The sequence below is a fragment of the Dama dama genome, chromosome 1 (assembly GCF_033118175.1).
Source record: "Dama dama isolate Ldn47 chromosome 1, ASM3311817v1, whole genome shotgun sequence".
NCBI classification, from domain to species: domain Eukaryota; kingdom Metazoa; phylum Chordata; class Mammalia; order Artiodactyla; family Cervidae; genus Dama; species Dama dama.
Genome location: NC_083681.1, coordinates 22,787,052 through 22,931,230, shown reverse-complemented (window position 1 = coordinate 22,931,230; position 144,179 = coordinate 22,787,052). Strand labels below are relative to the sequence as shown.

Below are 144,179 nucleotides of genomic sequence, written 5' to 3'. Positions count from 1 at the left end.
GGGGGCGGTAGAGGATGAATTGGTTGAATAGCATCGAAGACTCAGTGGACATGAATTTGAGCGAAGTGTGGGAGATGGTGAAGGACAGGGAAGCCTGACATGCTGCAGTCCATGGGGTCACAAAGAGTCGGGCGTGACTGAAAGACTAAACAACAACAATGAAAAGATACTTCTCTGCCAAGAGAGGCCAGAGAAATAAAAGGAGCATGGATCAAGAGGGAAAAATATTTTTTAAATCTAGGGAAAATGAGCTTAAAGGAGGAGAATTTCAAGAAAGAGGGAGTACTTTCAATCCCTGAAAAGATGTCATGCAAGATCAAGATGAAAAGAATTCTTTAGATTTAGCCATGACGAGATAATGGATGATCTTTGCAGAGGATTTCAGAGTACTGAGGGTGGAAGCCAAACTAGTGTGTGTGGGAAGAGGTGAAGAAAAGTGAGTATAGACTGTTCTTTCAAGAAATTTGTATGTGAAGGAACGAAGATAGAAGAGGATGCAGAGTCATGAAAAGGTTGGTGTTTTATTCTGTTTTCACTGGTGGAAGTTGAAGCATTTTGGGGGAAGAGTAAGAAGAGAGAAATATTGAAATAATGTGATTAGACATCATCTATAGAAGGCAATGAAATTTGAATGCAAGAGTCAGGAGATGAGATCCCTCCTTTACTCTGATGTGGGAGGCGGGGAGAAAGCAGGGGCCAGTTTGGCTGCAGGTAAGTGGGTAGTTGGCAGTTCAGGAAGTTTACTCTTGGCGTCAGTTTCCTCTGTGAGGTAGAAAGCAGATTGATTATCTGCAGAGTGAAGGTGGAGGAATAGAAAGGTATCGATGAGTTGTGAGAGTTTGAAAATCTGCTCTGAGAATGGGAGAGGAAATTGATTAGGACACACAGAAAATTTCCTGAGCAATAAGACTCTTCAGTTGAGGTGACAAAAACCATGACTTGGAAGAAACATCAATCCATATGGTCATGGAACTTTGTTTTCTTTAATTAATTAATTCATTTTGATTTTATTTTTTATTGTGCTGGGTCTTTGTTGCTGCATGTGGGCTTTCTCTAGTGGTGGTGAGTGGGGGCTGGTCTTCGCTGTGTTTCACTGGCTTCTTTTGTTGTGGAGCACAGGCTTGGGGCAAGTGGGCTCCAATAGTTGTGGCACACAAGCTTAGTTGCTCTGAGGCATGTGGAATCTTCCTGGACAGGGGATCAAACCCGTGTTGTCATGGGACTTTTTGCAAACACGTTTGGTAGTGTGGTTGTCAGACTGATACAGGGCTTGAATTTGCTGGGTGGATCTTACAGAATGTCAAGGGAGTTGAGGATTTGGCAAGAAAACTGCTAAAAACAATTATCATGTCATCAGGATATATAGGAAAAAGCAGGAGGACTGGTGGGGAAATGGAGGGCTCAAGAGTCTGGAGCATAAATGAGATGAGAGTCAGTACAGGAAAGATCTTGAGGACTTATGTCTATGCTGATATATTTAAGCTGGATGTTGTTTTATTTTATTTATTTATTTTTTTATTAGTTGGAGGCTAATTACTTCACAACATTTCAGTGGGTTTTGTCATACATTGATATAAATCAGCCATAGATTTACACGTATTCCCCATCCCGATCCCCCCTCCCACCTCCCTCTCCACCTGATTCCTCTGGGTCTTCCCAGTGCACCTGGCCCGAGCACTTGTCTCATGCATCCCACCTGGGCTGGTGATCTGTTTCACCATAGATAGTATACATGCTGTTCTTTTGAAATATCCCACCCTCACATTCTCCCACAGAGTTCAAAAGTCTGTTTTGTATTTCTGTGTCTCTTTTTCTGTTTTGCATATAGGGTTATCGTTACCATCTTTCTAAATTCCATGTATATGTGTTAGTATGCTGTAATGTTCTTTATCTTTCTGGCATACTTCACTCTGTATACTGGGCTCCAGTTTCATCCATCTCATTAGGACTGGTTCAAATGAATTCTTTTTAACGGCTGAGTAATATTCCATGGTGTATATGTACCACAGCTTCCTTATCCATTCATCTGCTGATGGGCATCTAGGTTGCTTCCATGTCCTGGCTATTATAAACAGTGCTGCGATGAACATTGGGGTGCATGTGTCTCTTTCAGATCTGGTTTCCTCAGTGTGAATGCCCAGAAGTGGGATTGCTGGGTCATATGGCAGTTCTGTTTCCAGTTTTTTAAGAAATCTCCACACTGTTTTCCATAGTGGCTGTACTAGTTTGCATTCCCACCAACAGTGTAAGAGGGTTCCCTTTTCTCCACACCCTCTCCAGCATTTATTGCTTGTAGACTTTTGGATAGCAGCCGTCCTGACTGGTGTGTAATGGTACCTCATTGTGGTTTTGATTTGCATTTCTCTGATAATGAGTGATGTTGAGCATCTTTTCATGTGTTTGTTAGCCATCTGTATGTCTTCTTTGGAGAAATGTCTGTTTAGTTCTTTGGCCCATTTTTTGATTGGGTCATTTATTTTTCTGGAATTGAGCTGCAGGAGTTGCTTGTATATTTTTGAGATTAATCCTTTGTCTGTTTCTTCATTTGCTATTATTTTCTCCCAATCTGAGGGCTGTCTTTTCACCTTACTTATAGTTTCCTTTGTTGTGCAAAAGCTTTTAAGTTTCATTAGGTCCCATTTGTTTAGTTTTGCTTTTATTTCCAATATTCTGGGAGGTGGGTCATAGAGGATCCTGCTGTGATTTATGTCGGAGAGTGTTTTGCCTATGTTCTCCTCTAGGAGTTTTATAGTTTCTGGTCTTACATTTAGATCATTAATCCATTTTGAGTTTATTTTTGTTTATGGTGTTAGAAAGTGTTCTAGTTTCATTCTTTTACAAGTGGTTGACCAGTTTTCCCAGCACCACTTGTTAAAGAGGTTGTCTTTTTTCCATTGTATATCCTTGCCTCCTTTGTCAAAGATAAGGTGTCCATAAGTTTGTGGATTTATCTCTGGGCTTTCTATTCTGTTCCATTGATCTATATTTCTGTCTTTGTGCCAGTACCATACTGTCTTGATGACTGGCTTTGTAGTAGAGTCTGAAGTTAGGCAGGTTGATTCCTCCAGTTCCATTCTTCTTTCTCAAGATTACTTTGGCTATTCGAGGTTTTTTGTATTTCCATACAAATTGTGAAATTCTTTGGTCTAGTTCTGTGAAAAATACCGTTGGTAGCTTGATAGGGATTGCATTGAATCTATAGATTGCTTTGGGTTGAATAGCCATTTTGACAATATTGATTCTTCCAATCCATGAACACGGTATGTTTCTCCATCTGTTTGTGTCCTCTTTGATTTCTTTCATCAGTGTTTTATAGTTTTCTATGTATAGGTCTTTTGTTTCTTTAGGTAGATATACTCCTAAGTATTTTATTCTTTTTGTTGCAATGGTGAATGGTATTGTTTCCTTAATTTCTCTTTCTGTTTTTTCATTGTTAGTATATAGGAATGCAAGGGATTTCTGTGTGTTAATTTTATATCCTACAACTTTACTATATTCATTGATTAGCTCTAGTAATTTTCTGGAAGAGTCTTTAGGGTTTTCTATGTAGAGGATCATGTCATCTGCAAACAGTGAGAGTTTCACTTCTTCTTTTCCTATCTGGATTCCTTTTACTTCTTTTTCTGCTCTGATTGCTGTGGCCAAAACTTCCAATGTTGTTTTAGATGAGCCTAGGATCCAGGGAATATCCTCAAGAATGGGTGATTAGAGTGAGGAAAAATGGTCTGCCTCTTCCCTCACTGTTTTCCCAGGTCCTTCACACAATGCCTGGAACACAGTAAGTTTTCAATGTATGTGTGTTAAAAAAAGCAAATACAAATTCTTTATTTTCTATTCCCAGTATATTATACCAATTCTCTTCCCCACATATTTCATTAGTTAACTATAATTATGATAAATTCTCTGCAAGAAAACTACTGCTTGCTATGAGATTGTATAACATGGGGTCCTGATTTAGTCTGGGAGTGGGGGTCAAGAAGTTTTCCTAAGAAAGTGATATTTAAGGTAGGATCTGAAGAAACAGTATGAGTAAGGCAGGGAATAACAGGTGGGGAGAATCCTACCACTGAAAGTGAAAAGATGTCTAAATATCTTGAGGTGGGAAAAAGCTGAAAATATTCCAACTGAATAGTAAGAATGGAGATAGAGGAATGGGCCTGAAGCGGTAGGTTAGGATCATATTACATGAGGTCCTATATATATAGATCTTGAAGTACATTTTGATCTGTTAGACTTGAATTGGGAAAAGTTGACATGCTACTGTTGTTAGCTTATAAATATTAAAAAGAATTATAATGTTATATGGATGTGTGATTATACACAGTGAAATTTGAAAGCTGAAAGATTATATTCATTTAAAAAGTCTTCCTCCAGCAGCCACCACTTCCTTCTACACCAACTTATTTCTTTGGATTAAACAAAGCACATGAGATAGGCTTCCAAAAACCACTATCAAAATGCACTTAGGTTACCTGGAGAGAAAGTCTCTAGGCCTTCTTTGCTAATTTTTTTCCCCACTAGCTTTCATGATTAGGTTAATTAGGTTTTTGCATAGGGAAAAGATAAACATATTGATGGAATGCAAAGAAGGCAAGGAGGAGCAGAGACCTTTGGCTGACCATTGGGAAGTGGACTCTAGGCTCAGTTAGGCAAGCATTGTTAACTGAGATTTTGAATTTGAGGCTGTCCTGTTGAAGCTAAAGTTTCAGGGAATACTTGTTTTCACAATTTTGTGTAATATAAATCTATGTAACCTCTAATTTTGCTAAAATGGAGAATTACCACAGGGTGGCTGCTGATCCAAGATCCATTTTGGAGGAATTATAGGAAATAACAGGGAAAAACGCCAGAGAAATTCCCAGGGACAATGAAGCCTGTTTAGAACAGATGTGCATGTGTGTGTGTGTGTGTGTGTGTGTGTGTACACACCTGAAGTCTGGGACAGAAGGCTAATGTGGAAATTAGCAATAGAGGCCCAGACCTCTGGTGTAAGTATTCTCGAGGATAACAACCAGGGCAGAACAGAAGCCAGAGTATAGAAAACGGGTGGAGACTGACTGACTCAACATTTGCTCACATCTCCCTCTGCTCCCCACTCTCTCTAGCACCTAGGAGTACTTCCTTTTAAGGCTGCTTCTCCTTTTTGGGTGCAGGACGGGGTTAGTCTAAAAGTAGGGACCCGGTCTTTTTTTTTGGGCGGGGGGGAACTGGTCTTAAGAGTTACTTGGCAGCATGGTACCCAGCCTAAGCAACTAATTATGTAGTCTGGTGCTTGGAACTCTCTGACCCTAAGGTTACCCCTTCCTCTCCCCTTGATCTTGCTGGATGTTGACACAGACTGGAATCTACCCTTTGGTCTTTTCTCATGCCAAATGTGAAGACAGAACAGCTGATACTATCAGAGAAATATATGCTCAAAGGCCAAAGCAATGAGATATTTCAAGAGCATAACTATGTCAAAAGAAAGTAATAACCTGGATTACAGATGCCACCAGAAGAAAATACATTAAATCCAATGGTTAACAAACATAAAATAAACATAATAAGTAATTTATAAAGAAATCATAAAAGTCAAGAGTAAATACTGGACATGAAATATACGTATGTAATAGTAGAAAGAACAGAATAGACATAGCTAAAAAAATTAGTGAGCTAGAAGGTCAGATTAAGGAGCTCTTCTGGAAGGAAGGAGGGAAGAATAAAGAAAAACATAAAATAAAAATTAAGAGATAAAGAAGACTGAATTGGAATGTTACCTTCAACTTAGAGAAAATAGGATTGTCAGAAGAGAAAAATAAAAATGGAGAAGAGGAAATATTTGAAGAAATGTAAAAAATTTATCAGAATTAAAGAAAGATGAAAGACCTTATATTTATGCTGTTCCAATAATGAAATGGAGGTTTTACAGGCAAAAATAAAATTCTAAAAGTTTCTAGAGAGATGGAGCAGATCGACTACAAAGGAACAAGAATCACCAGGATCTCAGGTTTTCCAAGAGCAACAAGAGATAATGGCAATATTTTAAAAGTATTGAAAAGATACTTTAAGCCTAAATTTATATCCAGCCAAATTGTCATTTAACTTTGAGGGTTTAATAATACTTTCAGGCATATTAGGCCTCAAAAGTTTGTCACAAAAAGACCCCATAGTGAAAAGAATGTTGGAAAAAGTCCTCAAATAAGGAAAGAAGCAAAGAGATGCTACTAGAAGTGTATGAAGTAAAGATAATTAAATACCTGGATGAAGTTTGGTGTTGTGTTTCAAAAATTACCAAAGACCAAAGAAAAGAAAACGAGAAGATATGTCTACCATAACCTAGACTTAAATTGTATACAATATTGAAGGTGGTGTCTTTAAGTTAGACATTGTTAAGGTAGAAAAAATAAAACAACAAATTTAAAGAAAGTAGAAGGAAGGAGATGAGAAAATAGCCAAAATTAATGAAATCGGAAACAAAAATAATACAGATCAATAGGACTAAAAGTTGATTCTTTGAAAAAAAATTAATAAAATAGGCAAGCCTATGGCAAGAATGATCTAGGGAAAAAGTAATTTAAAAACTAGTATTTTCTTATCACCTTTTAATCTCAACTTTAAAACCTCAGACATCTGGAGCATGAATGAGGTAAGAACAAAATGTGCCATGTTATTGTTTATAATATCATCTCCATACTATACAAACACATTTGAAGAAAATGGGCAAATTCCCAGAAAAAATATAATCTATCAATTGAATTAGAAGAAAGAGAAGGCCTTCATAGTGTTATAACTTTAAGAAATTAAAGCAATTAAAAAAAATCACCTCACCAATAAAATTTTGGGCTAAGTGGTTTTGCAGAGAATTCTACTAAACTTTCAAGGAACATATATTAAACTTGTAGAAACTGTAGCAAAAACTAGAAAAAGAGAGAATACTCCCAACTCACTTATGAGGCCATATAATCTTGATCTTTAAATAAGGAAAGGGCAACATGAGAAAAGAGAATTATAGATTATATCCTTAGGGTTATAAGTATAGAAAGCCTAAATAAAATATTTGCCAACTAAGTCCAGCAAAGTATACAAAGTAAAATATATCATGTAGTGTTTTCCCAAAAATGCAGATAGATTCACAGAAAATCCATAAACATAGTTCACATTAACAGCTTCAAGGACAAAAACAGTATAGTTGTTTTTAAAGATTTGGAGAAATATTTCATAGAAAATGAGCATAAATTCATGATAAAAATTTTTAGCAAATCAAGAATTTGCTTAACCTAATGAAGGACAGTTATGTTATAGCAAACATTATACTTTTGAGGAATCAATAGTAGTATTCCATTTAACATCAAGAATGATTAAGGGTGCCCAGTATCATCATTTCTATTCAACTTGGTATTGACAATTTTAGTTAATGCAATAAGGCAAGAAAAAGAACGTAGAGGCATAAGGATTGAAAAAGAAATAAAATTGCCAGTTATTTGCTGATGACATAATTGCCTCACAGAAAATCAAAGACACGAGGGGCAAAGTATTATATTATTCAAAATAATAAGAGAATTTAGCAAAGTCAGTTTATTTCTATACCCCAGCATCAAATAACCATAAAATGTATTAATAATTTAAAAGAAGACATCACTTATGATGTATTTCAAAAATCAGATATATAGAAATAAAATTTCTCTAAAAGATGTGAAGGACCTCCTTGGAGAAATTTAAAACTGTTCAGTATCAGTATCAGTTCAGTCGCTCAATCGTGTCCGACTCTTTGCGACCCCATGAACTGCAGCATACCACGCCTCCCTGTTCATCACCAACTCCCGGAGTCCACCCAAACCCATGTCCATTGAGTCCGTGATGCCATCCAACCATCTCATCCTCTGTCGTCCCCTTCTCCTCCTGCCCTCAATCTTTCCCATCATCAGGGTCTTTTCAAATGAGTCAGCTCTTCGCATCAGGTGTATTGGAGTTTCAGCTTCGACATCAGTCCTTCCAATGAACACCCAGGACTGATCTCTCTTAGGGTAGACTGGTTGGATCTCCTTGCAGTCCAAGGGACTCTCAAGAGTTCTCCAACACCACAGTTCAAAAGCATCAATTCTTTGGCGCTCAGCTTTCTTTATAGTCCGACTCTCACATCCATACATGACCACTGAAAAACAATAGCCTTGACTAGACGGACCTTTGTTGACAAAGTAATGTCTCTGCTTTTTAATATGCTATCTAGGTTGATCATAACTTTCCTTCCAAGGAGTAAATGTCTTTTAATTTCATGACTGCAATCACCATCTGCAGTGATTTTAGAGCCCCGACAAATAAAGTCAGGTACTGTTTCCACTGTTTCCCCATCTATTTGCCATGAAGTGATGGGACCCGATGCCATGATCTTAGTTTTCTAAATGTTAAGCTTTAAGCCAACTTTTTCACTCTCCTCTTTCACTTTCATCGAGAGGATCTTTAGTTCTTCACTTTCTGCCCTAAGGGTGGTGTCATCTGCATATCTGAGGTTACTGATATTTCTCCCGGCAATCTTGATTCCAGCTTGTGCTTCCTCCAACCCAGCGTTTCTCGTGATGTACTCTGCATATAAGTTAAATAAGCAGGGTGTTAATATATAGCCTTGATGTACTCCTTTTCCTATTTGGAACCAGTCTGTTGTTCCATGTTCAGTTCTAACTGTTGCTTCCTGACGTGCATACAGGTTTCTCAAGAGGTTTCTTAAGCTATTGAGATTCATTAAAGAAATCCTAAGGAAATGAAGAGCAATGCTATGATATATATTTCTTATTTCTTAAATGGAAAAAACTTTAATATTATATTTTAATTATCCTCGTATTGGCTCATAGACTTAATGCAATTCCAACAAAAATTTCAGTAGAATTTTAATGAAACTTCACAATTTATTCTAAAGCATACATATAGTGTGATGTGCTAAGTCGGTTCAGTTGTGTCCGATTCTGTGCCACCCTGTGGATGTAGCCTGCCAGGCCCCTCTGCCCTTGGTATTCTTCAGACAAGAATACTGGAGTGGGTTGCCATGCCCTCCTCCAAGGGATCTTCCCAACCCAGAGATTGAACCAGCATCTCTTGTGTCTCCTGCATTGGCAGGCAGGTTCTTTACCACTAGCGCCACCTGTGATACTTGTTCAGAAAATATTTGTTCAGAAAAATTAACTTTGGGGCAGGTAAAAACTCAGAAGCTGGCCCATGTACTATATATATGGTACTTCCATATATGATAGATGTGGCATGACAGAGTAATGGGGAGTGGAGAAACTGTTCAATAAATATATTTGTAATAACTGGTTACCTATAATGGAAAAAAATATTGATTCCTACCTCATGTCATTTGAAAAAAATGAAATCCAGATAAATTAAAGACTTAAATGTCAAATGTTAACTTTTATAAATTTTATTAGAAAATATAGGTAAATATATTTCTGACTTTGAGGTAGGGAAGCATTTATTAAAGACACGTAAAAAGCCTCTAAATATATAAAAAAAATTAATAAATCTGGCTGCATTAAAATCAAGATCTGAACACCAAAAGATATCTTACAAAAAGAAAAGAGAGAAGGTACCAATTGGAAGAGGATGTCTGCAACCCACGTAACCAACAAAGGACTAATAGCAAGAATATATAGAGGTTTCCTCATATTAATGAAGAAACCCAGACAATCCAATAGAAAATGGGCAAGAAATACAAATAAGAATTTCACAGAGGAGAAAACACAGATTATCAATAAATCATTATGAGAAGGTCAGCTTCATTATTTATTGGAGAAGGCATATTAAAACCACAGTGATACCAGCTTATACCCATTCGATGGGCAGGAATTAAGAAATGGGACAATGCCACATATTGGAGAGAATGTGAATTAACTGGGTGCATTATACAAACTTTTGGGAGTGTAAATGGGTATTACCACTTTGCAAAGTTTGTCATTATCTAATGTTGAACATTTCCATATCCTGTAACCCAGCAATTCTACTGTTAGGAATATACCCAAGAAAAACTGTGTACGATAGGAGAGATAAACAAGAATGTTCCCAGCAGCACTTACTGTATTCTTACTATTAGTAGGGTAAATACCTGCAACAACCCACATACGTCTCAATAGAAAATAGAAAAATAAATTGTGGTAATTTCACACAATGGCATGTTATATAGCAAATAAATAACTGCAAGCAAAAATATGAATAACCTGAGCAATAAACTTTTTAAAAGAAGGAAATTCCTTAAGATTTTATAGAACTGACACTTTTATAATGTTGAAAATAAAGAAAATTTAAAAATATAATTATTAATCTCAAAAACAAGTTATAATAATAACTGCAAGATTCAAGGAATGGGAAGTAGAGGAGTAGACTGGGGAGAAGTCCAAAGGTGGCCGTAAATGATTCTTGTATTTGGGTGGTTGGTTCATATGTTTTATCTTATTAATAATAAACAAATTCATAAATGGGTACATAGTTAATATAAATAAAAACAAAAGAGGACCATTTTTAGACCAGTGATGAGTTATGAATCAAAGATAATCCAATTCTGGTCAGCTGAGTGCATGAACAACATCAACTCCCTCACTATGTTTTGCTTTTGTTGTTATCAGTAATCCGCCTGACAATCCTATTTTGGGTTATTTCTATGATCTCCTTTTTATGGATGCATCAAGCTAGCACGTGGTAGATTCCAGAACTTGAAATCTCATCTGTTTGACTCTAGGGCCTAGCCCTTAACAATGGGGTTAGGCTCCTGGTCATGAAGTTTGTTTTAATCACTAGGATACCAACCTCGAGTAATTATTCTGTTGAGGATAACAGTCTCTAGATATGTGAAGGTAAGAGTTCACCAAAGAGTTCATTTAAGCATTTTGCCAAAGTATGCCATGGCAAGTTGAGGAATTTGCACATGTGTGTCATAATGGAAAAACTATGTTAAAACGAAATATCATTGAGTAAGAAGAATTTGAATGCAAGAGAGCTCAAGTGAGAAATGTCATGCACTGTTGGAAGGGAGTGATTCATTCCTCTAGTCTGCATAATGTTCCTTTCTCATATGCCCACACAGGAATGTAAAGATATAGAGAATATTCACAAAGCCTTTTTAGTAGTTGTCAGTGTCCTCTACACCTAATTTGCTTTGTGACCTCACCCAGGGGCCCTTCTTTCTGGTTTCTTGTATTTTTGAATATCGAATATGAAGCCCAGGCCCCCTCTACTGGTCAGCCACATTTTGACATACTGAATAAATGTCTTCCTAAATAGGGATCCATCCATCCCCGTTAGGGAAGATAATTTGATGCTTATTTCTAGTGCCCTGATTTTTTTGGAGGGCAGAACTGACAGTGAGAAAGAGAGGAGTATATATATATTTTTTGCGAAGAATACAGAATGTCACCAAGAAGCTGGTTTGTGGGCAGATGTCATAGAATGACTTGTACAGAAACTTTGGGGGAAGAAGATTGGAGGTGTGGAGATCAGCTTTAGAGGCAGCATCTGTAGTCTTTGCTTTTCCGCTTAACAGTGTATTAATTTTCTTTGACTCATCATCGAAGTTAAATTTATTAGGTAATCCCACAAACAGACATCGCTTTTGGGTATATCTCTACCCCATTGCCCTTGAGACTGGTGTTCTCCTCTCCTTCCTGTGTTTACATGCCAAATCTATTCATCAGAGTAAAATGAGGACTTCTGAGGGCAGAAATCACATTTAATTTTCTGTCAGGTTCAGCCCCTAACTCCCAAATAGTGCATACCACATGGTAAATAACAATTATGCTACTTAGCTACCCTTCTCAAATTGCCATGTAAGGACAGAAAACACTCCCATCCAGTAGCCCAGGGAAATCCAAATCAGAAGGATGAAAGAAGATGCTGACCACTCCCCAGAAGACTAAATACAGTAATTTTATTGTTGGGCCCATAATCACTATTGACCGGAAACATTTCAGGATATGTTAGTTACCAAGATGTTGAAGTTCAATAATCAAATTCAGAAAACATCTATTAAAATGACTTCCCTTTTCCTCCACCCCTGAACCTCCAAATCCTTAAACACAAAAGAGGGCAAAACAAGGTGGTTCTTCTATTCTTTTGGATTCACAAGACCCTGACAGAAACTCAGAAGCAACTCTGAGCATCAAGTAGCAAAGAGAAGGTTGCAGGTTCTGTGGGTCAGGAGCCAGGGGTCCCGGGCTCTGGTCTCAGCTCCACCAAATGGTGGCTGGGTTAGCACTGGAGAGGGGGCTTGGTTTCGTAGTGCCTCAGTCTCTCTATTGGTAGGCTAGTCATAATCACATCTGCTGTACATCCTAACCTCCCCGGGCAGGTAGGTAATGCGTGAGAAAGCATTCTGTGAACTCTGTTCCTAGGTTCTCCTCTTATTCTGTATTCTCTCCAGAACAGAGTGGAGGGGATCATGTCACACCCACTCTACCCCATCATGTCTACATACTGGAGACTCCTGACAGCCCTCAGACTGGGCCAAGTGAGGCCTACCCTGGCTTTAGAGGCCTACTCTGGCTTTCAGAATCTCACCCCCACCATAAATTATTAAAGAACACATGGCACTCAGCACTGACATAGCATGGCCATACACCTACATATCCACTTCAAAATATTTTTATTGGAGTAAAGTTGATTTATAATGTTCAGTGAATTAGTTATATGTATACATATATCCATTCTTTTTTATATTCTTTTCCCATATAAGCCATTACAGAGTATTGAGTAGAGTTCCCTGTTCTGTGTCCTTATAAGTTATCTATTTTATATCTAGTAGTATATATATCTTAATCCCAGTCTCCCAGTTTATCTCTCCCATATCCCCCTTCCCCCATAAGTTTGTTTTCTATATCTGTGACTCTACTTGTGTTTTGTAGATAAATTCATTTGTATCCATTTTTTACGATTCCACATATTAATGATATCATGTGACATCAGTTCAGATCAGTTGCTCAGTCGTGTCTCACTGTTTGCGACTGCATGAGCTGCAGCGCGCCAGGCCTGCCTGTCCATCACCAACTCCCGGAGTTCACCCAAACCCATGTCCATCGGGTCGGTGATGCCATCCAGCCATCTCATCCTCTGTTGTCCCCTTTTCCTCCTGCCCTCAATCTTTCCCAGCATCAGGGTCTTTTCAAATGAGTCAGCTCTTCGCATGAGGTGGCCAAAGTACTGGAGTTTCAGCTTCAGCATCAGTCCTTTCAATGAACACCCAGCACTGATCTCCTTTAGGATGGACTGGTTGGATCTCCTTGCAGTCCAAGGGACTCTCAAGAGTCTTTTCCAACACCACAGTTCAAAAGCATCAGTTCTTCGGCGCTCAGCTTTTTTCACAGTCCAACTCTCACATCCATACATAACCACTGGAAAAACCATAGCCTTGACCAGACGGACCTTTGTTGGCAAAGTAATGTCTCTGCTTTTTAATATGCTATCTAGGTGGGTCATAACTTTCCTTCCAAGGAGTAAGTGCCTTTTAATTTCATGACTGCAATCACCATCTGCAGTGATTTTAGAGCCCAGAAAAATTAAGTCAGCCATTGTTTCCACTGTTTCCCCATCTATTTGCCGTGAAGTGATGGGACCAAATGCCATGATCTTAGTTTTCTGAATGTTAAGCTTTAAGCCAACTTTTTCACTCTCCTCTTTCACATTCATCAAGAGGCTCTTTAGTTCTTCTTCACTTTCTGCCCTAAGGGTGGTGTCATCTGCATATTTGAGGTTATTGATATTTCTCCCGGCAATCCTGATTCCAGCTTGTGATTCCTCCAGCCCAGCATTTTTCATGATGTACTCTGCATATAAGTTAAACAAGCAGGGTGACAATATACAGCCTTGACGTACTTCTTTTCCTATTTGGAACCAGTCTGTTGTTCCATGTTCAGTTCTAACTGTTGCTTCCTGACCTGCATACAGATTTCTTAACAGGCAGGTCAGGTGGTCTGGCATTCCCATCTCTTTCAGAATTTTCCACAGTTTATTGTGATCCACACAGTCAAAGACATTGGCATAGTCAATAAAGCAGAAATAGATGTTTTTCTGGAACTCTCTTGCTTTTTCGATGATCCAGTGGATGTTGGCAATTTGATCTCTGGTTCCTCTGCCTTTTCTAAAACCAGTTTGAACATCTCGACATTCACGGTTCACATATTGCTGAAGCCTGGCTTGGAGAATTTTGAGCATTACTTTACTAGCGTGTGAGATGAGTGCAATTGTGTGGTAGTTTGAGCAGTCTTTGGCATTGCCTTTCTTTGGGATTGGAATGTAAACTGAACTTTTCCAGTCCTGTGGCCACTGCTGAGTTTTCCAAATTTGCTGGCATATTGAGTTCAGCACTTTCCCAGCATCATCTTTCAGGATTTGAAAGAGCTCAACTGGAATTCCATCACCTCCACTAGCTTTGTTCGTAGTGATGTTTCCTAAGGCCCACTTGACTTCACATTCCAGGATGTCTGGCTCTAGGTGAGTGATCACACCATCGTGATTATCTGGGTCGTGAAGATCTTTTTTGTACAGTTCTTCTGTTCAATTATTGGTCTCTAATACTGCTAAGTGTACACGTGTCTTACTTCTTTTGTGTTCACAGATTTAGGGTGATTTCACAACTATTGCACATGGTGGCTGAGAAATATTTTGCAACATTATGTGATTTATATCCCTCTTAATTTGTATATGTGAAGGTACAACTAAAACATTTATGAAGCATGATATCAATAATTTGCATTGGCAACTAGAAGGGCAATAAATTCTGAATGAAGAATCATTTTATAAACCACTTAGTAAAATTTAAGTACATTTTCAAATATTAAATTTAAAATATTTGATTTAAAATGTTGACATTGGATATTCCCTTGCAGCCCAGTAGTTAGGACTTTGTGCTCTTACTGCCAAGGGCATGGGTTCCACTTGGTTCAGCAGCTAAGACATTGCACACACCCCCCAGAAAAGTTGGCATTTATTCTTTTTAATTTATGTTTTCATTTTAATAGATGCCTTTGAATATTTTAGAAGAGATGTAACTTGTTTGATAATATATGAAAAATAATTCTACATTTTTATTCTTAGTTATTTTAGTTTACATTTATAGTGAAAATATAGTAACATTTTATACAGTTTGAACACACATTTTACTTTTATGTCATTATTGTCACGAAAGCACAAATCTTGTGAATATCTTCATTATAACAGCTTAGTGACTTTACTAAAATGAGAGCAAGAAAAATAATAGATGCTTCATAAATATTGACTGATGAAGTAGAAAAAATGCAAATTGAAAAATAATAAATCACCTTCAAGAGTACAAATTCTGCCTCAGAGAAAAAAATCTACTATACAATTTTCTCAAGTGGAGTTTTTCCAAATGGAAATGTGAGAGATGTTCCATGATTGAGGAGGAGGGGAGAGTTTACTTAAAGTCTTGCTTAAATAGACTATATCTTCAGGAATACAAAGTTTCCCTTTTAGGTTTTATTTATATATGAAAAACAGAGTAGGTGTGAGATTTAAACAAGTAAGATAGACACAGGACTTTAGAGAATGTTTATTTCCTAAAGATTGTGTTGGGCCATTTCCCCAGGACTGTGTGTTTGCACACGTGTGTGTGTGTGTGCACATGTGCGTGTGTGTGCGTGAGCATATGTGTGCACTCGTGTGTGTGCATGTGTGCATATGCGCATGCTGCTGTGTGTGCACACATATGTGCACACATGTGCATGTGTGCACACACGTGTGTGTGTGTGTGTGTGTGTGTGTGTTGCTATGTGCATTTTCAGTGGAAAGGTTTAAGAAGCACTGATGGTTGGACAAGGTGAGTATGCCTGGGGAGGGATTGACAAAATTCTCTTAAAATCCTTCATTTGAAGAGGACCGAGGAATTACAGCATGTCACCAGCTTGATGGCTTGTTTTTGTGTGTGGCACAGATGAGACCAGGTCATTAATTCTCTTCCTAAGGGGGTTGGCTAGTTGAACTCTTCTACTTTGCTGAGATGGCCCTACTTTGGCCATCCTAGTATGAGGCTGCCTGGCTATTGGCAAAAGGGAAGGAGGGAGGACACAGTGCTTTGGAAGAGCAACGGAATGAATGTTTTCTACTGAAGGTGGGTAAGTAGTGCTTCCATTTACTCTTCAGGGGGAAAGGAAAACCTTGCAGGAAAGTGCTCAAAAATAATCCAAAACATTAGAATTAGAAGGAAACTTAGGGATCATGCAGAGACCAAAACTCTCATTTATAAATGAGGAAAGGGGGGCCGAGCAAAGTTCAGTGAATTTGTGCAGAGTTTTTCACAATTACTTAGTACCAAGGCAGAGGTGGGGTGAAGCCACTTAACTCCTAACATGCTTGTTTTTTCCTGACTCTTCTCCCTAGGGTTACCGCTCTCATGTTGCAGAACTGAGAAAGACAGAGCAGAGAGGAACAGAAAGGAGAATGGATCTCTTAGGATGTCGTAGTGCCTCAGAGAAACTGAGAACTCAGCACAGACCTTGCAAAGGGGGCGCGGCTAACTCCTAATCTGTACCTTTCAGCTGTCCTTAAGACACCTCTCACTTCTGGCTTCAATTCCAAGTTTCCAGATTCCCAGGGCTTCCCTTGTGGCTCAGCTGGTAAAGAATTTGCCTGCAATGTGGGAGACCTGGATTCGATCCTTGGGTTGGGAAGATCCCCTGGAGAAGGGAAAGGCTACCCACTCCAGTATTCTGGCCTGCAAAATTCCATGGATTGTATAGTCCTTGAGGTCGCAAAGAGTCGAACATGACTGAGCAACTTTCACTTCAAAAGAACCCTTGTTGTTCAGTCCCTAGGTCATGTCCGACTGTTTGTGACCCCATGGACTACAGCAATGCCTGGCTTGCCTGTCCTTCACTATCCCCCAGAGTTTGATCAAATTCATGTCCATTGGGTTGGTGATGCCATCCAATCACCTCATCCTCTGATGCCCCCTTCTCCTGCCCTCCATCTCTCCCAGCATCAGGGTCTTTTCTAATGAGTTGGCTCTTCACATCAGGTGGCCAGAGTATTAGAGCTTCAGCTTTAGCACCTGTCCTTCCAATGAATATTCAGGGTTGATTTCCTTTAGGATTGACAGGTCTGATCTTGCAGTCCCAGGGACTCTCAAGAGTTTTCTCCAGCACCACAATTCAAAAGCATCGATTCTTTGGCGCTCAGCCTGCTTTATGGTCCAACTCTCACATCCATACATGACTACTGGAAAAACCATAGCCTTGACTAGACGGACCTTTGTTGGCAAAGTGATGTTTCTGATTTTTAATACACTGTCTAGGTCTGTCATATTTCCTTCCAAGGAGCAAGTGTCTTTTAATTTCATAGCTGCAGTCACGGTCTGCAGTGATTTTGGAGCCCAAGAAAATAAAACCTGTCACTGTTTCCACGTTTCCCCCATATATTTGCTATGAAGTGATGGGGCCTGATGCCATGATCTTAGTTTTTTTGATGTTGAGTTTCAATCCAGCTTTTTCACTCTCCTCTTTCCATCTCATTAAGAGGCTCTTTAGTTTCTCTTCTCTTTCTCCATTAGAGTAGTGTTATCTGCATATCTGAGGTTATTGATATTGATTCCAGCCTGTGCTTCCTCCAGCCCAGCATTTCACATAATGTACTCTGCATAGAAGTTAAATAAGCAGGGTGACAATATACAGCCTTGTCATACCCCTTTCCCAATTTTGAACAAGTCAGTTCAATGCTGGTTCTAACTGTTGCTTCTTGACCCACATACAAGTTTCTCAGGAGGCAGGTAAGGCAGTCTGGTATTAACATCTCTTTAAGAATTTTCTTCAGTTTGCTGTTATCCACACAGTCAAAGGCTTTAGTATAGTCAATGAAGCAGAAGTAGATATTTTTTGGAACTCCCTTGCTTTCTCTATGATCCAATTAATGTTGTCAATTTGTTCCCTGGTTCTTCTACCTCTTCAAAACCTAGCTTGTACATGGGAATTCTTGGTTTAAATACTGCTGAAGCCTAGCTTGAAGGATTTTGAGCATAATATTGCTAGCATGTGAAATGAGTGCAATTGTATGGTAGTTTGAACATTCTTTGGCATTGCTTTTCTTTGGGATTAGAATGAAAAATGACCTTTTCCAGTTCTGTGGGCATAGCTAAGTTTTTCAAACTTGCTGACATATTACGTGTAGCATTTTAACAGCATCATCTTTTAGGATTTTAAATAGCTTAGCTGAAATTCCGTCACCTCCATTAGTTTTCCTTGTAGTAATGCTTCCTCTGGTGGCTCAGATGGTAAAGAGTCTGCCTGCAATGCTGGAGACCAGGGTTCGATCCCTGGGTCAGGAAGATCCCCTGGAGAAAGAAATGGCAACCCACTCCAGTGTTCTTGCCTGGAGAATCCCATGGACAGAGGAGCCTGGCGGGCTACAGCCCTGGGGTCGCAGGGAGTTGGACATGACTGAGCGACTTCACTTTCATTTTCAATGCTTCCTCAGGCCCACTTGACTTCACACTACAACATGTCCAGCTCTAGGTGAGAGACTACATCATCGTGGTTATCCAGGTCGTTAAGACCTTTCTCGTATAGTTCCTCTGTGTATTCTTGCTGCCTCTTCTTAGTCTCTGCTCCTTCTGTTCAGTTCAGTCGCTCAGTCGTGTCCAACTCTTTGTGACCCCATGAATCACAGCACGCCAGGCCTCCCTATCCATCACCAGCTCCCGGAGTTTACTCAAACCCATGTCCATCGAGTCGGTGATGCCATCCAGCCATCTCATCCTCTGTCGTCCCCTTCTCCTCCTGCCCTCAATGCCTCCCAGCATCAGGGTCTTTTCCAATGAGTCAACTCTTCACATAAGGTGGCCAAAGTATTGGAGTTTCAGCTTCAGCATCAGTCCTTCCAATGAACACCCAGGACTGATCTCCTTCAGGATGGACTGGTTGGATCTCCTTGCAGTCCAGGGGACTCTCAAGAGTCTTCTCCAACACCGCAGTTCAAAGCATCAATTTTTCGGCGCTCAGCTTTCTTCACAGTCCAACTCTCACATCCATACATGACCACTGGAAAAACCATAGCCTTGACCAGACGGACCTTTGTTGGCAAAGTAATGTCTTTGCTGCTTCTGTTAGGTCCTTACTATTTCTCTCCTTTATCCTGCCTATCCTTGCATGAAATGTCCCTTTGATATTTCCAGTTTTCTTGAAAGGATCTCTAGTCTTTCCCCTTCTGTTGTTTCCCTCTATTTCTTTGCATTGTTCGTTTAAGAAGGCCTTCTTCTCTCTCTTTGCTGTTCTCTGGAACTCTGCATTCAGTTGGATATATTTCCATTTCTTTCTTGCCTTTCTCTTCTCTTCTTTCCTCAGCTATTTTTAAAGCCTCCTCAGACAACCACTTTGCCTTTCTTGCATTTCTTTTTCTTTGGGGTGGTTTTGGTCACTGCCTCTTATATAACGTTATGAACCTCCATCCATAATCCTTCAGGCACTATGTCTACCAGATCTAATCCCTTGAATCTATTTGTCACCTCCACTCTATAATCATAAGGGATTTGATTTAGGTCATACCTGAATGGCCTAGTGGTTTTCCCTACTTACTTCAATTTAAGCCTGAATTTTGCAAGAAGGAGCTCATGATCTGAGCCACAGTCAGCTCCAGGTCTTGTTTTTGCTTACTGTACATGTATGTTATAATGCTATGTTAGAGTAAAACAAACATGTTTCAGCAATCTTATGTCTTCAGGATTGATAGTGCATACTCATGCTCACGTGCAAAGACCAGCATGATAACTGTCAACAAAATTTATTCACAGCTTATTATCTATTTTAAAACACACTTCATGGGATAAATTAAAGAGCCCTGGAGATCTGTCAGTGCCCTACTTGTCCATACAATTACTACTCTCAGGGCGATTGTTGATTAAATCCCTATAAAATATTTATGAGTTATGTCTCACTTGCCTTCTTGCAGATACTGTTAGTTATTATAGTACTTTAATCCAGGCCATTCAGTCCTGTCATGAAGAGGTGTTTTCCTCTTTCCTTAACAGTTGTCTAAATACCCCTGTTATTATGCTATAGATGAGTGATGGAATCTTCTGGGAGAAATATTGAAAGAATCATAACCTCAGGAAAGGCCTGCAGCTGTACTCTTCACTATTGATACTAAATGGCATAGATTCACAGGTATAGGCTTTCCATTCTGATGTCACCAAGTGTGTGATTAAATGATGACTGAGGATTTCCAGGACTTTTTTTTTTTTTTGAAAGCAGATGATTTTGTGACAGTAGTTGGCCAATTATACACTAAGATTATAAAATAAAAAATTAATTATCTAGTCGCTGTTCACTGCTCAGTTGTGTTTGACTCTTTGTGACCCCACAGACTGCAGCATGCCAGGTTTCCCTGTCCTTCACCATCTTCCGGAGTTTCCTCAACCTCATTTCCATTGAGTCGGTGATGCCATCTAACCATCTCATCCTCTGTCACCAACCTCTCCTCCTGCCCTCAACCTTTCCCAGCATCAGGGTCTTTTCCAAGGAGTTGGCTCTTCGAATCAGGTGGCTAAAGTACTTGAGCTTCAGCTTCAGCATCAGTCCTTCTAATGAATATTCAGGACTGATTTTCTTTAGTGTTTACTGGTTTGATCGCCTTGCTGTCCAAAGGACTCTCTAGAGTCTTCTCCATCTAGGATGGAAGAAAATTAAGATGAAAAGCTTGCTTGTGGATAGTGTTCTATTTTCTGTTGGGCAAATAAGAACATCCCTTTCTTCCTGATTGATCACTAATTTTTGATTTAACAAGTTAACTCTGTTCAAAATAGAACAAAACATTTTTAAGGGGTGTCTTACTGCCATTGGTCTCCCATAGTTCAGAAAAAATCTATAAAATACCTTAGAAAATGGATAATATAATAATAAATCAAGAGGAAAATCTAAGAAAAATATTTTTTCAAGTTACAGCATTTTATTTTATTTATGTAAAAGACTGAAATATAATTGATGTATAACATTCTCTTAGTTTTGGAGTACAACATAATGATTTCATATTTGTATAAGTTGCAAAATAATAACTAAAAATAGTGATTCTGAGGAATAGTAACACATACTGATTGGCTTTGTCTGTAAAACTACATAGAACAATGATTATTACACAAAGTGTCATTTACTTTTACTTTACTTTTTCATGACAATGTCATTATTTACACAGGTTCAGAACAAATCTATCCTTTTCCTTTGGGGATTTGATAAAAATTTGTAACAGAAATGTCACATTCAAAACCAAATCTCATTTAATTAGTTATGGTAGGCTCACTATTAAGAAACAAGGACTGCTCTGGAATATTTGGAAAAGATGCCACAGAATCTTTCCAGAAAACTTTCCTTGTTCCTGCTCTATCATGAGTGGAATCTCAGCCTTATGGTTAATAAAGAATGTTACCTCCTGGACTTCCTTGGTGGTCCAGTGCTTAAGAATCTATCTGCCAATACATGGGACACGAGTTTGATCCCTGATCTGGGAGGATTCCACAAGCCTCGGGGCAGCTAAGCCTATGCGCCACAGCTGCTGAAGTCCTTGTTCTAGAGCCTGTGCTCTGCAACAAGAGAAAAGAGAAAGTGAAAGTCACTCAGTCGTGTCCGACTCTTTGCGACCCCATGGACTATACAGTCCATGGAAATTCTCTAGGCCAGAGTACTGGAGTGGGTAGCCTTTCCCTTCTCCAGGGGCTCTTCCCAACCCAGGGATCGAACCCAGGTCTCCCACATTGTAGGCAGAGGCTTTTACCGTCTGAGCCACCAGGGAAGTGTGAAGCCTCTATACAGACGTTAATTCACCACAAGGCTTTCGTTCCTTTGAACCATACAATAAGGAAACCTTTTCATACTAATCAATATCTCTTGTGTGCTGGGTGTGCTCAGCTATGTCTGACTCTTTGCAACCCTATGGACTGAAGCCCATTAGCCTCCTCTGACCATGGGATTCTCCAGGCAAGAATGCTGGAGTGGATTGCTATTTCCTCCTCCAGGCGATCTTCCTGACCCAGGGATAGAATCCCTATCTCCCACGCCTCCGTGCACAGGCAGGTAGATTCTTTACCACTGGGCCACTTGGGAAGCCTCACACCTCTTATGACTCCTATATAAATTACACTGGCCAAATAGGAAAAATCCACCAAGTTAATGACACGAATCAGAAAATCACTGAACAAACCTGTATGCTCAGATTTATGCTTCAGGGGCAGGAACTCGCCAAGCAAGCAGGAGTAATACTTGTCCTGCTGGTCTCTTGACTTAGCGCATCATGTACCACAGTCAAAAACTCACCCCCAAATAAATCAAAAAAGAAACCCCAAATACTTGGCATTCTTAAACTAAAAAAAAGCAGAATATCCTAATACTAGCCTCTAAATGCAGACCTAAGTAAGTCCTTCTTGTAAGCTGCTCAGAGCCTAATGCAAACAACTTTATTCCTGATTTTTGCAATATTGATATCCACAGATCAACGACAACACTTGCAATATGATACAAACTGATAGTAATCTTGGCAACTTCTCATTTTTAATCTAGATATCTGCTATGTTCTTTGTTTGTAGAACACATTTGTTATGAAGTATCATCTCCCTTGCTAAAAAGTGAAAGCAAAAAGTCTTTCTTTAAGGGTTCTATGTCTTGAGTTCTCCTTTCACAATTGGTAACTGTTGAAGCTGGGCAAATGAATTCTCCCTGATTTGGTATATGCTCTTGAAGTGTTAGTCACTAAATCGTGTCTGATTCTGTGCAACCCCTTGGACTGTAGTCCGCCAGGCTCCTCTGTCCATGGGATTTCCCAGGTAAGAAGACTGGAGTGGGCTGCCATTTCCTTCTCCAGGGGATCTTCCCAACCCAGGGATCAAACCTGGGTCTCCTGCATTGCAGGCAGATTCTTTATCACCTGAGCCACCAGGGAAGCCCTGTATATGCTCTTAGATTTTCATAATAAAAGTTAAAACTGGGCAGAAGAGCTATACACCATATTAAAGAGAGATTGTCGGTGCTTTCATGCAGAGACATAGGGCTGAGTCTAATTTTAGCTAGTTTCCAAACTTGAAGGCTACTTGGAAGCTGTGTTCAATTGTAAAGCACAAGCTGCTGGTAGAAATGACAGATCATCACGACGATGGCACCGGAGTTGGCATCCTGGATCCAAGGAAAGTTATCTTTGTGGTTGTGAAACTGGTGTTTTCTAGCCTCACTAGTGAGGTTAGGTTCTTTAATGTCAAACAAAAATGAAAGGAGCCAGAGTTTCCATATTATTTTCTGTGTTCAATGTGCTTGTCAAAAATATATCCCAAAGCTATGGCAACTGAAAAATATTTGTTTTAATCAGTGTTTGGGAAACAAATGCTGGTAGTTGGCCTTAGGATTGGCTTCTTCAGCACTGATATTGGCAGATTCAATTCACAATAAAGTCCTACAGCACTTGTGTTGTTTTTTTAAAATCCCATATGGACTTACTCTGTAAAACCTCTTGGCACACTTGCTCATTTTTGTTTCCTGGAGGTTTCTTTGGATTTGTTTGGTTTGGTATCATGATTATTTATTGTATTTTCCCTTGAAATACAAAAAGAAAGGACAAACTTATTACATTTTGTTATCTGTATGTTAACAAGTATTTATTGATCTCCTACTGTGTACAAGGCTTTATTCTCGGCACTCTGGAAAGAAATAAAAATCAATCAGATAAATATTGTGATCCCAAGGTACTTTCAGCCCAATCAGGAAGCCAAGTTATGAGCCAGGCATTCAACTAGGTGCTGGGAATGCCGAGGTGAACATATAAAGTTCCTGACTCTGTGCTATTCCACATAATTAAGACAGTACAGAAATCAGAGAAGGCCTTGTGGAAAATGTATTCTTGATGATAGAGTCTTAAAACACATAGAGTTAACTAGACAAAACTGAGTGGGGTGGAAGGTGTTTTTTAGGGAGAGGAAACAGCTAATATATATAGAGGTTGTGGGATGGAGAAGACTCAGTGTCAAATCTTTGCAGATCTAGAATCCGGACCCTCCCTGGCTTTCAGTTGTCTCAAGATAACTTTTCTGCTTGGTTGGCTCATTTCAGTAACCAAACAAGGTCCTCACAGTTCCTTTTAGTTAAAATTCCAATCCAACCCATTACCTCACAGGAAATATTCACTATGCTCTCTTTATCACACACACACACACACGAAAGGCAGCGCCAAGTTCTCCTAATGGCTGACAGCCTCCCAGCCCATCCAACGGGGCCACGTCCCTTCTCTGAGCCTGAGGAAGGGATGATTTGGGGTGAGTTCTGTGTCAAGTGTGGCAACCTGCTGTGCTGCCTATTCCAGCTTACTTTATTCAAGACTCTTTAAAAAAAAATCACTATTTTAAAAGTTAAATGAAATTAAATTATTTTGGGGCATGTTGGGTCTTTGCTGCTGTTCGGGCTTTTCTCTAGTTGCATTGAGGGTGGGCTACTCTCTGGTTCTAGTGCACAGGCTTCCCATTGCGACGACTCCTTTCGCTGCAAAGCGCAGACTCTGGGGCATGCAGGCTTCAGTGGTTCCGGCTCCTGGGCCCTTCAGGACAGCCTCAATAGCTGTGGTGCACAGGCTGAGTGCTCTGGGGCACGTGGGATCTTGCCGGATCAGGGATCAAGCCTGTGTCTCCTGCATTGGCAGGCAGATTCTTTACCACTGAGCCACCAGGGAAACCATATTCAAGACTCTCTCATTCATTGTCTCAGGGGTAGGGCTTGGGGTGAAATATTGAGGACACATGTGGACAGGTGGCTCAGGGGCAGTTCTTCAGCCTTCATACCATCTAACTGATCTCAATCTTTAATAAAATTGGTTTTTAGAGATTCTAGATCTCGACAAAAGCAAACAAAACAAAACTACCACCAAGCTTCTTTGCCCCTTTCCCTTTCCCAGCTTTTAGAGAATAAAGGGAAATGACCAAAATTCGTGGCCTGAGATGAAGAGGGATGCTACAATTATTAGATTCAACTCTCCAACCAGCAGAGGGAGGCCCTCTCTGGTATGAAGAACTAACACCTTTATAGCCCATGCCTGAGAGTCTCAAAACCATAGAGCTCCAAATCCTGACCCTCCCAAGGGGTCATGTGGCCTCTGTGTGAGCTTCCTCAGAGAATGAAGACCTTACATGTCTCATTGTTAGCAGCTGTCCTCCAGTGTTTCACTGAAACTCCCCTCCCTGCTCTCTCTTTCTCCATAGAATGTCTTGATTTGGGTGGGGTGTGTGTGTGTGTGTGTGTGTGTGTGTGTGTGTGTGTGTGTGTGTGTGTAGGATATGGTCAATAAATCCATGGCAGCTGGAAAATGCACTTTATAGCAGAAACAGTCTTGCTGCCTTATACAATTATATTAGAAGGTCTCAGTGCTCCTAACAGCTAATATGCATGAGTCCTTTTTCACATGCTGTTCATTTCCTGGGGCTGCTGTATCAAAGTGCCACTGACCTGAAGGCTTAAACAACAGGAAAGTATTGTCTCCCAGTTCTGGAGGCTGGAAGCCTGAGATCAAGGTGTTGGCAGGCTTGGTTTCTGAGGGCTGTGAGGCAGGATGTGTTCCCTGCCTCTGCCCTAGCTCCTGGTGGTTGCTGGCCGTCCCTGGTGGTCCTTGGCATGTAGAAGCATCACCCCAGGTCTGCCTTCCTCTTCACGTGACAGCCCCTCCTCTGTGAATGTCTGTGTCCAAGTGTCCCCTTCGTATGACACGGACCATATTAGATTAGAGTCCACCTGAGTAACTTCATTCGTGTGAACTAATTATGTCTGCAATGACTCCATCTCCAAATAGAGTCACAGTGTGAGGCAGCGGGGACTAGGGCTTCAACATGCGAATTTTGGTGGACACAATTCAACACACTAACATATGTCCATGCTTTGCATATATTTGTGATTTTATTCTCACAACACTTTTAGGGAGGTAATGTTACCCTCACCCTTTCCCTTATTGTTTCAGAAAGTTACTTGTCAGAAACCAATAAATATTAGCAGTAAGTAGAATTTCTATGATATCCTAACACTGCCATCTGGTGGTGGAAACAATTAAAGCAGCTTCTAACTTCCTAGCAAAAGTTGTTCAGTTGCTGAGTCGTGTCTGACTCTGTGACTTGCCTTACCGGAAATGTTCACTGACTTTTTTCTGTAATTGCAACAGTTCAGCCAAATAAGTATGAATTCTGCTTGATATTGCTTTGCATCAAACACAAGCCATATGAGAAAAATTAAGAATGGAATAGCACAAATTTTGAGTCCTTGATGGGCTCTAAATTTTGCTAATTAAAATACATAGCTCATTATAGAAAACTCTTGAGTGACTAGCCTGTGATAATACATATTCAAAAGCTTTGTATTTTTGGAAAAACCTATTTTGAAAAACTGGTTTCTCCTGATGCCCTTCCTCTGGTGAGTCAATCTAGACACTATTTCATTCTGCTGTTCAAACTCAGAATTCAAAAATAACTTTAGTTAGCAATTATTGAACTTCCCTGGTGATCCAGTGGTTAAGACTCTGCACTCCCAATGCAGAGGGCACAGGTTTGATCCCTGGTTGGGGAACTAAGATTTCTGCATGCCTCGTGGTGAGGCAAAAAAAAAAAAAAAAAAATTGGTAATTTCTAACCATTTACTGTCATTCAAAGGAAAAAAAGAGGCTGTAAAGAAGAATTGGCTTTGTTGCTTTTCCATCTCTGGGTGTGTTATTTCCTAGGCCTTCACTTGGTACCTCTCTCGGCAGTTTGCTCTCCACTATTATGTTATTCATTTATTATTTTATACCAGTGTGGTCTTCTGCTTATCCAATGGGTTATAATCTATCACTATAATTATTTATTATTCTGATGCTTAAATTATCCCACATTTGGCAATGCTGGCTGCTGTAAACTGGCTACTATGGCCTATGACATTGGTCCCTCATTCCTGGATACTTCTTTGCTTTCCTGAAAAAAAACTTTTTTCCCAAGCTAATCAAGTATTTTTCCTACTCTGGCCACGGAATCAGGCATTTTTTTTTCAAGGAGCCCTTTTGTAAATCAGCTATACTTCAATTTTAAAAAGGAACCCTGGTGTACTTTAGTGGAGAATGTTATTTACAATCCAGCTGGAGAATATACATATGTGTATATATACGGTACATTGGAAATCATGAAGTCACACCAGTATTTCGATCTAATACAAAAGCCCACTCCAGTTTTTCTCTTTTTGGTATCTGCAACTCTCTCCTCTTGTGGTGAGAAACGGGCCCTTCTTCCTTCGTCTGCTCATTCATTCCATCGCCTCCCTGTGTAGCCCACTGCTCACTGTCCCTGCTGCTCCACGGCACGTGGGGATGGCGTCCTACCACTCGGGCCACACCTGAGCCAGGTTTCTGCTCTGGACTGACCTCTTCCTTATCCTGCTCGGGCCTGACACTCCGATCTAAGCCACCAAGTCTCCCCATGTCCCCGGACATGGATGCTACCTTCCTTTGACTTACCTAATGGCTTTAGGACCGAAGTGCTCAAGAACAGGACGGGAGGGAAGAGGAGGGAGACCAGAGAGAGCTGCAGGCAACTAAAAAAAAAAAATCACATTATAGCAAATTCTGTTTCACTCACTTGTGTTCTGATGCAGCTTTGTCCCCTACTAGAATGTAAACTCCATGAGAGGAATGTGTGTCTGTCTTACTTACCATTTTATGCCTAGCACTTAGCATATATCCTGACACAAAGTAGGTATGTGAAAGCATTCTGAATAGAGGAATGAATGAATACCATGAAAAAATAAAGAACTTTATAGTTACCAGGCTGGAAAATGTACATAATTACCAACCAACTTGTCTAAGCCTTAGCCTGACATCTGGCTGTGTGTCATGTCTGGCACTGTGTGTGGCAGGCATGTAGTAGGTATTCAAGAAATTATTTAAAAAGTAAAAACAAGTTTTTTGGTTGCACTGTGTCTTCACTGCTGTGCTGAGGCTTTCTCTGGTTGCGGCAGCGAGGGTTACTCTTCATTGCCCTGCACGGGCTTCTCATTGTGGCGGCTTCTCTTGTTGTGGAGCACGGCCTCTAGAAGCACGGGCTTCAGTAGTTGTGTCGTGTGGGCTCAACAGATGTGGCTCACAGGCTTAATTGTTCGGTGGCATGTGGGATCTTGCCGGACCAGGGATCCAACCTGTGTCTCCTGCATTGGCAGGTGGATTCTTATCCATTGTACCACCAGGGAAGCCCAGGAAATTATTTTAAAATGGACAGACCCAAGGAATTATCTGAGACATTCATTCCATCCATTGTGTGTCACAGTGAAGAAATAGCTGGGAACTACAGCTTGAAATGATGAAACAGATTAACTAAAATTTTAAACAATACCAGGATGAGTAAGCTCAATGTTCAATTTTTTTCAAAAGACTTTTTAAGGGACTTCTCAGATGCCACAGTGGTAAAGAATCCTCTTGCCAATGCAGGAGATGTCAGAGACTTGGGTATGATCCCTGGGTTGGGAAGATCCCCTGGAGAAGGAAATGGCAACCTGCTCCAGTATTCTTATTTGGAAAATTCCATGGAGAGAGGACCCTGGTAGGCTATAGTCTATGGGGTCACAAAGAGTCAAACACTACTGAGCATGCAACCATGCAAGATTAAAAAAATATATTTATTTGACTGTATTGAGTATTTCAAATCCTAAAATGTGATGCTGTTAAAATGCTGCACTCAATATGCCAGCAAATTTGGAAAACTCAGCAGTGGCCACAGGACTGGAAAAGGTCAGTTTACATTCCAATCCCTAAGAAAGGCAATCCCAAAGAATGTTCAAACTGCCACACAATTGTACTCGTCTCACACGCTAGCAAAGTAATGCTCAAAATTCTCCAAACTAGGTTTTAACAGCATGTGAATCGAGAACATCCAGATGTTCAAACTGGGTTAGAAAAGGAAGAGGAACCAGAGATCAAATTGCCAACATCCACTGGATCATAGGAAAAGCAAGAGAATTCCAGAAAAACATCTACTTCTGCTCATTGACTATGCTAAAGCCTTTGACTGTGTGGATCACAACAAACTGTGGAAAATTCTTCTAGGGATGGGAATACCAGACCACCTTATCTGCTTCCTGAGAAACCTGTATGCAGGACAAGAAGCAACAGTTAGAACTGGACATGGAACAACAGACTGGTTCTAAATTGGGAAAAGAGTATGTCAAGGCTGTATATTGTCACCCTGCTTATTTAAGTTCTATGCAGAGTACATCATGCAAAATGTCAGGCTGAATGAAGCACAAACTGAAATCAAGATTCCTAGGAGAAATATCAATAACCTCAGGTATGCAGATGACACTACTCTTATGGCAGAAAGTGAAGAGGAACTAAAGAGCCTATTGATGAAAGTGAAAGAGGAGAGTGAGAAAGATGACCTAAAACTCAACATTCAAAAAACGAAGATCATGGCATCCAGTCCCATCACTTCGTGGCAAATAGAAGGGGAAACAATGGAAACAGTGACAGACTTTATTTTCTTGGGCTCCAAAATCCCTGCAGATAGTGACTGCAGCCATGAAATGAAAAGACACATACATGCTCCTTGGAAGAAAGGCTATGACAAACCAGGACAGCATATTAAAAAGCAGATACATAACTTTACCGACCAAGGTCCTTCTAGTCAAAGCTGTGGTTTTTCCAGTAGTCATGTATGGATGTGAGAGTTGGACTATAAAGAAAGCTGAGCACTGAAGAATTGATGCTTTTGAACTGTGGAGTTGAAGACTCTTGAGAGTCCCTTGGACTGCAAGGAGATCAAACCAGTCAATCGTAAAGGAAGTCAGTCCTGAATATTCCTTGGAAGGACTGATGCTGAAGCTGAAACTCCGGCACTTTGGCCACGTGATGTGAAAAACTGACTCATTGGAAAAGACCCTGATGCTGGGAAAGATTGAAGGCGGAAGAAGAGGACGACAGAGGATGAGATGGTTGGATGGGATCACCGACTCAACGGACATGAAATTGAGCAAGCTCTGGGAGTTGGTGATGGACAGGGAAGCCTGGTGTGCTGCAGTCCACTGGGTCTCAAAGAGTTGGACAATGACTGAACTGAACTGAAGCAGGTATTAGCTGTGGGACACATGGGACTTTTAGTTGTGGCATGTGGGATCATTTTCTTTAGTTGCAGCATGCAAACTCTTAGTTGCAGCATGTGGGATCTAGTTCCCTGACCAGGGCTCAAACCCAGGCCCCTGCATTGGGAGCATGGAGTCTTTACCACTGGATCACCAGGTAAGTTTCTCAATGTTTAATTTGAACATAAGACAACATTTAGCAAGACCTTGTTAAATTTTCGTGTGTGCTCAGTCATTCAATAGTGTTTGGCGCTTTGCAACCCCATGCTAGGCTCCTCTGTCTATGGAATTTTCCAGGCAAGAATACAGAGGTGGGTTGCCATTTCCTCCTCCAGGGGATCTTCCTGACCCAGGGATTGAACCTGTGTCTCTTGTGTCTCCTGCACTGGCAGGATTCTTTACCACTGCACCTCCTGGGAAGCCCGCTTTATCAAGGAGGCAAAAACATAAAAACAGGTACAAACTTTATTATCAGGGACATGGCATAATATGTAGTAGAGCACATGCTTGTGTGCTTAGATGCTAAGTCATATCTGATTCTTTGTGACCCCACGGACTGTAGCACACCAGGCTTCCCTGTCCTTCACTACCTCTAGGAGTTTGCTCAAACTCATGTCCATTGAGTTGGTGATGCTATCTAATCATCTCATTCTCGGCCACCCTATTCTCCTTTTGCCTTCAAACTTTCCCAGCATCAGGGTCCTTTCCAATGAGTCGGCTCTTTGCATCAGATGGCTGAAGTAGTGGAGCTTCATCTTCAGCAACAGTCTTTCCAATGAATATTCAGGGTTGATTTCCTTTAGGATTGACTAGTTTGATCTTCTTGCTGTCCAAAGGACTCTCAAGAGTCTTCTCCAGCACCACAGTTCAAAAGCATCAATTCTTCAGCACTCAGCTTTCCTTCTGGTCCAGCTCTCACATTTGTACATGACTCCTGAAAAACCATAGCTTTGACAATGTGGACCTTTGTTGGCAAAGTGATATCTTGTCTCTGCTTTTTCCTTCCAAGGAGCAAGTGTCTTTGAATTTCATGGCTGCAGTCACTGTCTGCAGTGATTTGGGAACCCAAGAAAATAAAATCTGTCACTGCTTCTGCTTTTTCACCTTCTATTTGCCATGAAGTCATAGGACCAGATGCCATGATCTTTGTTTTTTGAATGTTGAGTTTCAGTCTCACTTTTTCATTCTCCTCTTTCACCCTCATCAAGAGGCTCTTTAGTTCCTCTTCACTTTCTGCCATTAAAGCAGTATCATCTGCGTATCTGAGGTTGTTGATATTTCTTCTGGCAATCTTGATACCAACTTGTGATTCATTCAGCCTGGAATTTTGCATGATGTACTCTGCATATAAGTTAGACAAGCAGGGTGACAATATACAGCCTTATCATACTTGTTTCCCAATTTTGGACCAGTCTAACTGTTGCTTCTTGACCTGCATACAGGTTTCTCAGGAGGCAGGTACAGTGGTCTGGTACTCCCACACTGGCTGTGTATAAACACAGAATAAGAGATCTGGGGGTCCCAATAGAGATAAGACACTAATGAAGAAGGGAAGATGCAGAGGGTTATCTCTGATTATAACCTTAAGATTGAATCCTCATTTTAAATTTTAGTGACATGTGTGTGTATGTACGCACGTGTACATGCTCAGTTGTGTTGGGCTCTTTGCGACCCCATGGACTGTAGCCCATCAGGCTCCTCTGTCCATGGGATTCCCCAGGCAAGAATACTGAATTGGGTGGCCATTTCCTTCTCCAGGGGATCTTCCAGACACAGGGATCAAACCAGTGTCTCTGGCATCTCCTGCATTGGCAGGCAGATTCTTCACAACTAGTGCCACCAAATAAGTTGTTATTTCACCAGCTTCTGTTTACTCGTCCCTATGCTTCCATCTTCCCAGGTAGTGGGAGTGCTTTCCAAACTAAAATAACTCCGTTATCTTCCCCCAACACCAAGGTGGAGTGTGAAAACCACGTCCTCCAAACTTTCAAGCTGAAATATTTAGATGGATTGTACTTCACTCTGAAAGATGAACTGTTCATCCATCCAAGAAGTACTGAGGATTTACTCTGCTCACGGCACTGCCTTGGGTGCAGAAAGCACAAGTCTGGCTGGGTGGATTGGACCCCAACCTTCATGGAGCTTGCAGTCTAGTAGGGATCAGAAGACAGGGGGACAGGTTTGGATAAAGAGACACAGCACAGAGCCAGGAAGTTTGATGCAAAATAGGAACTTTGATGTTTTGGACAATGGATCAGTCCTTCAGACCATATGGTCACTCTTTCTTTTTTTTTTTTAACTTTTTACTTTACATTGGAGTAGAGCTGGTTAAAAATGTTATGATAGGGTCACTCTTTTTACTTGAAATAGTGTTAACTGCACCAAACACACATCCCTGAAGCAGGCATGAATGATATTTTGTTATCCACCCTGCTCTCTGCCTTGGTAAGTCAGGCAAATTGGCCATGATTAAAATCCACTACATTCAATACCACTCTGACCCAGACGAATTTACTCTGTCTAGTTTGGGGTTCCATGTGTTAAGCAAAGTTACAAACCATTCAGAAACAAGATATATGAGGAATGGTAAAAATAATAAAATCATTGAGCTGATGGTAGGATGTTGCTGGTGTTTTAAATAATGGCCTTCAGAATTTCACATGGTAAATGACTGGTGTTAGGCCGCATTTCTCTGCATTTGAGTCTTAAAGTGTTTGAGATAGCTCCCCCAAACAAAAAAAGGTAAAATCATTAGCATTATTTCTAATATTATGTTGAGGCTGCAGTGAGACAAACACACAAACAGAACAGTGTGCAATACCAGGATTGGGAACACAGTTAAGCGGAGAAGCCTAGATTCAAACTTCATGTTTAGTTTCTAAATTGTTTCCAAGTTACATTTTGCCAAGTTTGGATGTCAGGAGAAAGAAAAAAAGGTCCCCCGAGGCCACAGGCAGAGGAAGGACTGTAGACACAAACTGACTAACATTCTGCTTCCTGCTTTTGGTTTGATTTGATTCTTTGGGAAAAAACAAAGCAAAACAAAAACAGATATAAGAATTGCTATGTGTAGGCCAGCCCGATGCTAGCATATCTCAGCTTTGAAAAGCTTCTGGAATTTTTGTCTCTTTGTAATGATGTTTGCCGCTGTACTGAAGAAGAGGAACAGAACCCAGAGGTTGGTTTCCCTAGCTCCACAGCACCCCCGCCAAGGAAAGCACTCTCTCTTGAAAGTCAGTTATAACAATCAGGTATTTATTTTCTACCACGTGCCCGCCCCTGGGCACGGTGCTTCTTAGAGGTTCCAGCCCTGCGAGGGGCTGGGTTAAGTGACACAGCCCAAACCAGGGCTCCAGTGGGGGCTCAAACCGTCTCATGCTCACCCCCAGGATGTGATCCGAGCCCTTGCAGAGACCTTCCGAGTGTTTCCCTTATAGGAAAATTGCTTCTCTCTCCCTTCCCATTCTTGTCAGTTCAGGGTTCCTTCGAGCCTCCTAATAACCATATATTTCATTTTCCACCCATCCGGACTCCTTGCTCCTCCCCGCTCGGCCCGGGGAGAACTCGTAAACGTCGTTGGTGATGAAGCCACTCTCCAAGCTCCCCAGCGTCACGAACCCGCTTTCAGACGGGTTCACGGCCACGTTTTCATAGTCACAGGACACGGCGTCGGGCGTGGCCTCTCCCGAGCGCGCCCGGAACGAGATGTTCTTTAGGTCCGGGCGGGTCTCGGCCAGATCAGCTTCGCTCTGCTTTCGTATGACGTTATAAACCTCCAGGTCCGGGCTGATCCCGGGCTGAGAAGCCGGCCAGGTGGGGCGCTGCTCCTTAGTGCTGGGGTCCGGCTGCCCCCGTTTCCTAAGAAGACAGAGAACCAGGGCTGAGCAGGCAAGGGGCCTGAGAATGTCCCCGGGCCCCTGTCCAGGCAGGACAGGGTCATCCCTGCGCGGTCACTACGCTGCACTTCTCATCTGTGTCAGCCTTCAGGGCAGGGTTTCGGGTGTGGCAGGAATGAACGAGGCAAGTGTGCTATCTGCCATTCACCGCGGCCTGAGCACAGAGCAGAACTGGTGATCCTAGGGTCCCCAGAGCCCCCAGAGGGTCTATGGGGAGAACTGCATGGGGGGAAAAATGCCAAATGAAAACAAATCCATCTCCAAGGGAAACTGTCCTTCAATTCTGAATGTGGGCAATCAAGCTGAGTAGAATTAGTAGTATCTTTGACTTGCTCACCAATGGAAATCATAGATATTTTCATATCAGTTATTGTTTAAGATGCCTTAAAATATTTTATGCTCATTTCTGCTTCAATATTATGATAATTATACTTAAAGAAGCATTAATAAAGAAGCTCATGTATTACTGTTTCACGTACATTTTTGGAAATATTTTGCTAGTATATTTGTGTCTGTGGTACAAAACGATTAAAACCGTGAGTAGACTCCAGCTTCAAAGTTACAATTCCCAGACTGGGGTGAGCTGCTCAATGGGTAGATAAGGAAGGGAAATCAAGAACCAAGCACAGAGTAAGCAGTTAGAAAACATATTAGCAATTTTTTAAACTGAATTCTGTTTTTTTGGCCATATCAACATTTTTAAAATTTAGATTTATTTATTTTTAATTGGAAGATAATTGCATTACAATATTGTGTTGGTTTCTGCCATATATCAACATGAATCAGTTATAGGTATACCGATGTTCCCTCCTTCTTGAGCCTCCCTACCACCTCCTATGAACTGAATTCTGCCGATATTTTGGATTAAAAGGAATTAACTAAAAAAAATGATTATAGGAAGAGATATTTTAGTGCTTATAATATACTCACTCTGCATGTATTAACTGCTTTAATTCTAATAATTCTATAAGGATGTTATTATTTTTTTAATCTTTTGGCCACGCTGCATGGCATGTGGGATCTTAGTTTCTTGACCAGGGATTGAACCCCTATCCTCTGTATCAGCAGCACAGAATCTTAACTGCTAGACCACCAGGGAAGTCCCTAAGGAATTATTATTAAATGAAATAGGTTCTAATTGAAATCTTATTAGTTTATCTTAAATTGGTCATCAAAGGGAGTCAAGCCTTAAAATGTACCTTTGCTTTCCTGTTGTGAAGGGGCAATGCCACCTTCTTCTGTATAGACCATGATGATGGGGAATAAAAAGGTAGCTGAGAAGAGCTCTGGGCACCTCCAAAGTGGTGGCTCCACGGTCCACTAACAGAGGTGCTCTAAGCTACTTAAGGTACACTATTTTGTAGCCATCAATACCTGTGTACTCAAGTAAAAGTCAATTAAAAGGATTTGGCTATTTTATTTTGAATGAAGTGGTTTTAGTTTCAGAGGTTTGCCAGGAGCCTTTGGAACAGCCATTTTCATATGGCTCACTATTTACTCCTTTACTCACCCAAAAAACATTTCTGGAGTGAGAATGGACATGCATGAGAAAACTTTGCTGAGTGATGTGTGGATACACAGGTGAATAACGCAGTCTCGCCCCTCAAGTCATTTAAAATCTTCCACACTAAAAAATTAAAGAATGTAAGATCACTCTGTTAATTACAACTGAGTACAAATGCTTAGTACTTCTGAGTGCCCCGAACCCATCAGATTTATTCTCAAATCTGCAGAAGAGATTCTCTTGGAGCTGCCTTGCCTTTTAATGAAGTCCAAGTTCAGAAAACACAAAGGTTTACAGGATCAACGTTTTACTTGCCTCCTTCTACAGATCCAAACCCAACATACACCTGTGGTGACCACAAGGAGGAGAAGGAGAATGCTGGGGATTAGGATGTAGGCAAGATTCAAGGCAGCTTCTGAAAAGAAAAGCGCAGATAAAATGTAGTTATGGGTATGGTGTTTTTCTGAGTTCTATAAGTTGTTCTAGTGAATTACTGAATGTGACTCCCTGGAATTGCAGTCAGTGGATTAGAAGTGCAGGTGGCCTGGGGACCCCCGATCTTGTGGCTGATATCTGAAGCAAGGGCAGTCTGGGTGGGGGCTGAGCCCTTAACCTCTATGGTCTGTGTTAATTTGGGGTGGCTAGTGTCACGGCTGAATTGCAGTACTTCAATATCCTATTTCATTATATGGACACAGTGCATGCTCTCAGGTAGGTGAGAAAAATACTGTTACTTCTCTTATGTAAATAACTAAACTGAAAAATTAAGTGTTTGTTTTCTTAAAGTTACCCAGTAACAAAAACTCAGATCTTTTCTTTTTTGTTTTAATTGAAATATAGTTGATGTACAATATCATGTTAGTTTCAGATGTATCCTATATTGATTTGACATTTGAACACATTATTAAGTCTAGCTACCAGTCCAGATCTTCCTCTTGAAACTCAAGGTGAGAGTTGAGGTTCAGAGTCCATCAGCACTCCAGTTTATCACCCCATTTTCTTTTATCTTCTATGTCCATTTCCTCTGTTTGTCTTGTAAAGAAATACTAATCATGGCCTGGGTCTTTCTGCTCTTATTTCTCAACATTCATTCTCAATTCCCCCCATCCCAACCCAAACAACTTCTGGGAGATTCTCAAGTCTCCGATTGTCTTCCTGAAGACTTTTTACCTCCTGTCTCATCTAATCACCCCAATTGTCTTATTTCACTGACCAAATCTAACATTTAATACAGTTTTTACAAAGCCACATGTGCCCTGTCTGTTTTCATTTTTAAGTAGCCATGGGGAGAACAAGCAGGGTATGTAACCATGGGGATTTGTAATCAGGAGAGCCCCACTATCTGTTTTTCCCTGGGAGAGTTCTGTGTATACCTTTGCTTTCTTTCAGCGTTTCTGTGGCATCTTCTTTCTCTGTGTCTTCTGGAAGTACGGGTGTTGCTGGCTCTGTCTCTTCACCTGGAGAGAGACACATGCACTCAGAACCTGGAGAAAGGCATTAACATCCAGATATTCTCTGAGGTCCTACCAGCTTCGGGGAGGTGGGGGGGGGGATGTCAAAAAGCACTAGCAAAGTGACTAGTGCAGTTTATAATCATGGAAAGTGAAGAACTGAATTTGCTGACCGAGAGGTTTACTTTTCGTGATCTTTCTGGAATGACTCTTGCTGCCAAGAATCAAGTGGGAACACAACCAGCAGGCAGCTGGCATCAAGGCCCATAAAGTGCTGCAGAACACAGGGGAAGGGCCAGTGACTCACTTTTAGGACCACAATGATCAGTTTGACTCACTTGTCTCATTAGATTGAATTATTCCTTTCATATTGTCAATAAGGATAAGTAACATCCCAAACTGATTTGTAGTTGCTCCTTTTCACATAGTTGAAAGGCAACCCTAGAGGGTGAGATTAATGAACCACGTGCCATGTCCAGCGTGACTTATACCCATCCAAAGAGTCGGTGTCTTTCCATCAAATCATCTGGTCTAAAGAGCATGTGACTCTAAACCTATGGAGAGGTTCTAAACCTGTGAAACAGCCCAAATGAACTCAAATCTCCAATCACAGTCTTACCTCCAGTCCTTGTAGAAGGAACTGTTGGTTTCTCTGCAGCAGAAAGGAATAAGAATGAGAGTAATAGGTAAATCGCCACACCCTCTGAGTGGAGCTGGCCAGGGCACAGCTTCCATCTAGTTGCTCATTCAATCTTCCAACAAACTTCAATTCATGCTATCAGACTCCAGAACCTGGTTAGTAAGTCCAAAGAATCCCTTCTGCACAAACACTAGCCTTTCCCCAGCTTTGCTTGGACACTTTTTAAAAAAAGCATTAAAACTTTTAAATATGAGAACTTCCAAATATACACAAAACTGGAAAGATTGGTATAATGAACCCCTATGGAGTGTCAATGCTTATCAACATATGGCTAATCTGGTTTCAACAATAATCCCTATTCCTCCCTGGCTAAACCCAGGTCTGAATATTTTATTCTATTCTATTCTATTAGGTTGCACTGGGTCTTAGCTGTGGCATGTGGGATCTAGTTTCCCTGACCAGAGATCAAACCCAGGCCCTCTGCATTGGGAACATGAAGTCTTAGCCATCGGACAACCAGGGAGGTCCCCTGAACTGTTTTAAAGCAATCCAAGACATTTTATCAGCTCCTACTGGGGATGTTTTAGAGCAATGAACACCGATCTCCAAGCAGAGGAGGTGGCTGGGGACCAAGTAGAATATGGCCCACCCCAAAGCAGAGCTGTGATCTAGAACCTGAGCTATTTAAAATAATTCTAAGAGCCTCGGGATAGTCAGGCTCCACAGACAACCTACAGTAATGTTTTTACTTCTGGCATAAATTGTATCAGTCTTTTGTACTGGCAGTGACTCTTATGCTGATCAGATAAGACCCAGACTCTGGGTCATAGAGTCAGAGTCTTTAAGGTCAAAATTTTAGAATTCATAGTCCTAAGGCTGGGATGGGCTTCCCTGGTAGCTAAGATGGTAAAGAATCTGCCTGCAATGCAGGCGACCTGGTTTCGATCCCTGGGTTGGGAAGATCCCCTGGAGAAGGAAATGGCAACCCACTCCAGTATTCTTGCCTGGAGAATCTCATGGACAGAGGAGCCTGGTGGGCTACAGTCTGTGGGGTCACAAAGGGTCGGGCATGACTGAGCGAATAACACGCACACAAAAGGCCAAGATGTCAAAGCTATTCTGAGGTTTTATTCAGAAGGGAAATTTTAATCATATGTGTGTGTGTGGGTGTGGGTGTGGGTGTGTGTGTAGAAGTGATGCAAATCCATTTATTTATTTAAAATGTCTGCAATATGATAGAAACATTCTTATGTTCTAAATGTTTTTATAAAAACAAACCCAATTTATCCTGATAACAGCCTTGTGAGTAAGTGCTGTTCTGAATTTGTTCACAAGGAGACTCAGGTACAGGGAAATTAAGTAAGCTACTCAAATCTCACAGCTAATAAGTAGCTGAACTGGGATTTGAACTTAAAAAATTCAAATGAAAATTTCAGATCACAAGGAGACAAACCCCATGCTAGATATTAGAGATACACTAGCAAATCAAAATCTGTCCCAGCTCTCTAAGGAACTGACACTCTACGGGATGGCAATAAAATATAGAATTATAGGAGAATATTCATACATATTAATTTTGTGATATTATATTACAATATATCATATATTCAATGACATTACAGAAAATGATGCAGTCATTTTGTTGTCCCTCCATAGTTCAATCCATTGGGCAAAACTGCCGTGAACACGGCAAATTAATGCAGCATTTCCATCAACAATGCAATGCAATAGTCTGTGACATTGCCTCAGATGATTTGTCTCTGATTTCCACTGAATGTGTCTATGCTTTTAGCCCACCTTGGAAGGAATCAAGTGTTCAGATCTGGCTGGTATGCCACCTACTCTACGTGGTCATGTTGTCAAATTTCATTTTAGATGCTGTCTTTCAACTGGTCGCTTGCCCTCTGGTATAGTAGGATACTGTGCCATAATGCTGGAGCCATACTGGGTGACCTTCCCCTAGTCCATGAAGTGTAGGGTCAAACATGTATTTCCAGACTTCATGCCAACCATATAGTGAAGTGGACAAACTTGCCAACAGGCAGTATATGTACTGTGTGTGTGAGGTGTTATGATCCTCATAGGAGGAACACTTAACCTAGTTTTGAGGTTAAGCCCTGGAATGCTTCCCAGAGGAAGTGATTTTTTTTAACTTATTTGGAAATAATTTAAAATTTATGAAAATTTGCAAGACTACTGCAAAGAATTCCCATGTATCCTTCGCCCAAAAGTTATCATTTTATCACATTTCATTTATATAACTATTCTCTCTGTCTCTCTCTTTATATATATCTCTATATATCTATGTATCTATATCTAAGTCTCTCTATATACACAGACACACATATATTCACATATATTCACATACAGACACATGCATAACTTTTTTTCGGAGAATAAGCTGTAGCCATAGTTACCCTTTATTCCCTAAACACCTCAAAGTGTATTTAAAACAGGACCAGGACCAGGTTATGTACTCTATCATAACCATAGTACAATTATTGAAACCAAAATATCAACATTGATATGTATAGTATCATCCAATCTACAGATCTTATTCAAGTTATGCCTATTGTCCTAAAAATGCCCTTTACAGAAAATTACTATTGTCATCATCAAAGGTACAATCCAGGACCACCTATTGTTATGAGAGAAGGCGATGCTTAACCTGAACCTGAAGGCTGAGAATGAGTTGACTGGGAAAGAGGGAAGCATGTTCCAAGCAGTGGAAACAGCAGTTAAGAGATCATGGGGAACTTCCCAAAACACAGAAGGGAACTGGCTGGGGGATGGAATAAAAGTGGTGAGAACTGGGGCTGCAGAGAGGCAAGGGTCTGATCAAGCCAGTCCCTTCGCGGTGTGCTGAGGTCCGTGAACTTGTCCTGAGAAGGAGGGGGTGGTCTGCAGTGAGGCAATGTGTTAGCCTTCTTCCATGTGCCCACATCCCCGGCTCAGTCTATTCCTGGTCCTTCTCTGTGTCCTGGGAGGCTGACCTCTGGGGATGTGTCCCGGGCTCCCTTGTCCTCTGGTTCTTGACTGGACTTAACACACACAATAGGAGGCAGAAGCTGGAGATTAGAGGGTAGGAGAAGAGACAGGTCCTAGTATTATTCCCCAGACCTCTCTCCCACATCACGGTGGTTTGAGAGTACTGTATTGTCTGGTTACAGCTCCTGTTGGGTGGTTCCTCTTGCATGACTCCAAGATTTCTCTGGGTTCTGCTAAAACCATCCCCTCCCTTCGCTCCTTGAAGCCTAGGGGTAGTAATAGCTTCCTGCTGTAGCTGGTCCCTAGGCATTTCACCGTCTCATGTTCTGCATCCACACTTTGGTAAATATCATTTTATTATACTCCTCTCATTAAACCCTTTGAGTGTGCCATCTTTTCCCTGCCAGGACTCAGTCTAATACAGGCAACAGCATGATTAATAAACAAAATTACTTTAAAAAAAACTAACTGATTCTAACCCCAAAATAAAAGGCTATGAAAACAAGTGCCAAAATCTCACATTTCAAAAAATGTTTAAGGTACAGAATTTTAAATCATGACGATAATAGGATATAATGAACAAAAGTGATGGGCAGCCAGTTTGTCATAAGTGCACTTGCTTTAATTGCTCTAAAAAAGGGCCCTGCCAAGTCAGCCTCGATCCTTGCAACCTCCCTGCCTGAGACAACTCTGTGGTGGGGAAGACCGGGTCTCTGGAGAGAAGAATTCATCTGACGGGGTGAAGAGGGAGGAAAAACAACTTTAGCAGCAAAGGCACAGTCAAGCTCCAACAATTTTGAAATGACAGGATTGTTTAGTCCCCAACTAGATGTAACTAACAAGTCATTCTACTCCTGTCAGGAAAAGATGCAGAACTGAGATCAAGCAGTTGGCTTCAGGGTGGTGAAAAACTTCACTAACAGATCAAGAATCACTTCATGTTTAGATTCCAGTCCATCATAATGGAGAAATTTGGGAAACCCCAGCACAGTGAGATTACAGGCTTATAGCCAATTCAAAACCCTTAATAGATCTAGATGAAAAAGCTAGTTAAGTTTGCAAGGCATATATATAAAGGGTGGCCTAAGGAGTTTAAGCCTGCTTATCAAAGTGACTGCTATCTGCCCAGTGTCAGTAAAATTAGCATATTTTATCATCTACCTCCTGTGGTCATTATCCTGTTTCCTTAAAGCCCCAGAAAATGGCTGGCAGAAGACATGCAAGAAAAATGGCCAGCTTCCTTTCATATCTCTTCCTTATTCTAAGCTCCTACAGTGTACAACCTCACATATGGAGGGAATAAGAATTGTTAACTGTCCACCTGGGAAGCTTTTTATTTCTTGAAGTTCTCATAATTCTTGCCTTATCATCCATAAATTAGACCCTTTCATTCCTTCATCTCTTAGCATCTAATACCCTCTCCTTTACTAGAATTACTCCTCAGCGAGGAGGAATCAGGACATCTCCCTTTACAAGAATTACCAAAGTTTAACACTGCTGGCATTTGCAGCAAGCTTTCTCAGAGACTAGGTGACAAATTCTTGGAACCAGCAGCTGATTATGAAAGGAGAGAGGAGGCTGAGAGTGCAGTCACATAACCTGGGAGAGGACTCATTACCATCAGAATATTTGCAGATGAAATTGTTCTTCATGGTACATCGGTCGTCATTCCACTGGAACATGTAAGGGCCCCCGATGCCGGCGGGGGCCGACGGCTGATGGTACATGACCACGCAGACCTCGCTGCCGCAGGAAGGCTCATCCACATACCAGTTCCTGTAGGAAAGGGGTCAACAGTGGAGGCAGCTGGAGAAGGATCCTGCAAGACTTTAAAGCCTTTGCTCTCCTCTCAAGTTCCACGGAGCCAGGAACTTAAGAGAGAGTGAGGAATTGAAGTGCGGCCAATAAGGAGAACCATGCTTTCGAATATGGACATCACAATCAATCATCTGACATTTGCCACAGCCTCTTTGCAGGGAGGAATATATTACCATATGATGTCTGCAAAGTTATTATGAGAAAAAGCAGCCAGCAGGGCCTGTCTGGACAATCTTATTATTTTTTTTTTGCTTTTGGCTAACTGGGTTTTGTTTCTCGTTTTTAAGAAATCAGACGCACTGGGAGAGGCATGGTTTATTGCATCCAGAGCTTGCCCTGCTTCCATCTCCCCATGCTTTTCAGTAGCCACAGCTGCCTTCTGAACTCTTGAGGAGTGGAGAGAGTATTCAAGCATCTGAGGCTTCAAAGTAGGAGACAGAGTTCGGGAAAAAGCAGGAGGCCCAGCTAGTCTTTTTCAGTTTTTAAGTTGTTTCTAGTTCATCAGGCTGATGAGACCTTTTGTTAGCTTCCGCTGCCTGATTTCTTGTCTTTGTCTCCCAGTTTCCTGGATGGGGTGCATTCCAGCCCCAGTGGTACTTGGAATTAAATGGTGCTGCTGCCCAGTTAGATCTGTGGGTGCCCGGTTAAAGCCTTGGATTCCATAGGTAGTTTAGATGCTGTGAGCACCTAGGCCACGTACTGACTCAGGCCTGGGCTTTGTACTCTGCCTGGTTACTCACCCAAGCAGATTGCTTCCAGGGCCCATCTCTGCCCTGATGCTCAGACTGTTTAGATGAGCCCTGCAGCTCTGCCTAGCCCTTGTCACAGCCCCTCCTTATGGACACCTAAGAGACAGCTCTCCGTGTACTACCCCAGGAGAGCTCTGCTTGAGTCTGGTGCTGCAGTTCACCAGAAGGAAAGTCCTCTGCTGAACTCATTGGGTTGAATTTGCCTGGATGATAGCTGAGCTTGCAACGCTGCTTGGACACTGGTCAGCTGGGGTTCCTGACGGGGGCTGGGCTCTGCACCTCACTAGTCACCTCCAGGCAATTTTCCAACCTTGTTGCTGGGCCTCCCACTTGTCTGTTCTCCTCCCCACTGGCCTTATGGCTTTATGATATTTCACAGATAATGGAATGGATGGAATATGATGCCTGGCATCTAGTTTCTGGACTTGAGCCAGCTTTCAGGCTTGGAACTCACTGCTAGAAAGAGGAAGGACCCTGAGACACCCCAGTGGGTGCACATGGTGCGTGCATGTGAGCTAAGTTGCCTCAGTCATGTCCGACTCTTGACCCTCTGGACGGTAGCCCACCAGGCTCCTCTGTCCATGGGATTCTCCAGGCAAGAATGCTGGAGTGGGTTGCAGTGGGTTGCCGTGACCTCCTCCAGGGGATCTTCCCAACCCAGGGATTGAACCTGAGTCTCTTACATTTCCTACACTGGCAGGTGGGTTCTTTACCACTAGCACCACCTGGGAAGCCCCAGGTGCACATGATATTTTTCCTTTATTCTCCCCAAGGGACCTATGGCCATATATTCGAGGAATCACACTCTGGGGGAAGAGGAATACCCTGATATTACAAAGGCTATTGGACAGAGCGTGCAAGTTAACATTGCTACCCAAAGTTGTGAAGTGTCATTAAGGTTACCCATTTGAGTGGGAGCATATTGAGGCCAAGTATTAAATGGAGTTCTGGCTCAGGACTGAGGTAGGAGATAGACGGGCCCCCAGGCTGAACAGCCGGTGTTTGCCAAGCAAAGTTGTGTTTGCTTGAGGCTGTGTTCTCACCCAGACACTCCAAGCACAGAGCTAGTGGCAGAAGCTTTGCTCTGCTAGAATAAAGAGATAAGATGACCACTCTTGAGGTCAAGGAAAAGTTCCCTGTCTGCCCATAGAATGCTCATTGGGGCGAGGGGCGGTCAACAAGGGAGGGGGTCCATAATAAGTAGGTGCATGGGGGACCACATGCACCTACAGGCATCTGTGATAAGATCCATCTTAACAAAAAGTTGTGCATGCATCTTGGGGAGGGTCCTAGGACCTGTCAGGTGTGAAAAAAGAAACAAGATAACTGGCCAAAGGTAAACGAAGCCCCAGAAGGATTATCCTATATCAGTGATTTAAATCACCTCTTTACTTCACCCCTCCTCATTAGAGAGGACTCCCATACCCTTTCTCTCCGGGTGTGTATTTCTGCCTAGCTGCTGACTTAAATAAACAAATTGCTCCTCTGTGTGTTTACCCACGCTTCCGCAGTGGCTCAGTGGTAAAGAATCTGCCTGCAAGGCAGGTGATGCAGGAGATGTGGGTTGAATCTCTGGATCAGGAAGATCCCCTGGAGGAGGAAACGGCAAACCACTCCAATATTCTTGCCTGAAGAATGCCATGGACAGAGGAGCCTGGCGATCTACAGTCCACAGGGTCACGAAGAGTAGGACACGACTGAGCATGCGCCCATGTGCTCTCCCACATGTTACGCTGTGTTTCTAATAATAAACTTTGTACCTGTTTTTATGTTTTTGCCTCTGTGAGAAATGTATTTTTCAATGGGTCAGGGGAACTTTGCTTTTAGCCTCTAATCCCTGGTGGACTAGTGGCTAGGATTCCTGGTTTCTATCCAGGCTACGCAGGTCCTATTCCTGGGTAGAGAACTAAGATCTCTCTTCAGGACTGCTCAGTGCTGTCTCTCTGAGACAAGGACCAGCTCACAGTGGGACCCATCCAGTGGTCATTCTCCAGTCTCAAAATATATGAATTGAAAACTTATGGGGTAAGAGTTATAACAGTGGAGAAGCTCAAGGGGAAGCCTTGAAAACTGCATTCTTCCCTGTCCTCTTCAAGAGAGTAAACAGAAAACAATACCTTATCCAGGCAAACATGACAGAAGGTAGTGCCGCCTCCAAAGACCTAGGAAATGCCAGGATGGTATTCCCCATCACATCTCTGTATAATCACTAGTCTGGCCCCTGCCCCTGTCCCCAGGCAGGTTCTGAAGGATGAGACTGAAGTAGCACAGACTCAGCCAAGTAGAAGCCCCCTTGCAACTGCTGTGGCATATGTGGCATCTTTGCTAGAGCTGGTTAACACATCCTTGGGTACCTAGTATGAAGATTGGGTGAGTACATTCTTCTTCATCTGTATCCGAAGGAGAATTAGAAACAGTCTGCCTTCATTTGAAATGGACATCAGTATGTATTTATGGTCTTGCCCCAGGACTATACTACTTTTCCTACCCTCTGTCATAATATGACATGAAGAGAGACTTCCTGGATATCTTGCAGAAAATCACTTTGGTCCACCATACTGTTGAAAGTGAAAGTGAAAAGTTTCTCAGTCAAGTCCTACTCTTTGTGACCCCATGGACTATAGAAGTCCATGGAATTCTCCAGGCCAGAATACTGGAGGGGGTAGCCTTTTCCTTCTCCAGGGGATCTTCCCAACCCAGGGATTGAACCCAGGTCTCCCACACTGCAGGCAGATTCTTTACCAGCTGAGCCACAAGGGAAGCCCAAGAGTACTGGAGTATATAGCCTATCCCTTCTCCAGGGGATCTTCCTGACCCAGGAATTGAACCGGGGTCTCCCACATTGCAGATGGATTCTTTACCAACTTCCCAATGAGGGAAGCCCCAAGGTTGGAGATAAATGCTATGAAGATCCAGGGGCCTGCTACTTCATGAAAATGTGTAGGTGTTTTGTAGTCTAGGGGATGCCACAACACCTCTTTCAAGTTACAGGTTAAATTATTTCATCTCACAATAATTTGAAGCATCTTGCAACCATTTGAAGAAGGAAGCCTAGCATGTGGTAGGTCCCTTCCGGGCTCTAGAGGTGGCATATTTCATACCTGGGAATACTGTTCTGGTCTATATACCTGTTGACATGAAAGGCAGCTGTCTTTGAGTGGGGTCCAGAGTCAAAAAGGACTCTGAAGCAGTTCTAGGCTGTGATGGAAGCAGACTTCCCACTTGGGTCATATGATCCATCAGACCCTGTTGTTAGAGGCATCGGTGGTGAGAAAAACAATGTCATGGGGCATCCGCGCAAGCTCCAATGAGAGAATCACAATGCAAAACCTTAAGATTCTGTAGCAAGGCCACATCACCTGTAACTGAGAAAAAAACCGCCTTTTGCAAGCAACTCTGGCTTACTACTAGGCAAGGAGTACCAAGAGACCATACAATCCAACTTGCTCAGTGAGAGTGAGATACTGTCAGACGTACATAGTCAAAAGATTAGGCAGGAATCAACTCATTATAAGATGGAAGAGGTATATTTAGGACCAATGGGCTTGTACAAATGGAGCAGACCACCGTGACATCTTCCTCTATTGTATCAGCCTATCCCTCAGCTTATACCTATAGCTGCTTAAGGGAATCCCTTACGACCAGCTGGTAAAGGTAGCCTAAGCTTGGTTAGGTCAGCCAAGCATGGGGGGACAGATCCACATGGGCAGCAGCTGTCCTACAGCCCCACTCAGAGGTGGCTTTGAAAGATCTAGTGGTTAAAGAGACAACCTCCCAATGACCAGAGCTTTGTGGGTGTACCTTCTTAACAGCTTGGTATGGAAAGAGAAGTTATTGGACATTAGACTAAGGCAAAGAGCTTGGTCAGCTGATCGGGAGTCTAAAAGGAGAAAGAGTGGGTGGCTGAGGACAAGGAGCTCTTGGATAGAACGACGTGAACAGACATATGGGAGTAGGCATAAACTATGAAAACCGACCATATGTTAAAGCCCAGCAAAAAGCCTCTAGCACAGAAGAGGCCCTGATTAACCAGGGAGACAAAACAGCTCAACCTGTGAGCAGCTGCCCCCGAGCTGATGTAACAGGCGTATGCTAGAGTGGCCGTGCGGCAGGAGCGAGGCCATGCACGGGCTCAGCAGTAGCTGTTCCCACTAACCAAGGCTGATCCAGCTACTGCCAAATCCAGCCTGCCAGCAACAGAGACGGGCCTAACACGTGGTGGCAACTAGACCCCACTGGACTCCTTTCATCCTGGAAGGGGCGATGATTCATGTTGATAGGAATGGATAATCTGGCCATTGGTTTGCCTTTCCTACCTCAGGGTCTTAGCATCACTATCCAAATACTTACACAGTCTTTGATCTACCAGCTCAGGATTCTAAATAAGGTCTAATCAGACCAAAAAACCAGGTTTCTAGCAAAGGAGATGTGGGAGTAAGCAGGGGATTTACTAGCCAGACCACATACTTCGCTCTCCTAAAGCTGCCAGTCTGACAGAATGAGGAATGAGCTTGTTGAAAACACACCCGAAGCACTAACTGAGTGGCAATACTTGTGAGGAGGGGGCAACATCCTCCCAGAAGCAGTGCAGACTTTGAATCATAGACCTTTGTGTCATCCTGTGTCATGCAAGAGTATTCTGGGGTCTGGAAGCCAAGGGGTGTAGAAGAAAAATTTGAAGCTAACAGAGGTTGGTTCATGAAGTTAAGGAAAGAAACTGTCTCCATAACATAAAAGTGCATGGTGAAGCAGTAGACGCTGATTAGAAGCTGAAGCAAGTTATTCAGAAGATCTAGCTAAAGATAACTCACAAAGGTGGCCTCACTAAACAACAGATTTTCAATGTAGGATAAACAGCCTTTTAATGGAAGATACCATCTAGGACTTTCCTAGTTTAGAGAGGAGAAGTCAACCTTCAGCTTCAAAGCTTCAAAGAGCAGGATGACCGGAGGGGATGTATGCGTGCATATCTGCTCAGGCTCCTCTGTCCGTGGAGTTTTCTAGGCAAGAATACTGGAGTGGCTTCCCATTTTCTACAACCCAGGGATCGAACCTGAGTCTCTTGTATCTCCTGCACTGGCAGGCAGATTCTTTACTGCTGATGCCACCTAGGAAGCCTGATATATGTCCACTTATAGCTGATTCACTTCGTTGTGCAGTAGAAGCTAACACAACACTGTAAAGCAATTTTAGTCCAATAAAAAAGATTTTTAAAAAAAGTTGACACAGGGAATTTGCTGTGTGGCTCAGGAAACTCAAACAGGGGCTCTGTATCAACCTAGAGGGATGGGCTGGGGAGGGAGATGGGAGGGAGGGTCAAAAGGGAGGGGATATATGTACACCTATGGCTGATTCATGTTGAGAGTTGACAGAAAACAGCAAAATCCTGTAAAGCAATTATCCTTCAACAAAAAATAAATAAATAATAATAATAAAAAAAGCTGACACAGCCAGTGGCTTTAAGTTGAAGCTAGTTTTCACCGATCATTTTGAAAATTCTAGGGCCCTTAAGAAATACGCTAAATCTACTTGGCCTTTGCTGTATAAATGGGACGACACAGCTGGATGACAGCACAACTATTCACAGCATGATTTACTGAATATTTTAAGCCCCCTGTTGAGACCTACTATCAGAAAAATGATTCGTTTCCAAATATTACTGCTCCTTGACGATACACCTAGTCACCCAAGCACTCTGATGGAGATGTACAATGAGATTATTGTCATTTTCATGCCTGGTAACTACATCCATTCTGCAGTCCATGGATAAGGAAGTAATTTTGATGTTCAAGCTTTATTCTTTAAGAAATACATTTCTCAAGGCTACAGCTTGCAAAAGGAGGAGAACCCTTGCTTGCCATCCCTGGCAGTACCCACTTGGGGAATTTGTGCTTCTTGTCTCTGCAGTGTTAAGGCCTGTGAGTTTAGAGGGCCTGCTATCCAAAGGAGAAATCCTTCCACCAGAAGATACACCATGAATGTTGTTGAACCAATGCCTGCCACTTGGACACCAAGGGATCCTTGTGTTCAGGAATCAGCAGGCAAGAGGAGGAGTCATTGTCTTTGCAGGAGGTACTGACCCTAATCATGAGGTGAAGGTATCTCTGCTGTTATAGGCAGGGGGATATGTTTGGCACTCAGGTATCTACTTGGGTACTTGTTGGTACTCATGTGCTCCATTTTGATGGTAAATAGAAAAGTAAAATCACTCCAGACTGAGAAATTCAAGTTGACTAGGGCTTCACACTCCTCAGGGATAAGGGTCTGGGTCTTGCCACAAGGTAAGCAAGCCACGGAGGCTCCCCAAGAAGAGGGGAGGGGAGCCTCAATAGGACGGAGGAGGTGAGGGGGGCTCAGTAAGTGTAAGTCATGGCTCTGGGGACCAGCTGCAGTGGTGGAGAGGGTAGTTCCTCCTGCTAATCTTCTTTTTTAAAATTTCTCCCTGGAGTACTTCCCTGGCAGCCCAGTGGTGAAGAATCATGCCTTCTAATGCAGGGGACACAGGTTCAGTCCCTGGTTGGGAAACTAAGATTCCCACATGCCACGGACAACTAAGCTTGTCCCTGGCAACTGGAGAGCCTGTGTGCCACAAGTAGAGAAGCCTGAGCGCCACAGTGAAGACCCAGAGCAGACAAAAAAAAAGGTTCTCCTGGGAAGAGAGGCCCATGAGAATCTTGGAGGAGATACTCCTGGAACTTAAACGAAGGTGTGGATCAGAATAGCCAAATGCGTGGGCTTCAATAAATGCTGATACGCTGTCGTAAATGGGGTAGGTAAAAAGAGATATATTCTTATCTTCATTCTTTTGATTGAAACTGAGTTTAAACTTTTTCCCCATACGATTGTTTACCAGTTAGAGTGTCTATTTTGTGAACTGTTTGCTCAGGTCTTTTGCTCAGGGGTTTTATTGACATTTAAACATTTAGTGTTTCACTGACTTATATATACTATTTACTGTAAAAAAGACAGTAACTGTTAAATTTGTTACAGCACATTTCTGGTCTTAAGTCTGCCTTTTAATTTTGATATTTGTTGACATTTTTCCATGTCACTGCTCTCCTCAGGGAAGGATGATGGCAGTGCTATGGTGCTAGGGCGAGTATGTGAAGTGAGTGCAATACTGGAGGTTTAGAAGCGTTCTGCAAACAGCAGGCTTCTTTGTGTCCCCTCGTGGCCACGCCAGAGAATTAGATCTGGCTCTAATTTCTTGCCTGTCATCATAATTCCGGAGACGGCAATGGCAACCCACTCCAGTACTCTTGCCTGGAAAATCCCATGGATGGAGGAGCCTGGTAGGCTGCAGTCCATGGGATTACAAAGAGTCGGACACAACTGAGTGACTTCACTTTCACTTTTCACTTTCATGCCTTGGAGAAGGAAACAGCAACCCACTCCAGTGTTCTTGCCTGGAGAATCCCAGGGATGGGGGAGGCTGGCGGGCTGCTGTCTATGGGGTTGCACAGAATCGGACACGACTGAAGTGACTCAGCAGCAGCAGCATAATTCCTTGTTGTCTAAAGCCCTTCAGCCCCATAGCCCTTTAGTCTCTCACTGGGCCTGCAAGCCCACTCCTGGGCATATACTCAGAGAAAACCATAATTCAGAAGTATACATGCACCCCAGTGTTCACTGCAGCAGTGTTTATAGTAGCCAAGATATGGAAGCAGCCTAAACATCCATCAGCAGAGGAATGGATAAAAGATGTGGTACATATATGCAATGGAATATTACTCAGCCATAAAAAGAACAAAATAATGTCATTTGCAGCAACATGGATGAACGTAGAGATTGTCACACTGAGTGAAGTCAGTCAGACAGAGAGAGACAAATATCATATGATATTTATATGTGAAATCTAAAAAAAAATGGTACAAATGGACTTATTTACAAAATATAAATAGAGTCACAGATGTAGAAAACACACTTATGGTTACCAAGGTGTAAGAGGGTGAGGGAGGGATAAATTGGGAGCTTGGGATTGACATATATACACAGCTATATATAAAATAGATAACTAACAAGGACCTACAGTATAGCACAGGGAATCCACTCAGTACTCTGTTATGGCTTATAAGGGAAAGGTCCTAAAAAAGGGTGCATATATGTATATGTATAACTGACTCACTTTGCTGTACATCTGAAACTAACACAATGGAAATCAACTATACTCTAATAAAAATTAAACAATCTCTCATTAGGGTTCTAGTCCAAAAGGCCAGGGAGCCAGAACCACTGACATCATGCATTGTGTGCTATTGAAGCAGTGTGTCTGGGCCACCCTCCTGGGCAGAGCTCTCTGGACATGAGCTGGGCCCAAGGTAAGGCTGATTTATCACCCTTGCCACGCTGCTTCGGTCCATGGCTGTGCCAGTGCTGCTATCCCTTTGGGGCTCTGCCCAGCTGGGCTTCTCTTCCACCCTGACTAGCCTGCCTCTTTCTTGAGCTATGTCAAGTGAGCTAGCCTCTGTGAGTTCCGCACACTTACCTAAATGCTGCTCTGCTTCCATCGATCCAGGCATAAAGGTCCTGGCAGGCTGTGCCATTGCTTTGTTTGTCCTCACGCCTCCTGAGTCCAATCCAGAAATCGCCATCAGAAGCCAGGAGGTTTTCAATGAACTTTTCTATCAGTCTCTGTTCATCTTCAGACTCAATGCTGACTAACTGGCCCCCATTCCTCCGGCAGGCTGCTCTGGCTTCCTCAAAGTTCAGTCTTTGAGAAGCATCACGGAAGTAAATGACTTCATAACAAGGCTTCTGGGTTCCTAACCGGCAGACTGGCTGACCTGGAGAAGAAAAGAAGCCTACCTATTTTAGTGCCCCCCAACACATGTTCAGATGGTAAAGAAGCTGCCTGCAATGCAAGAGACCTGGGTTCGATTCCTGGACAGGGAAGATGACCTAGAGAAGGAAATGGCTACCCACTCCAGTATTCTTGCCGGGAGAATTCCATGGACAGAGGAGCCTGGCCGGCTCCAGTCCATGGGGTCGCAAAGAGTTGGACCCGACTGAGCGACTAACACTTAAAATATACCAGAGCAGAGATGCTTGGAGACATCTGAATGAAGCTGGGCAGGAATTCTGATTACTCATCAGTGGACTGTTTTAGTGTCCTTTAGGCTCTCAGAGCAAATTAATACCCCTTCCAGTGAGGAGATGCAGTGATTTAGACTCTGATGCCTAAATTGTGTAGGACCTCCATCCTTTGTTTATTCCATTACAGATGATTGAAAAGCAGACATTTAAAATTAATCTTTAAAAGAGCAGTGGATGAAGATTTATTGTTTCACTTAAAGGCACACAAACAACACTTTCATGCCATTTGGGAGTCTCAGGAGATAGTGTGGTTTAAAGTGAGTCATCTCTGTTTGGGGTTTCCTTCAGGTAAAAGAGGCATTCTGAAGTCAAGTGTGGTCTTCTCAACCCTGAACCCTCTGCCTAGGTAGCAGGACTGAGAATTCACCCAGTCTATGGTATAAGCAGAAGCTATGAGCATCAGATCCAAGGGGATTTCTGCTACTGGTCTTGCTTAAAGACAACAGCTAAGGTTTAGTGAATTCTTACTATGTGTCAGGCATTACACTAAGGGCTTTTACAGTTACATACACACCTTATCTCACTGAACACTCAGAGTAATCCTCTGCTGTAGATGCTGTTTATGCCTCATTTTACAGATGAGAAAACTGAGGTTCAGAGAAATTTGCTTGGCTAAGGTCACATAGGGCTTCCCAGGTGGTGCTAGTCATAAAGAACCCGCCTGCCAATGCAGGAGACATAAGAGACATGTGTTCGATCCCTCATGCCAACGCAGGCCCAGGTTGCACTGGGGGTCTGTGTAATATGTCTCATCTGACTGACACCTGAAAGGCTGAAGACAAAGACAAACGGATGGGACTCTACTGAGGACAGACTACAAGTCCTTCACCAGTACATACCACCCTAGCTTGTGTCTGGGCTCCTGAAGCCATTTCTGATCTGTTCTGTCCAGTCACTAACTCAGGTTCGACTCTTTGCAACCCCAGGGACTGCAGCACGCCAGGCTTCCCTGTTCATCACCATCTCCTGAAGTATGAGTTGCTCAAACTCATGTCCATCGAGTCGGTGATGTCATCCAACCATCTCATCCTCTGTCATCTTCTTCTCCTGCCCTCAATCTTTCCCAGCATCAGAGTCTTTTCCAATGAGTCAGCTCATCACATCCGGTGGCAAAAGTACTGGAGATTCAGCTTCAGCATCAGGCCTTCCAATGAATATTCAGGGTTGATCTCCTTTAGGATGGACTGGTTTGATCTCCTTGCTGTCCAAGGGACTCTCTAGAGTCTTCTCCAACACCACAATTCAAAAGCATCAATCCTTCAGTGGTCAGCCTTCCTTATGGTCCAACTCTCACACCTGTACAAGACTACTGGGAAAACCATAGCTTTGACTATATGGATCTTTGTCGGCAAAGTGATGTCTCTACTTTTTAATACACTGTCTAAGTTTGTCATAACTTTTCGTCCAAGAAGCAAGAGTCTTTTAATTTCATGATTGCAATTCTGCACCCAAAACATCAGCCTCATCGCTCCTTTGTCCAGTCAGTATGTACTGAGTGTACACTCGGTGCCTGGTGCTGGGCTAGGTGCTGGGAATACAGAAACACACATGCTTCCGAGCCCACAGGGAGAACACAGCATATGTTTCTGGATCCAGCTGTACAGTGAAAACCAGATTTCAACAAGGAGAATCCCTTGCAGTGGAGAGCCAGTTCTTGGGCTCTGGATGTCAATTGCTGCCACAGAGCGAGGAGTTGAGGATTTGTGTTTGGAGAACTCTTTCCAGCTCTCATAGAATGTTCTCATTTTCCTCTTTGTTTTGCAACTGTGCAGGGAGCCAGATAGTATTCGTTATTCCCCAAACTGCCCAGAGTACAGGGCAAAAGGCCGCAGGCAGTGAACTGCATTTTCAGTGCTTAAGTGGGAACAGAGTACATACAGATAATCCAGAGAGCTCTTGTGAATTCTTATTTTCAATTTCTTCTTTCATTGCTTTTGTAAATAAATTCTTAAATGAAAAACGTTGGTTTTTCATTTTGCATCTTTTCCTTTTCTCTGCCATTTTTCTCCTGTTGCTAAATAGAGAAACTCTAGCAGGACTGCTCCAACAGAAAATTAGGAGCACTCCTAAGAGCAGCATTCTCAATGAGAAGGGGTTCTGGAGACCTGGGAGAAGGCTGGGCCAGCTCAGCTTCTAGGGGTCCTTAAAGGTGGCTCCAGATGAGGAAGAAGAGGAAAAACAAATGAGTCCCAGGAACCCCAAATCTGGAGGTAAATTTACAGGCAGCCTCCATTTTTCCACCGTTGGATTATCAAGGTGATCATCATAACACCCTAAACGAGTTTCCTGTATGGCCCAGCCTGGCCACACATCCCCAGTCAGCCAGTGAGTGCCAGAGTGATCCAGAGCTGGAAAAAGGCCCAGGGCTCATCTGGTCCCCTTGCTTTCAGGAAGTGTCTCTCATCTCCCACTTGCAGGAAAGGGAAGGGCGGGAGGGACTTCTGTTCCTCTCCATGGACGACAGAGCCCGGGGAAGCGGTCACCCAAACAGCTGAATTCGGTTACCCTCCCATTTTGCCGCTCGGCACCCCACCCCATCCTGAAACCAACTTTAGAGTCTCTCAACCAACTTCGGAAGCATAGATAACTGAGCGGAGGTTTTCTTTCTCCTCCATCCCTCGTGGCCCATCTATTGCCTGCAAAAGTCACGAAGGAAACCCGAGAAGAGACACGGACATCGCCCTCCCGCCGGCCCCCGCCACGGCATGCGGAACAAATGCAAGAGGCAAGAAGCCAGAGCACTGTACCTCCTCTGAAGCCCAAGTCCGCGCCGGCAGTCACACGACAGGAGGAAGGAAGCCGAGAGTCATTCATCCCAGTAAGGCGGGGCTTGTCCCGCGCCAACTAGGCTGCTTTTTCTAAACGCTCTAATTCCAGGCGCAGGATTCTGCCTCCCTCCCTACCCCGCATCAGGAGAGACCAGGAGTAACAGGCTGGGTTCGCACCGCACAGCTGAGCTAGAATCGCTATTGTACGCCCCCCGCCCGCTCCGTCCCCGGGGACAGGAGACCTCCTCGGTGGGCAGGACAGGCCCTGTGTGGGGGTCCTGGGGACTACTGAGACTCGCTCAATGGGGGCGGACCGAGGGGCGTCTCCCGGAGCAGTTTGCTCACTGTCCCATCTAGCCTCCGTCTCCCGGTATCTGGTAACCCTGGGCGGGGAGTGGACGTCGAGCTGTCCAGGACACGCAGGGAACCGGCGCTGGCTGGGCTCAGCCGCCCGGCGATTGCTTCTCTAGAAGCAGCGGGAGCCGGTGGGGCTGAGTCCACTGGTGGGGCGGGGGGCGCCACCCCTCCACCCTCTCCTCCGAGGGCCAGAGAAAAGGCGCCGTGGCCCTGAAGACGGTCAGCCGCAGCCGGGATGCCGTGGGAGCCGCAGCCGAGCGCGCCTGGGAACCAGCCCCCGCCCCAGCGCGCGCACTCACCGCTGAGCAGGCGACCCGTCGCCTCCAGGAGCCCCGCCAGCAGCACGGCCAGCAGCACGGCCCGCGGCGCCGCTCCCCGCGGCATGGCCCGGCTCGGGTGCGCCTTCGGACCCCGGGGCGCTACGGCGGTGGAGCGGGCAGACCCGCAGCGGCGCGCTCCGCAGCGCCAACGGCGGGCGGCTGCAGCATCTCCCCAGCACCGACGGACCCGGCACCCGGAGGAGGCGGGGAGGGCGAGCAGCCAGCCTGTCGCCCCTCTGCCCCCGGGGACGTCACTGCGGAGAGGGCAGCCCCGCCGGCGGGCCCGCCCCCAGAGCCTCCTCCAGCGCGCTCGGCGCCAGACACCCGGCCCGCCCCACTCGGAGCTTCCCAGGGACCTCCTGCGTTTGCCCGGGGCGTAGAGCCGAGGAAAATCCCGGTCTGGCTTCTCCGAAATGCAATGTAGACGGCACTGGCTAAAAACCGACCGTGTCTCGCCCCAACTCCTCCTCCCAGCGTCCTTGGCTCCGCCTTTGGGCCAGCGGGAGAAGCAAACTCCGAGACCTGCCGGGACTCTGGAGGCTGCTGTCCGGGCCTTCGCGGCTACGTCTAAGAAAGGAGCGGTGAACGTCGAGAACGCACGCGCACCCAGGCGGGGTGCCCACTGGCCGGGCAAGTTAGGTCGCAGCGTGGATACCGTCCAGCGGAGGCTAAGTTGGAGTTCTGGCTGAGAGGAGAAGAGTGGCTCTCCCAGAGCGTCCTTGAGGCCAGCGAGGAAATAATACCGCTTTTTGCAGAGCACATGGGTGTGGGTGATGGTTCGGTCTCCTGGTAGAAAGGAGGTGACCCTCTCCCCGTCCCCCCAGGAAAGAGTGACCCTCGTTTCCTGTGGCAAAGCTTTCCTCAGGAACCCAGGCTTCTTCCAAACTCTCACAATAGTCCTGTTTTACATTTGCACCTTGTAAACGAAATGTCTTCAAATATATGCAAATAAAGTAAGACTCCTGTCCAAAAACTAAAGTGCTAAGTGCTGGAAGGTGGGTCTGATTTGCATACTTCCTTCCCGCCCCCACCCCTCCCCACCCGCCACAGCCCAATCTGTCCACTGACTTCTGAGTTTTGGTCTCAGATGGAGCCATTGCCGTTTGAGACAAACAGGCCAAATTGATCACAGGCTGGGGCATCTGTTTTCAGTATCAGCTGACCTTTTGGGAAGCTCTGCTACTGCAGAAAGGACAAAATTGGCAGGAGGAGGGCTGACCTTTAAGGCAAGTTCATTTACAGCCTGTCCTTATGCCTGAATTAGAATATTTCATGTCCAGCACACATTCTTTCTAGAAATTCCCGATTATCAAAACATCCAAAGAGTGGGCTGATATGGTGAGTAGAAGGACTTGATTCGGCAAGTCAACATTTGAAATCGTTTCTGGTTCTGCTTTTTTTCACTTAATGTCTCTGTGGACTCCAGCAAGTTTCTTTGCCTACATTTAACTCTTGGTAACAATAAAAATCACTTTAACTTGTGAAGTTTTGATAAGGCAACTGGGTAAGTAAGTGTGCAGATAGCTGGGCCCTTAATGGCAATTACAAAGGATCTATTTCCAATCTTACAGCACGTATTACAGCTTAGAGAAGCTGTTTAACCTTGGCCCAAATAATTAAATTGTGTCCTGAGTTCTCCCTTGGATACCCTGGCCCTTGGTCTAGATGGACATTGTTGAAGTATGCAGTCAATCTAATGGAGATTACAGTAGTGACCCCAATTCTTCACCCCACCCTATATCCTCACCCTTTAACTAGGTGAATTTGCAGTTCTTCTTACTAAAGGAGCAGAGTACATTGCCCCCTCCCTTGTCCTTGTGTTTGACCAACAGAATGAGCTTAGACTGGAAAAGGCCTCACATGGTTTTGTTTCTTCTCTTGCTTCTCTGCCACCCTCTGAGAGCTCAGATATCTCACTTGTCCGGGTAGATCCCAAAGAAGACACCCGGGGCGGAGTGGCCTCTGTCAATCAACAGACATATAGTGAGAAGCAGAGCTGTCCTGCAGCCAGAAGCTGAGCTATCTGGCCAGACTTAGACAGTCAAATCCTCAGCTGACCTCCAGATATATAAGCAATAATAAATGTTTTAGATCACTTTGTTATGCAATACTGTTGCAGCAATACCTGACCATTACACCTGGTAATACAGAGCGATGCTGCTGGTTGCTGAAAAAGCTCATAAAGTGGAATTTTTCTTGGTAAAATTTTCTTGATCCAGGCTCCAATCCTTGGTTCGACAAGCTCAAGCCCAATTTAAGAGACTAATATATTCACCCATTGAGAAACATAATAAGGTAAACCAAAGTTTGCCTTGGTCTTTTGAGCACATACTCGCCCTCTGGGGGGAAAAGATTTCTCAGTGAGCATGGCATCAGAACAAAGGGAATCAGCTATACAATTTGAAATTTAGGCTTTGATATCCAGCTATGTCCATCTTCGCGATAAGAGAGCTGTCTGACAGACAAACACATCATCCTGACAGGGTAATTTTTAATCTTGATAATGCTGAGATGAGATTGCCAACTTGTAACTTTCTAAATTTCCCTTCTCTAGGTCTGATTACCTTTCTTTTGTTCAAAACGTTTTTCTCCAAATAGTGTCACAGCAGAAATGCTAATATCCATTCTCCACTTCTTTTAGTGCTAAGAGTCCTTGAATTCCAACTAGGCAGATATCCCCTCATCGCACCCCCCACCCCCCCACCCATTAAAGGCTGTTTCCCAGCCTCCCTTGCAGTTTAGTGAGCCCTTAATGATTAAGTTCTGACCAGTGGGTCACCCGCTCTGCTGCTGGCACTGTGGATGGAAGCGGCACTGTGCGAAGTTTATGTTCAGGAGTTGCAGGTGGAGGCTAGGAGCAAAGTGCATGGTGCTTCTAAATAGAGCTGCGAGCTCTGGAATCTCAGGTAACAATCCTGAGCAGGCCTGCCAGCTGGGCAATGCAGAAGGGACCAAGTCTTACCCTTCTGTTTTCCAGTGCATCCCACCTTTGTAAGTGAGGTAGGTTAGCACTGGGATTATGGACATGTGTATAAGATATGGGGATGTTGAGCCAGCTATTCACAAAACTGGAAGTAATTCACTTCTGACTTCAGACATGTCCCAGAAGCTGAATTAACTAAATTTTGGAAAATGGATTTTTTTTTTTATAGCAAGGAGACTTTAAAGTTTTCAGGACTGATCTTTCATCTCTGTTTCCTTATTGTTTTTACTTTTGTTGAATATGTAGTGCTTTTGTGCTGTTGCTCAGTCGTGTCTGACTCTTTGCAACCTCATGGACTGTAGCCCGCCAGGCTCCTCTGCCCATGAGATTTCCCAGGCAAGAATACTGGAGCAGGTTGCCATTTCCTCCTCCAGGAGATCTTTCTGACCCAGAGATAGAACCCACGTCTGCTGCATTGGCAGGTGGATTCTTTACCACTAGCACCACCTGGGAAGCCCTTGTTTTTATGGTGGTCTACAAGGTGAGGCACATAAAGTCCCTGTTTCTTGTTTATCTGATATTCATAATATAGATCAAATATAGCAGTTCTGGAAATACCCTTCAAATGAAAGCAAGATAAGTTGGAACTTGAGAATATATAAAATGAGAGAGATGATAACTATGTGGTATCAAATACAGTGGTTTTCAATAAGTAAAACAGACACAAGTATTCAATAGCTGGTATTTCTAGAAGTGCTGCATATTTAACTTTTATTTCTTGGTCTAATTTAATTGATTCCAGTGATCCTGATGTAAGAGCCAGTTGTTTCAAAAGTGAAGATCTAAGTGAGCCATCCTCTCCCAGGTGTCAGTCAAATTAATCCAAGGCTTTGACTTCTTCCTGGTCTTCTTTATCTGACTCTGAAATCCCTTTCCTGTTGGCAGTAACACGAATCAATTCAGAACTCTGTACAGAACTCTGTAGTTGTGAACACAGTGTGGCATGAAAACAACTTTTGAAAGTTTCTCCAATAAAAATTTACTGTGTTGGATTCTGACTATGGGTTAGATTTTGCAACCAAGTATAAATTTCTGCATGGGAGGAACAGTCATTCCACTGTGAAGTGACTTGAAAGGTTTGGGAGTGGACCTCCTAAAGGTAAATATAATGTGCTCACCTAAGAGTCAAACTTCTGAGATTTCATCACTGGTGACTGATTTCTTTGGATTACCCAGTATTCCTTCTAGTCAGCCCTGTTTTAAAATGCAAATATTCCTGGGTGGATAAAAAACATAATGCCACTAAAACCTTACTGTGTACATACTTTTTTAGTTCTTTCTTTCTGAAAGAATGGGACCTGGAGTATTCTAAGATCTGGTGAAGGAGTGATGGTAAAGGGAGATCTGTTTATGTAGGGAAGTTTTGGGTAGACAAGAAAGGATGGAGGGAGAGGAAAGGGGGTACAATTAAAATAAAATTAAACTTTAAAATAAATTACAATAAAATCTTAAGATATTTCACAAATTAAAAATTGTTCACAAACCAATGTACAGTATAGAAATACTACTTTCTAAATTAGCTAATGCTGAACAACATGACATTTTTTAAGCTAAAACTTTTTGTTACATGGAATTCCCTTGTGGTTCAGTGGTTAGGACTTGGCATTTTTTACTGCCTGGGTCTGGGTTCAATTCCTGGTTGGGGATTTTTACAAATATTTTCTGAATTCCTACAGGGAGGCAGTGTGTTAGGCATTTTGTGTTAGACCCAGTTTCTTTTGGAGCATACAATACAGTCACAGACAAGTAAAAAATAGGTGAAAAGTTAAATAACAACATAGTAGAGAAGACTTGAATAATTATAAAATATGTGCACAAAGTAGTGCATGACTAATTGCTAAAAAAAAAAAAACAAAAAACAGTGCAGACAGGAACTGTGTAAGAAGCTCAGAGGAAGAAGATGTCGCAGTGAAACAGAATGAAATTCAAGGCTTTAGAACTGAGGAGAGAGGCCAAGCAGGTATACAGAAGGAATTAGGTAAGCACTTATATCATTAAGGGAATTATCTGTCCAAGTTGTGGAATAATGTTTTACTCTTAGGTGAATCCACATATGTAGTAACAGGACTGTTCTGATCATCCCTATAAAAATATGCACAGAAATCTAAGGTACCCAGGGCTTGCCTGGTGGCTCAAACGGTAAAGAATCTGCCTGCAATGCAGGAGACCTGAGTTCCACCCCTGGGTTGGGAAGGTCCCCTGGAGAAGGGAATGGTTACCCACTTCAGTATTCTTGCCTGGATTATCCCATGGACAGAGGAGCCTGGCGGGCTATAGTCCACGAGGTCATAAGGAGTCAGACACGACTGAGTAACTAATACTTTTACTTTCTCTGTTGTACCCAGACAGATCTGCTGATACAATTCAAGTAGCAATCTTTATTATTTGAATCAGGCAAACGAAATTTTCACTGAACTAATTTTGCTCCATCCTTATAAATTAAATCAAATCATCTGACTGAAAAAGCAAGAAATTAAGTTGCTAAACATTGTGTAGACAATATTAGGTCATTAAGTGGCTTTTCCAATTTTTTTTTCAGAACTTTAAAAAAATCAGGGTAGACATATTCATGTTTTCTTTAATAATATCTGATAACATTAATGGAAGTTGGCCTCAGTACCAATAAGATAAAAATTCTATTACTTCTTGTTAATCCATGAATGTAGTATGCAAATAAACATCAGTCAAGTTAATGTTGAGTTAGACACGTTGGGTTTCAGTCATAATACAAAGATGGAGACATTTTTTTATTAGGGATTCTTTAGTTATTAACAGGTGATAGCCAGTTTCCTTTAAACTCTTCTGGACCCTGTGCCTGGTGCTGCTCTGGGCAGCAGTATTCTGGGAATAAGGCGATTAACCCTGAAAACCCTGAACTGTGAGGCTAGCCCTTGCTACATGATTTAAGATTGAGCTATTTTAGGTATGCCTTTGGTTGTATCAGAGTTGAAATCTAGAGGACATGCTGTTTTGCCAAAAATGAGAGGGTTCAGTGTCAGTGGGAGAGAGGGGAGCTGAGAGGGTGTGAGGGCAGGTGGATACAATTCCCTGGGGTGAGAAAGGAGGGGAATGGAATGTGTACAAAGGCTCAAGGTTGATCTATTCTCCTGTTTGCATCAACTTATGCTTTTGTATTGCACAGACAGATAAGTGGACACACACTTCTATGTAGATGAGAAGAAGAAAGTTTTCTCAAAGCAAGAAATCTCTAAAGCAGTGGGTGGGTTTTTTAAATAAGATTTGAAGTTAGGGAGAAAATTGAGTAAGGGAAAAAGAAGCACTTCTTTATAGGGAAATCCTTCTTTATAGGGAAACCAGAAAGGTGATGGAATTTCAGTTGAGCTATTTCAAATCTTAAAAGATGATGCTGTTAAAATGCTGCACTCATTATGCCAGCAAATTTGGAAAACTCGGCAGTGGCCACAGGACTGGAAAAGGTCAGTTTTCATTCCAATCCCAAGGAAGAGCAATGCCAAAGAATGTTCAAATTACTATTCAATTGCACTCATTTCACATGCCAGCAAGATTTTGCTCAAAATCCTTCAAGCTAGGCTTTAGCAGTTCGTGAACCAGGAACTTCCAGATGTACAAACTGGATTTAGAAAAGGCAGAGGAACCAGAGATCAAATTACTAACAAATGCTGGATCATAGAAAAAGCAAGGGAATTAAAAAAAAACCTACTTCTGCTTCACTGACAATGCTAAAGCCTTTGACTGTGAGGATGACAACAAACTGGAATATTCTTAAAGAGATGGGAATACTAGACCACCTTATCTGCCTCCTGAGAAACCTGTATGCAGGGCAAGAAGCAACAGTTAGAACCAGACACGGAACAATGGACTGGTTCAAGACTGGGACAGGAGTACATCAAGGCTGTATATTGTAACCTTGCTTATTTAATTTCTAAGCAGAGTACACCATGCAAAATGCTGGGTTAGATGAATTACAAGCTGAAATTAATATTGCTTGGAGAAATATCAACAACCTTAGATATGTAGATGATACCACTTTAATGGCAGAAAGTGAAGAAGAACTAAAGAGCCTTTTGACAAAGGTGAAAGAGGAGAGTGACAAAGCTGGCTTAAAACTCAACATTCAAAAACCTAAGGTCATGGCATCCAGTCCTATCACTTCATGGCAAATAGATGGGGAAAATGTGGAAACAGTGTCAGATTTCATTTTCTTGGGCTCCAAAATCAATGTGGACAGTGACTGCAGCCACGAAATTAAAAGACACTTGTTGCTTGGAAGAAAAGCTATGTCAAACCTAGACAGTGTTTAAAAGAGCAGAGACATTACTTTGCCGACAAAGATCCATATAGTCAAAGCTATGGCTATCCAGCAGTCACGTATGGATGTGAGAGTTGGACCATAAAGAAGACTGAGTGCTGAAGAACTGATGCTTTCCAGCTGTGGTGTTGGAGAAGGTTCTTGACAGTCCCTTGAACAGCAAGGAGATCAAACCAGTCAATCCTAAAAGAAACCAACCCTGAATATTTATTAGAAAGACTGATGCTGAAACTGAAGCTCCAATACTTTGGCTACCTGATGCAAAGAACTGACTTATTGGAAGAGACCCTGATGCTAGGAAAAACTGAGGGAGAGGGGAGAAGGGGGCGACAGAGGATGTGTTGGTTGGATGGTATCACTGACTCAGTGGACATAAGTTTGAGCAAACTCAGGGAAGCAGTGATGGACAGAGAGGCCTGGTGTGCTGCAATTCATAGGGTCACAAAGAGTTGGACACAACTTAGCAACTGAACAACAACAACAGACTGGTCAGACTATTTTTGACAGAGGTAAACTTACCTTGCTTTGTGTACTTTGCCTTTTGGTTTATGTGGAAGGGAAATCAGTTCCTTCTAAAACAAAACAAACATCAAAAAGGAAAATTTTTACTTCTTGCAATGACTGAAATTTACTTACTTAGGAAAAATCTGAAGTAAAATTATCACAGAGTTTATAATCACTATCTTCCTAAATCTGGAGACTATGGTGTTAGAAATGGTCCAGATTAAGGCATTTGGGGTTCATTCAGGAGAGTGTGTTTGTACCTCCATAAGACTATGGGATGCTATTGCTTTTATTGTTTGTTTATATTGTTTATTTAGCATTTGTTTTTGTATGATCTAAGCAAGATCAATCATTATAAAACAATACAGTAAGTCCCCTACATGTGAACCTTCAAGTTCCAAACTTTCAAAGATACAAATGTGTGTTTGCATGTTCAGTCAAAAGGTGTGAGTGGAACTGCAGCTCGCCCTCCATCTCCTGCTGCTGATGATCCTTCAGCTCTACCGTCTCCCCGCTCCTCTCCCTCCTCCAGCCGGTAACTCCAGCCCCTCTGGGCCAGCTGTTGTACTATACTACTGTGCTTTTCAAGGTAACTGTATTGTAGGATTAAAAATGCTTAATTTTTATTTTTTTTAATGTATTATCTGTGTGAAAAGTCTTATAAACCCATTACAGTACTGTACTATATAGTCGACTGTGTTAATTGGGTACCTAGGCTAACTTTGTTGGATTTACAAACAAATTGGACTTATAAACGTGCTCTCAGAATGGAACTTGTTTGTATGTACGAGCAATGAAGTAGTCCATGTTAATATCTGACAGCTTTATAACAGGTGACAATAAACCCGGTGACAATAGCACCTTTTCCGTGCCAGCAGAGTTGCACACTCTGGAGATATCTTTGGTTTATCAAGGATTCTCAAATTATCTGATGTCCATGCCCTGCCCCACCTCCAGCATATAGAAGGCTCTGGACCATGGGCATCAAGATTTAAAGGATTAAGCTATAAAACCTCTCAGAATTTGCCACCCCCCAAAGATTTATCTGAATGCCTCACTATCAGTCTCACCGAGATCCTTTCTTCTCTTTGTTTTCTTAAGAGTTGGATAATTTCATCTCTCTTTTTAGCCTGTTTAAAGAGAGAAAAAGAAGTGGGTGAGTCTTTTGACTTAATAATAAAGCTTTGTGTCCATGGGAGGAGGGATGGATTTTTTCCCATTTTCCTTCTTGTATTTTGGGGCAGAAATAAACAGTTGTTTTCCTTGATAGATTTATACTTTTCATCTATACAATTCAGTTTTATTCCAGAGGTGCTGCTTTACAAAATAAACTTGATTTCGATCGTAAATGGAGGGAATTTTTCTTGCCCATATAACAATAGCTTTCACTGATTTTAGTACATGAACCATGCTAAAAGCTTGATATATATTACATCATTGATATATAAGCTTGATATATATTACATCATTATTTTCTTATAATAAGTTAGAAGTTTGGCACCACTGTCATCCATTTCACATATGAGGAATGTGAAGATTACTGAGGTTAAATAATTTACCTAAGCTTTAAAGTGGCAGGATTGGATTTGATACCCACTCTACTTGACAACAAAACCCAAGGTATCAGCCGTTACACTAAATTGCCATTAAAAGGTAGCAAGACACATCAGCCAGCTCAAACAGCATGCCAGCACGTGTTGCGATGGCATGAAGGCTTTCTTGAGCAGCTTGTATACAGAACAGAGCTTCACACCCCATCGCTCCTCTGTCTTAGATATTGAGACATGCATATGCTCAGGTAAGCTTTCTTAAAAGAAATGAAAAAAATTAGTGCAGGCACAAAGATTTATCCAGATATAGACTGTATACAGTGCTTCCCTGGTGGCTGAGGTGGTAAAGAATCCACCTGCCATGCAGGAAGCCCAGGTTTGATCCCTGGGTTGGGAAGATGCCCTGGCGAAGGAAATGGCAACCCATTCTAGTATTCTTGCCTAGGAAATCCCATGGACAGAAGAGTCTGATGGGCTTTAGTCCATAGGGTCACAAAGACATGACTGAGTGACTAGCACTTTCACGTCACTTTTTTCAGACTGTATACAAAGAGGCAAATATAGGTACACTTTTTTTTTTTCCCCCATAGAATCTGCATATGTTCAGTGTTGGAGATGGCCAGGCAGAAAATCGCATCTGGAATAATGAGAAGAACAAGAGAAGAAACCTGAGAATCTGACAAATGAAACTCATAGCTTCAAACAACCAATACAGTGAGAGAAGCTTAGATCAAAGCTAGGAGGAAAATAAAACTGAGAATGGACATAGATTTGTCACAGCCAGGTAAAAGTTCTAGGTCATCCATTCAAAGGTGTTGCACTACTTTCTTAGAACTCAGTAACAAAGTATCAAAAATCAGGTGGCTTAAAAAAACAGATATGTATTGTCATACAGTTCTGAAGGCTAGAAGTCCAAAATCAAACTGTAGCAGGGCCATGTTCCCTCTGAAACCTGTAGGGGAATCCTTCCTTGCCTCTTCCTAGCTTCTGATCATTTGCTGGAAATCTGTGGCATCCCTTGGCTTGCAGCTGTGTAACTCCAATCTCTGCTTTCGTTGTCACATAGCTTTTTCCCCTGATTCTACTTCCAAATAAGGTCACATTTCGATGGTACTGGGGATTAGGACTTCCACATATCTCTTGTTTCAGTGGGTCACACTTCACTCCGTTGCTAACAAATTATGACCAGTTGGCCACAAAGAGTGGGACACATTTAGCAACTGAACAACACTTCAGTCTATAAAAAGCACCTATGGTGTAATATTACTGTGCTAGGGGCTGGGCAAAATAAAATACCATTCCTGCCTGCCAGGTGGTGGCAGACTTGTAGAGAAAAGGACTACAATGAGGTTAGAACAGGATGCAAATAGAGAACTGAAGAGGGACCCTTAATTCAGACAAGGGTGTGTATCTATGGCTGAGACTCAGAGCAGGTGATGTCCAAGATTAGAAACGAAAGTCACCAGATAATATCACAGACAGGATGGGGAAGAAAGCTTCTAGGCAGAGGAGACAGGTGTGCAAAACCCTAGAAGCTGTGTATTGCTAAGTAATTCCTCAAGATGCTTCTTCAGTCCAGATGCAAGAGAAGCTGCAAAGTTTAGGCACACCCCACCCAGACGTGGGAGGGAGGAGGGGTGCTGGGCCTGAGTAACCAGTGGGGCGCACTGCTGCTTTGGCTCTGCTCCATTCCATTCAAGTCATATTAATCTTGCTTTCTAAGAACCTACAAAGTTTTAGTTTTATTTATTTTGGGACAAGATTTCTATTTTCACTTGAATTTAAGGCATCATATATCATAGATATTGAAAGAAGAAAAGCCATCATGTATCACAGATAATAAAAGAAAAAAAGTCAGTCCTTCAAAAACTAAGCTAATTTTTTTCAGCTATACATATATATGTATCTATTCTTTTTCATATTCTTTTCCCATTGAGGTTACTACAGGATATTGAGCACTGTGCTATTATCTATTATCCCTGTGCTATTATCTATTCCCTTGCTTGCATGCTTAGCATGCTTGGTCGCTCAGTGGTGTCCCACTCTTTGCGACCCTATGGACTACAGCCCACCAGGCTCCTCTGTCCATGGGATTTCCCAGGCAAGAATACTGGACTGGGTTGCCATTTCCTCCAGGGGATCATCCCCGTTCAGGGATAGCACCCGCATCTCCCACGTTCTTTACCACTTCGCCACCTGGGAAGCCCTTGCTAGTTATCTATTTTAAGCGTGCATATGTCATTCCCAAACTCCCAATTTATCCCCCTCTACCTTTTCCCTTTGTATCCTTTCCTCTACCTATCCATAAGTTTTATTTTCTAAGTCTGTGAGTCTGTTTCTGACAAACTAGGATAATTTAAAAGTATCTGTCAATTTGCTAAGGATTGAATAAAATAGCACTTATAGAAAAAGACCTGGGATACTTTCAATGTAGGTATTAGGTGGCACTAGTGATAAAGGATCCACCGGCCAATGCAGGGGAGGTGAGAGATGTGGGTTGGGCCCCTGGGTCAGGAAGATCCCCTGGAGTAGGAAATGGCACCCCACTCCAGTATTCTTGCCTGGAAAATTCCATGGACAGAGGAGCCTGGCAGGCTACATTCCAGGGGGCCGAAAAGAGTCGGACATGACTGAATGACTGAGCACATTCAATATTAACTTTCTTTTCTAACTTTCCCATTACACATGTAATCAGTGGGAATTAAATGCTCCCATACTGTGATTACATAGCACTTTATACTTTTATTACAGTATTGATCTTACTTTGCCTGCTTTATCTCATAGCTGCTACCATGTCTCTTTCAAAGTCTTACTCATCCTTTTATCCTTCCTTCAAGCTTAGCAGTGCCTTGTCAATGATACTCAATGAATTTCTGCTGAATTGATTGAGTCATGAAATATGAATGAATGAAACCATTACATTGTCTAATACACAATTACTAGTCTAAGCAAAAAAAAAAAAGTCTTAGAGATTGAAATTAAACAGTAGGAAGTTTAGTTCTTAAAATCCCCTATAAACAAAACTAATATTATTATTTTCTGTGTAATAGAAAATATTGGTTAGTCACAGGCAAGATATTAATATATTGTCATAATGCTTCTAGTATAAATGGTCAAATATTTAGTTATAAGATTCTAAATAATAGTAAGGTAAAATTCATTCATTTAAATTTTGATTTCATGTCCTTTTTTATTATAATGGATTTTAATACCTAATCAGTTTTATAATATAATATAATGCACCAGAAACAAAGTTTTCAAATATGATTTGCTTTTGCTTCCTGGATATGTTTCCTGGGAATAAATAACAAAACTATTGTAGGCAACTGTGTCATCAGAACAAAAACATTGCCAACTACTCTAAGAACTCTCAGCCAGGACAACTAAATAAATTCAGTGGTAAGAGAAAATTCTTACAGTTTACCTTATTAGTTGGAATAAATAATTTACTTGTTAATTTCATAACAAAAGAATTCTCATTTCTAACCACAGTGCCTTTGTTGTGTTCATTAATGGAATTTTATAAGGCATTTAAGTCATTTAATTTATTAATTCCTAAAATGATAGCATAAGGGGGTCAGAATTTACAATATTTTTTCTTTTTTTTCAGGTTTGTTGCAATATAACTGACATACAACACTAAATTCAAGGTGTACAGCAGAATTACTTGACATAAATGTTGTGATGTGATTACCACATGAGTTTAGTTACCACCCGTCACCTTATATAATTACAAATTTTTTTCCTTTTGATGAAAACTTTTAGATTGACTCACTTAGCAACTTTCAAATGTATCAATACAGTATTTTTTTTAACTACAGCCATAATGTTGTATATTACATCCCCAGGACTTTATATCTTATATTCATAATATTTTAATACTGGATGTTTTCATATAATCTAAAGTTTAGTTATATTACTTATATTTATATACTACTCCTGAGAAAATAAATGACAGAATAAAAAGTAATTTTAGGAAATTAGGATTTGACAATATATAAATTTAATATCTCGGGGGGAGGAGCCAAGATGGCGGAGGAGTAGGAAGGGGAGACCACTTTCTCTCCTACAAATTCATCAAAAGAATATCTGAACGCAGAGCAAACTTCACAAAACAACTTCTGATCGCTAGCTGAGGTCATCAGGCACCCAGAAAAGCAGCCCATTGTCTTCGAAAGGAGGTAGGACAAAATATAAAAGATAAAAAGTGAGACAAGAGAGCTAAGGACGGAGATCCATCCCGGGAAGCGAGTCTTTAGAGGACGTTTCCAGACACCGGGAAACCCTCACACTGGCGGGCCTGGGGGAAGTGTTTGAATCTAGGAGGGCAACCTGACTGGGAGGGAAACAATAAATAAAACCCACAGATTACGTGCCTAAAAGCAACTCTCAGCAGAAAAGTGCCCCAGACACCCGCATCTGCCACCAGCAAGTGGGGGGCGGCACGGAGAGGAGCGGGCGGCATTGCTTAGGGTAGGGTCCGGGCCTGAGTGCCCTGAGGACAAGCGGAGGGAGCTTTTGTGAGTTGCCAACTTGAACTGTGGGAGATCAAAAGAGAGAGAAAATTGACCGGCCTGAACACGCTGCCGGCCGTTCGCGCAACGGGGGGACCGAGAGAGTCCGGAGAGGGGGTCACAGACTGCGGACCGGCCTGGACCCGCCGGAGGCAGGAGCAGGTCGCGGCGAGACACAGGGCGCAGGCACCCGACCGGCGCGGGCGGGGACTGGGGCTGGGGACGCGGAGGGCAGAAGGCGCACACACCCGACTGGCAGAAACCGAGATTGGGACCGTGGAAGGGAGTGGGTGCGCCGCACCCAGAAAGAGTGCGCCGGTCAAGCTCCTGGCTGCCTGGACCGCTCTGACGGGGAAGGCACAAGAGCGGATGCAGCCTTTTGTTCCGCGCTTTTGTGGAACACCCCAGGGCTGGAGCTGCGCGCAGCGCGCGGCGCGCTCCATATAGAGCAGCCGGGAGCCTGAGCAGTGCAGACGGAGAAAGCAGCGCCAGCCCCTCCCCGCAGCGCCAGCCCCTCCCCACAGCGCCAGCCCCTCCCAGCAGCGCAACAGAACTAGCTACCTGAATAAGAGTCCACCTCCGCCCGCCTGTGTCAGGGCGGAAATGAGGCTCTGAAGAGACCGGCAAACAGAAGCCAAATAAACAAAGGGAACCGCTTCTGAAGAGAGCGATGCAACAGATTAAAATCCCTGTAGAAAACACCGATTACACTGGAAGAGGCCTGTAGATATCGAGAAGTGTAAGCTGGAACGAGGAGATATCTGAAACTGAGCCGAACCGAAACTGACCGCAACAGCTCCAGAGAAATTCCTAGATGTATTTTTCCTTTTTTTTTTTTTTTTTAAAAAGAAAAAATAAAAAAAATTTTTTAAAAATTTTTTCTTATTTTTTCTCTTTTGTTTTCCTTTAAAATTCCCTATTACTCCCCCATCACTCCTTAACTTTCATTTTCATAGATTTTTACGATTTTTTTAAATTAGGGAAAATTCTTTTTTTTTCTTCTTTTTTTCTCCTTTTTCTCTTCTATTTCCTATTTTTCTTTTTCTCTTATTTCTTTTAAAGTCCTCTAGTACTCCTCTACTACTCCTTAATTTTCATTTTCAATACACTATAACCTTACCAAAAAAAAAAAAAAGAGAAGCCCTATTTTTTAAACTGAACTTCATATATATTTAAAAAAAATTTTTTTGTGTGTGTTTTGGTTTTTGTTCTTAATATAGTATTTTTAAGAGTCTAATCTCTACTCTAGATTTTTAATTTTTGTTTTTCAATATATGATATAAATTGTGAATATTTAAGAATCCAATATTCAGTTCCCATTTTTATTCAGGAGTGTGTTGATTATTCTCTCCCAATCTTGACTCTCTGTTTTCTACCTCAGAACACCTCTATTTCCTCCTTTCCCCTTTTCTTCCCAATCCAATTCTGTGAATCTTAGTGGATGTCTGGGCTACGGAGAACACTCTGGGAACAGACAGCTGCGTAGATCTGTCTCTCTCCTCTTGAGTCCCCCCTTTTTCTCCTCCTGCTCAACACTATCTCCCTCCTCCCTCTCCTCTTCTTCATGTAACTTTGTGAACCTCTCTGGATGTCCCTAACGGGGGAGAGTCTTTTCGCCATTAACCTAGAAGTTTTATTATCAGTGCTGTGTAGTTGGAGAAGTCCTGAGACTACAGGAAGAATAAAACTGAAATCCAGAGGCAGGAGACTTAAGCCCAAAACCTGAGAACACCAGAAAACTCCTGACTACATGGAACTTTAAGTAATAAGTGACCATCCAAAAGCCTCCATACCTACACTGAAACCAACCACCACCCAAGAGCCAATAAGTTTTAGAGCAAGACATACCACACAAATTCTCCAGCAACACAGGAACATAGCCCTAAACGTCAACATACAGGCTGCCCAAGGTGACAGCTAACACATAGACCCATCTCAAAACTCATTACTGAGCACTCCATTGCTCTCCAGAGAGAAGAAAACAAGTTCCACGCACCAGAACACCGACGCAAACTTTCCTAACCAGGAAACCTTGACAAGCCAATCGTCTAACCCCACCCACTGGGAAAAACCTCCACAATAAAAAGGAACCACAGACCTCCAGAATACAAAAAGCCCAGTCCAGACACAGCAATCTAAACAAGATGAAAAGGCAGAGAAATACCCAACAGGTAAAGGAACATGAAAAATGCCCACCAAGTCAAACAAAAGAGGAGAAGATAGGGAATCTACCTGAAAAAGAATTTAGAATAATGATAATAAAAATGATCCAAAATCTTGAAAACAAAATGGAGTTACAGATAAATAGCCTGGAGACAAAGATTGAAAAGATGCAAGAAATGTTTAATAAAGACCTAGAAGAAATAAAAAAGAGTCAGTTAAAAATGAATAATGCAATGAATGAGATAAAAAACACTCTCGAGGGAACCAAGAGTAGAATAACGGAGACAGAAGATAGGATAAGTGAGGTAGAAGATAAAATGGTGGAAATAAATGAAGCAGAGAGGAAAAAAGAAAAAAGGATCAAAAGAAATGAGGATAACCTCAGGGACCTCTGGGACAATGTGAAACACCCCAACATTCGAATCATAGGAATCCCAGAAGAAGAAGACAAAAAGAAAGGCCATGAGAAAATACTCGAGGAGATAATAGCTGAAAACTTCCCTAAAATGGGGAAGGAAATAGCCACCCAAGTCCAAGAAACCCAGAGAGTCCCAAACAGGATAAACCCAAGGCGAAACACCCCAAGACACATATTAATCAAATTAACAAAGATCAAACACAAAGAACAAATCTTAAAAGCAGCAAGGGAGAAACAACAAATAACACACAAAGGGATTCCCATAAGGATAACAGCTGATCTATCAATAGAAACCCTCCAGGCCAGAAGGGAATGGCAAGACGTACTGAAAGTAATGAAAGAGAATAACCTACAACCTAGATTACTGTATCCAGCAAGGATCTCATTCAGATATGAAGGAGAATTCAAAAGCTTTACAGACAAGCAAAAGCTGAGAGAATTCAGCACCACCAAACCAGCTCTTCAACAAATGCTAAAGGATCTTCTCTAGACAGGAAATGCAGAAAGGTTGTATAAACGTGAACCCAAAACAACAAAGTAAATGGCAACGGGACCACACCTATCAATAATTACCCTAAATGTAAATGGGTTGAATGCCCCAACCAAAAGACAAAGATTGGCTGAATGGATACAAAAACAAGGCCCCTATATATGCTGTCTACAAGAGACCCACCTCAAAGCAAGAGACACATACAGACTAAAAGTGAAGGACTGGAAAAAAATATTTCATGCAAACGGAGACCAAAAGAAAGCAGGAGTCGCAATACTCATATCAGATAAAATAGACTTTCAAATAAAGGATGTGAAAAGAGACAAAGAAGGACACTATATAATGATCAAAGGATCAATCAAAAAAGAAGATATAACAATTATAAATATATATGCACCCAACATAGGAGCACCGCAATATGTACGGCAAACGCTAACGAGTATGAAAGAGGAAATTAATAGTAACACAATAATAGTGGGAGACTTTAATACCCCACTCACAACTATGGATAGATCAACTAAACAGAAAATTAACAAGGAAACACAAACCTTGAATGACACAATGGACCAGCTAGATCTAATTGATATCTATAGGACATTTCACCCCAAAACAATCAACTTCACCTTTTTCTCAAGTGCACACGGAACCTTCTCCAGAATAGATCACATCCTGGGCCATAAATCTGGTCTTGGAAAATTCAAAAAAATTGAAATCATTCCAGTCATCTTTTCTGACCACAGTGCAGTAAGATTAGATCTCAATTACAGGGAAAAAATTGTTAAAAATTCAAACATATGGAGGCTAAATAACACGCTTCTGAATAACCAACAAATCATAGAAGAAATCAAAAAAGAAATCAAAATATGCATAGAAATGAATGAAAATGAAAACACAACAACCCAAAACCTATGGGATACTGTAAAAGCAGTGCTAAGGGGAAGGTTCAGGGCATTACAGGCTCACATCAAGAAACAAGAAAAAAGCCAAATAAATAACCTAACTCTACACCTAAAGCAACTAGAGAAGGAAGAAATGAAGAACCCCAGGGTTAGCAGAAGGAAAGAAATCTTAAAAATCAGGGCAGAAATAAATGCAAAAGAAACTAAAGAGACCATAGCAAAAATCAACAAAGCTAAAAGCTGGTTTTTTGAAAAAATAAACAAAATTGACAAGCCATTAGCAAGACTCATTAAGAAACAAAGAGAGAAGAACCAAATTAACAAAATTAGAAATGAAAATGGAGAGATCACAACAGACAACACTGAAATACAAAGGATCATAAGAGACTACTACCAGCAGCTCTTTGCCAATAAAATGGACAACTTGGAAGAAATGGACAAATTCTTAGAAAAGTATAACTTTTCAAAACTGAACCAGGAAGAAATAGAAGATCTTAACAGACCCATCACAAGCAAGGAAATCGAAACTGTCATCAAAAATCTTCCAGCAAACAAAAGCCCAGGACCAGATGGCTTCACAGCTGAATTCTACCAAAAATTTAGAGAAGAGCTAACACCTATCTTACTCAAACTCTTCCAGAAAATTGCAGAGGAAGGTAAGCTTCCAAACTCATTCTATGAGGCCACCATCACCCTAATTCCAAAACCAGACAAAGATGCCACAAAAAAAGAAAACTACAGGCCAATATCACTGATGAACATAGATGCAAAAATCCTTAACAAAATTCTAGCAAACAGAATCCAACAACATATTAAAAAAATCATACACCACGACCAAGTGGGCTTTATCCCAGGAATGCAAGGATTCTTTAATATCCGCAAATCAATCAATGTAATACACCACATTAACAAATTGAAAGATAAAAACCATATGATTATCTCAATAGATGCAGAGAAAGCCTTTGACAAAATTCAACACTCATTTATGATTAAAACTCTCCAGAAAGCAGGAATAGAAGGAACATACCTCAACATAATAAAAGCTATATATGACAAACCCACAGCAAGTATCACCCTCAATGGTGAAAAATTGAAGGCATTTCCCCTGAAATCAGGAACAAGACAAGGATGCCCACTCTCACCACTACTATTCAACATAGTTTTGGAAAGTTTGGCCACAGCAATCAGAGCAGAAAAAGAAGTAAAAGGAATCCAGATAGGAAAAGAAGAAGTGAAACTCTCGCTGTTTGCAGATGACATGATCCTCTACATAGAAAACCCTAAAGACTCTTCCAGAAAATTACTAGAGCTAATCAATGAATATAGTAAAGTTGCAGGATATAAAATTAACACACAGAAATCCCTTGCATTCCTATATACTAACAATGAAAAAACAGAAAGAGAAATTAAGGAAACAATACCATTCACCATTGCAACAAAAAGAATAAAATACTTAGGAATATATCTACCTAAAGAAACAAAAGACCTATACATAGAAAACTATAAAACACTGATGAAAGAAATCAAAGAGGACACAAACAGATGGAGAAACATACCGTGTTCATGGATTGGAAGAATCAATATTGTCAAAATGGCTATTCTACCCAAAGCAATCTATAGATTCAATGCAATCCCTATCAAGCTACCAACGGTATTTTTCACAGAACTAGACCAAAGAATTTCACAATTTGTATGGAAATACAAAAAACCTCGAATAGCCAAAGTAATCTTGAGAAAGAAGAATGGAACTGGAGGAATCAATCTGCCTGACTTCAGACTCTACTACAAAGCCACAGTCATCAAGACAGTATGGTACTGGCACAAAGACAGAAATATAGATCAATGGAACAGAATAGAAAGCCCAGAGATAAATCCACAAACTTATGGACACCTTATCTTTGACAAAGGAGGCAAGGATATACAATGGAAAAAAGACAACCTCTTTAACAAGTGGTGCTGGGAAAACTGGTCAACCACTTGTAAAAGAATGAAACTAGAACACTTTCTAACACCATACACAAAAATAAACTCAAAATGGATTAAAATCTAAATTTAAGACCAGAAACCATAAAACTCCTAGGGGAGAACATAGGCAAAACACTCTCCGACATAAACCACAGCAAGATCCTCTATGACCCACCTCCCAGAATATTGGAAATAAAAGCAAAACTAAACAAATGGGACCTAATGAAACTTAAAAGCTTTTGCACAACAAAGGAAACTATAAGTAAGGTGAAAAGACAGCCCTCAGATTGGGAGAAAATAATAGCAAATGAAGAAACAGACAAAGGATTAATCTCAAAAATATACAAGCAACTCTTGAAGCTCAATTCCAGAAAAATAAATGACCCAATCAAAAAATGGGCCAAAGAACTAAACAGACATTTCTCCAAAGAAGACATACAGATGGCTAACAAACACATGAAAAGATGCTCAACATCACTCATTATCAGAGAAATGCAAATCAAAACCACAATGAGGTACCATTACACGCCAGTCAGGACGGCTGCTATTCAAAAGTCTACAAGCAATAAATGCTGGAGAGGGTGTGGAGAAAAGGGAACCCTTTTACACTGTTGGTGGGAATGCAAACTAGTACAGCCACTATGGAAAACAGTGTGGAGATTTCTTAAAAAACTGGAAATAGAACTGCCATATGACCCAGCAATCCCACTTCTGGGCATACACACTGAGGAAACCAGATCTGAGAGAGACACGTGCACCCCAATGTTCATCGCAGCACTGTTTATAATAGCCAGGACATGGAAGCAACCTAGATGCCCATCAGCAGATGAATGGATAAGGAAGCTGTGGTACATATACACCATGGAATATTACTCAGCTGTTAAAAAGAATTCATTTGAACCAGTTCTAATGAGATGGATGAAACTGGAGCCCATTATACAGAGTGAAGTAAGCCAGAAAGATAAAGAATGTTACAGCATACTAACACATATATATGGAATTTAGAAAGATGGTAACGACATCCCTATATGCAAAACAGAGACACAGAAGTACAGAACAGACTGTTGATCTCTGTGAGAGAAGGTGAGGGTGGGATGTTGCGAAAGAACAGCATGTATATTATCTATGGTGAAACAGGTCACCAGCCCAGGTGGGATGCAAAGAGACAAGTGCTCGGGCCTGGTGCACTGGGAAGACCCAGAGGAATCGGGTGGAGAGGGAGGTGGGAGGGGGGATCGGGATGGGGAATACGTGTAAATCTATTGCTGATTCATGTCAATGTATGACAAAACCCACTGGAAAAAAAAAATATCTCATAGAAGGTTAATGAATTTTAGTGTCACTTCAAGAATTAAGTTGCTGAGTTCCTATTTTTGGCTTTTCAGAGCCAAACACTTTGGGTGGCAACATATATTAGTTGCCAAACACATTTGGGTGTGAATCCCAATTCTGTGTGATTAATGGCAAATAATATCTTAACTAATCATCCTTCTAACTGTAATCACTATCCCATTTGGTTAGAGATTTGTGACCTTGGGTAAATCAAAGAACCATTTCTCTGGGTATTGATTTCTTATCTGTAAGGAAAGGTGTGAAAACTGGAGATAATACAAACATTGCTTAACAATGCATGGCATATAGTGGATATTTATTAAATGGCAGCTATTATTATTATAGAAAAACATTTTTCAATCCTTTTAAAATGTGAAAAGTGGGAAAAAGAGAAGGATGTGTACCGCCTTCTGTGTACAAGCATGAAAGATTTCTGATGATTCAACCTCGGTGAATTAGTGAATAGTGTTGGAAGGAAGAAGAGAGAAACAAGAAGGGACATCTAAGGTATTAATTGTCTTTTATGCAGTAGAAATCCCTCTGTTACAAACTCTCCAGTATATTATATACTTTCTTCTCAGTTAAATTTCAATTATAAAGAAGATCTTAATAAGTACTAAACTCTAAAAGAAAAATCCTTTCTTCCCAAGAACTTGTTCTCATATGAAGAATGCATTTCTTCCTTGTACTATGCTTAAACATTTTGACTGAAACATTCATCAAAGATAGCATATGGTAGTGCTTATTTCATTGATTACCTTTCTCTTCACTACCATTGTATAAGAGCCTAATGACTGAATTTAATCTTAAGAATATCTTAGAAGAGTACTGAACTGGCTCCAATTCAATATGCTCTTTGCTTAGTTACCTGGCAACCATCCCAATGCTTAGAGAATCCAGAAACTCTTGAAATCAGTGTGGGGGAGTACTTAAGCACTTTGGCTCCATCGTCCGATGGGTCCAGGTTCAAACTGTCTTTACTATATTTTAGCTGTGTGACCTTGAAAAAGTCACTTACAGGTTTCTGTTTCAGCTTCCTCATCTGCAATAGGGGTAATTATAATGCTTCTCAGACAGAGCTTTTCTGATGATTAAATAAGAATGTAAGTAAAGAACTTAGTGTGTATATGCTATGTAGTTAGTTCTCAAAAATATTACTATTCCTTGGTGAAAGGAGCAGATAGTCGGAAAAGGAAAAAACATGAAGAAATAGGCCTAGGAAGCACTGGGGGAAATATATTCACTCAAATACAGATTTAAAAAAAAACATTTATTCTTTCCATTGACTATCAATGCAATATGACACAAACATCAAAGTATGTGAAAAAAAAGCATGTAGAGGAAAATTATATTTACATAAATCCACTGCTGAATCTAAAATCTTAACATAAGTTTAAAATTTTAAAACATATAAAAATTTTAGAAGAACCCTAAGGGAGCTCCAAAATAAACAATCTAAGGATTTAAAAATAATACATCAAAGGGAGAAAGGCAACTAGGGAAGCAGCTTAATGATCATGATACCAAAAAAACGCTCACTGATGAAAAGAGGATATCAATTCACCCAATTAAAAATAAATGGAGACATGGAGGCAGGAATGAGCATAAAGTTGCTTAATAACCCTGGCCTGACAGTGTCAAGATGTGTGTTTTGGGGAACAGAGGTACATAGGGTAGGACAGTTGAATGGCATCATGCTGAGGACCTTGACATAAAGATAGCTCTGTTTAAATTTACTTAGTAGATGACAGGAACTATGTTTCTGACCTCAATATTACTAAATTAGAAATAAAAAACAGATAAGACTTCATAGATTTGGAAATTAAAAGGCATACTTCTAAATAATTCATGAGACAAGTTATAAATCAAAATAAAAATTTAAAAATACTTAAAATGGAATAATAATGAAAACTCTATATAGCTTGTGAGTTGCAGCTAAAATAGTACTTTGAGGAATATTTACAACTGTAAATACTTGTATTAGAAAAGAGATAAGGTGGAAAATTAAGAAACAAAGTGAGAAGGGAAGGAAGTTAGAATGAAAATAAGAACTAACTCAAAACTGAAGGGAGAAATAATAAAAATCAAGAACTGATAACACTGGAAACAAAAGTACTTTACAGAGGATAATAAAACCAAGTGTTGTTTTTAGAAAAGACTATTAAAACAGATAATTACTGACAAAAAAGGATATGAATGATTAGAAATGAAAACGAGTAATAACTAGAGCTACAGCAGAGATTACAAAGATGATTAAAACCACTATGAATCCTTATATCAATAAATTTGAAAATGTAGATGAAATGCATGATTTCCAAAAAAAAAAAATTTTTTTACCAAATTATTTCAAGAGAGAAAAACCTTATTTACTCAAAAACAAAACAAAACAACCCAATTAAACCTATAGTACATATGCATATTAAGGTCATATTTATCATTTCTAGTAATTATTTTAGTCAATATTTAGCTGATAGTTTGGGTTTGCCTTGGATTGAGTTGGGTCTGCTTGCTGTACAACCTACCATTGCTTGGCTTTTTCTTCTACACTAGAGTCTCTTTCTAGGTCTCCAAGAACTGTTGCAAAGGGTGTATATAGTTGGAATATAGTAATATTCTTTTCTTACTTGATTTTTGACAGGGTTCTAATTGAGAACCACTGATCCAGACCTTCAGAATTATCATGACATTTACCTCTTAATCTGTATTTGTAGAGAGAGGCATTAAGATAAATTTAATTATATTTTTATTTATCTGTGATGTTTAAATTAACTTTGCCCACACAGTTTGCTCCATAGTTGAAATTTCAAAATATACCTTTGGTGGTAATTTGTCCTTTTGCATATTATAAATAAAGACAGGATTAAGAGATATACATGAGGCTCTCTTGAACAGTATGAGCAAGTCCATCTTGACTGTGTCTTTTAATTAGGACTAGGATATCTGGGTGACCATGCCTTTCATAATCTACTCATCATCTTTTGAGATTTACCACTTTGGTCAAACTGTTTCACTTAATACTAAAGCTTATTTTGTACCTCCTAAAATTTTATTTTTCAATTATGGGTTTAAAAAAGAGGGGAAACAGAAAAGATAAAAACAAACTTTGATTGGGCACCTACTGGATGTCAGGCTTTATGTAATTCATCTAAATCCTGAAGTAGATGGTATTACTATCTTTTAACAGATAGAAGGAACTCAATTAACATAAAAATGAACAACTTTAATCAGGGTCACTTAACTAATTAATTAGGTAATTAATTAATTAGGTAACTAGTAACTGTCAGAGCAAAGGATTCAAACTCATTCTCGGTTGTTTACCTCCAGGCTTCTTTTGCTGAGACTAGAGACTGTGGTACATTTAAACACACACACACACACACACACACACACACATGCAGTAACAGAATGGTTTCTTTAATCGATCTTGATTATGAAAATGAAGAATTAATTAGGATTAACCGTGGTGAAGGAGACAAACAAAGTCTCCTCTCACAGAAAAATTTACATTCTAGTGGAAAATGTGTGCTGTGAGAATACACAGCAGGGGAGCCAATCCTGAGTGAGGTGAAGTCGGCTTGATCAAAGGTGTCTTACTCCATACTCTCTGCCACATACAATCCCACCAATGGTGGAATTTTTCAAAAAACTAGACATCGAACTACCATATGACCCAGCAATCCCACTACTGGGCATATACTCTGAGAAAACCATAACTCAAAAGGACACATGTACCCCAGGGTTCATTGCAGCACTGCTTACAATAACCAGGACTTAGAAACAATCTAAATGTCCAATGACAGGTGAATGAATAAAGAAGATGTGGTACATATATACAATGGAATATTACTCAGCCACTAAAAGGAGTGAAATAGGATCATTTGAAGAGATGTGGATGGATCTAGAGTCTGTCATACAGAGTGAAGTAAGTCAGGAAGAGAAAAATATTGTATATTAATGCATATATGTGAAGTTTAGAAAAATGGTACTGATGAACCTATTTTCAAGGCAGAAATAGAGATGCAGATACAGAGAATGGACATGTGGACACAGTAGGGGAAGGAGAGAGTGACTCAAACTGGGAGACTGGGACTGACATATACACAATGTCAGGTGTAAAATAGGTAGCTAGTGGGAAACTGCCACATAGCACAGGGAGCTCAGCTCAGCGCTCTCTGATGACCTAGAGAGGTGGGATGGGAGGGGTGGAAGGGAGGCTCAAGAGGGAGGGGATTTATGTACGAATATGGCTGATTCACTTCATTATACAGCAGAAGTTAACACAACATTGTAAAACAATTACATTCCAATAAAAAGTTAATTTACTTATTTTATAGGATCATGTAGCACTTTGCAAAACGTGGTCCAAGGGAAAGAATAGTTAAACTGTACGGGTACTTATAAACTGATGAATTTTCTAACATTTTATTTAATGTACATTAAATAGTTATGATAGGGCTTCCCAGCTGGCTCAGTGGTAAAGAATTCACCTGTCAAGCAGGAGACTCAGGTTTGATCCCAGGATCAGTAAGATCCCCTGGAGGAGAAAAGGGCAACCCACTCCAGTATTCTTGCTAGGATAATCCCATGGACATGAGCCTGGTGGGCTGTATCCATGGGGTCACAAAGAATTAGACATGACTGAGCGACTGAGCACGCATGCAAATATTTATGATAGGACTTTTGATATAAATTAAGTATACAACGAGAATTACATTCCAATTTTAGAATACTATCTAAGCAGAACCAAGGTTCTGTGGTTTTACAGAGATTAGAGAACATTATCAAATTTTTTTCTTGCAGTTCTAGAATTTAATTTTTATTTCTATGCCAAGAATTTCAAGTTAAATGCCCAAAGGGATCACTAGGGAATCTTAGTTCTTAGTCTACATAGTCTTAATCTTGAGTAGGTTCCATTTCTATTCTGTTACAAAATGCAATTAAGAAGGTTAAAATTACTATTGGTTTAAGGTAAAACTATGTGTCACACTTGGGCTTGAATCCAAAAGGCAGTATGTGCCTCTTGGCCTGTTGATTTTGATAACAAAATGCTTCAACTATTAATTTACTACCATCCCTTGTGTCTATTAAGTGAAATCTGCTATGTAGATTCTACAAATTTCATACAGTAAATTTACATCTACTATAATAAGATACAGAAATGTTGGACCTCAAATGGTCTATCATGCACTTTAAAAGATAGCCTGAATAATCAGTGAAAAGGCTTTCTCCAGCTTTAATATGATATTTAGAAGGTAGACCTCAAGGCAGTCATCTATGGGAGTGGATGGAAGGTGCTAGACGATTATTAATTGGATGGAGGAAGAATGCTGACTTGTAGAAAAAAAAATGCATGTCTCAGCACCTTTTCATACCTCCTGGAAATTGCCTGATCCTGGCTCAATTCCCAGCTGTGGCATATATAATTTTCATTTGAAAAATAATGGCTTACTAAAATGAGAAAAACATATCAGTCATTACATAAAATGGAGTCAATATAATTTTTCTTAAATGTAGATTTTGGTAAAATAATAATTTATCTGTTTTAAAGAAGGAAAATGTGTATTTTCTTGGTTCTGTTACATATTTTTTCTTAGTTTTGTTATATATATATTAATGAAAAACCAACAGTAATTACCTGAAGAGCATAGGTCTTGTTTTAAGTGTCACACGAAACAAATGCAGGAAAAAATAAGCATAAATGATTTTTAAAACTGCTTTATTTATTTATTTTTAAAAAATCTCCCCAGCTTGTTTTATTTTTTATTTATATTTTAAAAGATTTTTATTGGAGTATAGTTGATTTACAATGTTAGTTTCATGTATATAGCGAAGTGAAAACTGCTTTAATATTGCTTTAAAAGGCACTTACTTTTTTTAAAAGCAATAAGTGAGACTTGAATCTTAATGTTGAGGAAAATATGATCATAAAATGAATATTACACTTTTAAATTCAATAAGTGAAAGTGGCTCAGTCGTGTCTGACTCCTTGCCACCCCATGGACTATACAGCCCATGGAATTCTCTAGGCCAGAATACTGGAGTGGGTAGCCTTTCCCTTCTCCAGGCAATCTTCCCAACCTAGGGATTGAACTTCGCATTGCAGGAGGATTCTTCACCAGCTGAGCCACAAGGGAAGCCCAAAAATACTGGAGTGGGTAGCCTATCCCTCCTCCAGCAAATCCCTGACCCAGGAATCAAACCAGGGTCTCCTGCATTGCAGGCAGATTCTTTACCAATTGAGCTATCAGGGAAGCCCTTAAAATTCAATATAGATATATTAAAGACAATCTGACTTTCCTTGGTGGTCCGTGGTAGGATTCCATGCTCTCACCACTGCAGCCCACATTTGATTCCTGGTCAGGGAACCTTTCTTCTATGGGCTACCCCGGTTGCTTATCAGTAAAGAATCCGCCTGCCAACGCAAGAGGCTCTGGTTTGATCCCTGGGTTGGGAAGATCCCCTGGAGAAGGAAATGGCAACCTGTTCCAATATTCTTGCCTGGGAAACCCCATGAACAGAGGAACCTGGCGGGCTACAGTCATTGGGGTTGCAAAGAGTAGAGCACAAATTGACAACTAAACAACACCAACAATTTTAAAGATATTTCTATATGTGATTGAATTATATATTATTGCTGACCTGGTCCACAATAATCACCAAGACTTGTCCTTAGCAAACAAATAACTACTGAGTCTTCATGGTTTCTATCATGTTGCTGGTTATACAGATGTGATGAATGGATGAATGGGGTTGACCTCATCATTCAGGTATGTCTGTCCTGTCCACTATGTTGTAACAAGGAGCAGGTGGGGATTCCCCATCTAGATGACTCTATCTCATCTCTGGCCCATACTTCTGTAGCTCACAAATTTACAGGCCTATTTGACACTCAAATAGACTTATCATTGCTTATCTCAAAGGCACCTCAAACTCCATGAGTCTAAACTGAATGGACTTTTGTAACTCAGTGAAACTATGAGCCATGCTGTGCAGGGCCACCCAAGACTGACAGCTCATGGTGGAGAGTTCTGACAAAATGTGGTCCACTGGAAGGGGGAATGGAAAACTACTCCAGTACTTTTGCCTCCAGAACCCCATGTACAGTATGAAAAGGCAAAAAGATATGCCACCAGAAGATGCGCCCCCAGGTCAGAAGGTGTCCCATGTGCTACTAGAGAAGAACAGAGGGCAATTAGTAACAGCTCCAGAAAGAATGAAGAAGATAGTCCAAACGGGAAATGACACTCAGTTCTGGATGTGTCTGGTGGTGAAAGTAAAGCCCAATGCTGTAAAGAACAATATTGCATAGGAACCTGAAATGTTAGGTCTGTGAAGCAAGGTAAACTGGATGTGGTCAAGGAGGAGGTGGCAAGGGTGAACATCAACATCTTAGGAATCAGTGAACTAAAATGAATGAGAATGGGTGAATTTAATTCAGATGACCATTACATCTACTACTGTGGGTAAGAATCCCTTAGAAGAAGTAGAGTAGTTCTCGTAGTCAACAGAAGAGTCTGAAATGCAGTACTTGGATGTAATCTCAAAAATGACAAAATGATTTTGGTTCTTTTCCAAGGCAAACCATTCAACATCACTGCAATCCAAGTCTATACCCCAATCACTGATGCTGAAGAAGCTGAATGATTTTATGAAGACATATAAGACCTTCTAGAACTAACACCAAAAAGAGATGTCCTTTTCATCATTGGGGATTGGAATGCAAAAGTAGGAAGTCAAGAGATACCTGGAGGAACAGGCAAGTTTGTCTTTGGAGTGCAAAATAAAGCAGAGCTAAGGCTACCAGAGTTTTGACAAGAAAACACACTTATAGCAAACACCCTCTTCCAACAACACAAGAGACAACTCTACACATGTCCATCACCAGATGGTCAATACTGAGTCAGATTAATTATATTCTTTGCAGCTAAAGATGGAGAAGCTCTATACAGTCAGCAAAAATAAGACCGGGAGCTTACTGTGGCTCAGATCATGAACTCCTTCTTGCAAAATTCAGGCTTAAATAGAAGAAAATAGGGAAAACCACTAGGCCACTCAGGTATGACCTAAATAAAATCCCTTTTGATTATACAGTGGAGGTGATGAATAGATACAAGGGATTAGATTTGGTAGACAGAGTGTCTGAAGAACTATGGACAGAAGTTCATAACACTGTACAGGACGTGGTGACCAAAACCATCCCAAATAAAAGATTAATGCAAGAAGGCAAAGTAGTTTCCTGAGGAGGCTTTACAATAGCTGAGAAAAAAAGAGAAGTGAAAGGCAAAGAAGAAAAGGAGAGATATACCCAACTGAATACAGGGTTGCAGAAAATGGCAAGGAGAGATTAGAAGGCCTTCTTAAATAAACAATGCAAAGAAATAGAAGAAAACAATAGAGTGGGAAAGACTAACGATGTCTTCAAGAAAATCGGAGATATCAAGGGAAGATTTCATGTAAGGATGGGCACGATAAGGGACAGAAATGGTAATAACCTAACAGAAACAGAAGAGATACGAAGAGGTGGCAAGGACACAGAGAACTATACAAAAATGGTCTTAATGACCTGGATAATGATGATGGTGTGGTCATGGGCCTAGAGCCAGACATTCTGGAGTATGAGGGCAAGTGGGCCTTAGGAAGCATTGCTACAAACAAAGCTAGTGGAAGTGACAAAATTCCAGCTGAACTGTTTCAAATCCTAAAAGATGATGCTGTTATAGTGCTGCACTCAATATGCCACCAAATTTGGAAAACTCAGCAGTGGCCACAGGACTGGAAAAGTTCAGTTTTCATTCCAATCCCAAAGAAGGGCAATGCCAAAGAATGTTCCAACTACTATACAATTTCTCTCATTTCACATGCTAGCAAGGTTATGCTCAAAATCCTTCAAACTAAGTTTCGGTAGTATGTGAACCAAGAACTTCCAGATATATAAGCTAGTTTAGAAATGGCAGAGTAACTAGAGACCAAATTGCCAACATTATTTGATGCATAGAAAAAGCAAGAGAATTCCAGAAAAACATCTACTTACGCTTCATTGTCTATGCTAAAGTCTTTGACTGTGTGGATCACAAGCTGTGGAAAATTCTTAAAGTGATGGGAATACCAAGCCACCTTATCTGTCTCTTGAGAAATGTGTATGCAGGTCAAGAAGCAACAGTCAGAACCAGGCATGGAACAATGGACTGGTTAAAAATTAGGAAAGGAGTATGACAAGGCTGTACATTGTCACCATGCTTATTTAACTTCTATGCAGAGTACATCATGAGAAATGCTGGGCTGGATGAATCACAAGCTGGAATCAAGATTGCTAGGGGAAATATTAACAACCTCAGATATGCAGATGATACCACTTTAATGGCAGAAAGAGAAGAAGAACTAAAGAACCTCTTGATGAAAGTGAAAGAAGAAAGTGAAAACACTGGCTTAAAACTCAACATTCGAAAACTAAGATCATGGCATCCAGTCCTATCACTTTGTGGTAAATAGAAGGGGGGAAGTGGAAACACTGATAGAATTTATTATCTTGGGCTCCAAAATCACTGTGGACAGTGACTACAGACATGAAATTAAAAGTCGTTTGCTCTCTGGAAGGAAAGCTATGACAAAATATATAGACAGCATATTACAACCACTTTGCTGACTAAGGTTTGTATAGTCAAAGATATGGTTTCTCCAGTAGTCATGTATAGATGCGTGATTTGGACCATAAAGGAGCTGAGTACCAAAGAACTGATGCTTTCAAACTGTGGTGCTGGAGAAGACTCTTGAGAGTCCCTTGGTCTGCAAGGAGATCAAACCAGTCAATCCTACAGAAAATCAACCCTGAATATTCATTGGACGGACTTATGCTAAAGCTGAAGCTCCAATACTTTGGTCACCTGATGTGAACAGCCAACTCATTGGAAAAGACCCTGTTGCTGAGAAAGATTGAAAGCAAAAGAAGAGGGTGGCAGAGGATGAGATGGTTACATAGCATCACTGACTCAATGAACAAGAATTTGAGCAAACTCCTGGAGATAGTGAAGGACAGGGGAGCCTGGTGTGGTGCAGTCCATGGGGTCACAAAGAGTCAGACATGACTTAGCAACTAAACAACAACACTTTCCCCCTCCCTGCAAAACCCCAACAACCTGATCTTTATTTAATGTTCCTTGTTTCATTGAATGGCACCATCTATCATGTTCTGCAAGCCAGGATACCATGATACTATCTTTGATACCTTGCTATGCCTCACTGTACACATTCAATACACAATTCAAGTCCTAATTACTTTTCTTCCTAAGTATATCTCTTAAATCAATCTACTTGTTCCTAATCCAAGCTGTCATCACCTCCCAACTGAATGATTGCATTGGCCTTCACTCTGGTTTCCATACTTCTGGCCACTTTCAACCTCTTCTCCTAAATTTTTTCAAATAAATCTGTTATTATCCTCCCCCAAATTAAAACCCTACAATGGCTTCTTATTGTTTAAGTACTGTAGCCTAAGTTTTCCATCACCACACTGGCCATTCAGCTTCAGACAGGCACCAAGTTGTTTCTGCTATCCAGAATGTTCTCTTAATGTTCCCTCCACCCCATCTCTGGCCTAATTAAAGCCCATTCTTCCTTCAAATCTCAGCTGAATCTTTGCAGAAATTCTCCCCAACTCCATTGATTGGATCAATACTGCCTGATCAGATGTTCTCCTAACATCATGTGTAATTCTTTCATAAGTATTTCTCTCGTTGATTAGATTATAAGTTTCAGATAAGGGCAGAGTTTGTAACTTTAATGCTTGGTTTTTTGTTGTTGTTCATCATTGTAGTCCTGTGTCTAGCACAATGCCAGACTAAGAGAGATTCTCAACAAATATTTGTCAAATGAATCTTGCACAATTTTTTCAAAATCGGATTCTCCTGCCTTTTGACTCCGGAACTCATCCTCCTGTTGATGGCTTTGTCTGACCTTTCATGCCTGAGTTGGACACTGCCTCTGAAGTTTTGATTCTTTCCTTGCCTACATCTTCTTATAAGGGTACAAAGTTTTCAGCTGCTTTTGGCAAACATTCTGTAAATTTCAGCTTGGCCCCATGATCCCACATTTCAGTGTATGGCCCTCACCTGTATTAATGTATGAATCGAGATGCATATATGTTGTGATTATTTTCTGAGTGACCTGATCCACAGAATTACCCAGTTCTTCAAAAAATTCTATTTGATTAACCCTACTGGTGGCTCAGATGGTAAAGCGTCTGCCTACAATGCGGGAGACCTGAGTTCCATCCCTGGGTCGGGAAGATCCTCCGGAGAAGGAAATAGCAACCCACTCTAGTATTCTTGCCTGGAAAATCCCATGGATGGAGGAGCGTGGTAGGCTACAGTCCACAGGGTGGCAGAGTCAGACACGACTGAGCGACTTCACTTTCACTGCCTAAAGGTGTTTACTAATTTGAACAATAAGGCTTCATGTAGCTGGAATCAAATAGTTCTGACTTTATTTAAAAAAATACATGATGTTCTTTGCTTTGTTCTGTGTTCAATAGTTTCATTTATTCATGTTTTACCAGGTGATAGTATGGGTCCTTGCCTATTTGTACTATAGGGCTTAAAATGCTTTTATTTTGTTCTTAAAGTGAATGTATACAGAAGAGAAGATATACAGATCTTTGGAAAAAAAGATGAGATGCATTTGGGGCATGACCCTATCCAACTCTGGGGCTGGGTCTGTCTGGGGCAATGAATTCAACTATTTGATCTCAAATATCATTTCTCACCCCAAGCATCTTTTGGTGGACTCTGTGTGTGTGCGTATGTGTGTGTGTATGTGTGTTGAGTCCCTTTAGTTGTGTCTGACTGTTTGTGACCCTGTGGACTGTAGCCTACCAAGCTCCTCTGTCCATGGGATTCTCCAGGCAAGAATACTGGAGTGGACTGCCATGCCCTCCTCCAGGGGATCTTCTCAACCCAGGGATCAAACCCGTGTCTGTCTCCTGCATTGGCAGGCAGGCATGTTCTTTACCACTAGCATCACCCGGGAAGCATTTGGTGGACTGTAGATGTTTAGAAGATTACGAGGGAAACCTTATCTGTCAACCTGAAATGTTTCCCAAGACTGAATAATGTTTGAAGACAAAGTGGTACAACAGAGGATATAAAAGAGTAATTCATATTTATGTAATCTTTTAATTATCATTTGCTACCAAAATATTTGCTTGCTACAGTGAAAGCACAATCTGTTTTTATGATTCTTCCATTTGAATTATTTGACAAATTTGCAACAACAAGAATTTAAATAAGTATCTTGTTGGTGAAGGAGAAACCCACCACTTCCTAGTGGTATTCATTTTATGGAGGAAAAGGAATTTTATTATTACATGAGGGCAGGAAAGCAAAATTAGAACAAAGCCAGGTAACGCTGAGACTGAGAAAATTTTGATTTGTCTGGGAAGCCATTCCTGGGCAACTTGATACCAAAAAGTATTTTCTTTTAACTGAACATCCTGGGCAATGACACTGAGGAAATTCCTTACATCTTTGGTTTGGCTCTACAAAACTGATTAACAATGATTCTGAGTGTCCCTTCAAAGTATAAGATAATGGAGGATAATGTTAAAGGTTTCCACTTCTGTGATTTGGTATCTAAAAATGCATCTTTGTGAAATTTCTTAGATTCTTCTTCTAAGCATCATAGAATGATTTGCTTCTGGTTCACTGAAGTGTCATATAGCACGCTGACTTTTTTTGTTTAAGAAATAGGAATTTCTTTTTTCTTAAAAAATATTAAAATTTATATATTTATTTTTGGCTGTGCTGGGTCCTTTTGCTGTGCGGGCTTTCCACTGCAGTGGCTTTTCCTGTGGCTGTACAGGGTCTAGGGTGTGCAGGCTTCAGTGGTTGTGGTTCCCAGGCTCCAGCGCACAGACCCCATAGTTGTGGTGCAGGGGCTTAGTTGCTCCATGATGTGTGGGATCTTCCTGGATCAGGGATTGAACCTGTGTCTCCTGCCTTGGCAGGCAAATTCTTTACCACTGAGCCACCAGAGAAGCCTGCAAATTGACTTTTGAGGAAGACGTACCCCATAGTTAGCATTGGTTGTACAGGTTGTGAGGCTGAACAGATTTAAACACCACTCCTGATAAAATGTTAGTTGCTCAGTCGTGTCCAGTTCTGCGACCCCATGGACTGTAGCCCACCAGGCTCCTTTGTCCATGGAATTCTCCAGGTGAGAATACTGGAGTGGATAGCCATTTCTTTCTTCAGGGGATCTTCCTGACTCAGGGATTGAACCCAGGTCCCCTGCATTGGAGGCAGAATCTTTACTGTCTGAGCCACCAGGGAAGCCTGATAACGAGTATATCTTTATTGCTGATTCACAGATGTGATCTTTTCCTTTTAAAAACCTTTAGTTTATATTCACTCACATTAAACTCTGATTCCAGATGGATGTTTATAAATATGTTGTCTATATACATGCCTTAAAGTACTGCTCTGATCTTTTCTTCCTCTCCCAGAAAATGAATTATTTATAATCATTTTCATAAAGAGATAATCAGGTAAAGAGCTTTCTTAAAGGTGGCAAAACTAAAAAGCAAATTAGTTTTATGATTTCAAAGAATTAGCTGACTATTCATTTATTATAATGTTTTCAGACTACTTCAGAACTCTCAAAGGAAGAATAATGGACCAGTACAGCGCTATAAGGTTTCTTTTATGGACAGAGTAAGCCATTTAATCTTGATGGACTCAAATTGTTCTTGATTTTGTGCCATGGCTATCCATCACAGAAATAGTACCTGTGATTAATAGCATTTTCTCCACTAACCAAAGTATTTATAATGTATACCTGGAAGATATTCCAAGATGGAGGATAACATTAAAGTTTAAAAAAGTACAACAACTGAAAAAATCATTCAGTATCAGTTGGGGAGAAAAGCTATAAAGGTATTTTTAGGAGAGACAGAGATAAATTTTTAGATTTTCATTAATTTTAAGGAGACTATGAAAGAAAAAAAAACTTTAAGTGACTTGCTGGGGAATATTTTTTTCCCATTTTAGAATGAAAATTATACCAGGAATTTACTTACAAATGTATATGTTCAAAATATGTAGGAGATCTGCAAATTAAATAGATCATTATAAATATTTTATTAGTTAAATAGAACCTCCCACCCCCATTTATTTTCTGCCATCAAGCTGAAAATTCTAGAATGGTGGTGGCAGCAATGTAGGGAAAGTACTACAATCTTAAAAAAACAGTGTCATCCAAAAATAGAATCTAAGTTTTAGTAATTGCAAGGAGTCACATTTCCTCCCATCATATATAGACCCATGAGGTAAAAGCAAAACTGAGAAGCGAGGGCATGTGCTAAATTGATCCTAAAGTAGACTTGCAAATAGACTAGCTTTGGAGAATATTCTTACAAAAACTGTCAGCCTAGAAAAATTTGTCAGGTGTCTATACATGCAAAAGGCTAACCAAAATGACATTATCACTGTATAGAGCATATGTTCATTCATTTGTTAACTCAATTATGCAATTATTTATTCTATCAACAAATATTTATTGAGTTTCAATAGGTAGATGAGCACCAGGGTCAAGCAAATAGGAAATGACCTCTGCCCTCATGGAGGAAAAGAGAACTGGAATTTGTTGAGAGCAAACGATGGCCAGGTGTTTTACATATCTTTTACCAACTGGATGAGGGGGATCCTTATCACTACTTCTTCTCTATCTGAGGAAGCTGAGCCTTACAGGGGTTAAGTAGGCTTCTCAAGGTCATTGAGATAGTAAGTGGCAGAGTCAGACTTCCAAATCCAGCTTGTCTCTGAAGTCCACTACACTACGGTGCCTGGAATCTAGCAGGAGAGACAGAAGCATCCACATGCAGCTATAACACAGATCATGACTTGCTCTGGGAGCACAGAGAAGGGAGCTATTCATTCTGTAGTGTCCAAGTCACCTCTGGGAAGGCTTCAGAGAGAAGTTGTATTTGAGTTGAAACTTGAAGGTAAATGCGGGACAGCACTTTAGGAAGACACACAAAAGTGCACTGCAGGTTGAAGAAGCAGTGTACAGTTCCACAGGGCTGGAAACACTTTCTCACACTTGTATTCATACCACAGCTTTGAATTTTAGAATCTTTGGCTGCATACTTGAACAATACCGTGGCCATCAATCAGTACAATAAAATGAGACTCACGGGCTTTGGAATTAGAATACAGGCTTTGAACTTAGACTCAGCCACTTTCCAGTTGTGGGAACTTTGGAAGACCATTTAAGCCTCGTTTGATTAAATGGGAATAATCATCATGAGGTTATTTTAAGGAAAGTATGAGCTAATGCATATACATTGCTTAGCTTAGTATACACACCACATGGTATGCACTCACTAAGTTAGGTGTTATGAGTACTATATCACAATGGTATCTGAGGACATCTATTGTTGTTCAGTTGCCAAGTCGTGTCCAGCTCCTCACGACCCCATGGACTGCAGCATGCCAGGCCTCCCTGTCCCTCACCATCTCCTGGAGTTTGTGCAAGTTCACACCCACTGGCCTCCCCAGTGGCTCAGATGGTAAAGAGGATATCTGTAAGAGCATTCAATTATTACGTGATTCTCTTAATTGTATTGCACCATACTGACTCGGCTCTCCTATATCCTCACAAGGCAGTTTCAGTAATATTCTCTTTCTGTCCTGCTGGTCTGCTGCTTGGTTAGGCCTCTTCTACCCTCAGCAGATAGAGTCTTGTTTATACTGCATTGCAGAACCCATTTGACTTAATGTACAATTCGGCAGATATCACAGGATAATGTGAATGTTTAGGTTTAGCAAAAATATATTAATATTTACCCATTTACCATCTCAGCACATACGGCAAAGGGGACACAGTGTGCCCTAGCCTAGTGGCTGAGAACCAGCTGAACAGAGGACGCTGCTTTTGGGGTAGGGGGTGGTGAATGGGGGAAGGAAGGAGAGTGGTAGAAGACAGTCAGGTCATGGTCAGACTGGGAAAGAACTTGAATACCACGCTGGAGAGTTTGGTCTCCATCATGCAGAAAAGCCAGGGAGAAAAATAAAACCAGATATATAGACTGAAATATATCATTCCCATCCCCACTCCTGCAATTTCTATGTTGAAGCCCTAACCCTTAGTATAATTCTATTTGGAAACAGATCTTTTAGAAAGGTGGTTCAAGATAAATGAGGTCATAACAGTGGGGTCCTAATATAATAGGACTGATGTCCTTATAAGTTGATGAAGAGATACCAGAGCTCCTGCTACTATGTGAGGATGCACTGAGAAAGTGGCCATCTATTGCAGAAGCCTGGAAATGAGGCTTCATCAGAAACCAGCTCTGGAGGCACCCTGATCTCAGGCTTCCAGCCTCCAGAACTGCGAGAAAATAAAATTCTGTTAAGTCACCTGTTCTGTGGTATTTTGTTATGGCAACCCTAGCAGACAAATACAGTAAGAAAGCAGCATAACAGGATTTGGGTTTTAGGAAGATAACCAGTTCAGCATGGAGGATATTACTTGATTGGTCAACTCTATACATTCTTTGAAACACAGTTCCTTTGGGAAGAGTTCTTGAATCCTTAAGCTTGACTTTGATGTCCTTCAATGTGTTCCCATAGTTCTACATGTGTATCTCTATCATAATAATGCATTATTTAATTGGCATTCTCCCCCACCAGATTATAAACTCCTGGAAGTCAGGGAATACATCTTTATATTCCCGGCATCTAGGATAGTACTTGGCATGTGACAGGTTCTCAGTAGATATCCGGGTATTAATTAATTAATAATAGAAGAAACTGAGGCAAGGAAATCAGTTCTAAGACTATTAATATAATAGTCCATTAACAGAAAATTCACTTGTAACTCCTCAAATTGTCTAAAACTGTTTGACAAAAAAATGATAAAAATTGGAAATAGTTTGTCTTTAATATTTTATTTCTAATCTCTTCCAAAAATGAAGTTAAAATGTGGTGAAGAAGTAGAATTTTAATGATTTTTGCCTCACTGAAAATTAAGTTCTCTTCCCCCTCATTAAGTCCTGGTATAAATATACAGTAGATAGTATCCCCAGGAGAGAAGAAAATGCTGACTATTTCTAATCACTTAATTTGTTTGGAGGAATCACCAAGAGTCCACAAAGGGAACTAATGTGATCAGCAAACTCAAATGCATTGTTCTGTAATTTATGTAGAATTCCCAATAAGTCTTTTGGAGTTTGCCAATAGATCTGGTGATTAAAGACATTAGGTCAGACAAATCCTCTATCTTTGCTTTTATAGTACAGAAACAGTTAGAGGAATGGAATCTCCCCATTAGCCAAACAAAATGTTTCTATAAATCACTATACTAATTATTGAGTTAAAGTCTGTGCCTGCAACAAGAAAAGACAACAAGGAAGGTTGCCAAGAAGAGACATGTTCAGTTGATTTGACAACACCAATGTGTTGAATTGTGGCCTTTAATCAGAATGGTTCTAGATGACAGACTCATTCCTCTGATCATTTAATTTTGATCTGTTAGGACAGTCGGTTCATCAAAGAGTCAGATATGACTGAGCGACACAGCACAGCAAGACAGTCAATTCTCTTCACCTTTTCCTGTTCTTACACTATTTCTCTTCTTACAACTTTGTATATGATTTAGGGCCTTATTGGATGGAAAGTGTGTGCATTTTTCCCCACTTCCCTCTGATTTTATTGTTCTTATTACATCCTTGGGCTTTTGCAGAGACTGAGAACTGCCAAAGTTTAATAGAATTTCTTAATCTTCAATTAAAGTTCTAATAAAGGTTCTTCAATGCCCAAGCTGATATACCAGAAGCAGAAAATTTCTAAATATGTATATTAAAAAAAAGAATATTGGGATGATTTAGAAAATAATGGAGAAAGGCATGGCAACACACTCCAGTATTCTTGCCTGGAGAACTTCATGAACAGAGGAGCCTGGCGGGCTACAGTCCATGGGGTTGAAAAGAGTCAGACACAACTGAGCGACTAAAACACACACAGAAGATAGTAATGAAATTTTAATGAAAATCAAATAACTTTCTGAAATATTGGCCTACCTTTTGGAGATACTTTTTTTTCTCCTCGGATTCTTGAATCTTTAGGGTTTCAGCAGTGACATCTCTACTCTCTAAAGAAAACAGTCATTCAATCTGAAATAATTTTATCACGATTTTACAATAATGTTGATAAAAATTAAAGGTTAAAAGGTAATACATAGAGTAGGAAGGTAACATAAATATGTACTGTCTTGAAACTTTATGAACCAGATTCATAAATAACCGGAGACTGAATTAATTAGCTCTGACTGCAAGGAATCTTTAATCTCTTTAGAAGAGGAGTAGCCTGAGTCCAGAGATAAGAAAAGGTCTCTAAACAGAACAAACTTGCAGTATCAGATATTATAATTCCTATTCAAAGTGTTACAGGAATTTAGGCATTTTCCTCTGGATAAATGAATTGGTCCCTGAGGCAGGGTCCTGGTATGCTTTCAGAAAGTTATGCCAAAGTATGAAGTTGTATCCTTATACTTGTTATCTATATTTTTTTAATTTTTAAAAAAATTCTTAGATTTTTTTTTAAAGAATCTAGGAATCAGGATATTGAAAGGCATAAAACTTTGTACTTACTGCTTTCCTCAAGGGAAAAAGGCTGGAAGTAAGTTTTCTCTAAAAAATACAAAAGGGAAGTAAAGAGATTACTGGAAAAACCATATCGTTAAAGGTATTTAAGTTTTCTATACCTATAAAAATTGCAGTTTCCCCATCTTAGGCCTTACAGGTCAGGGAACTTGTTTCCTAATATTGACTCTGCCTTCAACCTTCTCTAGGGCTTTCATGTTTGAACTCAATTATGTAAACGACTGTCTTTCATATCTTTTCAGCCAACATTTGCCCAGACTATTCTACACTATTTAGACAAACAGATGTCATAACCCAGGGGATATTTTCAAATGTGCTTTTAAATATAACAAAGACACCACTGATCATTTTGGGGTGGAAAAATTGCAGAGACGATATTAAAATTGTTTGTATAGAGGTTTAGATATTTGAATGAAAGGTTCTTTAGAACTAGGTTCAGCAGTTTCTCCTGGGCGGGGCTCTAGTATCTTCCCCTTGGGTTACAGAAGAGCTACTCACCCGGTGCATTGCTCCTGGAAGGACGCGCCACCGGCAGACGCTGGCTGCTACCTCTGGACAGCACCAGCTGAGATTCGTTGGGGGGGTACATTGACGCCCCGATCCAGAACTGCTTGGCCAAGTTGGCATCGCGATCCGAAGAACCGGTGAACACTAGCAACCCTTGGGGAAGAGCTTCACAGGACTCCTCTGGGCTGCTAAGACTGCTGCTGGGCCTCGTTTCCATGGCAACTCAGGACGCTTCTCCAAGCTCCTTTGCCGGTCTCTCCGCCCCGCCCCGCCCTCACTCCGGAAACCCGCCAAGTTGGCAACCGCCACGGCCGGAAGCCCTTGGTTTGCTCGGTAGATGTTGGGGTCTGGCGCGCGCTTGTGGGTCACCTGAATCCCATTTCTGCAGTGACCACAGGCTTCGGGACCTGTCTAAGCCTTGGGGTCCAAATAGGAGAGTCAAAGCATCCACTTTGAGGCGTCCTGTCCTGTTTGAAGCAGTGGGGGAGCACTTCAGCTTTTTCATCCTCAGCCTCCTTCCCCGCACCCTCCTTCCTCGTTTCCCCGCCAGACCAGTTACCTCTCCCCCAAACATATCTAAATAAAGCTTTCAGTTCCTTAGTTCCACCGCCCCAAACCCTTTTCCACACCAGATTGCTGTAGCGCAGCACCCTCTATGGGGAGGTTCTGGGCCTGCATTGGTTGATAATTCAACAGGGCAGCTAACATCATAAGCCTGCGGTAGCTAGAGGTCGGAACTGGGCTGATAGGTTACCCGTGTGTATAGTTTTTAACACATTAGCCCCCTGAATCTGTTAGGCCAACCTTACGGAAAGAAGCTTGATCTAGATTGTCAGTCCCAGTAAAAGCTGCTTTTACGGCAAGAGTTGTAAATGGATAAGTGGGATGAAAAATACACTATGAACATTTTTGTTAATATGTTTCTACAAAAATGTGTACAAATGTTATGTGTGTAGCTTTCCCCGGAGATCTGGTTAATCTAGGAACAATTTAACTCTTTCAGCGATAGGAAAGTTGTAATTACTGTGGGAGGAATTGAGATGGAAATTATAAAACCAATTTAGGAAAGGACATGAACATATTGGTAATAACCACAATTTCGTTTCCTTATGGCACTTTATTCTTTCAAGATATTAATACAGTCTCTCACAAAAATATAGTTCAAAAGTTGATAATTACAAATCTATACAATGACAGCTAAGGAAAAAAATTCTTTTCTCCAATATATCTGAACATTTTTTGGTTCAGAGACTGAAGGAATATTGAAAAATCATATATATATATATATATAACATACATCGTATATTTAGCACCTAAAATGTTGACTTCTCTCTTGGTTAAGCTATTGATAAATAAGCAATGGGCAATAGCAGCAAATCCCAACCCGCCTCGCCAAGCCCCCATATTGATAAATACATGCAGCTCATTTGGATGAATTCCCAAATCTTTTTACCTGGCCGTGTGGTTAGTGATTGGTATTATTAGCAATCAGCTAACTACACTGCCTAGTAACTAGACTCACAGGAAAAAGGTTTATGTTTATCACAAACTGCATTTCAGGCTGGTGCTCCATACGTTGTAATAGGCAAGGTACCGGTTCAGTAGTAGCTCATTTGGTGACTTGGTGAATACCCTACCAAATAATGAGAGGATGAGCTGGTTGGATGGCATCACAGACTCGATGGACATGAGTTTGAGAAAGCTCCGGGAGTTGGTGACGGACAGGGAAGCCTGGCGTGCAGCAGTCCATGGGGTCACAAAGAGTCCGACACGACTGAGCGACTGAACTGAAGTACTAAATAATGAAAAACAGGCTCAACGAATCACAGCAAACAGCATTAAACGCTACGTGGGGGCTCCACCCAGCAGTTAAGAAGTCTTAAGGCCATTCAACACCACGGATTTCGCTTTGTTTACATGGGATTGCACCGTTTTGCTTCTACTCCTAGAGATGGCTAACAGTTTAACAGTATCTAGAAGCAGCAGCTTGCAGGAGTTTGCAAGGGGGTTACTAGCAAGCTGACAACGTGCTCGGCCAGCAGCGCTAAACGCTGACGCATCAGATCTCGAAGCCCCGGGCTCTTCTCGAACGCTTGGGGTCGGCGGTTAGCCGCCGAGGGTGGCGTCTTCCTCCCGGCAGGGCGGCGGGTGATGCTGTGCCTTGTTTTGATGGCAGTGGAACTAGTGATTGTAAGCACGAGAGTACAATCAGCTAATTACACTGCCTACAAACCGAGCACCGGGCGCCCGCGGGCTCGAAGCTCTCAGACGGTTCTCAGCGCCGACGCGGTGTCCCCGAGCAGGCGGGCGGGAGGGATCGGGCCCGCCGCGACCCCACATTTCCCCGGGGGCGACACCCGACACTGCCGGGGCGCGAGGCCCAGGACGCGGGTCCCCAGAGGTCGCCTCCGAGCCGCCCCCCAGCGACTGTCGCTCGGCCCGTGGGGCTGCGCGGGGCCCCCGCCGGACGTGCGGCGCACGCTTGGCGAAGCCGGCGGGCAGCGCTCCAGCGGGAACCTGCCGCCCGCGGGTTCGGCCCCCACCCCAGGCCCAGGTGACTCCCGGGGGCGCCCGGCCGGCTGGCCCCACCTGGGCCACCGAGCCCCCGACCCCGCGTCCCCGGCCCGCGGTCTCCCCTCCTCCCGGGGCTCTGCCTCTCAGGTTCCCTTCCTTCCCTTCCCTTTCCCCTCCGCTCTCCTTGGGCCGGCTCCCACCTCCCTCAGCCGGGCCCGGCCAGCCCCAGGAAACTTCTCTTCAGTTCTGGGCCCCAACCCTTCGAGCCGGCTCTTTCGACCCGGTGCGCCCCGCCGCTCCGAGTGGCCAAGTGACCGTGGCCGTGGCCGACCAACCGCCCTCGGAACCCCGCGGGTGGAGGGGGCGGGGCGGGCGCGAGGGGGCCGGGTGGGGGAGGGGCGGGTGGGGGCGGGGAGGACGCCGCCTGCCGGGGCGGGGGGCTGGCGCCGGTCGGGACGAGGCCCCGGACCGGGAGGCGCGGATCTTGGGAAGTTGTTTTTCCTCATCTATCGGGAGGGACGAGGAGCTCCTTCTCTCCGACCACCCCCCCCCCCCCCCCCCACCCTTCCAAGAAACCCCAGGCCCTCCTCCCAGTTTTCAAAACCCATCCCCATCAGGGAAAACGGCTTGCTGGAGTATCAGCTGGTTGGCTCCAGGTTTCTGAAGAGCGGTTGGCCCGCGTGGCCCGTAACATGCAGGAGGAGTGCCCGTGAGGTCGCGTCCGCCCTCTTGGGTTCCCGTTGGGTGCTCTCACACTGTCGGAGGGCCATTCCGTGGGGGTGGGAGCCAGGTCTTCTTTTAGTCAAGAGAGGGAGCCGGCCAGCTCGTTAGTTAGATCGGAGTGTGGTCCTCTTAAGGTCGAGACCGAAGTTTCGTACCCTCTGGGTCAGCTTTGGTGGTTTAGTCGCTAAGTCGCGTCCAACTCTTGCGACTTCATGGACAGAGGAGCCTGACAGGCTACAGTCCATGCGATTCTCCAGGCAAAAATACTGGAGTGGGTTGCCATTTCCTTCTCCAGGGCATCTTCCCAACCCAGGAGTCGAGCCCGGGTCAACTTTAGGCAAAACTATGCCTACTTCTGGTACATTGTTTACTTCAATCCCTGCTATATGTTCAGCCCCTAGGATCGTTCCACCCTCCCTATGTACAACCTAGATGGTAACACAAAATGAACACACATTATTTACTATACAAAACAGTGCCTAGTAAATGCCCAAGGGGGGCGTAGAAATAGAAGTGAGCGGGGTGGTGCATGAAGGAGAACTATAATCGGTTAGGGAAGTGTCATGGAGGAGGTAATACTAGAGTAGGTCCTTGAAGCAAGCGTCGTTTTGGACGTTCAGGGTGAGGGCTGTGGAAGAAAGACGGTGTTTTGTGACCAGTTGCATTTTCTTGTTCTCCCAGTTCCACATTGGAGGATGTAGATGTGTTTATGTGTGCATTTGGAGTAGATTGAGCGAAGAGGATAGTGAGGATTTCTGGGAGACCTCTACTAATAATTCTTTCCCTTAGTTACTCCTTCCCTTTGTTTTCTTCAGTGCATGAATCAGGAGAGAATAAAGAATATTGTTTGATTACACACTTTCTAGGGCTCAACTGGAAGTAGCCCTCCCTTTGATCTTTATGCACCCAGGATGGAGTACTCATTATTAACCCAAATATCTTAATTCTAAGTGATTGTCCACAAAGGAAAACTCCCCAGCTATAGGCTGATTCCCTAAACCCAGCAAGTGGTCTCCACAGATGCCACTCAACATGGATAGGCCCAGATGATCTAGATCATTCAACACACTTTCCAAACTCACATTCTTAAAACACCTGAAGAACATCTTCTAAAGGATGAATTTGGGTAAGTTATAGCATTATCTTTGAATATGAAAAACAGTACTTTTTTTTGTTGTTAAATGCATCATTTGCTCTGTGTATACCAAAGTGAAAAGATACCAAGGTATAAAATGTACAATACAGAAAATGTTAATTGTAAAAATTAACTTGTTAAATTGCAAAAGGCAGGTTATTTACAACTAACAGTGATTTGTATTCATCATTGGGAGAGCATGACATTATTAAATACATTACATAAATCTTTCATAAGCCTTTAACAAGTACAGTATACCAAGCCATTATCAGGCAACATGCTGTAATCAGAGTTAGCTAACCTCTAAACTCTCTAGAGATAACTGTAGAGTTCAACTTGTACTTTCTAGTTAAATATACATATATAAATAAAATAGCTTCCATTCCATTAACCATATGCAATCTTATAAGTCTTGGTTAGGACGTGGTTACAAAGGCAGTTCTTTCAAATTGTTAGTCATTTTTACCCAATACAATATTTAATACCTCTTCCTTATTGATATTTTATGATTATTAGCTGCATCTTACATGTCTTACCTGAGCTGAATTGCTGCCATCCAAGGCAGTGGTTGCAGGTAGATGCCTTGAAATTTAGATTTTTAAAACTTTTCTTCAAAGATGATAAAAAAGGAGAAAATTCATATATAAAAGTCATCAATATGCATTGCCTACTGAAATCAAACATTTAAAATGCAGTTTATTTTGTAGGTAGTGCAACTAAAAAAATAACCTAACAAAATGTGTGTGGGTTAGTTTTGCTTAAAAAAAAAAGAAAGAATGCTTGTTCTTAGGGTTGCTGTTGGTTTGGCCTGCAGTTACTAGAGAAACTCCAAGGATCTCATTCCCTTTATGGTTCATGTCTAGACATGCCTGGAGACCAGGGAGATCCATGATTTAATCTAAGTAAGAATGCTTGTGGTGTTTTTAAATGCCCAAACAGAAGATTGCATTTGTTTTATGCAGTACCAGGAAGGTACTATTCAGGGGCTTGTTTACTGTTGTATTTGATTTCTGGGCATTTGGTGATTAGGGAGATGGGGACGGTGCACTAAAGAAATTGAGATTGGTTGTTAGGAGGAAAGCAAGAAGAGTGTAGAAAACAAACACGTCCTGCTTTAGCAAGTTTATTATATTGGCTAAACTTACCACTCCGAAATAAAAACTAGAGTGATGAGAGCTGGGAGTTACAAAAGATGGTGAAAGCTTATGCACCGCTTTCAGCATACACAAATTGCTGTCTGGACATTTTCTAACTTCCATAGCTTTTTTTTTTTTTTTCATTTAATTTTTAAAAAATGTTTGGCTGCGCTGGGTTGCCATTGCTGCGTTCAGGTTTTCTCTAGCTGTGGTGAGCGGGGGGCTGCTCTCAGGCTGCAGTGCAATGGCTTCTCTTGTTGCAGAGCATGGGCTTCAGTAGCTGAGGCTCAACAGCCAGTAGCCCCGTGTATGTGGAGTCTCCCTGGACCAGGGATTGAACCAGGGTCCCCTGCATTGGCAGGTGGATTCTTAACTACTGGACCACCAAGGAAGTCCTCCATAGCTTTTGTCAGGGAGGAAGACGTGAACAATCAGACTGAGAAGAAATGATTGGAGTTTAGCAGCTTCTTTTTAAACCTGTTTTTTTAAAGGGTACATTTTCTTTGAAGAAATATAAAGCCATGTTTTGATTTCTATATAGATCAATAACTATTAGAATATTTTATTAATATTCATGACACTATAAATAAGAACTAGTTTATTTGTTGAAGCAAGACTAGATTGAAGTCAGTGTGGTGCCTTTGAAGAACTAAAAATCAGTGAATCTGTTTAATTATGAGAGGAGATTTTTTTTCAAGCTAAAATGAACTGCCAGCAACTTTTCTAATTTTATACTTCTGATTCCATTTCATTGTACTCTCATTAGTAAGAGTGCACCAGATTCTTGATTATCTTCAGTTTCTATTTATTGATTAATCAATACTGTTGCCTTCTATATGAAAATGTTAAGTTGATTTATCTTTTAGTAAATCAGAAACAATCTAAAATATAAGCTTTATAATTAGAGTTGCTTGAACTCTTGGTTATGGCTTAGCAGCAGGAGTAAGCTTGTTGCATATTTATCATCTTTAGAGAACACAATCGAGGGATCTATGGTCTATTAATAGAGAGATAGATAATTTCTACAATATGTAATTAAGGTAGTGATAGTATGTTAATTTTATTAATATATACAATATAATAAGTTGTGTATTATTTATATACTTATATAATATATACTGATCTTAAGTACTAAGATAGTTAGATTAATAGGTGTTTCAAGACTCCTGAATACTAATGTGAGCTTTGTTGTTGCCAAGCATTTAGGAAAAAGAAGAAAAACACCAACGACTGGCACACAGAGAAGGCTATGTGGGAAATATGGGTCTAAGAAGGAAAAGTAGAACATAGATAAAGGCAGAAGATGGAGAGGATGCTCTTGGTAGTAGGAGCAACTTATGAAGAAAAAAACACAAGCAAATTCGTGGAGACAGTAATACACATGGTGGATGGGAGAGCATTGGGGATTGTATCTCCATTGGGGAAATAGTAATAAGATCAGAGAGGAGTTAAGTAGGAGATAGATCTTGGAGGACTCTAGGTATCTGGCCAGGGAATTTTAATCTTATTCTTCTGTCAGAGGTACCTATGACTTACATGACATGTTGTTTTATGGAGATTAATAAAGTGACATAGATTAGAAGAGGGAGAGACAGAGGAGACTGAAGGTCCATTTATGAGATTATTTTAATAGCCTAGGCATAGAGTCACATAGAACATACGGTCTGAATGAGAGAGGCTTTGTGAAGGGAGCTTCACAGGGCTTTGGTGACTAGTTAGAGTGAAGAAGGAGAGGACAGAATCAACCTCCAGATTTCAATGACAAGTAGAGATGTTGGCAGGCAGATCTACTTAGAGGAGAATTATGAGGTATTTTAGGTTTAGGTGTGTATAGTTGTAAGTAATGGAAGGACATTGTGATGGAGTTGGGTATTTGGAGGTGGAACTCTGGAAAAAGACCAGAACTGAAAGGAGAAATTTAGTAGTTTTTCTGAAGCTGTAGTAGTTGAAGTTATGAGGATAAATTAGATCGCCAAGAGAGGTATGTTGTCTTATTTTTCACTGAATCTCCAGCACGTGCTGTGGTTCACTCAGGAGTAGGTGACTTCAGCAATGTGTTTTGTTTTTTTTTTAATTTGCTAAAATTGTTTTCTTCTTTTAAAATTTGGTTGTGCCAGGTATTGGGAGTACAGAGTCTTAGCCACTGGACCCCTGGGAAGTTCCAGTAATGTGCTTTTCTTGAATAGAGAATAGAATGAGGAAAGTGAAAGGCTCAGGACCCAACTTTGAGAGCATCCATTTCCTATTTAGGGGCTGGCAGGCGGAAATAAACCTTGAGGAGGCTTGGTCCACAAGAGAAGCAGAAGAGCGGACTCTCACAAAAGTCAAGCTGTTTTAAACAGGGTCATAGACACATATGAATTCAAAGGAAACTGCCGCCTTGACACCACCACATCATAAAGTTTGTCAGTGGAATTAGCCAGAGGGCAGAGGATGACCACTGGCTCCACCAGAAGGTTACTTCAGGGCTTGATTCAGTGGGACTTTCAAGGGGCAATGAACTTCTCTAGGCTATTACTAAACAGATTAACTTTCCTGACTGCTTTTCACTACTGATTGATCTCTGTCACCTCTCAAAAAACAAAACAAAACAAAACAAAAAAAACCCAACCCACCTCAGGTAGATTTTCAAGATTTTTAGAAATAACTTGACAATTCTAGGGATTCAGTATAGCTAACAAGTAAACAGAGTGCATAGCTGAAGAAAGTCTATTCTCTTTAAGAGCTCTGTGAAATCAAAAGGAGGAAATTCGCTATCTTGTTAATTGTTTACAAGAAGGAAAATACTTTCAAGTATGATTCTCTTAAGCATCACTCTATGTCTACTTATTCTTTTTTTTATTTTATTTATTTTATTTTATTTTATTTTTTTTTTACTTATTCTTGTTTTTGTTTCTACTCCCCACATTTGGTACTTAAGTCTTTTTTTCCAGGCAGAATTTATATCCTTTAGTTTTTAAGAATTACATAACATTTATTGTCTTTATTTCCTCTGCAAACATGGAATATATCTTAAGGATTTCATCTTGCTTACATTTAGTAAAGTTCATATTGTCCTTCTCTTAGCTCATCTACTGCTGATTTAAATCTCAAGCTCAGCTTCCACTTCCTGGGTAAAATCTTTCCTGGTGCTTTTAGTTAATTTTGGTATTTCCCTTTTCTAACTCTTTTCACTTAATGTATTCACTCTACAATTTGTATCTTCCATTAGTAAGATAGTATTATTATTCAATACTCAAATTCAATTTTGAAATCAGTCTGTAATTATAATGTTGCAATTAATATTGCAATGAAATGCAGCAGTTTATTATAATATCTTATGGAAAAACCCAAATGAACCTTTTGACTAATGCAATATTAGAGAATGTTGTTCTGTATAACACACATTTATTATATTAGCACAGAATCGTGTCTATACAATTTCTTACACCCTGAATTATTTTTAGTGGGCTGACTTGGTTTCCAACTTGAGGCATGATACAGAGGCTCCCATGGACAGAGAAGCCTGGCGGGCTACAGACATTTTTGTGATACAGACATTTTTGTGCCCTCCAGGACAATTCCACTTAACCATTATGCGTGCTTCATCATGCACATGGAAAATACAAATAAAGTAGGAAAAAGGCTTGTGGTAAATAAAACACTTGTAGGTAACTTTATCAAAAAGAAGCAGCATATAGTTTAAGGTTCATTTAGTTGATCAGAAAATGAGTTTCACTTATTAGTGGATTAGGCAGCTCTAAACTTAATTTCTTTTGGGTTCAAATGAACATTACATGACTGCAGATTTTTATTAGATAACATTTTAGCATATGCAATTCCATTTCCACAATTAATGTGACTTCCCTTGTAGGTAATTCAAATTTAACAGGAGTGACTGGCTGTGTGGGTTGTAGGCTAGTTCACTGCTTTAAAAAATGGTGCTATTTAGTTGCCTTTATCAAAAAATGCCCTTTCTGCTTGAGTGGGAGTTTTGCTAAAGCAACTGTATTTTTTTCCCTCGTTAGCAATGATGTGCCTTTGCAAACAGCTGGATGAGTCTATGGATGTAATTTTCAATTTAAGGAAGGGAAGCTGATGAAATCAGAGGTCTGATTATAAAGGCTACTAGCTATGACATAGAAAGTCCAATCAATTTTTTGTCCAATTTAGAAGATATTTTAAAATTATTTTGCCTATTTGAAAACTTATATGCACAAATAGTTTTATAGCTGAAGTTCAGCTAAAACTAGGAAGACAGATTTCAAGATAAATCTTTGTTGGTGAACATTGGGGCTTGAAGATACCGTAGCAAGTGAGTTGAATTCCCTCATGTTAAAATGAAGAAATGTGATTCTGGAAACTGTTATTCTAGATCTTTTGGGTTATTTTCATGTTTTAAACTGTTTGAGTCTGTGTTTCAGGTCTAATAAGGTAAAATCCGTCTCTGATGCTCTCTTTTCTTCTGTTCTTCATCCTTAGCCTGCATGACCAGAAACCTCACGTAGCTGTCATTTTCTGTGGTGCCTCCTCCAGGCTTTCTCTGCTCTCCTAAACTTTGCCAGGTGGAACACAGTTCTTTTTTTCTGCGATGAATGTGTGTATGTTTGTTGCTCAGTTGTGTCCGACTCTTTGTGACCCTATGGACTGTAGCCCGCCAGGCTCCTCTCTCCATGGGATTCTCCAGGCAAGAACACTGGAGTGGGTTGCCATTCTCTTCTCCAGGGGATCTTCCTGACCCAGGGATCAAACCCAGGTCTCCGGCATTGCAAGCAGATTCTTTACCATTTGAGCTTCCTGGGAAGCCCCCTCTACTATGGGTAACTCATCTGGAAATCCTGGAAAGACAGTATCTAAATCAAAGGAATGAAAGTCTGATAGTGGGAATTTTATACATTACACAAAAATAATGAGAGAGCTGACATTTTTGTCTTCAAAACTCAATAGCTATTTTCTATTCCACTTAAATATGAAGTTGCCTTAGGCTTGCCCAGGCTGAACCTTCCACTAAATTCTAGTACCTTTTCAATGGACATTACTATTTGTGTATTTAATTGCTGTAAAGAAACTCAGCAGACCTCATTCTGAACCAACCATTGTTCTTTTTTTCTGGGCTATTCTGCTGAACTAAGTTATTTCAATGATAACATTATTGTCTTGGTCACTAATGCTTGAAACTTGAAGTAATTTTTGAGTATTCCATTTCTCAAGCTCTGCATCCAAATGGTCTTGGGTGATTTTTTTCTCTAGAAAACAAACCTGTTGAACGTTGAAATTTTTTTAAGCCCACAGCAGTGTAGCAGTGCTAATATCTAGTGGAGTGTCAGTAGATAGTTACGGAAAGCACAGAGTAAATGGTAGTTATAACAGAAAGTATAATTGTCATTAATGCGTAGGAGGTGATTTAAATATGGTGTTTAAGATCATCATAAACAAGTAACTGAAGGAAGTCTTGTGTGATGTTTAGTTTCTATTTGATTGTTCTTTCCTGAAATCTAAGTACATTGTTGCTCTACTGTTCTATTCATAACTTCCAAGGCCTGCCTGGACCTGTTGCAGAAAATAATGCAAGGAAAGGATTCAAAACTTCATCAGTTAATGTCTTTCACCAACTCAGCGTGCAAGAGAATGGCATGTCATCTGGGAAGGTGAAATAATGGAAGAATTATTCAATACCATTTTAATATTATAAATGCAAACCAAACCATTTGAAAAGGAAAAATTTGAGTATGTGCTAATACATAGGTTACTTTTGGTTCTGAAGCACATTTTATTTCAGCAATATATGTATGAGTAACCATCCTTATATTCAATTCTGTCACCTCTAAGTCAAAAAAAAACTTTGCAAAAGTTATCTCAGCAAAGACTAGAAATGATGAGAATAAATGATGCAAATTTGGCATAATAATCTTTGTTAAGCTTAAGGCACTACTAAGCATTCAAAAGTGTTAAATAAAGCTAAAATCTCCTTGATAGCTAGGAGAGATCTATCTTAATGATATTCCAACTTGGCTGCCTGTTAGAATCACTTGGAGATTTTTAAAGAATCCTGATGCCCCAGGCTGCACTCCATATCAGTTAAATCAGAATATCTAGGGGTAGGAGCTAGGCATTTGTATTTTTAAAAAGATATTCAAGTGATTCCAAGTACAGCAGGTTGAGAACTCCTGCCATTGAGTAAGGGGAATGAGTAACACATCATGGCAGCTGAAGTAACTAATATACTGTAGAAATGGAAGGACTAGTCTCACCTTTATATGTTCTGAGTTTATAGTGAAATGAAGTGTTAGTCACTCAGTTGTGTTTGACTCTTTGCAAACCCATGGACTGTAGCCCACCAGGCTCCTCTAGCCATGGGATTCTCCAGGCAAGAATGCTGGAGTGGGTTGCCATTCTCTTCTCCAGGGGAATTTCCCGACCCAGGGATCGAACTCGTGTCTCATGTCTCCTGCTTTGGCAGGTGGGTTCTTTACCACTAGCACCACTTAAATACTCACTGAATCGAACTGAACAAGTCTTATTAAATCATGTTTTTACTAGACATCAAGGTGTTTAAGCATCTATTTCCACAGTCCTTGTATTATCATTTCGCATATCTCTTCAGCGTCAAAGATATTACAACAGCCGACGCACCTCCTACTATCTGTATTCCATCTTAGTTCATCACTGGCGAGGTTTGTAACAATCATACCACGCCAGCATGCCTGGAGTCAAATATACCCATATTCTGCTACCACCAGGGATAAGGATTTTATGCCAGCCAGCAGGTTTGTAACCTACTCCCCAAATCCCATTTTAGAGTCTGCTTCCTTAAACATTCCTGATACAAACTGTCTTAGACTGAGCTTCTTAGAAATAGAGTCTGCGATAGGGAGTTTCATGCAGAAGGTTTATTGGGGAGTTTTGTTGAGAGATACACCCATAAGGGAGTGAGAAAGAGGATTGGGCAGAGGGAGAGGAGGGCCAGTGATCTGGTTGTTGTTGAGGCCCCTGCCTATCGTATGGGAGCTCTGGAGATGAGATGGCTCTTCAGAGTTGTTGCTCATTGAGGCAGGAGGGCCAGGTTTTTTTCCCCTCACACCAGCCAGTCAATGATTACAGGCCACCCTTTGGGCAAGGAATAACTTTTTAAAAATAAAGTTGATTAACATGATTTAATAAATAAATCAACATATTTAATGATAAGAAAGGCACTTTGAACACTTACTATATCCAGTAAATTCAGCTAGGATCCACATCTGGCAGTCTGATTTCAAGGCCTTAGGTACACGTCTTACCCACCTTTTTATAGATAAATATTTTTTTAAATTAGAGAAGTTGAGAAACTGCTCCAGGTTTCTAGTCAGCTAGAGGACTGGGAGTTAATTTCATAACGCTTGATTTCATAACTTATTTCTTAACTACTCTGCTGCACTGCCTTCATCTAACAACTGCTAGGTAGGCCCTAGACAAGATGCTCTAATACAAAAGATTATTAGTTGTAATCTCACTAACAACCCTATGAGGTCGCTATTGTTCCTTTCAGGAAACTGAAAGTTTGAGAAGTTAAGCAAGTTGCCCAAGGTTACATGCATAGTGAGTTGTAAAGTTGCAGTTTATACCCAGGTCTGCCTGACTCCAAGCCCATTATTTTTTAATTTATTTTTAAAAAAATAAATAATACATTTTAAAAAGATTACTTTCCATTTACAGTTATAAAATATTGGCTAGATTCCCTGTGTTGTACAGTATATCCTTGAGCCTGCCTTATACCCAATGGTTTGTGCCCCCCAACTCTCCCACCCTTATATTGCCTCTTCCCCCCACCTCACTAGTCTGCTGCTTTTTTTGTGTTTTCAGTAGTTTGTTGTATTTTTTAGGTTCCACATATAAGTTATACAGTGCTTGTCTTTATCTGTCCTCCAAGTCTACCCATGTTGCTGCAAGTAGCAAAGTTCTGCTGCTGCTTTTTTTTTAATAACAGTAATATTCAAGTGTGTGTGTGTGTGTGTGTGTGTGTGAGACATCTTCTTTATCCATTCATCAACTGATGGACACTTAAGTGGCTTCCAAGTCTTGGCAATTGTAAATAATGCTGCTTTGAACATTGGGGTGCATGTTATCTCTTCAAATTAATGTTTTTGATTTTTTTTTAATATAGCCAGGAGCAGAATTTCTGGGTCATATGGTAGTTGTATTTTTAGTTTTTTGAGAAACCTCCATACTGTTTTCCACATCAATTTACATTCCCACCAACAGTGTACAAGTGTTCCCCTTTTTCCCCACATCCTCATCAACATTTATTTGTGTTCTTTTTGATGATAGCTATTCTGATAGGTTTGAAATAACTCACTGTAGTTTTGATTTGCATTTCCCTGATGATTAGCTATGTTGAACATCTTTTTGTACACCTGTTGGCCATCTGTATTCTCTCTTTGAAAAAATTTCTACTAAGTTCTTCTCAAAGCTCATATTCTTAAACATTATATCATGTAGGAGAGAAAGATGTGACAAAACAATAGCATTAGTGAAAATGACTGCTTGGCTGTTAATAGTTCAGCATGAAGCAGAGACATGATGGCGCTACAACTAAGGCAAATGCCACCTGAGGCTGTGTTCTAGATACACACGTTTCAGAGCAAGGTAACAGTCCATTTTATTCCATTATGGCAGAGCACACTTGGAGCACTGTGTGGGATTCTGGGCTCCAGCCTTTAAAAGAGGATTACTGACGCACCTGAAACTCATCCAGATGTGAGTGATGAAATGTCTGGGTAACATGTCTACAGGAAGAACTACTGAAAAACTAAGAATGGTTAGCTCTCTCCCTAAAGAGGAGGCTCAGGAGAGGCTCAATAGCTAGTGTTTGAAGTGTCTTCCTGTGGTGGGGAATTAGATAAAATCTGTATGGTTTCAGAGGGAAAAAGTAGGCTGTACAAATAGAGAATCAAAGAGGTGGATATAGCTTCTCAAGAAGAGGGACTGCCTGGCATTTGGGGCTTTTTTGAAAAGAAATCTTCCTTGTAAGAGAAAACTCTTTTTTCACTGACAAAGAACCTGAATGACCACTTACCATGGGTGTTAAAGACATATTCAGGGTGTAATGGTTCTTAAATTTAGTGGGTATAAGAATCACCAGGGGGAACTTGTTAAATACTGATTCCCAGACCTGCCTTTAGAGGTACTGATTCAGTGGATCTGGGATAAAGCCCTGAAATCTGCATTTTTAACAAGCAGCTCAGCGGGTCCAAATCAGGTGATCAGTGACCTATCCTTTGAGAACTAGTAAGACTAGATATACTTTGAGGTCTTTCCCACTTATTTTACAGTGAAAAATGTGTGGAGTCAACACAATGACTGTTCAAAGAAAGTTGTGTTTAATTTTAGAAAAGATCCAAGACAAAATGCTTTAATATGTTGACAATTATGAGAGACAAAATGAGAGACAAAAATATGGAATGTAGGCTCTTAGGATTTGGAAGGAGAAGGATTGATTCTCATTTATGTCATAAAAGATGGGACTTTAATAGCAAAACAGAAGATAGAAATCCAGTTTGAAAATCTTTAAACACTTTACGTAACGAATATCCTTTACGTATGCCAAGGAGCAATTTGATGGGGAGCTGGAAAGAGCTGTCAGTTATCCTGAAGGGCAGCACCTGTGTGAGGCGAAAGCCTATCGGGCCTCAGGACCCAGGTTTATATAAACTGCAGCCTGGAACTGACAAGCCAGGTGTGGTGAGAGTGGCTTCTGACTCTGGCCCCCTTTCTGCTGGGCTAAAGATCTTTTGCTGGCAAGTATAATAATATATATTTGATTAATCTTAACTTTTGAGTGTGCAACCTGAGAGCCACATTTTAGGAATGACTATATCCTGAAATGTTTTTGCTCTTTGTAAATATGTTTTTAAACAGTAGTGCTTGGTGTAACTTACTCTCCTGGGTCTGGACTTTAAAAACATTTAATTTGCATAATCATTTGTTTAAGTATATTACAGTATTTAAAATTTTTTTTTCTTTGAGAATCATTAAAGGTTAGTTGAGGAATTGGTTTGCTTGGCTGTTTTGTTGATAGTATTGATGTGCTTTTTTAACTTCATTAAGGACTAGCAAGTGACTTCTGTTTTAAATTTAAGGTACATATATAAAATTTCCAAATGGTAATTACATGCTGATAATAAGTTAGACCCTTGTTTCTGTTTAATTTCTTCCTGTTTCCTTCCAATGGTTTCAGACCTCCTTATAGGCTCTTCTTGAATCATGAGAGATGAAATAGCAACAACAGTCTTCTTTGTGACAAGATTAGTGAAAAAACATGATAAACTGAATAAACAGCAAATAGAAGACTTTGCAGAAAAGCTGATGACAATCTTGTTTGAAACATACAGAAGTCACTGGCACTCTGATCACCCTTCTAAAGGGCAAGCCTTCAGGTGAGAGCTGGGATGTGGTATGCACGGCAAAGGGCAGTAACAAGCCAGCTACAAAGGGCAGCTACCACCTGCAATGACTGTTGGCCGCCTATAAATAATGAAAATTTATTTGTTTGAACTTGGGCTTGAAAAGAGGAGAGTAGTAGATGATAGCACAATTTGAAAACTATAGAGCAAACCTCCTTGTGCGAGGTGGATTAAACAGTTTCTAACTTGTGTTTACTGTGAAGTATATACAGAGAACCTTTAGTCTTCCCAGGGGGCTCTGGTGGTAAAGAATCCACCTGCCAATGCAGGAGACACGAGACAAGGGTTTGATCCCTGGGTTAGGAAGATCCCCTGGAGCAGGAAATGTGAACCCACCCCAGTGTTTTGCCTGGGAAATCCCATGGACAGAGGAGCATGGTGGGCTACAATCCATGGAGCCACAAAGAGTTGGGCACGACTGAGCACATTTGGTGAACTAATTGTGTGATTTAGTAATGGAATCCATATTCTGAGTTGTTGTGTAAAAATTTGATATTTTACTCTTACTGTAAAACTTCTGAGGGGTGATGAAAGAGTTGAGGGAAGATGGGAGTGAGGTGGGAGCCGGGTGTATTAGAAACCCTTACCAGCAGCATGATTCTCCAACTATCACCACGTCGTTTCCCTTTTCTTGTTTTTAAAGGTGTATCAGGATAAACAATAATCAGAATAAAGATCCTATTCTAGAAAGGGCTTGTGCTGAGAGTAATGTGGATTTTTCTCACCTGGGACTTCCAAAGGAGATGACCATATGGGTAGATCCCTTTGAAGTGTGCTGCCGGTGAGTAATCTTATTGGAGCCAGTTTGTGGGTCTATGACTCTTGGGAACCTTAGGTTATTTAGCCTACGCATCTTTGTGAAAGGTAATGCTACAAATCCCTGGATTAGCAATGAGGGCACAAGCCCATTAAGACTAGATGCAAGCTATATCAGACAATACAGACTTCATTTTAGGGTGGATGGAGTGGGAAGTACAAAAATTTTTCCATAGTATTTGAAATTTGATTTTAAACATGGCATCCTATTGCCAATTGCATAAAGTCCAAGCATTTTAGGCAGTATCAAGGGGAAAGAGGAATTATCTATCATCAGCAAGTCAGTCCATTAGTTGAATCAAAAGAAGTTAGTCTGTCTTTACCTTAGCTAATTCCTAGAAAGCTTTTGCAGAATCCTTGACCTCCACCAATTATGACAGTATAGTAGCAGAAGGTCATAATATCTCTCAATTTGCTTTGCTGACAAGCCATTCAATTTGTTGTCTTAAACTATAGTTGATTTACAAAATTATATTAGTTTCGGGTATACTTCATAGTAATTCAAAGTTTTTTTTTTTTAATAGATTATACCCCCATTTAAAGTTATTGTAAAATATTGGCTATATTCCCTGTGTTGTACAATATATTATTTTATACATAGTAATCTGTACCTACCCCTACCTTGCCCCTTCTCACTTCCCTCTTTTCTACTGGTAACCAATAGTTTTCTGTATCCATTGAGTCAGTTTTTTTGCTATATACATATACTTAATTTTTTTAGAGTCTACCTATAAATAATATCATGCAGTATTTGACTTTTCTCTGATTTATTTCACTCAGCGCAGTCTTCTCTGGGTCTATCCATGTTGCTGCAAATGGCAGAGTTTCATTCTTTTTTATGGCTGAGTAGTACTCTAGTGTGTACACATACCACATCTTTATTCATTCATTTATTGATGGACATTTGTGTTACTTCCATGTCTTGGCTATTGTTAATAGTGCTGCTCTGAACACTGGGGTACATGCATCTTTTCAAATTAATGACTGTATTTTTTCTGGATATATACCCAGGAGTTGAGTTACTGGATCATATGGTAATCCTACTTTTAGTTTGAGGAATCTCCGTATTCCATAGTGGCTGCACCAATTTATGTTCCCACCAATACGTACAAGGGGTCCTTTTTCTCCATGTTCTCACCAACATTTGATATTTGTAGACATTTTAATGATAGCCATTCTGACAAGTGTGAGGTAATGTCTCATTGTTTTGATTTGCATTTCTTTAAATAATACAAGCATCTCTTTATGTGCCCATTAGCTATTTGTATGTCTTGTTTGGAAAAATGTCTATTCGGGTCCATTTTTAGGTTGGCAATTAAATTTTTTTGATATTAAATTTTGAAATAAATTTTGAATTAAAATTTGAAATGAATTTTTTTTATATAAAGTTGTATGAGCTGTCTATATATTGTGGATAGTAACCCCTTATCAGTTATATTTGCAAATATTTTCTTCCATTCAGTAGGTAATCTTTTTGTTGATGGTTTGCATTGCTGTGCAAAAGCTTTTAAGTTTAATTGGGTACCATTTGTTTTTGTCTTGTTTGCCTTAGGAGACATCCAGAATATATTGCTACAATTTAAATCAGAGTTCTGCCTATGCTATCTTCTAAGAGTTTTTATGGTTTGCAGTCTTACATACAGGTTTATGATCCATTTTGAGTTTATTTTTGTAATGGCATGAGAAACTTCTTCTAATTTCATTCTTTATAAGTAGCTGCTGTATTTTCTCAGCACCACTTATTGAAGAGACTGTCTTTTCCCTGTTGGATATTGGTGCCTCCTTGTCATAGATTAATTAACCATAGATGCATGGGTTTATTTCTGGGCTCTCTATTCTCTTCCATTGATTTGCATCTCTGCTCATCAATGATACTGACCCTGTCATTTTTTTCCTGTGATATCTTTGTCTGGTTTTGGTATCAGGGTGATGTGACCTCATAAAATGAGTTTGGAAGTGTTCCTTCCTCTGCAAATTTTTGGAAATAATTTAAGAAGAATAGATATTCACTCTTCTCTAAACGTTTGTTAGAACTCACCTGTGAAGCTGTCTGGTTCTGGGATTTTGTTTCTTGGGAGTATTTTTTCCATTACTGATTCAATTTCATTACTTGTAATTGATCTGTTCATATTTTCTATTTCCTTCTGATTCAGTATTGGGAGACTGTACGTTTCTATGAATTTGTTTCTTCTAGGTTGTCCATTTTATTTGCATATAGATTACTATAGTCATGGTGATCTCTCTTTACAATCTTTGTAATTCGGTATTGTTAGTAACTTTTTATTTCTGATTTTATAGATTTGGGCTGTCTCCTTTTCTCTTGATGAATTTGGCTAAAAGTTTATCAATTTTATTTATCTTTTCAAAAATCAGCTCTTAGTTTCATTTTCTTTCTTTTCTTTTTTTTTTTTTTTTTTACTGTTTTTGTCTCTGTTTCATTTCTGCTCTGATATTTATAATTTCTTTCCTTCTACTAACTTTGGGCTTTGTTCTTTTTTTTTTTTTTTTCTTTTATTATTATTATTATTATTTTTTTCCAGTGGGTTTTGTCATACATTGATATGAATCAGCCATGGATTTACATGTATTCCCAATCCCGATCCCCCCTCCCACCTCCCTCTCCACCCGATTCCTCTGGGTCTTCCCAGTGCACCAGGCCCGAGCACTTGTCTCGTGCATCCCACCTGGGCTGGTGATCTGTTTCACCATAGATAGTATACATGCTGTTCTTTTGAAATATCCCACCCTCACATTCTCCCACAAAGTTCAAAAGTCTGTTCTGTATTTCTGTGTCTCTTTTTCTGTTCTGCATATAGGGTTATCGTTATCACCTTTCTAAATTCCATATACATGTGTCAGTATGCTGTAATGTTCTTTATCTTTCTGGCTTACTTCACTCTGTATAATGGGCTCCAGCTTCATCCATCTCATTAGGACTGGTTCAAATGAATTCTTTTTAATGGCTGAGTAATATTCCATGGTGTATATGTACCACAGCTTCCTTATCCATTCATCTGCTGATGGGCATCTAGGTTGCTTCCATGTCCTGGCTATTATAAACAGTGCTGCGATGAACATTGGGGTGCACGTGTCTCTCTCAGATCTGGTTTCCTCAGTGTGTATGCCCAGAAGTGGGATTGCTGGGTCATATGGCAGTTCTATTTCCAGTTTTTTAAGAAATCTCCACACTGTTTTCCATAGCGGCTGTACTAGTTTGCATTCCCACCAACAGTGTAAGAGGGTTCCCTTTTCTCCACACCCTCTCCAGCATTTATTGCTTGTAGACTTTTGGATAGCAGCCATCCTGACTGGCGTGTAATGGTACCTCATTGTGGTTTTGATTTGCATTTCTCTGATAATGAGTGATGTTGAGCATCTTTTCATGTGTTTGTTAGCCATCTGTATGTCTTCTTTGGAGAAATGTTTGTTTAGTTCTTTGGCCCATTTTTTGATTGGGTCATTTATTTTTCTGGAATTGAGCTTCAGGAGTTGCTTGTATATTTTTGAGATTAATCCTTTGTTTCTTCATTTGCTATTATTTTCTCCCAATCTGAGGGCTGTCTTTTCACCTTACTTATAGTTTCCTTTGTAGTGCAAAAGCTTTTAAGTTTCATTAGGTCCCATTTGTTTAGTTTTGCTTTTATTTCCAATATTCTGGGAGGTGGGTCATAGAGGATCTTGCTTTGATTTATGTCGGAGAGTGTTTTGCCTATGTTCTCCTCTAGGAGTTTTATAGTTTCTGGTCTTACATTTAGATCATTAATCCATTTTGAGTTTATTTTTGTGTATGGTGTTAGAAAGTGTTCTAGTTTCATTCTTTTACAAGTGGTTGACCAGTTTTCCCAGCACCACTTGTTAAAGAGGTTGTCTTTTTTCCATTGTATATCCTTTCCTCCTTTGTCAAAGATAAGGTGTCCATAGGTTCGTGGATTTATCTCTGGGCTTTCTATTCTGTTGCATTGATCTATATTTCTGTCTTTGTGCCAGTACCATACTGTCTTGATGACTGTGGCTTTGTAGTAGAGTCTGAAGTCAGGCAGGTTGATTCCTCCAGTTCCATTCTTCTTTCTCAAGATTACTATGGCTATTTGAGGTTTTTTGTATTTCCATACAAATTGTGAAATTCTTTGGTCTAGTTCTGTGAAAAATACCGTTGGTAGCTTGATAGGGATTGCATTGAATCTATAGACTGCTTTGGGTAGAATAGCCATTTTGACAATATTAATTCTTCCAATCCATGAACACGGTATGTTTCTCCATCTGTTTGTGTCCTCTTTGATTTCTTTCATCAGTGTTTTATAGTTTTCTATGTATAGGTCCTTTGTTTCTTTAGGTAGATATACTCCTAAGTATTTTATTCTTTTTGTTGCAATGGTGAATGGTATTGTTTCCTTAATTTCTCTTTCTGTTTTTTCATTGTTAGTATATAGGAATGCAAGGGATTTCTGTGTGTTAATTTTATATCCTGCAACTTTACTATATTCATTGATTAGCTCTAGTAATTTTCTGGAAGAGTCTTTAGGGTTTTCTATGTAGAGGATCATGTCATCTGCAAACAGCGAGAGTTTCACTTCTTCTTTTCCTATCTGGATTCCTTTTACTTCTTTTTCTGCTCTGATTGCTGTGGCCAGAACTTCCAACACTATGTTGAATAGTAGTGGTGAGAGTGGGCACCCTTGTCTTGTTCCTGATTTCAGGGGAAATGCCTTCAATTTTTCACCATTGAGGGTGATGCTTGCTGTGGGTTTGTCATATATAGCTTTTATTATGTTGAGGTATGTTCCTTCTATTCCTGCTTTTTGGAGAGTTTTAATCATAAATGAGTGTTGAATTTTGTCAAAGGCTTTCTCTGCATCTATTGAGATAATCATATGGTTTTTATCTTTCAATTTGTTAATGTGGTGTATTACATTGATTGATTTGCGGATATTAAAGAATCCTTGCATTCCTGGGATAAAGCCCACTTGGTCGTGGTGTATGATTTTTTTAATATGTTGTTGGATTCTGTTTGCTAGAATTTTGTTAAGGATTTTTGCATCTATGTTCATCAGTGATATTGGCCTGTAGTTTTCTTTTTTTGTGGCATCTTTGTCTGGTTTTGGAATTAGGGTGATGGTGGCCTCATAGAATGAGTTTGGAAGCTTACCTTCCTCTGCAATTTTCTGGAAGAGTTTGAGTAAGATAGGTGTTAGCTCTTCTCTAAATTTTTGGTAGAATTCAGCTGTGAAGCCATCTGGTCCTGGGCTTTTGTTTGCTGGAAGATTTTTGATGACAGTTTCGATTTCCTTGCTTGTGATGGGACTGTTAAGATCTTCTATTTCTTCCTGGTTCAGTTTTAGAAAGTTATACTTTTCTAAGAATTTGTCCATTTCATCCAAGTTGTCCATTTTATTGGCATAGAGCTGCTGGTAGTAGTCTCTTATGATCCTTTGTATTTCAGTGTTGTCTGTTGTGATCTCTCCATTTTCATTTCTAATTTTGTTAATTTGGTTCTTCTCTCTTTGTTTCTTAATGAGTCTTGCTAATGGTTTGTCAATTTTGTTTATTTTTTCAAAAAACCAGCTTTTAGCTTTGTTGATTTTTGCTATGGTCTCTTTAGTTTCTTTTGCATTTATTTCTGCCCTGATTTTTAAGATTTCTTTCCTTCTGCTAACTCTGGGGTTCTTCATTTCTTCCTTCTCTAGTTGCTTTAGGTGTAGAGTTAGGTTATTTAATTGTTTTTTTTCCTGTTTCTTGATGTAAGCCTGTAATGCTATGAACCTTCCCCTTAGCACTGCTTTTACAGTGTCCCATAGGTTTTGGGTTGTTGTGTTTTCATTTTCATTCATTTCTATGCATATTTTGATTTCTTCTATGATTTGTTGGTTATTCAGAAGCGTGTTATTTAGCCTCCATATGTTTGAAGTTTTAACAATTTTTTCCCTGTAATTGAGATCTAATCTTACTGCACTGTGGTCAGAAAAGATGACTGGAATGATTTCAATTTTTTTGAATTTTCCAAGACCAGATTTATGGCCCAGGATGTGATCTATTCTGGAGAATGTTCCGTGTGCACTTGAGAAAAAGGTGAAGTTGATTGTTTTGGGGTGAAATGTCCTATAGATATCAATTAGGTCTAGCTGGTCCATTGTGTCATTTAAGGTTTGTGTTTCCTTGTTAATTTTCTGTTTAGTTGATCTATCCATAGTTGTGAGTGGGGTATTAAAGTCTCCCACTATTATTGTGTTACTATTAATTTCCTCTTTCATACTCGTTAGCATTTGCTGTACATATTGCGGTGCTCCTATGTTGGGTGCATATATATTTATAATTGTTATATCTTCTTTTTTGATTGATCCTTTGATCATTATGTAGTGTCCTTCTTTGTCTCTTTTCACTTCCTTTATTTGAAAGTCTATTTTATCTGATATGAGTATTGCGACTCCTGCTTTCTTTTGGTCTCCGTTTGCATGAAATACTTTTTTCCAGCCCTTCACTTTTAGTCTGTATGTGTCTCTTGCTTTGAGGTGGGTCTCTTGTAGACAGCATATATAGGGGTCTTGTTTTTGTATCCATTCAGCCAATCTTTGTCTTTTGGTTGGGGCATTCAACCCATTTACATTTAGGGTAATTATTGATAGGTGTGGTCCCGTTGCCATTTACTTTGTTGTTTTGGGTTCACGTTTATACAACCTTTCTGCATTTCCTGTCTAGAGAAGATCCTTTAGCATTTGTTGAAGAGCTGGTTTGGTGGTGCTGAGTTCTCTCAGCTTTTGCTTATCTGTAAAGCTTTTGAATTCTCCTTCATATCTGAATGAGATCCTTGCTGGATACAGTAATCTAGGTTGTAGGTTATTCTCTTTCATTACTTTCAGTACGTCCTGCCATTCCCTTCTGGCCTGGAGGGTTTCTATTGATAGATCACCTGTTATCCTTATGGGAATCCCTTTGTGTGTTATTTGTTGTTTCTCCCTTGCTGCTTTTAATATTTGTTCTTTGTGTTTGATCTTTGTTAATTTGATTAATATGTGTCTTGGGGTGTTTCGCCTTGGGTTTATCCTGTTTGGGACTCTCTGGGTTTCTTGGATTTGGGTGGCTATTTCCTTCCCCATTTTAGGGAAGTTTTCAGCTATTATCTCCTCGAGTATTTTCTCATGGCCTTTCTTTTTGTCTTCTTCTTCTGGAACTCCTATGATTCGAATGTTGGGGCGTTTCACATTGTCCCAGAGGTCCCTGAGGTTGTCCTCATTTCTTTTGATCCTTTTTTCTTTTTTCCTCTCTGCTTCATTTATTTCCACCATTTTATCTTCTACCTCACTTATCCTATCTTCTGCCTCCGTTATTCTACTCTTGGTTCCCTCCAAAGTGTTTTTGATCTCATTCATTGCATTATTCATTTGTAATTGACTCTTTTTTATTTCTTCTAGGTCTTTATTAAACAGTTCTTGAATCTTTTCAATCTTTGTTTCCAGGCTATTTATCTGTAACTCCATTTTGTTTTCAAGATTTTGGATCATTTTTATTATCATTATTCTAAATTCTTTTTCAGGTAGATTCCCTATCTCCTCCTCTTTTGTTTGACTTGGTGGGCATTTTTCATGTTCCTTTACCTGTTGGGTATATCTTTGCCTTTTCATCTTGTTTAGATTGCTGTATCTGGAGTGGGCCTTCTGTATTCTGGAGGTCTGTGGTTCCTTTTTGTTGTGGAGGATTAACCCAGTGGGTGGGGTTAGACGATTGGCTTGTCGAGATTTCCTGATTAGGGAAGCTTGCGTCAGTGTTCTGGTGCATGGAACTTGATTTCTTCTCTTTGGAGAGCAATGGAGTGCCCAGTAATGAGTTTTGAGATGGGTCTATGTGTTAGGTGTGACCTTGGGCAGCCTGTATGTTGATGTTCAGGGCTATGTTTCTGCGTTGCTGGAGAATTTGCATGGTATGTCTTGCTCTAAAACTTATTGGCTCTTGTGTGGTGGTTGGTTTCAGTGTAGGTATGGAGGCTTTTGGACAGTCACTTATTACTTAAAGTTCCTTGTAGTCAGGAGTTTTCTGGTGTTCTCAGGTTTTGGGCTTAAGTCTCCTGCCTCTGGATTTCAGTTTTATTCTTCCTGTAGTCTCAGGACTTCTCCAACTATACAGCCCTGATAAGAAAACTTCTAGGTTAATGGCTAAAAGATTCTCCCCCGTTAGGGACACCCAGAGAGGTTCACAGAGTCACATGAAGAAGAGGAGTGGGAGGAGGGAGATAGAGATGAACAGGAGGAGAAAAAGGGGGACTCAAGAGGAGAGAGACAGATCTACGCAGCTGTCTGTTCCCAGAGTGTTCTCCGTAGCCCAGTCACCTACAAAGATTCACAGAATTGGATTGGGAAGAGAAGGGGAAAGGAGGAAATAGAGGTGTTCTGAGGTAGAAAACAGAGAGTCAAGATTGGGAGAGAATAATCTTCGGTTTAAAAATAGGGCTTCTCTTCTTCTTTTTTTTTGTAAGGTTATAGTGTATTGAAAATGAAAATTAAGGAGTAGTAGAGGAGTACTAGAGGACTTTAAAAGAAATAAGAGAAAAAGAAAAATAGAAAATAGAAGAGAAAAAGGAAAGAAAAAAAAGAAAAAAAAAAAGAAAGAAAAAGAAAAAAAAGAAAAAAAAATTTTTTTTTCCCCCCTAATTAAAAAATCGTAAAAGTCTATGGAAATGAAAGTTAAGGAGTAATGGGGGAGTAATAGGGGATTTTAAAGGAAAATAAAAGAGAAAAAATAAAAAAGAAAAAAGAAAAAAAGAAAAAAAGAAAAAAAAAATAAAAAAAAAAAAAGAGAGAAAAGTAAAATTATATCTAGGAGTTTTTCTGGAGCTGTTGTGGTCAGTGTGGGTTCGGCTCAGTTTCAGATAGCTCCTCGTTCCAGCTTACGCTTCTCGATATCTACAGGCTCCTCCGGTGTAGTCAATGTTTCCTAGAGGGGTTTTAATCTGTTGCACCAGTCCCTTCTGAAGCGGTTCCCTTTGTTTATTTGGCTTCTGTTTGCGGGTCTCTTCAGAGCCTCATTTCTGCCCTGACACAGGCAGGTGGAGGTGGACTCTTATTCAGGTAGCTAGTTCCGTCGCTCCGCGGGGAGGAGCTTGCGCTGCAGGGAGAGGCTGGCGCTGTGGGGACAGGCTTGCGCCGCGGGGATGGGCTGGGGCTGCCGGGAGGGGCTGACGCTGCTCTCTCCGTTTGCGCTGCTCAGGCTCCCGGCTGTTCTATATGGAGCGCGCCCCGCGCTGCACGAGGTTCCAGCCCTCGGGTGTTCCACAAAAGCGCGGAAGGAAAAGCTGCACCTGCTCTGTGTGCCTTCCCCGTCAGAGCGGTCCAGGCAGCCAGGGGCTCGGTGGGCGCACTCTCCCCAGGTGTGGTGCGCCCTCTCTCTTCCGCGGACCCAGTCTCAGTTTCCGCTGGCGCCAGTCGGGTGCGCGCGCCTTCTGCCCTCTGCGTCCCCAGCCCTAGTCCCCGCCCGCGCCGGTCGGGTGCCTGCGCCCTGTGTCTCGCCGCGACCTTCCCCTGCCCCCTGCCTCCTGCCTCCGGCGGAGCTGGGCCGGTCCGCAGCCTGCGAGCTCCTCTCTGGACCCTCTCGGTCTCTTTGTTCTGCGAACGGCCGGCAGTGTGTTCGGGCCGGTTAATTTACTCTCTCTCTTTTGGTCTCCCACAGTTCATGTTGGCAACTCACAGAAGCTCCCTCCAATTGTCCTCAGGGCACTCAGGCCCGGACCCTACCCCAAGCAATGCCGCCTAAGAGCTCCCGGGACGGATCTCCGTCCTTAGCTCTTTTGTCTCACTTTTTATCTTTTATATTTTGTCCTACCTCCTTTCAAAGACAATGGGCTGCTTTTCTGGGCGCCTGATGACCTCAGCTAGCGATCAGAAGTTGTTCTGCGAAGTTTGGTCTGCGTTCAGTTATTCTTTTGATGAATTTGTAGGAGAGAAAGTGGTCTCCCCGTCCTACTCCTCCGCCATCTTGGCTCCTCTCCTCTGGGCTTTGTTCTTAAAGTTCCTTTAGGTATAAGTCTATGCTGCTTGAGATTTTTCTTATTTCCTGAGGTAGGCTTGTATCACTATAAATTTCTCTTAGGACTACTTTTGCAGCATCACATAGATTTTTGGATCATTGTGTTTTTGTTTTCATTTGTCTATAGGTATTTTTTGAATTTTCTCTTTGATTTCTTCAGTGATCCATTGGTTGTTTAGAAATATATTGTTTAGCCTTCATGTATTTGTGTTTTTTGCAGTTTTCTCATAGCAATTTCTAGTTTCATGGTATTGTGATCAGAAAAGATGCTCAATATGATTTCAATCTTCTTAAATGTACTGAGAACAGATTTGTGGCCTAGCATGTGGTCTGTCCCAGAGAACATTCCATATACACTTGAACATGTGTTCTATGGCTTTTGGATGGAAGGCCTGTAGATATCTATTGAGTCCATTTGGTCTATTATGTCAGTTTAAGGCTAGTGTTTCTTTCTTGATTTTCTGTCTGTATGATCTGTTCATTGATATAAGTGGGGTGTTAAAGTCTCCTACTATTATTGTGTTACTGTCAATTTCTCCCTTTTTCTCTGTTAATATTAGCTTACAAATTTAGATGCTCCTATGTTGGGTGCATATGTATTTATAATTGTTACATTTCTTGGATCGATCCTTGATCATTACATAATGTTCTCCTTTGTCTGTTGCTACAGTCTTTGTTTTAAAGTCTACTTTGTCTTAGAGTCTACTTTTTCTGGTATAAATATTGCTACCGTGGCTTTCTTTTCATTTCTATTTATGTGGTATACTTCTTTATATCCTCTCACTTTCAGTCTGTATGCCTTTAGATCTAAAGTGAGTTTCTTGTAGATAGCATATATATGGGTATTATTTTTGTATCTTCACTCTGTGTTTAGAACACTTATTCCTATTACATTCAAAGTAATTATTGATTGGTACTTACAGTCATTTTATCAGTTGTTTTGGTGTTTTTGTAATTCATTTTGTTCTTGTTGCTCTCTTCCCTTGTTAGTTAACTATCTTCAAACAATGTTTGGATGATGTTTAGATTTCTTTTTTTTTTTGTGTGTGTATCTATTACAGATTTTGATTTTTGGTTACCATGAGGTTTATAGGTAGCAATATGTATTTTATGTGTATTTTTGTTGTTTAGCCTCTAAATTGTGTCTGTTTCTTTGTGACCCCATGGACTGCAGCATACCAGGCCTTCTTGTTTCCCTCACCATCTCCTGGAAATTTTCCCAAGTTCATGTCCAAGTTCAAGTTTGTGAATTGGTGTTGCTATCCAACCATCTCATCCTCTGCCACCCTCTTCTCCTTTTGTTTTCATTTTTTCCCAGCATCAGAGTCTTTTCCAGTGAGTCAGCTCTTTGCATCAGGTGGCAAAAGTATTGGAGTTTCAGCTTCATCATCAGTCCTTCCAATGAATAGTCAGGACTGATTTCCTTTAGGATTGACTGGTTTGATCTCTTTGGTATCCAAGGGATTCTCAAGAGTCTTCTCCAGTATCACAATTTCAAAGTATCAGTTCTTTGGTGCTCAGCCTTCCTTATGGTCCAGCTCTCGCATCTATACATGACTACTGGAAAAACCATAGATTTGATTTACAGACCTTTGTTGGCAAAGTGATGTCTTTGCTTTTTAATATGCTGTTTAGATTTGTCTTAGCCTTCCTTCCAAGAAGCAAGCATCTTATGTTTTCATGGCCACAGTCACCATCTGCAGTGATTTTGGAACCCAGGAAGAGAAAATCTGTCACTGCTCCCACTTTTTCCCCTTCTGTATGCTGTGAAGCGATGGGACCAGATGCCATAATCTTTGTTTTTTAATGTTGAATTTTAAGCCAGCTTTTTCACTCTCCTCCTCATCCTCATCAAGAGCCTCTTTAGATCCTCTTCACTTTCTGCTGTTAGGGTGGTATCATCTATATATCTGAGGTTGTTGATATTTCTCCCAGCAATCTTGATTCCAGCTTGTAACTCATCCAGCCCAGTGTTTCGCATGATGTACCCTGCATATAATTTAAATAGAGTGACAATATACAGCCATGTTGTACTCCTTTCCCAATTTTGAACCAGTCAATTGTTCCATGTAAGGTTCTAACTGTTGCTTCTTGACCTGCAACAGGTTTCTCAGGATACAGGTAAGTTAATCTGGTATTCCCATCTCTTTAAGAATATTCCACAGTTTGTTGTGATCCACACAAAGGCTTTAGCATAGTCAATGAAACAGAAGTAGATATTTTTCTGGAATTCCATTGCTTTTTAAAAAATGTGTGTGTGTGTATAAATGTGATTGTTTAAGTTGCTGATCTCTTAATTTTAAACGCATTTTAACAGTCCTTCACTTTTACTCCTCCTCTCTCATGCTTACTGTTTTTGATACCATATTTTACATCTAATTGTTTCATGTATCCTTTAATTACTGCAGGTCTAGGCAATTTTACTACTTTCGTCTTTTAGCCTTCCTATTAACTTTGTATGTGGTTGATCTTGCTGCTTTTAGTGTATATTTTCCTTTAACCATAAGCTCTTTTCTTTTGTAATTTTCATGTTTCTAGTTGTGGTTTTCCTTTTTCACTTAGAGAAGTCCCTTTTTAACATTTCTTGCAAAACTGGTTTGGTGGTGCTGAACTCTTGTAACTTTTGCTTGTCTGTAAAACTTTTGATCTCTTTTTCAAATCTGATAGTAAACTTTGCCATGTGGTGTATTCTTGGCCATAATTTCTCCATTTCATCACTTTAAATATACTACATGATACTCTTCTGGTCTGCAGTTTCTGCTGAAAAGTATGCTGATAGCCTTATGGGGATTCCCTTACATGCAACTTGTTGCATTTCCCTTGCGTTTAATATTCTCTGTCTTTGCCATTTTAATAACAATGTATCTTGATATGGCCCTCCTTGGGTTGATTCTGTTTGAGACTCTATGCTTCCTGGACCTGGATGTCTGTTTCATCTCCCAGGTAAGGAAGTTTTCAGCTATTATGTCTTCAAATACGTCCTCTGACCCTTTTCTTTTCTTTCCTAATGCAAATGTTAGTGTGCTTGGCAGTGTTCCAGACATCTCTTAAAGTATCCTAATTTCTTTTTATTCCTTTTTTCTGTTCAGGTTCAGTGATTTCTATTAATCTGTCTTTCAGCTTACTGATCTGTTCCTCTGTGTCACCCAGTCTACTGCTGAGTCCCTCTAGTGTATTTTCATTTCAGTTACTGTGTTCTCCTGCTCTGTTTGATTCTTCTGTATATCTTCTAACTCTTTTTTTAACTTTTCACTATTTTCCTCCATTCTTCTCCCAACTGCTCACTATTTTCCCCCATTCTTCTCCCAAGTTCTTTGTTTATCTTTATGATCTTTACCTTGAACTTTTTATTGGGTAGATTGCCTTTCTCCACTTAACTTCTTGGGTTTTATCCTGTTCCTTCATTTGGAACATGTTCCTTTGTTCCCTCATTTGTGGCCTAATTTGTTTTTATTTCTATGTATCTGGTTGGTTGGTAGCATTTCCTGACTTTGGAGAAGTAGCCTTTTGTAGGAGACACCCAGGGCATCCCAGCAGTGCTCTCCCATCTGGTTACCAGAGCTGTGTGCTCTAGGGGTGCCCCCTATGTGGGCCCTTATGCTGTGGTGGGCTGACTACTGTGGGTGGTCTGGTAGGTGTGGCTGGCCCCTGGTCTGGTTGGTTGCCAGGCCCTGCCTTGTATGGAGGCTGCCAGCTGGTGATTTGCAGGGTTGGGTCGAGGCAGTTGTCTGTGGAACCCTGAGGAAGGGGCTCCTGGGCCTACTGCTTGCTCACTGATGGGCAGAGTTGGCTTCTGGTGCTGGGGGGTAGAGGTGATGGTGGTTGCAGGGCTGAAGTTTCTAATTTTAAAGTCAGCCTGTTGGTGGGTGGGGTTGCTTTCTGATACAACTGGTTGTGGGTTCTGGAGTGTCCCACGACTGGTGCTGGCTCATTGATGAGTAGGGCTGGATCCCACAGTGGCTGGCTGAGGGGGTTCAAGATGTCCTAGAGCTGGCACTGGCCTACTGGTGGGTGGGGTATGGTCGAGAGGGTGCTGGGGCTTAGTACTGGCTCACTGGTGGGCCGAGCTGTGTCTCGGGGTCTCTGGCAGCAGAGCTGGGGATCACAAAGCTGGTGTCAGCCCACTGGTCGGTGGGATTGTGTCTTGGGGCTGCTGGATGAGGGTCCCAAGGAATGCCAGAAGTGGTATCCACCTGCTGGTGGGCAGGATTAAGGCCCAAGGGATCCTGGGGCTGGTGCCCACCCGCTGAAGAGTGTAGCCAGATCCTAGGGCTGGTGCTGACCTACCGTCAGGCAGAACCAGGCCCCGAGTTCTCTTGCTGCAAGGGACTCAGAACTGGTGTCAGGCTGTTGACGGGGGTTTAGGAGGTGGGGACGGGGCCCAGGGTCCCAGGGTGCCCTGGGGCTAGTGCTAGCTCGTTTGGTGGGTGGAGCTGTGTCTTGAGATTTCTGGGTGCAGGACCCTGGAGGTCCTGGATTTAGCTGCTGTAGGTCTGCTGGTGGGTGGGGCAGCACCCTGAGATAGCCAGCTACAGGGTCCAGGGTGTTCCAAAGCTTGATTTGGCCCATTGGTGGGTGGGGCTAGATATCTGATTGGCTGACTGAGGGATCCAAGGTGTCTCGGAGCCAGTGTTGACCTGCTGGTAGGTGGGGCCTGGGCCCAGGAGATCCTGGAGCTGGTGTTAGCCTGCTGGTGGGTGCTCTTGGTCCTGTCATGGTAGGCTGTGGGCCTGTGGTGGTCCTAGGGCTGGTATCTGCCCATTGGTGGGTGAGGCCAGGGCCCAGGGGTCTTGAGGATGTCCACTGGTGTGTGAAGTTGGCCCCCAGGTTAGTGCTGGTTCATTGTCAGGTGGGCCCAGGGGTCAGGAGGTCTTGAGGTTGGTTCCAGAACACTGGTAGGCAGAGCTGGGTCCTAGGTCTCTGCTTTCAGGGCCCTGGGGGTCCTGGGGCTAATGCTCATGCACTGGTGTGTGGGGGCCAGGTGCTGGGCCCTCTGGTGGACCGTGTAGTATTCTGGGGCAGCTGTGGGCTCAGGGGGTCTTAGGGCAGTGTGGCTGATAGTAGGTGGGACTGTTTCCCCACCTGGCTAGTTGTTTGGCCCGAGGCAACTCAGCACTGGTGCTGACGGGCTAGTGGGCGGGTCTGAGTCCTAGTACTAGTCAGCCAGAGGGAGGATTTCAAAATGGCACTCGCCAGCACCAGTGTTCATATGGTGGAACAAGCTCCTCGGAATGGCTGTTGCCAGTCTCTGTGTCCCCAGGGTGAGCTCCAGGGCCTCCTGCCTCTGCGGGAGGCTCTCCAAGATCAGCAGGTGGGTCTGACACAGGTTCCTTTCAAGTTTCTGCCTCTGCCCTGGGTCCCAGCACATATAAAATTTTGTGTGGGCCTTTTGAGAGCAGTGTCTCTATTTCCCACAGCCATCTGGCTCTCCAGAAAGTAAGCCCCTTGGCCTTCAAAGCCAAACATTCTGGGGGCTCATCTTCCTGGGGTTGGCTCTGTGGTCTGGGGAGTGTGATGTGGGGCTCACCCACTGAATACTCTTCGGGAGAACCTCTGTCATTATCCCCGTTTGTGTGTTGCCCACCTGCAGGTATGTGTCTGGACTATACTCCACTCCTCTTACCTGTCTCACTGTGGTTCCTTCTTTATAACTTTAATTGTAGAAGATCTTTTCTGTTAGAGTTCATTCTCTCATCAATAATTGCTGTCTAAATAGTTGTAATCTTGGTGTGCTCATGAGAGGAGGTAAGCTCAGGGTTTCCACCGTCTTGGCCTAATTTTCACAATTTGTTGTGGATTTTTTTTTTTCAAGCAACTCTTCTTATAAGTTACTGAGCTGTTTCCAGAAAAGTTTAGAAATAAAAACCTGTGAGAATTTGAGTCCCTAATGAATGCTTTATTTTCCTTTCTTTCTTAGGTATGGTGAGAAAAATCATCCATTTACAATTGCTTCTTTCAAAGGCAGATGGGAGGAATGGGAATTATCCCAACAAATTAGTGATGCTGTTAACAGAGCCACGTTAGACTACTCCTCTGGCACTTCCTCTGATGAAGAAAGTTGTAACAAAGAACCTCAGATAATTCCTAAAGTCAGCAATCCAAAGAGTATTTATCAGGTAAAGTGTTTCCATTTCTCCTTTGTACTTTTTCCTTCTTTTTAAAATATACTTTTATTTATTTATCTGTGCCGGGTCTTTGTTGCCGCGCAGGTTTTTCTCTAGTGCTGGGAATGGTGTGTGGGCTCCTCACTGCGGTCTCTCCTCATGTTTTGGAGCACAGTCTCTCGAGTGTTTGGGCTTCAGCAGTTGCGGCTCCCAGGCTCTGGAGCACAGGCTCAGTAGGGGTGCAGGGGCTTAGCTGCCCCCTGGGCATGTGGGGTCTTCTCAGACCAGGGATTGAACGGGTGTCTCCGGCACTGCAGGCAGATTCTTCACCCCTGAGCCACCAGGGACGCCCACTTTTTTTTTCTATTTTAATTCTAAAAAGGGTAGGCTCACTGTAAAAGCAAGGAAACAAATAATTGGAAAACATGGAAAAACAAATTATGAAGATTGAAATCACAATAATAATATTCTGGCAAAACTTTTCTATTTTTTTCTTCCTTCTCTCTATTCCCTCAACTTGGCTGAGTGCTCAGGATATACACCATCTTTTCTAGTCAAATTTCTCCTATATAGTATTTGAACATACATAAATTTTCTTTTGGGCTTCACTCGCGGCTCAGACGGTAAGTGGAGACCTGGCTTCAGTCCCTGGGTTGGGAGGATCCCCTGGAGGAGGGCATGCGGCCCACTCCAGTACTCTTGCCTGGAGAATCCCCATGAACAGAGGAGCCTGGCAGGCTATAGTCCCAGGTCTCAAAGTGTCAGACATGACTGAGCGACTAAGCACAACACAATACAAATTTCCTTTCACCTAAATTCCTTCAGAATCAGATATCAAAATTAGTAGTTTTTGACAATGGAAAATAACATACCACCTGTAGAACATTTGGAATATTAGGGGATGATCAAAGATCTGTGACTCCACCACTAGATCAGTTTTCAAAAAAAAAAAAAAAAAAACAACAAAAATTTTTTATTTTTTAAGTCACAACCATGATCATAGGAAGATATGCATATCTATATATTGGAAATAGGTTTCATGACATACTTATCCTTACTAGGCACAATGCCTCAAATCTTTGACAAATTAAATTAATATCAACCACTTAAATTGATTTTTATGACCCACTAATGGTGACAACTTACAGTTGAAAAAACACTGATTTAGGGAGACTCTCTGACATTTTGTATGTAATTTGTTTTCTTAACCACTTATGTATGGGCATGTTAAAGCAATTTAAATATTTAACACTTTAAACCACTTGCTTCCCTTATAGTTTATTTAGCTAACAAATTATTGTCAGACATCTAGGTTGCTTTCACATTGTTGTGGTATTAAAAAGCTAATTTTTACAGAGATGTCTGAATCTTAAGTTGTTTCTGGAGATTTGATTCTCAGACATGGAATTATTCGGTCATTGAGTATGGGCATTTTACAAGTTAACACATAGCAAAGTACTTTCTAAAAAGATGTCTTTATTTGTAGTCTCACCAGCTCTATGTGAAAGTGTTTGTTTATCATTTTCCCTAAGACTGGATATTCTTCTTGAAAAATAGCATTTTATTAATTATGTTGTTCTGTCACTCAGTCGTGTCTGATTCTTTGCAACCCCATGGACTGCAGCATGTCAAGCTTCCCTGTCCTTCACTATCGCCCTGAGTTTGCTCAAACCCATGTCCATTGAGTCGGTGATGCCATTCACCCATCTCATCTTCTGTCGTCCCCTTTTCCTCCTGTGTTCAATCTTTCCCAGCATCAGGGTCTTTTCCAATGAGCCAGTTCTTTGCATCAGGTGAACAAAGTATTGGAGCTTTAGCTTTCAGCATCTGTCCTTCCAGTGAATATTCAGGGTTGATTTCCTTTAGGATTGACTGGTTTGATCTCCCTGCAGTCCAAGGGACTCTCCAGAGTCTTCTCCAGCACCACTGTTTGAAGGCATCAATACTTCGGTGCTCAGTTGTTTTTATTGTCCAGTTCTCACATTCGTACATAACTACATGAAAAAACATAGCTTTGACTATTATAATATTAAGTATATCACTAATTAAATTAAACATTAAAACAAAAACTCCATGTACCTAAATGTTGTAGGTACTATCTGTCTAATTAATTTTTTCTTCACCCATTTATCATTTGAGGTCCTAATGTGTTGTTGTTATAGGCTTTTCAAAGGTTAGGAATATTTTTGGGGCTTTCCAGGTGGCACTAGTGGTAAAGAACCCAACTGTTAATTAAAGAGACATAAGAAATTGCTAATGCAGGGGATGTAAGAGACACAGGGTCAATCCCTTGAACCCCTTGTCATATTACTGGCAAATTTTTTTCCCCTAGCTTGTTATAGTTTTCTAAATTATATATATTGTTTATATTTAGTTCTATATGTGAAAGTGAAAGTCTCTCAGTCGTGTCTGACTCTTTGCAACTCCATAGTCCATGGAATTCTCCAGGCCAGAATACTGGAGTGGGTAGCCTTTCCCTTCCCCAGGGGATCTTCCCAACCCAGGGATCGAACCCAGGTATCCCGCATTGCGGGCGGATTCTTTACCAGCTGAGCTACAACAGAAGCCCAGGAATACTGGGGTGGGTAGCCTATCCCTTCTCTAGGGGATCTTTCCAACTCAGGAATTGAACCGGGGTCTCCTGCATTGCAGGCAGATTCTTTACCAGCTGAGCTAGGAGGGAAGCCTCTATATGTATAAAAGTTTAAAATTATGTAGTGAAATATTTGCTCTTAATTCTATTCTGATCCTTAGAAAGATCATCTTCATCTAAGGATCAGATCTGTAGCCAGCCATGTTATTTTAGAGCAATGTCCTTCCAAAGTGTAGTCTGCAAAACATTTGTATTGGCCATCTAGGATGTTTAACATGGGTGTTTCTACACCTCAGCCCCAGAGATTGTGATTAAATGGTTTTGGATTGAGTGAGGTGGGAGTTGGATAGGGGAGAATACAGAATATATACTAATTTGAGTAAATGTGTTTTTAAAAGTTTTAGTTGGAGTAAAGAATTCTGTTAAAAGACATGAGGTGACTTATTTCATAACCTCCATCAAGTCAATTTTCCAAAGATGATAATTAACTTGACTTCTATTCGTTTGTATTTCCTATGCTTTTAAAAGTTTTAAGACTTGTGAGTTATGGGTTTATAGTTAATCCTTAAAGCTGGCTTATTAGATGATTAGAAAATCATCATGTTCCTTTTTATTTTCTCCCCAGGTTGAAAACTTGAAACAGCCCTTTCAATCTTGGTTCCAAATTCCCCGAAAAAAGAATATGAGGGATGGCCGGATGGGCCTCCTAGGAAATGCTTATCATGCGTTGCATAAGACCCCTAAAGGTCACAGGCCTGCTGCTGGGCACCGGGTGGATAGGTACCACTGGGTCAACACACACTGATAGTGCAGCCGCTGGGCCCTCATGGGCCAGAGCTCAATGGAGCCACTTTTATATTCTCTGAAATGAAAATGAGTCTAAGCTGGAGAGACCCAGGAAACAGAAAAAATAACCGCATTAGGGACTAGGGTACATGATGGTGAATCCTCTCATGTAGATCGACTATGTTCTTAACTGTACTTTTAACTGTTTAATTTTACATGAAGTTTTATGTAACACTAATGACTGTACCCAATAAGGTAATAGAATGAAGATACTGACCTGTCATAAGAGTCAATGAATTATCAAAAGTAACAGTTTAAATAAATGTGCTGTGTTTTTAATACCTTCCTAGTTGAGTCTGTTGCAAGAAGTTTAAAAGTTCTTGTTTTTTATTAGCCATTAAAAAAGTAGACCTTCATTTAGGGAAGAGTGATCCTCACAATACATGAATAGTATTCTGGTTCTACTCTTTTATCTGCCGTAACTCTTCTGTTTCATAAGGTCAGTAAGAGCGTGTTTGAAAATTACATTTTAAAATACAAAATTCTCTTAAAATTTTTTTTGTTTATTACTAAGCCTCTTAATAGCCTTAGTTATGACATTTTATCAGTGCTATATCTCATTATGAAGAATTCAAGTGAAGCAGGAAATAAAAATACCAAGGAAATAAAAATCCCTCCCACCAGCCAGAAATTACCATTGTTAACATTAAATGATGACCATCTTTTCCAGTCATTCTTAATATACATACAAATGTAAGAAATGATATACAGACAGTTTAACAAGAAAACTATACTACATGAGCTATTTGTTAGATATTTGGATTTGATTTTATTTGATCTTAGAAAAATGAAGAAACCTAAAGTGAAACTGAAGCTGTTGAAATATTCGTATGATTGTCTACCACAAAGTATTTTATTTTTTGAAAGATTTCTATTATGGTTTTAAAGAAAGAAACACCAGAAGGCCAGAAGAGTCTTTAAAACTTTGAAAAAAAAAATACTGTATTGCTTATTTGTTGCTATGAAAGCTGCAGAAATTAGCATTCTTCATTTTTTCCTTGCCCCTTATTTTCCATGTCACTTTAAAAATTGAGGTATAAAAAAAAAAATTGAGGTATAATTGACATATAACATTATTAGTTTAAGCTGTACAACATGATAAGTGTAGTTAACTGTCAGCCTAAGTACTTTTATTTTTCTTGTGACGGGAACTTTTTTTACTCTCTTGGCAACTGTCAAATATGAAGCTTTTTAATATCAAGGTTTAACATTTATGTTCTCTCCTGGAATGATTACTCTCCACAGTTGTTTTTGCTTAGTTGTATATTTCAACTGATTCAATAAATGCTCATCAGTCTTTTCTTTTTTTTTTTTTTTTAACTAAACTAATAGTAATTTTTTTTCATTTATTTTTATTAGTTGGAGGCTAATTACTTTACAATATTGTAGTGGTTTTTTGCCATACATTGACATGAATCAGCCGTGGATTTACCTGTGTTCCCCATCCCGATCCCCCCTCCTGCCTTCCTCCCCAGCCGATCCCTCTGGGTCTTCCCAGTGCACCAGCCCTGAGCACTTGTCTCATGCATCCAGCCTGGGCTGGTGATCTGTTTCACCCTTGATAGTATTCTTGTTTCAATGCTGTTCTCTCAGAACATCCCACCCTCGCCTTCTCCCACAGAGTCCCAAAGTCTGTTCTGTACATCTGTGTCTCTTTTTCTGTTTTGCATATAGGGTTATCATTACCATCTTTCTAAATTCCATATATATGTGTTAGTATACTGTATTGGTGTTTATCTTTCTGACTTACTTCACTCTGTATAATGGGCTCCAGTTTCATCCATCTCATTAGAACTGATTCAAATGAATTCTTTTTAATGGCTAAGTAATATTCCATTGTGTATATGTACCACAGCTTCCTTATCCATTCGTCTGCTGATGGGCATCTAGGTTGCTTCCATGTCCTGGCTATTATAAACAGTGCTGCGATGAACATTGGGGTGCACATGTCTCTTTCAGATCTGGTTTCCTCGGTGTGTATGCCCAGGACTGGGATCGCTGGGTCACATGGCAGTTCTATTTCCAGATTTTTAAGGAATCTCCACACTGTTCTCTATAGTGGCTGTACTAGTTTGCATTCCCATCAACAGTGTAAGAGGGTTCCCTTTTCTCCACACCCTCTCCAGCATTTATTGCTTGTAGACTTTTGGATAGCAGCCATCCTGACTGGCGTGTAATGGTACCTCATTGTGGTTTTGTGATATGCATTTCTCTGATAATGAGTGATGTTGAGCATCTTTTCATGTGTTTGTTAGCCATCTGTATGTCTTCTTTGGAGAAATGTCTGTTTAGTTCTTTGGCCCATTTTTTGATTGGGTCATTTACTTTTCTGGAATTGAGCTGCAGGAGTTGCTTGTATATTTTTGAGATTAATCCTTTGTCTCATCAGTCTTTTCTGTATGTGAAAGCTCTTTTGATTCATCTTTGATTAGCTGCATTTTATTGTTAAGCAACTTTTTCACAGATGACTCATACGTGTTCTATTGGGGGTTTATTTATGCCTGAGGTTCTTTATTCTTTTATACTTGAAGGACAACTTGTCTGAGTATTAAAATCTTAGGTCATGGACTTCCTGGATGGTACAGTGGATAAGAGTCCTCCTGCCAATGCATGGGGCATGGATCTGACCCCTGGTCCCGGAAGATCCCACATGCTGCAGCCCAACTAAGTCTGTGTGCCACCATCACTGAGCCAGTGCTCTGGAGCCCGTATGCTACAGCTACTGAAGCCTGTGTGTCTAGAGCCTGTGCTCTGCAACAAAAGTCACCACAATGAGAAGCCCATGAAGTGCTAGGAAGAATAGCTGCCATTTGCCACAACTAAAGAAACCCCGTGTGCAGCAATGAAGGCCCAGTGCAACCAAAATATAAATACATAATTAAAAAAATCTTAGGTCAGGTTTTCGTTCCCTTGTAGCTTCATAGCCATCACTCTAATCTAATGATTGTGGCATTACTCATCGCCATGGAGAAACCCGAGAGCTGCCTGATTTCTGCAACTCCCCACCACTTACAGAAACATGTGCATTTATTTTTGTAGGTGACTCCCTTTGCCTGATAGTCTGAAAAATTCTTTGTACTTGGAGTCTATGTCTCAGTCATTCATTCTATATCATTCTTTTCCTGAAGCACTGTGCCTCTTTTTGATCTGTAGATTTTAATTTTTCTAAAGCAATCTTTTGCAATACTATATTTGACTGCTTTCTTTGTCCATTTCGGGGATACCAACTCCTTATGCTGGATCACTTGCTTTGTCATAACTATTATTTGATTGCTTTCATATCGTTCCTTTTTAAACCATGATTATTTTAAGCTTTCTTACTACTAATTTGATTCTCAGTCCTGTCTAGTCTGTTTTGTTTCTACCTTATATATTCCATAATGATGCTATTTTGGATTTCACTTAATGATTTTTTCTGTAGGTTTTATTCACATGTAAAATTTGTTGGACTGATAGAGTAACTTTTACACAGTTCTATCTAAAACATAATATAATACGTGGCTGTGACAGAGAATGGATTTCTAAGAACCTTTACACAGAGAATTTTACTAGCAAAGTGTCTCTTGAAATTTGTGAGATTGTTTTGAAAGAACTTCTTCTAGTGAACAGAGATGGTAAATCTCTATATTTACCATCACATGTATTGCTGCTCCTGTACCTCTTGCTCATGATAGACAGGCTAATCAATCACAGTGTTCTAGTTTGGTTGCAGAGATTATCTCACAGTTCTGTGTAACACAGTACCAGAGAGATAGCCACGGAATGCATTGTTCCAAGTCAGTCTTCAAGAAGAAATCAATTCCATCACTTCTTTAGGACTTGACCCAGAATGAGCCATCTTTGAGCTTTCTAGCCCTATAAAATTCTCTACAGTTCTCATGTACCCTGAAGCAAATGTATAGGGGAAAATAAAAGGAACATATATTTTTTCTGTGATTAAAGGTAGTCAGTATAGTTCAAGTCCCCAAATAAGTGAATATATCTATTGGTATATCAGTATATAATAACCAGATCAGGTCTTTCTAATCTGCATTTTGAATTTCTCTGAGTATGTACCTAGACAACATATTAAAAAGCAGAGACATTACTTTGCCAACAGAGGTGCGTCTAGTCAAGGCTATAGTTTTTCCAGTAGTCATGTATGGATGTGAGAGTTGGACCATAAAGAAAGCTGAACACCGAAGAACTGATGCTTTTGAACTGTGGCATTGGAGAAGACTCTTGAGACTCCCTTGGACTGCAAGGAGATCCAACCAGTTTATCCTAAAGGAAATCAGTCGTGAATATTCATTGGAAGGACTGATGTTGAAGCTGAAACTCCAATACCTGGGCCACCTGCTGCGAAGAACTGACTCACTTGAAAAGACCCTGATGCTGGGAAAGACTGAAGGTGGGAGGAGAAGGGGATGACAGAGATGGTTCGATGGCATCACTGACTCAGTGGACATGAGTTTGAGTTAATTCTGGGAGTTGGTGATGGACAGGGAAGCCTGGTGTGGTGCAGTCCATGGGGTTGCAAAGAGTTGGACGCGACTGAACTAAACTGAGTATATACTACATTTTTCTCTTAAAAAATTAAAATTCTTGAGAACTGTAGGTTCACTTGCTGTTAAGAAATAGAGCCTGTGTGTCCTTTACCCATTTCCATCAATGATACCATTTTGTGAAACTGTACTATAACATCACAAGCAGATAGTGACACTGATGCGGTCAAGATGCAGAACAATTCCATCACCACAACCATCACATCCACCTTCCTCCCACATTCATCCCTTCCTTATCCCCTGGCAGTCACTAGTCTGTTCTTCCTTTCTGTAATTTTGTCATCTCAAAAATATTATAAATGGAATCATACTGTAACATTTTGGAACTGGCTTTTTTTCATCGTGCCTAGTTCTCTGGAAATTCTTCCAGACTGTTGTGTGTAGCAGTACTTCATTCTTTGTTATTGCTGGGTCATACTCCATGGTATGGATGTACTATAACTTGTATAACCATTTACCTCTGAAGGATGACAACTGGGTTGTTTCTAGTTTTGAGGATTATGAATAAAGCTGCTGTAAACATTTGTGTACATAATGTGTAACGTAAGTGTTTATTTCCCTTTTATAAATGTGTCAGAGTGCAATTACCGTTTATAGAGTGGCTATATCATTTTATATTCATGCAGGCAATGCATGAGTGACCAGTTTTTCCACACATCTGTGCCAGTCTGTGGTATTGTCACTACACATATCAGAATGGCTTTAAAAAGGTATCTCATTGTAATTTTAATTTACATTTCCCTGATGGCTGGTGATGTTGAACAATTTTTTTCATGTGCTTATTTGCATCTATATCTTCTCCTTGGTGAAATGTCTGTGCATATCTTTTATTTTTAATTGGATTGTTGCTTTTTTATCTTTAATTATTGAGTTTGAGAGTTATCTGTATTTCCTAGATGCTGTGTATTCTAGATATTAACAGTATCTTTAGAATTTTTACATCCATACTGTAAAGAATATTGGTCTGCAGTTTTTCTTTTTTGTGCTGTCTTTGGTTTTGGTATCAGGGTAATAATAATAATTTTATATATTATATATAAATGTAACAGAAATATATAATTACATGTACAGACACTATGTTGTTCAGTTGCTAAGTCATGTTCAACTCTTTGCGACCCCGTGAATTTCAGCACACCAGGCTTCTCTGTCCTTCCTATTTCCTGGAGTTGGCTCAAATTCATGTCCATCAGGTAGGTGAGGCCATCCAACCAACTCATCCTCTCCTACCCTCTTCTCCTTTTGTCTTCAATCTTTCCCAGCATCAGGATCTTTTCCAATGAGTCAACTGTTTGCATCAGGTGGCCAAAGTATTGGAGCTTCAGCTTCATCATCAGTCCTTCCAATGAATATTCAGGATTGATTTCCTTTAGGATTGACTGGTTTTGATCTCCTTGCAGTCCAAGGGACTCACAAGAGTCTTATCCAACACTATAATTCAAAAGCATCAATTCTTTGACATTCAGCTTTCCTTACAGTCCAACTCTCACATCCATACGTGACTATTGGAAAAACCATGGCTTTGACTATATGAACCTTTGATGGCAAAGTGATGTCTCTGCCTTTTAATATGCTGTCTAGGTTTTTCAGAACGATCTCTGTTTGTTTAGAAGGCAAACCATTCAGCATCACAGTAATCCAAGTCTATGCCCCAGCCACTAATGCAGAAGAAACTGAAGTTGAATGGTTCTATGAAGACCTACAGGACCTAGAACTAACACCACAAAAGATTTCCTTTTGATCATAGGGGACTGGGATGCAAAAGTAGGAAGTCAAGAGATACCTGGAGTAACAGACAAGTTTAGCCTTGGAGTACAACATGAAGCAGGGCAAAGGCTAACAGAGTTTTGCCAAGAGAACACACTGGCGACAGCAAACACCCTCTTCCAACAACACAAGAGAAGACTCTACACATGGACATCACCAGATGGTCAATACTGAAATCAGACTGATTATATTATTTGCAGCCAAAGATGGAGAAGCTCTATACAGTCAGCAAAAACAAGACAGGGAGCTGACTGTGGCTCAGATCATGAACTCCTTATTGCAAAATTCAGACTTAAATTGAAGAAAGTAGGGGAAACCACTAGACCATTCAGATAGGACCTAAATCAAGTCCCTTATAATTATACAGTGGAAGTGACAAATAGATTCAAGGGATTAGATCTGACAGATTGCCTGAAGAACTATAGATGAAGGTTTGTAACACTGTACAGGAGAGGGGTGAACAAAACCATCCTCAAGAAGAAGACATGCAAAAAGGCAAAATGGGTGTCTGTAGAGGCCTTACAAATAGAAAAGAAGAGAAGTGAAAGGCAAAAGAGAAAAGGAAAGATATATCCATCTGAATGCAGAGTTCCAGAGAAAAGCAAGGAGAGATAAGAGAGCCTTCCTCAGTGATCAATGTAAAGAAAGAGGAAAACAATAGAATGGGCAAGACTAGAGATCTCTTCAAGAAAATTAGAGATACCAAGGAAACATTTCATGCAAAGATGGGCACAATAAAGGACAGAAACGGTATGGACCTAACAGAAGCAGAAGATATTAAGAAGAAGTGGCAAGAATACACAGAAGAACTATACAAAAAAGATCTTCATGACCCAGATAATCACGATGGTGTGATCACTCACCTAGAGCCAGACATCCTGGAATGTGAAGTCAAGTGGGCCTTAGGAAGCATCACTATGAACAAAGCTAGTGGAGGTGATGGAATTCTAGCTGAGCTATTTCAAATCCTGAAAGATGATGCTTTCAAAGTGCTGCACTCAATATGCCAGCAAATTTGGAAAACTCAGCGGCGGCCACAGGACTGGAAAAGGTCTGTTTTCATTCCAATCCCAAAGAAGGGCAATGCCAAAGAATGTTCAAATTACTACACAATTGCATTCATCTCACACACTAGCAAAGTAATGCTCAAAATTCTCCAAGTGAGGCTTCAAGCTGGTTTTAGAAAAGGCAGAGGAACCAGAGATCAAATTGCCAACATCTGCTGGATCATAGAAAAAGCAAAAGAATTCTAGAAAAATGTCTACTTCTGCTTCATTGACTACAATAAAGCCTTTGGCTGTGTGGATCACAATAAACTGTGGAAGATCCTTAAAGGGGAATACCAGACCACCATACCTGCCTTCTGAGAAATCTATATGTCGGTCAAGAAGCAACAGTTAGAACAGGACATGGAACAATGGATTGGTTTCTAAATTGGGAAGGAGTGCGTCAAGGTTGTTTATTGTCACCTTGGTTATTTAACTTCTATGCAGAGTGGATCATGTGAAATGCCAGACTGGATGAAGCACAAGCTGGAATCAAGATTGCTGGGAGAAATATCAATAACCTCAGATATGCAGATGACACCACCCTATGGCAGAAAACGAAGAGGAAGTAAAGAGCCTCTTGATGAAAGTGAAAGAGGAGAGTTAAAAAGTTGGCTTAAAACTCAACATTCAAAAAATGAAGATCATGGCATCCAGTCCCATCACTTCAGGGCAAATAGATGGTGAAACAATGGAAACAGTGACAGACTTTATTTTCTTGGGCTTCAAAGTCACTGCAGATGGTGATTGCAGTCATGAAATTAAAAGATGCTTGCTCATTGGGAGAAAAGCTATGACCAACCTAGACAGCATATTAAAAAGCAGAGACTTTACTTTAGTGACAAGGTCCATCACACAAAGCTATGGTTTTTCCAGTAGTCACATACGGATGTGAGAGTTGGGCCATAAAGAAAGCTGAGTGCCAAAGAACTGATGCTTTTGAATTGTCGTGTTGGAGAAGACTCTTGTGAGTCCCATGGACAGCAAGGAGATCAAACCAGTCAATCCTAAAGGAAAGCAGTCCTTAATATTCATTGGAAGGACTGATGATGAAGCTGAAGCTTCAATATTTTGGTCAACTGATGCAAAGAACTGACTCACTGGAAAAGACCCTGATGCTGGAAAAGATTGAAGGCAAGAGGAGAAGGGGATGACAGAGGTTAAGATGGTTGGATGGCACCACTGACTCGATGGACATGAGTTTGAGCAAGCTCCGGGAGTTGGTGATGGATGGGGAAGCCTGGTGTGGTGCAGTCCATGGCGTTGCAAAGAGTCGGACATGACTGAGTAACTGAACTGAACTGACTGCATATAAGTTAAATAAGCACGGTGACAATATACAGACTTGACCTACTCCTTTCCCAATTTGGAACCAGTCCATTTTTCCATGTCCTGTTCTAACTGTTGCTTCTTGACCTGAATATAGATTTCACAGGAGGTAGGTAAGCTGGTCTGGTATTCCCATCTTTTAAAGAATTTTTCAGTTTGTTGTGATCCACACAGTCAAAGGTGTTAGCATAGTTAATGAAGCAGATGTTTTTCTGGAATTCTCTTGCTTTTTCTATGATCTAGCAGATGTTGGCAATTTGATCTGTGGTTCCTCTGCCTCTTCTAAAACCAGTTTGAATACCTGGGAGTTCTCGGTTCACGTACTCTTGAAGCCTAGCTTGGAGAATTTTGAGCATTACTTTGCTATTGTGTGAGATGAGTGCAATTGTGTGATAGTTTGAACATTCTTTGGCATTGCCCTTCCTTGGGATTGGAATGAAAACAGACCTTTTACATTCCTGTGGCCACTACTGAGTTTTCCAAATTTGCTGGCATATAGAGTGCGGCACTTTACTATCTTCATCTTTTAGGATTTGAAATAGTTCACCTGGAATTCCACCACCTCTGCCTGCTTTGTTTGTATTGATGTTTCCTAAGTCTCACTTGACTTCATACTCCAAGATGTCTGGCTCTAGGTAAGGGATCACTCCATTGTGGTTATCTGGGTCATTAAGATCTTTTTTGTATGGTTCTTCTGTGTATTCTTGCCACATCTTCTTAATATCTTGGGCATCCTTGGTAGATCAGCTAGTGAAGAATCCTCCTGCAATGCAGGAGACCCTGGTTCAGGAGGATCCCCTGGAGAAGGGATAGGCTACCCAACCCAGTATTCTTGGGCATCCCAGGTGACTCAGTCAGTAAAGAATCTGCCTGCAATGTGGGAAACTTGGGTTCAATCCCTGGGTTGGGAATATCCCCTGGAGGAGGGCAGGGCAACCCACTCCAGTAGTATGGGGCTTTTCTGGTGGCTCAGAAGGTAGAGAATCCACCGGCAATGCTAGAGACCTGGGTTTGATCCCTGTGTTGGGAAGATCCTGTGGAGGAGGACATGGCAACCCACTCCAGTACTCTTTCCTGGAGAATCCCCATGGACAGAGGAGGGCTGTAGCCCTGGAGGGCTACAGTCCATGGAGTCACAAAGAGTCAGACATGGCTGAGTGACTGTTTACATTATTGTAATTACAAATAGTTCTTAAGTCTGCTGTTTAATTTTTGTTTTCTATTTTTTCTGTTTTCATTTGTCTGCTTGATTTTTCATTTGTTGCTTTAGGTATTGCATTTATAAGTATATAACTTGTCATAGTCTATCATTGTTATTTTATCAACTCAAATGAAGCATAGAAATCTGAACCCCCTTCATTTCTCATTATCCTGTTGTCAAATATAATTTTAGAAAACTCAAAGCAGAAGGAAAGAAAGATTGTTTTTATCCTTATTTTTGCTTACTGTGTTCTTCCCTCCTGCTGTTCCAAGGTCTTTTCTTTTGTTTCCTTTATTTTTAAAGAATTTCCTTTAGCTCTTCTTTTAAGGTGGTTTGGGTTAGTTTTTCTTCATCTGTGAATGTACTGATTTTTTCCTCTTCTTTCCTAAAGAATATGTTCACCAGGTATAGAACTCTGGGTTGATAGTTCTTTTATTTCAGTGCTAGAAAAATGTGCCACTTCTTCCTGGTTTTTATGGTTTTAATGAGAAGTCTGGTGTTATATAAATTTTTTTCCCCTCTATAGATAAGGTATTATTTTTCTCTGGATGCTTTCAAAAGTCTTTCTCTGCTTTTAATTTTCAGAAGTCTAATTATGGAGTAACTTGGTATGGATGTCTTTGAATTTATCTTGTTTGGAATTCACTCAGCTGTTTGGATCTGTAGATTTCTATCTCTTTCCAGATTTGAGGAGTTTTAACTATTATTTCTTTGAATGCTTTTATAGTCTGCCTTCTTTCTCTTCTCCTTGTGAGACTTTGATGACTTGAATGCTAGATTATTTGTTACGGTAACGTAGGTCCCTGAGGCACTGACAAATTCATTTGTTCAGTTCTTTTCTCTCTGTTGTTCACATTTGGTCATTTCTATTATTCTATCTAAAAATTCACATTTTTTCCTCTATCCCTTTCACTTTACTGTTGAGCCTATCTATTGAGGTTTTCATTGGCTTTTGTTTTTCAATTCTAAAATTTTCATGTGATTCCACTCCATCTTCTATTTCTTTTGCTAACTTTATAGTTACTTGCTGAGATTTCCATTTTTTTTTTTCATTTGTTTCAATAATGTTCATAATTGCTTGTTGAAGAATTTTTATGATGGCTCCTTTAAACTCTTTGAAATATAATTCTAATATTTTGCCAGTTTGGTCTTGGTATCTATTGTCTTTTTTTTTCACTCAGTTTTATATCTTTCTGATTCTCTGACTGAAAACTGTACATTTTTGATATTATAAGGTTTGAGAGCTTATTTAAACTTGGTTTTACCTGATTTCCTTTGACACCATTCCACCCACTGTGGGGGATGGGTAGAGGATGATGCCTTGTTACTGCCTGATTAAAGATAGAGGTCTAGGTTCCCCATTTGGTCTCCACTGATATGCAGGGAAGGGGCTTCTCATACCTGCTAAGTAGGTACGGGAATTCCAGCTCCTCCTGTGGTATCCATTAATACTTTAATGAGGGTGATCCCATTACCAATGTGCAATGGTAAAAGTCCTGAGTCTCCAGTCCTCCAGTTGGCCTCCACCAATGCTACTCCAGCAGAGAGGTGCTACCATATGTTGGTAGATGTAGATTCCCCATGTGGTCACCACTGATAACATAGGGTGTAAATGGGCTTATTACTGCCTTGAGGGGATGAAAAAACCTCCTAGTTATCTGCTTTGTCTTCTCTGGCACCATCCCAGAAGGAGACTGGGGTACTTCATTACAGCCTAGCAAGAATGGAAGTCTGGACTCCCCACTCAACTTTTGCTGGCATGGGTGGAGTCAGTTTTATTCTGATATTTAACTGGAGTAAAGTCGTTACTGTCTCAAATCTTTCTGTCTTGCTAAGCTGCTCCTTTCATAGTCCTTTGGCTGGAGAGAGCAGACTTTTGGGGGGCTTTTTGGTCTGTGCTCATTGGTATTTATGGGTTGCTGACTTCTTTATTTACAAGTCTGGAATATTAAGGGAAAAGGGAACCTGAGGAGTTCACCACCATATCCTACCTTGAGTTATGAAGTCCCTAGCTGGTCTATTTTCTTCTCTACACATTTCAGAATCCTCTTGTTTGTTTTCATAAATAATGTCCAGAGGCTTTAGTTGTTC

At 40.9% G+C, this 144,179-nt stretch overlaps 3 protein-coding genes across 5 annotated transcripts; 1 reads left to right on the top strand and 2 right to left on the bottom strand.

Annotated features, from left to right (window-relative positions):
• Nucleotides 1-33,290: 33,290 nt before the first annotated feature.
• LAYN (layilin) lies at nt 33,291-55,707 on the bottom strand. 3 transcript variants are annotated; one of them, XM_061144464.1, is made up of 7 exons: nt 55,620-55,707; nt 51,588-51,885; nt 42,154-42,311; nt 37,527-37,559; nt 36,830-36,913; nt 35,772-35,871; nt 33,291-33,914 (listed from the first exon to the last, which is right to left on the bottom strand). In XM_061144464.1, exons 1-7 carry the CDS (start codon nt 55,702-55,704, stop codon nt 33,551-33,553), a joined length of 1,122 nt encoding a protein of 373 aa, XP_061000447.1. In that variant the 5' UTR covers nt 55,705-55,707; the 3' UTR covers nt 33,291-33,550. The 3 variants fall into 3 exon arrangements, with proteins under 3 accessions (XP_061000447.1, XP_061000457.1, XP_061000467.1); XM_061144474.1 differs by lacking the exon at nt 55,620-55,707 and adding an exon at nt 54,943-55,070; XM_061144484.1 differs by lacking the exon at nt 37,527-37,559.
• Nucleotides 55,708-56,201: 494 nt separating this feature from the next.
• HOATZ (HOATZ cilia and flagella associated protein) lies at nt 56,202-96,125 on the bottom strand. The gene is made up of 4 exons (XM_061155075.1): nt 95,900-96,125; nt 95,390-95,428; nt 94,820-94,890; nt 56,202-56,207 (listed from the first exon to the last, which is right to left on the bottom strand). The coding sequence occupies exons 1-4, from the start codon at nt 96,123-96,125 to the stop codon at nt 56,202-56,204; spliced, it is 342 nt and encodes a 113-aa protein (XP_061011058.1).
• Nucleotides 96,126-111,634: 15,509 nt separating this feature from the next.
• Nucleotides 111,635-132,163, top strand: BTG4 (BTG anti-proliferation factor 4). Its single transcript, XM_061126452.1, has 4 exons — nt 111,635-111,807; nt 112,478-112,615; nt 128,579-128,777; nt 131,984-132,163. Exons 1-4 carry the CDS (start codon nt 111,635-111,637, stop codon nt 132,161-132,163), a joined length of 690 nt encoding a protein of 229 aa, XP_060982435.1.
• The last annotated feature ends 12,016 nt before the right edge of the window (nt 132,164-144,179 follow it).

What these genes read in the sequence shown, in the direction of transcription:
- LAYN (XM_061144464.1), bottom strand. Translation starts at nt 55,704, where the DNA reads ATGCCGCGGGGAGCGGCGCCGCGGGCCGTGCTGCTGGCCGTGCTGCTG. An exon ending in CATCTGCAAATATTCTGATG is followed by an intron (nt 37,560 to 42,153) that starts GTAATGAGTCCT and finishes TTTCTGCTGCAG; the next exon opens with AGAAACCAACAGTTCCTTCT. An exon ending in TCCTTCTACAAGGACTGGAG is followed by an intron (nt 36,914 to 37,526) that starts GTAAGACTGTGA and finishes GTCTCTCTCCAG; the next exon opens with GTGAAGAGACAGAGCCAGCA.
- HOATZ (XM_061155075.1), bottom strand. Translation starts at nt 96,125, where the DNA reads ATGGAAACGAGGCCCAGCAGCAGTCTTAGCAGCCCAGAGGAGTCCTGT. An exon ending in TTCCAGGAGCAATGCACCGG is followed by an intron (nt 95,429 to 95,899) that starts GTGAGTAGCTCT and finishes TGTATTTTTTAG; the next exon opens with AGAAAACTTACTTCCAGCCT. An exon ending in TTTTTCCCTTGAGGAAAGCA is followed by an intron (nt 94,891 to 95,389) that starts GTAAGTACAAAG and finishes TGTTTTCTTTAG; the next exon opens with AGAGTAGAGATGTCACTGCT.
- BTG4 (XM_061126452.1), top strand. Translation starts at nt 111,635, where the DNA reads ATGAGAGATGAAATAGCAACAACAGTCTTCTTTGTGACAAGATTAGTG. An exon ending in TCTAAAGGGCAAGCCTTCAG is followed by an intron (nt 111,808 to 112,477) that starts GTGAGAGCTGGG and finishes TTGTTTTTAAAG; the next exon opens with GTGTATCAGGATAAACAATA. An exon ending in CCCTTTGAAGTGTGCTGCCG is followed by an intron (nt 112,616 to 128,578) that starts GTGAGTAATCTT and finishes TTTCTTTCTTAG; the next exon opens with GTATGGTGAGAAAAATCATC.